The sequence below is a fragment of the Taurulus bubalis genome (assembly GCF_910589615.1).
Source record: "Taurulus bubalis genome assembly, chromosome: 21".
Lineage (NCBI taxonomy): Eukaryota > Metazoa > Chordata > Actinopteri > Perciformes > Cottidae > Taurulus > Taurulus bubalis.
Genome location: NC_136609.1, coordinates 2374856 through 2503639, shown reverse-complemented (window position 1 = coordinate 2503639; position 128784 = coordinate 2374856). Strand labels below are relative to the sequence as shown.

General features: G+C 43.8%; 8 protein-coding genes across 9 annotated transcripts in view; 5 read left to right on the top strand and 3 right to left on the bottom strand.

Annotated features, from left to right (window-relative positions):
* Window positions 1-13017: 13017 nt before the first annotated feature.
* Window positions 13018-34892, top strand: LOC306753047 (uncharacterized protein). 2 transcript variants are annotated; one of them, XM_079236878.1, is made up of 41 exons: window positions 13018-13589; window positions 20405-20946; window positions 21858-21938; window positions 22023-22073; window positions 22629-22704; window positions 24048-24208; window positions 24298-24315; window positions 24447-24635; window positions 24718-24744; window positions 24836-24898; window positions 24975-25070; window positions 25164-25214; window positions 25297-25428; window positions 25620-25670; window positions 25755-25799; window positions 25922-25984; window positions 26230-26361; window positions 27260-27331; window positions 27415-27441; window positions 27546-27644; window positions 27734-27769; window positions 27956-28039; window positions 28334-28369; window positions 28459-28518; window positions 29080-29157; window positions 29252-29287; window positions 29372-29425; window positions 29514-29585; window positions 29729-29794; window positions 29943-29973; window positions 30086-30139; window positions 30225-30259; window positions 30339-30458; window positions 30541-30688; window positions 30986-31050; window positions 31186-31314; window positions 31401-31433; window positions 31517-32188; window positions 32279-32476; window positions 32798-32907; window positions 33061-34892. In XM_079236878.1, exons 1-41 carry the CDS (start codon window positions 13262-13264, stop codon window positions 33272-33274), a joined length of 4635 nt encoding a protein of 1544 aa, XP_079093004.1. In that variant the 5' UTR covers window positions 13018-13261; the 3' UTR covers window positions 33275-34892. The 2 variants fall into 2 exon arrangements, with proteins under 2 accessions (XP_079093004.1, XP_079093005.1); XM_079236879.1 differs by lacking the exon at window positions 25922-25984.
* Window positions 34893-34983: 91 nt separating this feature from the next.
* On the bottom strand, window positions 34984-38159 carry LOC306753049 (PI-PLC X domain-containing protein 1-like; the record flags this gene model as incomplete). Its single annotated transcript, XM_079236881.1, has 7 exons — window positions 34984-35863; window positions 36426-36496; window positions 36673-36785; window positions 36951-37106; window positions 37195-37320; window positions 37811-37947; window positions 38057-38159. 7 exons carry the CDS (start codon window positions 38157-38159, stop codon window positions 35532-35534), a joined length of 1038 nt encoding a protein of 345 aa, XP_079093007.1. The 3' UTR covers window positions 34984-35531.
* A 4475-nt stretch (window positions 38160-42634) lies between these two features.
* On the top strand, window positions 42635-45149 carry LOC306753169 (four and a half LIM domains protein 2-like; the record flags this gene model as incomplete). The annotated part of the gene is made up of 5 exons (XM_079237025.1): window positions 42635-42790; window positions 43303-43477; window positions 43758-43927; window positions 44570-44756; window positions 44998-45149. The coding sequence occupies 5 exons, from the start codon at window positions 42635-42637 to the stop codon at window positions 45147-45149; spliced, it is 840 nt and encodes a 279-aa protein (XP_079093151.1).
* Window positions 45150-47310: 2161 nt separating this feature from the next.
* On the top strand, window positions 47311-50158 carry cUnh7orf57 (chromosome Un C7orf57 homolog; the record flags this gene model as incomplete). Its single annotated transcript, XM_079236550.1, has 7 exons — window positions 47311-47368; window positions 47448-47621; window positions 48330-48417; window positions 48728-48854; window positions 49560-49624; window positions 49812-49915; window positions 50001-50158. 7 exons carry the CDS (start codon window positions 47311-47313, stop codon window positions 50057-50059), a joined length of 675 nt encoding a protein of 224 aa, XP_079092676.1. The 3' UTR covers window positions 50060-50158.
* A 4359-nt stretch (window positions 50159-54517) lies between these two features.
* LOC306753071 (plakophilin-4-like) lies at window positions 54518-82720 on the top strand (the record flags this gene model as incomplete). Its single annotated transcript, XM_079236905.1, has 21 exons — window positions 54518-54628; window positions 61269-61381; window positions 62077-62111; window positions 62606-62713; window positions 64556-64710; window positions 66435-66879; window positions 72624-72794; window positions 73453-73654; window positions 73876-74008; window positions 74759-74972; window positions 76906-77086; window positions 78532-78649; window positions 79043-79237; window positions 79330-79503; window positions 79596-79746; window positions 79995-80187; window positions 80704-80788; window positions 81574-81691; window positions 81783-81914; window positions 82014-82087; window positions 82460-82720. The coding sequence occupies 21 exons, from the start codon at window positions 54518-54520 to the stop codon at window positions 82718-82720; spliced, it is 3369 nt and encodes a 1122-aa protein (XP_079093031.1).
* Window positions 82721-84132: 1412 nt separating this feature from the next.
* On the bottom strand, window positions 84133-102017 carry LOC306752964 (kinesin heavy chain-like; the record flags this gene model as incomplete). Its single annotated transcript, XM_079236797.1, has 26 exons — window positions 84133-85701; window positions 86104-86197; window positions 86285-86501; window positions 87463-87567; window positions 87661-87732; window positions 88787-88847; window positions 88926-89027; window positions 89600-89709; window positions 89806-89882; window positions 89964-90081; window positions 90954-91136; window positions 91226-91378; window positions 92829-93035; window positions 93136-93204; window positions 94105-94286; window positions 95581-95729; window positions 96804-96952; window positions 97033-97137; window positions 97215-97339; window positions 97536-97623; window positions 97759-97814; window positions 97926-97974; window positions 98191-98295; window positions 98944-99017; window positions 99891-99978; window positions 101886-102017. The coding sequence occupies 25 exons, from the start codon at window positions 102015-102017 to the stop codon at window positions 86112-86114; spliced, it is 2862 nt and encodes a 953-aa protein (XP_079092923.1). The 3' UTR covers window positions 84133-85701; window positions 86104-86111.
* A 4690-nt stretch (window positions 102018-106707) lies between these two features.
* Window positions 106708-118864, bottom strand: mbd5 (methyl-CpG binding domain protein 5; the record flags this gene model as incomplete). The annotated part of the gene is made up of 9 exons (XM_079236739.1): window positions 106708-106811; window positions 106905-106980; window positions 107296-107369; window positions 107614-108729; window positions 108822-109036; window positions 112151-114463; window positions 114564-114735; window positions 116763-116865; window positions 118749-118864. 9 exons carry the CDS (start codon window positions 118862-118864, stop codon window positions 106749-106751), a joined length of 4248 nt encoding a protein of 1415 aa, XP_079092865.1. The 3' UTR covers window positions 106708-106748.
* An 8082-nt stretch (window positions 118865-126946) lies between these two features.
* The window catches only part of orc4 (origin recognition complex, subunit 4), a 2077-nt gene continuing 239 nt past the window's right edge, over window positions 126947-128784 (top strand). The window contains exons 1-10 of the mRNA XM_079236942.1: window positions 126947-126995; window positions 127090-127165; window positions 127255-127340; window positions 127419-127467; window positions 127551-127702; window positions 127778-127951; window positions 128031-128117; window positions 128200-128308; window positions 128411-128506; window positions 128651-128718. Of these exons, the coding sequence (XP_079093068.1) occupies window positions 126993-126995; window positions 127090-127165; window positions 127255-127340; window positions 127419-127467; window positions 127551-127702; window positions 127778-127951; window positions 128031-128117; window positions 128200-128308; window positions 128411-128506; window positions 128651-128718 (900 nt within the window). The 5' untranslated portion in view covers window positions 126947-126992. The remainder of the gene's footprint in view (window positions 126996-127089; window positions 127166-127254; window positions 127341-127418; window positions 127468-127550; window positions 127703-127777; window positions 127952-128030; window positions 128118-128199; window positions 128309-128410; window positions 128507-128650; window positions 128719-128784) is intronic.

The window sequence follows — 128784 nt, the reverse complement described above, 5'->3', positions numbered from 1 at the left end:
CATCAAAACATACCAATTAAGTATCGTTTCTTCCATAAGTAAATCATGTTTCAGTTTTTTCTCTGGAATGTGGTTGATATCTTGCTGAGGTTTTGTCTCACAGAGGTTCTGGCGATAATTGGTGGATTCTGTAGGTCATAAGCTTTCCAGAAAGGTGCGCTAATCATGTGTGACATCAAGCTACGGATATAAAAATATGTATTTTCATAACTTGGGGAGCTCTCTCAAGTCACTTTCGACTCATATTTATGGTTAATGTTAATATTTATGGTTGAATTGTGTTATAAACATGTAAAATAGACGTATATGCTCTTGTAAGGCTTTGCAGTTTTTTTTTGCTATGTCACATCAGTGGCTCTGGTATCCATTCATGGGAGTACGAGGACTTGGAGAGTGAGGAAGAGCTCCTGCGCAAAATGTAACCTTCAGTTTGACGATTAAAGGATAAAAAGCATCTCTTGGATATCAAATCACGTGCCATGCAAAGTTCCTCATTTGGTTTTGTCTCCAGAGTGTCATCCCTGAGATTTAAGGTGCCTCATCAGGATGTTTGTGACCTCGCTCACTATCCGTCTCCTCATATTGTGCACCGCTCACACAGAAATAACAGGCGTATTGCGAGTTTACAACATAAGTGCTACCTTTCCAGATGACTCTTCCTGAGCCGTTGACAGCCGAGAGCAAAGAGGGAAGACGGATGGAATTTAAATTTGAAGCGTGTGAGTGTGAGGACACATGCCCTCCGGGGAACGCAGCCGATGGCGAAACGTGGATTTATCTTTTGCGTGTGCTCACAGGATTAAACTGAGAAATGAAGAGCCGGGGATCCGGACTACAGGGAGAGATGTGTCAAAGGGATCTTTCCTATTCATCCGTGTGGTTCAGGACTCGGGGAGGACATGTTCTGACAAACCCGATAACACTTTCCTTCTGCCTGCTGAGTGAAAAAACAACAACTAAGCAGCTTCTTGCCTGTTTTTGTCAAATCCTGATAAATAAAACTAACTTTTGTGCAGAAATGTGCATAAAAAGGTGGATTTGTGTGTGTTTTGTGCAGGTTTTGGGCTAGAACCTTTCTCTCTTTGAGGAATGCGGCCCTCTACAGGGGCCACACTGAAGGGCCGACGTGTCTGAACAGAGAATCAAACTCATGGAAAACTTACATCAGGCCGAGTCTACGATGACGATCTCACTGCCAAAGGCTGCTGAGACTTCTCATGTGGTGAAGCTTTTGTTTGAGAAAACTCTAGAAGCTCAAAGGTGGATTTTCCGATGTAAGGGCCACAATGAAGCTCAGTAAACACAGGAGCCTCGGCTGGTTTTGTGCGACAATCCCAATAAAGTTTATTCAAACAATGGGATCGTTCATACCAAGCTGTACAAATACTCTGTTTAAAATGAAAAAAACTGAACTTTACTCACATTTTATCTTCAAGGTGGAGCTCATTTTTATGACTTAGATGTTAAATATTGCATCATATTTTATTTGTTTATCCCACCTGTGAGATAAATGTAGTAGAATAACTAGTACAACTGCACAAAATGGAGGTAAAATACTGTATTGGTGTACTGTGTATACCTGTATTACACCACATTTGCACATTAAAAAGGGCCTTTTTAAACTGTCTTTATGTGATCGTAAAACAACTGGAAGTGTTAAAATCATTACATCATTACATCTTCAGTCATAATTCTTGGGTTTTAATTGTCTGACTAAAAGCGGTCATGTCCCTGGTCTTCCTCTCTACTGCGCATGCGCAGAGAGGTCACAGCTCAAGCAGGTGTTTGGTGTGTTTGATTAGACCCGGAAGGTCACTGCTGGGTTAATGCGCCGACATGTGTTGGAACAAACACAATGTATTCAGCTCGAGCGAGCAGACTAAACTGTGTCTTTCTGTCAGCTGTCTGTGAAGTTCAGTGGAGCTGCAGAAAGCCATGAGATGTGAAGCTCGAGGCGGAGCTGTGAGCTAATTAGCTGCTAATTGATTACAGGTGTGTGAAGTTAGCAAGTATGGAGGCCTGCTAGAATGTCGGTTTCAAGATAAAAGCCTTTTCTTTATTATTGGGTAAACTGAATATATTTAATTTGTGGTGGTAAACATAGACATTTATACACTTATACACACCTATCAAAATAGGTGCAATAATCCTCTTTAAATCAAATTAACTGAACTTTAGATTGTCTAATATCATTTTCAGTGTGAATTCAAACCCCCAAATAAGAAATTATAGAATTCTAATGAAGCAATAATCCACATTGACTATTTTATTGTTATTATTGTTTACTATTTTATTTATTTGCTGCATTTTTCCGGCCTGTTGTCAGTTTTTTTTTTCATTAAGTTTGTTTGCTTAAGCAGTAAGCACCCTTTTTTTTTTTTTTTTACAGATGACATTATGAGACAATGGGGCCCTGGACAAGACCTCCTACACAAACACACACACACACACACACACACACACACACACACACACACACACACACACACACACACACACACACATATCGAGTCCTGCTAGAATGTAGATTTAAAGATAAAAGCAGTTCCTTTATTATTGGAATACATATAATCTATTGAATTAGTGCTGATAAATATGATTTATACACTTACTATATATTTTTATATTTGACTCATATTATGCTGCTTCTCCAGAGTTTGTAGCATTCAAAATAGGTGCAATAATCCTTTTTAAATCAAATTTACGGAACTTTAGATTGTCTAATATTATTTTCTGTGTGAATATAAATTATTCAGTGTGTGCAATAATCCACATTGACTATTGCAGTTGCCATTTATCACCATGTCGACATTGCTGCTGCAGAAATTGTTCATCAGTCGAGCTTTTACTTTGAAAAGAGCGCGCAGGAAGTCCCCTCCAGCTTGACGCCGGGCTCATTGGCGCGCTGCTGTGCGTAAACGTGCGTAAAGGTGCGCGCAGCCTCCAGGCGGACAGGAGGTCGGTGAACAGTTTCCCTCGCAGTAATTTATTTCCCCTCACTTAACTGCAGAAAGTGTCCGCCGCAGATGAGCGCAACTCTGAGCCTCTGAAAGGATTTAATTTGTTTGTTTTTCTGCGTTAAAAATCCAAAATAACGAACACTTGGAGGATGCGTCGATGCGACAGGTGGTCGCTGCTGACCCTGCAGACCTGCATCCTCCTGCTGCTGGCGGCCCATCGCGTCCAGTCTCAGCGCAGAGGTAAGAGGAAGCGGCTTTACTCCGGCATTCTGCTCCTCTGCTGCACGTTTGTAAACCTCCATTAAATCGGCTGTGTGTTTTCAAGAAAATATTGCATGCAAAACTTTGATTTTCTCCAGGAAAAGCATAGAAAAAGGCTGAGAATACTTCTTCAAACGAGTTTGGTATCTTTTTAAAGTAGCTTCTTTTAACTTCTGTTTTTAATTGGCTCTACAGAACATCTTATCTCAGAGAACCCTCACTTTTCATGTTTTAATTTAAATTCAGACATTATCATCCACTTCTGCTGAGTTTCTCTGCATAATGAGCTGTGTGCTGACACACGATCTCAAAGCTGGAATGAGGCAGTGGTGGTTGTGGATGTCTGGACTTGTCACTGGAGAGTTATGAATAGCTCGCCTCCTCTACTGTACGTCTGTCTGTGCGTTGTACAAGAGAAGGACGTCACCTGCATTCATCAACTCCTCGTCACTGTCAGAATAGTATATCATAATAATAGTGAAGTATAGTCATTGTTCCTATTCAGAATTTGCATTTATTGTTTTGTATTTGCTGCATTTTCTGGCCTTTTTGTCATTAAGTCTGTTTGCTTAAGCACCATTTTTTACAGATGACATTATGAGACAATGGGCCCCTGGGCAAGACCTACACACACACACACACACACACACACACACACACAGCAAGTCCGCCAGATTGAAACAGACACAAAACAAGTACACACTATGTATCTTTGTAATAGTTCTACATTTCTTTTGAGGTTTTGTGTGCATTCATGGAAGCTTTGTGTCTTTTGGTGGTTGTGTAACGTCTCTTTTGTCGTTTTGTGTGTTTTCATTCTGTCCTTTTGGATCTCTTCCTAGTCCTTTTACACCATGTGGTTGTATTGTATCTCTTTTATAGACAGTTAATTAACTTTCCAACCATTCACTTGAACAGAGGCTCCAACCCAGGATCCCCCCCCCCCCCCCCCCCCCCCACACACACACACACACACACACACACACACACACACACAAACCGACCCCTCCAGGCCCAGCGCCTGTTCTCGGTTGGCCCATTTTCTCACTTATTAAGGTTTAGAGTAAATAATTAAATCTCTGTGCAGGGAGGAATGTTCCTTGTGAAGGTGCTTTTCAGTATGTTGTAGTACAGTAGTGTGTGTGTGTGTGTGTCTCTGTCTGTGTGTGTGTGTGTGTGTGTGTCTGTGTGTGTCTGTGTGTGTGGGTGAAGGGTGGGGATTTGCGTTTTGTTAAGATTTTCCTTTCTTCAGGGCTCGTTGTCGGTACGCGCTTCATCATCATCGCCAAATATCACCTGGCTGTGGTTTCCCTCCTATTAGGCTACACACACACACACACACACACACACACACACACACACACACACACACACACACACACACACACACACACACACACACACACACATTGTGCTGACACTCAGGCATGCCCACACATTCGTGTAGAGACACATGCTGAAGCCCTCCGACAGACTTCACACAAGAATTCGAGCTTGTGCGTTGTTTCTAACCAGTTGATGTCAAATCTGCTCCGAGACACGAAAAGCTGCGCGTGATGCAAATGGTTCTGTTTCTCTTGGTGCACTTTTCTTATTTCTGAAAGGCACGACACAAAGATGTTTGCAGAGGAGATGAAGAAACTCATCCATCAGATACATTCTGACAAAGACATGATTCATAATGCATTCCACTTTAATAAATCTGTTTTTATTTTTGCATTCTTTTTGAGGTTTCAAGATATTTTTATTGTTATATGCACAGATAACAGTTTCTCTGTACAATGAAAAACGTATTTTGCTAGGTCTTACACACAAAATTACAGTAGACTTAAGGTAAAAAAAAAAAAAATGCTATAAATGCTAATGCTATAAGAAAATATATGAAATATGGCACAGAAATATGACAACAGTATTGCACAACCAGCTTCACTGAGTGGATAAAGTGCACTATGCATTGTTTACTTCATATGAAAGCAGCTGGGTTGAAAGGTCTTCTGGGAAATGTAGGACATCAATATTGGCAGTAGAGATGGATGCGTTGGGCTGCGGGGAAGCGACTCCACCAAATAAGGAAATCTCCTGTCACACATTGAGCATCATTACCTTTTAATTTATAGAATCTGTAACAGTGTTGGAAGCAAATCATGATAATTTACAACAGCGTCTTTGTTTTCTTTCTCTGCGTTTGACCATAACTCCTCTCAGATTTACTGTGTTTATGCAACACAAGCGCTTCAGAAAGGTCTGCTGTGACGCCTCCCCTGGGTGGTCCGTCATATACGACGCTATATTTTATCCAAGCAGACAACAAAATGGTGATAAACGTCGTGTAAAATGAATAGCTGCATATTTAGGGTGTAAAGGAATGTGGTGTTAAAGACAATGCACGCTTTCCTGAAGGTGAAAAGCACTTTATAGACATAAAGTAGTGCCGTTACATATTTAGTTTCTTTAAAGGAGCCTCTCAGAAGAGCGTGTTGCATCTTTAAAGGAGGTTTGGCACAGAAATGATCCATAAAACTATAGCACTTGAATGATTTGTAGATTAATCCTTGAGTAGATTTATAATTTAACACTTTTATCAAGCATAAACATCATTGAATGGTCCCAGCGTCTCAAAAAAGTAAAAATCTGCTGCTCTAATCTTTCTTACAATTCTTTGGGACGGTTATTCGCACACAATAACCAGTTAATAAGACCTTTTAAAGACGATTACATTAAACACCTTATCTTAGGCTGTAAAGAACATGACGAGCCGGATCAACTTCAAATCAGATCATTTAGATCAATAAGGGAGCTCAACATGTTATTTATGTAAAAACAAAGCAGATCTTTACTTGAAGTGTCTTCTAAATTGAACATAATTATGAATTGTGTAATTAAACCCCTCTAGCTCAGCTGCCTTTGATATGATTTAAGAACAGTGGCATATTTATGACTTATCTTTTTCACATCCTGCCAGTTTAATAGCTACGTTTAGCGGAAACTATTTTTTAAATAGTTCTTTTCAGCCAATCATCTTTTAACAGTTAGACATTTTGTTTAAAAAAAAAAGAAGCTTTTATTGCGGCAGTTTCATGACCTAACAAATATAATAACAATATGGAACCGGAGATCATAGTCATGTGAAAGTACTTATTTAGGGTGATTATTAAATCTCTACATGATCACACAACTCTTACTCAAACAATGAGCACTAAGAGAAACCTAAAACCACATTATAATGCATTATAACAGTGACTATAATGCACTATAATAAGATAATAATATATTACATAAATTGGGAATTGCATATAAAAAGTTAGTGAGTGACCAACTCTTATGAAGTATGAAGATACTTGACCTTTTAAGGTGGTTATAAAATGCTAAATATATGATTATTGTTATAAAGCATTATGAATACTTGAGCGTCTATAACTATAGTTGTATACGATGCAATAAGCAGATTATAACGCATGTTTATAATGCATTATATATATGTTGGTAACATTTGTTATGATGCATACGTTTATGTAAAAAGTAGCCTGTTAGATAAAAGTAGAGAGTAAAACATGACATATTTCCTCTGAAGTACAACAGTAGACATTATTATGAAGCAGACAGTGAGGAGTTGAGTAACCAGCAGCTTCTCTTTATTTTTCCACGCAGCCTCGAGCGCATTTCTTATTGAGCAATTCCATCTTTTCTCCTGCGTGCGTCTCATATTCTGGAACATCAAAGCTCTTTTTGCAACAGTGTGTCAGTAATGACAGCGTCCCCATAGAGAAGGCATGTGGGTGTTTTCTACCTGCTGCCAGAGGAAGTGCGCCTGTGATCTCCTGCTGAGGGGCGAGAGGATGTTTTCCTTCCCGTCTTCCATCGCTCTGTGCAATCTGCCCGGTCAGACGCTGCTCTCTGTTACCGGGGAAGCTTTTGTTGTTCCCAGCTGCAGAGCTGCTGGCTTTGATGGTGATGATGGTGGCTGTGGTTCACTTCTCCCACCTGCTAGCTCTTTACGATCTAATCAGCTGGTTATGCCCACAAATAGAGTGTAAAGATTGCGGTTCATTGCAGTCTAATTTCTAAATGCAGGAGCAAGAATCTGGCTTCTGGGTGGATCTTTTGATCTGTGCCTCCTGAAACTGAGACATAACAAGCAAGATATTTGATTTAAGCCTCTATGTAAACATTGACTTTAGCTAAAATCCCTAAAACGTGCTGCAAGATCGTTGTTTTCTCTGATTCCAGTGAGTCTTTTGGTGCTGAGACCGAGAGCGGGCGTGTTTCTAATGGCTATATTTGTTTCTCTGTCTTCTTTTGAATCCCAACAGTTCGCTGTTTGGGAGAAACTTCCCTTCCTGTGCATGAGAGGAGAGAAAACTGAGAATATTTGTAAAATATCATCGTTTAAATCCACAGTGAAGCAACTTTGTGATCATCAAATTAGACAATTGATTGATTGCAAAATAAATATCAACTAATAGTGTCAAAATGAGCTATAAAAAGTAACATTTTGTTGTTGCAGGTTCCTTTTTAACCTGGGAAATAAAGTGAAATAGATGTTTTTCTTCTCATAAAAGTGTTTCAACCATTAGAAAGGATGAAGATTATGTGTGATTTAAGCCACAGGTTTGTGCAGGCTGCAGAACTGAGAGGGTTTAGCGAGGAGATCAACGTTAGCCTGAAGCCAGTTTCCTATAAAAGCCTTTAACTGCCCTCGTTGCACTTGAATGCACAAGTCATGATACCTTCTGAGAGACCGAAGCTTTTTGTTCACAGCAGACGTTAATCAGCAGCTTTATTTACCGGCTCACTTGTTTCCAGTTCTGTTGCTTCTTCACGCTGAACTGCTCTCAGAGCCGACTCATCCATTGTCATCTTTTTCCATGTTTTCTGCACATCACGTCAGTGCATGAATCGTTTCCACGGCAGAGGCTGCCAAGAGGGCGGAGCCTCTTTCAGGGTGATTCAGCTGCTGCTGCTCAGCCAAGAAGAAGCTCACTGGTCAGAGATGTGTTTGGCCTTGTGTTCCAGTTTCAGAGATATAAAGGAAGGTCAGATATGTGGGGAAATGACCTGTTTCTGGGCGTTCTGCTGGTCTCGTGCTTAACGTCTTAACTTACACTGTATTTACTGTAACACGATACTTTCATGGATGAGTTTTGAAGTGAAAGTGTCCCCCTGGCTTTCACCTACAAAATGTAACTCAAAGAGACACATCGTAACCAGGAAGAGACTCAAAACGACCACAAAGAGACTTTAAAAAGACTCTAAACAATAGTATGTGTGCAGCTGCTTATTTGGAAGTGAAAAACATGTTTCTTCTTCTTTTTGCACAATATTCAGCAGCCAGTGAATGCTGGAGGGAGTGACGTGTGAAATGATGCACGGTGTTCATTTCAAATGAGGGGAAGTGATAAAAAACTACACGGAGGAATGTGAGGGGTCAAAATGTCTGCGTTGACGTCATATTTGGGGTAAAAGTCGAGCGCTTGGCTGTCTGACGTCTGATGTCTGTGGTTGTTGCGGTTCACCGCTTTCTGAGCGCCAGCGGGGTCGCGAGCAGGACTCGCCCTGGAGTACAGTGCCTGGGCTGCAGGAATTTGAACTCACCTGCAGCGCCGAGGCCTCAAGTTACGAGGGCCTTGAATGTCACGTCTCTTCAGGCTCCTGCTGCAAAAAAATGCACCTCTGACAGCTGCAACCGAGCCATCTCAGAACCGAAACGACCTTTTTTTTTAATCACGTTAAACGCTCCATGATTGCTTTTAATTGTCTGCGGTCGACCACTTCGGTGCTCATCTCCTCCCTCTGGATATTTTTTTCTTTCTCTCACATTCAGAAGAAGCCTCACCCTCACCTCCCATTATTCTTCCTGGTTCCTACAACAAGCGTCCTCATTCAACACACTGAGATCCTCCACACAAGGAGGGGACTGTCTTGTCTTCGGGTTCCCGTGTTGCTCAATGAATCGAGCATTGAGGCGATAACCTCACACCCTCTCGTCTGAAAATGCCCCCTTTTGTCTGTGCCAAAAACCCACTTCGACATACCGCCGGGTGTAAGGATCGTGGAGGGAGGAGGGTGTCATGGGTGTTGATTTCTCCTGCGCTTCTGCCCAGATGCCCCACAGGGAACCGGTTTGCTTCTTCGGTTTGAGGAATTTGAGTTATTTGATAACTGCAAAGCACAGATAGAAATCAGCGAGGAGAGTCGGTGGCTTACTGCCGCGATGAAGACGTTTCTAGGTTTGTTAAATGTGATATTTAAACCAAATCACACAAATATTGGTACAGATTTGGGGGAGAGACTCATCAGTTAATCTCTGTCGTGCTCCAGACTTTATACAACAGGTGGCAGCATTTCCTCTTTATTATTTTGGCAATGAAAACGTCTCATTTCCACTATGCAGGAAACCATGTTGTAGTTTGGAGTTAGCAAAGTTCTCTTCGTAAAGTTATTATGGGTATTTTTCACCTCTAATAGAAAGCATCAACACAATAACTAAACATGGACAAAGGTTTGGTTTTTGAACATTTTTGTGCTTTGTTTATGCTTAAAAACACCTCACCTGTGCTGTCAACGAGTTACTGGGAGGAGCACAAACACAATGACCAAAACCTTTTCTGCAAACGCTGATACAAAAAAGTGAAGCCCTCTTATATAATGTTACATAGGAATGAAACGCAATGATTGATCTGTAAAGTAAAGCCTTTAAACCCGGTGATGAACACAGCCTGCTGCTGCCCCCTGCTGGTCCATGGAAGTCCTGCAGCTTTTATATCTAGTTTTGCATTTGTTTCAGGGTTCATGCACTAATCCAACTGTTTCATGAGCTCAATATTTAACTTAGCAAATCTGCAAGATACAGGTCCAAAGAATAAAAACACTGACAACAAAGTTCCAGAAAACATGAGCTAATTATTGAGCTCTTGTTTCCTGGTTAACATCCAAGTGTGAACTATGTGCTAGAAACATGATGCACCTTATTAGGGTGTATCATGGGTTGAGGGAGGTTTCATGACTTCTCTAAAAGTGTGTTAACCTTCAAGTTGGTGTTCTGTGCGATTAATGTGCGCCTGCAACACGTTGTAAAGATGGAAATGCAACCAATCATTGTGCGATTGCATCCTGACGACGGACTCTGAACTCCTCCTCCTCACAGAAACTTAATCCCACATATGGAGATTTCAATTCAATTAAAACACACCCGCCTCAACAGGAGCCATTTAAACTGAATGCAGAGGGATGTTTTTGCAGGTCTAAGAAAGTTTAAACACACAACCTCAGGCCGTTAGACACTCTGGGAGTTTAGCACAGCTGCAGTTTAAACACCCCCTCTTTCTTTGCACCTCTTCCTCTTCGACAAACATCTTTCAGTTCTCTAAAACAACGTAGTCGTTCTATCTAACCTGCATGGCCGCAAGTATGTGGACACGTGTCACTGTTTCTCTGGACTGGGGCTGTTTCTTATGGTTTGGATGGAGCTCGTTGGCTTCAGTTAAAGAGCCAGTTTGCATTTCGAGGATCTGTTGACAGAAGTGGAATATAATATATATATATTAATATGTTTGTAGCAATAGGAGGAACGGAGGAAAGGTGAAGGCAATTGCTGATGAGTTTGCTGCTGTAACTAAAAGCAGGCTAACCTAGCTTAGCATAAAGACTGGAACCAGGGGGAAACAGCTAGCCTCGCTCTGCCTTCCAACATCTCTGTTGGGTCAAGATTCTCACCACATAATAATTGTAATACGGAGCAGAAAACATCCTTCGTATTAAAGGAACCCGCATGTTAAGATGATGCACTTTTTCTAGGGGTCGCTGAAAGGCATCCTGGGAAGTTTAAGGACAAACGGCAGAAGAGCCTTGGTGGGAAAAAGCTTTTAAAAAAGCAGTAAATCTCCCAAACTGATCCTATATAACTGTTTAAGGAGGAAGCAGGCAGAACCGTCCCACTGGGGCGGTAATGTGCAGCTGCAGCACCGGGCCGTGTTGTGTGTATAGCTGCATGCGTATGTATGCGTGAGCGTGAGTAACTCTAAACGGAAAGCGCCAGGTGCCTTCATAAACATCCACTAACTCGCTGAAGCCGCGCTGTGTTTACTCGCCCCGTGCAGGTCAGAGCAGCTGACAGCTGATGGCGATGAAACGTGTTGCAAACACACAGGGAGGGTTAACATGCATGTGGGAGAGTCTGCAGGGCATTTATGGAGATGTATTGACTCGTGTGTTGAACACGAACATATCAAGGAAAATGTGTTTTTCCTCCGTGGTGAGACGTAAAGTCCAGATATGTTCATCAAGCGACGTTTAACTTGTTCGTTCTCTCTCAGGTTGCACGAATAACGCTTTTTCACGTCAGAAACATCCATTTTTATAGGTAATTTAATGCATCATGCTTCTCTTTCTTCTGCGATGGCGGGTGAAATGAATACATCTCATGGCACAATCACAAAGCAGACAGGAAGTCTAGTTTCTCCCCAAACACACACTCTGTAATTGCTTTTGGTAATTACTGCGAGACTGAGACATATGAGCTTTTCTGTTATTTGTTTTCTGTCCTTGCTGGTGCACAGTTTTCGTTTTCAAGGCTCATTGTCTTCAGATGTTGCCCCTTTTTTACTTAATAATGTCCACATTATAGTTTCTAACTGTATGTTGTGTGGTTTTGTCCCCTTGCATGCAAACAATACTTTTCATTCACTTCTCCAGTGCCGATCTGACCCAGATAATAATAAGATAATCGACTTAACTCTGCATTAAGACACACAGAGTGTGAAGTATCCTTCTTAAAGGTTTAGGGAGTCAAGATTCACCTAATCAACCGGTTAATCCCCCTGAGTAGCTTTATTTTGCCTTTTTAGACGTCAGTGACAGCTGGCTTTCACACACTCCCCAAAGCATCCGATCTGAACACTTCGCCCTTCTTTTCCTGCTCGCTGTCCAGAATCAGCTCATGCGCTGACAGCGGTAGCCGCGATGTATGAACGACACAAACTATCAAGATGCAGATTCCAAAAGATCCAAATGTCATGCAGCGTGGGCGTGGGAGGTCTGAGGGCTGGAATGTGTAACAGCTGGATGTCCTAGCTTGGCAGATGAGGCGGGTATCTGGAGGATGGGGGCACACAGGGCTGTGTGGAGGAAGAGGAGGAGGCCTGGGAGAAGAAGGGTGCGTGGGTGGGGGCATCCCTCCATCTGTGAGAACCTGGAAGTGCTGCGTTTTCCCGAGGATTTTCTCCGATGAGGCAATGGAGCCGGTTCCCCCGGGAGAGCAGCTTAAGACATCGATCCAATCGGATACGCCCTCGCTTCCTCAGCTGCCGTCCTTCATTCACGCTGCTCTCTTTCCACCACGACATATCAAAATATACTGTTACACACAAGAACTCAAGCCAATGAATCAGACAGACATGCCAGTTACTGAACACCTCGTTATCTTAACCTGTCGGCGGCAGTGTCCATTATTCAAGTCCAGATAATCCTCATATATCCTTGTATTTCCCACCCTGGTGACCCCTTTACTACTTGCTTCTGAACTTGATGCCCGTTATGCTTCGATACGCTCGGCACAACGTGAACTCAACCTGTCCATTATGGCTCACGTATATATTTAAAAACTCCTTATTTCCCTGAGGTTATTCCCGCGCAGGAACGGGTGTGCCGTTGTGGTAACACGAACTCTCGCATGCTTTTTCTCCGGGCTGCAGAGGAGGTCTTAGGGGACCCACTCATCAACTCACAGAGGAGGAGTTTTAGTGCGTTGGGGCAACTTTGAGGAACCAATGACTCGGTGGAGCGAGCCTGCCTCCACACTTTGGGTCTCCCCCTGCCCATGTAAGTGCTTTCTCCTGAGTTTGCATTCAGTGGGAGGGTCTCTGACAGTGAGCAGAGTTTGTATGTCTTGGTTTCCATTCAGTGGATGCTAAGTGGCCCTTGAACCGCTTTGGATTTAACTGTTGACCGGCTGGCTAGCAGGTGGCGCTTTGGGAAACAGTGAGAGGACTGTGTGGACTGGAGTGCTGCTGCTGCACGCTCAGACACTTGGAGGACCGCTGAGGATGTCGAGGACGCCGTTGCTTCTCCTGGTTCTCTGTGCCGGGAGCTTGGATGCCTGGCTGTGGTTCCCGGCTCTGAAGGACACCACCCAGACTCCAGCGCTGACGACGCCAGCGGGAACGACGACAGGTGCCGCCGCCACCACATCCAGCGGCACGCTGGCCAACGAAGAAGAGGAGGATGACAATTTATCCGGGGTTGGGGAAGAACTTGTCAACGTGACGACCGGAACCCGTAAGTTTGTGGAGGCGTGGGACGTGACCCCGATCGCCTGGACTACTAACGGAGGCCCGGCCAAGACGGTGGAGACCGGTAGCCCTAACACCACGGGTAATGCAAACCGCTTCAGAGAGGAGAGGGTGGGGAAGGGGTCTGGGTTCGGGGTAAAGGACGGGTCCGGAACCGATCTTAGGTCAGATGTAGAAGGTGATATAACCACGATTATAGCTGACCTCTCTGATAGTCGCATCAATGGTTCTGACCAATCTTGTCTCCCGGTGCCGTCCGATTGGCCCGTTTGCTCCGGCAAAAGCCCCAAATTGTTCGCGCTGCCCAACTTTTTCAACCACACGTCTGTGGAGGAGGTGGGGGCGGTCCTACAGGAGTGGGCGTGGCTCGCCAGGGCGAGGTGCCACCACAGCGCAGAGTGGTTCCTCTGCCTCCTGCTGGCGCCCAGGTGCCCGCCGCCCGCCGCGCCCCGGCACCTGCCCTGCCGCAGCTTCTGCCAGGTGCTGCAGGACAGCTGCTGGGCGTCCCTGGACAACGGGCGCCTCCCGGTGGAGTGCCACCTGCTGCCCGAGAGGGCGTGCGCGTCAGTTAGTAACCGGAAAGGTAACCCCCGCGGGTTAGAATGTATCCTGTCTCGTGATACATTTTGAATCCGATGTCACGTCACTTTTTGTCGAGCGTTTCAGTCTCTGTGTGTGTGTGTGTGTGTGTTTTGGCACATTTTGGCTCTCGCGAGTCACCTTAAACATGATTTTGCATGTTTTAATTCAATCACAAATACTTTACAATACTTCAAACCACATTTAGTGTTAACATTTTCAGAATTGCACATTTTTAAGCAACACATGTCTTTTCAACCTGCAGGGACAAACTATATAATCTCTATTTCACACATTGTTCCTACTGCTCGTAGCAGCTAATGTAGCCTGAAGCCTTTTGCAGAGATGAGCAGCAGGCTGCAGAGATCTGATTGGCTCACATCTTTTTAATGCCACACCCCAAGATATATTTATTTTTGTATTCTTTGTCTTGACCGACTCTGTCTGGTTGAGTTCCCCTTTCAAGCCATCCATCACAGTAAACACCATGTCTGCTTTCATTGTTGTCAAATTTTTGTGGCATTTGTAGGCGCGGATTGATTTGACATGTTTACGGTGATGAATGCTCCGACTCAAGTCTCTGCACGTTGACTCTCCGAGACGTGCTTTACAACTAAATGATGCCTAAAAGGTGGAAAATGGTTGCCGATAATGTAAAGTATAATTAAGCTGCAATCAGTGCGTTAAAACATGCAAAATCAGCGGTCGTTGTTGCTACTGTTTGTTTCTGTTCAGCACAAACAGAAACAAACTGAGTTCACGTCACCGTCGCCGGCCGCATGCCTCCTTCATGTCTTAGCACCGTTTCTTTGTGTCAGCAGCGTTACATGTTCTTTGTAGCCTTTTATTTACGTTGTATTGAAAAATGAAACTTTATTATATGATTACGTCCATCCAAGTTTATTCTGGCTGCATAAACCCACTTAAAATAACTTTCTGCATCGAGTTAAAGGTTTCCAGTTTCATTTTGGAAAAGCCAAGAAGCCTTTTCCTGAGTGTAAACCCTTAAGACAGGAAATGCTCCGGAGGCCCCTGTCCGGTCTTTCACTGGCGTCATAAATCGTGCTGCATAGACGGCATGAACTTCACGACATGAAACCATCTTTATCACGTGTTTTCCCACAGGAACATTTCATGTAAATGTTCTGGGTTGAAGTGGCAGATAGTTTAGTATTTTTCTTGTTTGGATAACCTTTGAACTCAGACATAAACCACACTGTTAAACACAGATACGTGTGTTGAATGTTTTACTCCGACGTCTATGGTCCTTTGTGTGGTGCAGAATTTAGTTCTTCTCTGAGTTATAATCACAAAATGTAGTGAACGTTAATGTTCTCTTCATTGTTTTTATTGGGTGGGAAATTCCAAACACCTGCTTTACTTCATGCATGCCAAACGAGACATGGACTACAACTTGGTTTTAAGGACATTATGTTTGATAAGGCCATACAAGATGCATTAGTTCTGCATATAATTGTCTTTTACGCTTGGTGTCCTCCATGCAGCGTAAGTCTGGTGGAAGAATAATCATCCCACGGCTCATGTCACGTCCTACTCACTCCTTTCTGTCCCGGGTTATCTACTCCATCACATTTCTGATCAGCTGGACGAGGAATTCTGTGTGGACTTAGGGGACGAATGCCGCCGAGGCTTCGAGAGTCGCAGAGCGGGGAAACAATTGGGCCATCTGTGGTGCGGAGGATGGCATTTATAATGGCGGCTGTGGGTGGGAAGTCGGTCTGCCCCAGGAGAAAGAGCGTGACGGTTGTGTGCTCGGTTTGGGAGAAAGGGCAGCGGTGTCGCGGAAAGTAACAAGAGAGCCTTGTGACTGGGATGAGACCGGGCGGCTCGAAGTCTCCGCCAGATGTCAGAGGTCGCCCACCCACTCAAACCAGTAACACTTGATGGGTGGTAATTAAGTGCTTTGCCCACCACTAGAAGATGAGCAGAGACAGAGTGGGACAAAGTGGAACAGACACTTTTATGTGAGCGGGAATTACCCGCTCTTTAAAAAGAGTGGTTCACAGTTCTTTAAAAACTCTTGAATCGTTTTACGCTGCATAATTATCCAGCATTGATCCGAGTTCTTCCTGTTGGCCTGAAAGATGTTTTCCAGTTAGTGGTGAGCTGGTTGTGGCTCCTGCAGCAATAGGAGCTCATTGGTCATCAGGAGTCGGCTTGTAAAATCCATTTACTGCGGCTTGAGCCTCAGATAACGCCGGGCTAGCTGTTTCCCTTAGATTTCATTCTTTATGCTAAGCTAAGCTAACTAGCTTCTGCATAACGGTGGTATAAGTTTTCGCAAAAGAACGACTAAATGTATTTTGCAAAATATCTTGATTGCGGAGACACTATGGAGTTATGGCTGCCTCTGCTGCAAGCATTTTCAGGGCATGGTCCCATGTTTGGACAAACTAAATGCGTTATTAAAAAGGAAATGAAGGTAAAATATGCACATATTCTTCCACTACATTGTGCACTACATTTCTCCCCACTTGCACAAATAATATTGAAATTGGACCGCAGCCAAGAAACCAGACTATTTCAAATCTTAAGGAAAGCTGGATGGGAATAAAAAGTCAAATCCATCTGAACTCCTCACTGATCCCCATCAGCCGGCTTTAATTTGCTCTCAGCTCCGTGTATCCAAACATGGATTACGGAGTCTCTGGGGAGCAGAGGGGCGCGGTGGATGGCACAGCTGCGCCGCCTCCGATTGAAGTGTTAGCTGATGCCACTCTGCTGTTCACACGTGGGAAGTCCAGTCGGTCCGGTCCCACGAGGGTAGACCTGCAGCTGGGGCGGTCACTGGTTGAACCCACTGGTTTAACTGGCATGTTCGGCGTCTGAAAGAGACACCCAGGACTTGAAGGCTAAACATTAGGTAGTTATAACATTACCTAGCTATAACATTAGCTAGCTATAAACATGTGTGCTCCCTGACGTGTTTTAAGATGGAGAAACAGACTGAACTGAATACATGTGTGTCATTAGACAATTAAATGATCTTTTTAGTGCACTGCAGCTTTCTGCATGCAACGTTTGCTCACACGGAATAGAAAGAAATGTTTTAATTATAGGCGCGGAATGAGAAGGTTTTCATTTTGTGCACTCGGACATTTTATGTCGCAACGGGCCTTGACGTCCTCCTCCAAAAATACCAATACTGCAGTACTGTTATCAAGCAAGTTATCTGCCACCTGCATTGCATTGTGGGATGCACAGAAATCTTTTCTCTCTCAGGTTTGATTCTCACACAGCACACATCATATCACAGCAGTAAAAGTATTCTTGCTTGTGCAGATGTGGAACTGCTAAATTTGAGATTTGGCAGTCCAGTCTGCAGGGAACTTGAGCTGCTCATGCTTTGCATCCAGAACCAGACATTCCATCAGTATTCACGTGCAAACCGTGTCAGAGAAATTACTTTTTACATGCAACGAATTTGCAACCTGAACCTCGGGATGGCCGATGTGTTTTTTGGTAGATCAAGACACGAATAGTCTCTATGAATGAAATAACCACATGGCATAAAGCCTATTGTGAATTAAAGACGTGCACAAATAGTTCAATCAAACTAATCTGATCAGATTTTTTCTCGAAGTCTAAGTCAGTATCAATTTAGACGACATAATTGTATATCAGGGTATAACCTAATCATGATTATCATATTAAAATATGGCTCCGCTCTACCTGAACTGACCCACATGGACAGGACTCTGGATTCAAACTCAGTCGACCCCCGATGAACAGCTTTTTGGGGCCAATTAAAAGAGACGCAAAGTCCGGTCTGCTGCAGATTTTAAAAGCATTATTTGAATCTTAATGATTCTCGGCCTCCGGGGAAGCCGTTCCTCTTCCCCCGAGGAGGCACTTTACATTCCTAAACTTCTGGAGGAGTCCATCAGTGCCGCGATGACATTTCAGTTCTTAACTGACATGTTGTGTCCGAGCAGGCTTTTGGGATTCGGCCTGTGTGCTTCATGCTGGAGTCCCTCATGCTCCTCTTTCCCATGGACATCTGACACGCATTTCCTCTCCATCTGTCTGTTGGAGCCGCTCTCCGCTGGCAGCATCTTTTCTTTACTTCACACGGTGGAACAGGCATTGATTTCTTTTGGGGTTAAATGTTGTAACGTACAGACATGTCGCATTACACTCAGCCTCTGTAACAGAATACATGAGGTCATGTCTTAATTGGCCGTGCACATCGCTGCATGTTGGCGTGAAGAAGGGAGCGGACAGAAGCTCACAGTGTGGCTGTCATGCCAGCTTCCATCTGGGCTCTTTTAAGAATGTACAGATTAAGAAACACTAGAAATGTAATGCTATTTAACACACGCATCACTCTAATATACAATATATGCTATAGCATTACCAGCTGAGCTAATGATAATGTGTATTTAAGGTATAAATGGTTGAAATAACCAGAAAAATGGGCTCATGTTAATCATCTGGCATTTTGGTTCACATGAAAAACATAATTAAATTCAGAGGCTGAGACTGAGATTGCAACTCTGATAAAGAAGTTAGGAAAGAGCGGAATAGTTTGCAGACGTTCTTGTTCATGGGAGCCTTAACGGGCCTGTTTAGTGGGAGCTGTGGTTGGACTGGAGAGCTTCCAGATGTGAATGTGTACGTATGAAGGCTGCTGCAGAAGAGGCAGTTTCCTTATTGAGATTTTTATTTTTTAAAGCTTGAATTCTACATCATTTGAGCAGTTTATTTCATGCAACAGCTGCAGCAACTGTGTCACTGGGAGATGAGCCAATAGCAGGTGTCCTCAGTGGGAAGTTGACCACCCGACGTGTCGTCCAATTGGATGAAATCCCACAGAATCCATGGCTTAGCTGGAGCTGCTGTAGCGGGACGACTCCACATAACGCCGCCATTCATGCAAAGTGTTTGTGAGAACAAGTGTGGAGGATTCAAGTGGGCGAGTGCAGATGTGCAGTCGGGTCTGAGGAGATGAGTGTTGGTCAGAATAATGTGGAAAGTTGTGCAAAAAAACAGAAACCGCCTGTCGACACCAATAAAGTCTTTTTAAAGCAAATGTAAGGGTGAAAAGTCCTGAAATTAAAATCAATGAAATGCTTAAATCTGCACAAAAAAAAGTGTATTTCCTGTTTAACTTAGTCTCATGTAATCATACATTTTATATATTTGGGTTTTTACTATTCAGACAAAACCTGGGAATTAGTTACGGGCATTTTTCTGGCATTTTAAAGACCAGTTACGCGTCCAATTCTCCTTTTTATGCAGAGTTTAGCAGCAAAATGGTCTTTTTTTCTGTTTGCATGACTGAAAGTGTGCCCCGACATGATTATTTATTTATTTTGCAGGCAGCTGGTCTTTGTCAGTTACAGCTTCCTTTACATTCTCTGACTGAACACTACACATAGCTGCATGTAATACTTTCACATCATTAATAAACCTTGGGAAACCCCCATGACCTCTGACCCCCGCGACCGTTTAATGCACACGTTGTACTTTCTGGTCGCCTCCTCTCATGAATCTGCGGTGACGGGCCCGTCCTCGGAGGACGAGCGTCCGCCGCACAAACCGCTTTCTCCCCTGTGATGCTGATTTATGAGAATATAATCTGTTGGTCTCTCGGGCTGTTTGAATCTATGGGAACTGAAACATCAGCAGTTTTTCCATTTAATTCTCACTGTAGTAAAAGGATTTGTTGTTTAGGTTATTAACTGGATCCCCGTTAGCTGATGCCTTAGCGGCCGCTAATCTTCTTGGGGTCCACAGAAAGGACACAATGTAATGCATACAAAAACGTGCAAAACATAACGTGAAACAGTCAAATACAATAAAAATAGTACAATCAGATACCTAGTGCAGTCGAGGACTAGCATGTATATTGTGTAGTGCATCCATAATTTAACAAGGAAAAATCAGATGACTACAAAAGCAATGGAAAACTTCAAGTGGTTAATGTCCTGAGGTTGTTTTTTATACCTAAATGAGTTATATGAGGAGGTAGAAAATTCCAAGCAGTAATTGCACGAGCAATAACTGTATGTTTGTTCAAAGGTTTGTTTTTCCATTAATTCTCACTGTTGCATCAAAGTAGAAAAAGGATTTCTTGTGAGTATGTTTTTCTCTGAACCACTAGAAAAACTTCCCGAGCTTTTTGGAGACACATTTTTGCATTTCTTTTTACAAGGGGTCCTATATTGAAAGTATTTTTTTGTTGTCGGTGGATTTTGTTCAGGAATCTCTAGAATTTCCTCCATGCAGTTCTTGTCTAACTTTAAAAACAATCCGTCTCTTGACTTTCTGTTTCCTGTCCTCCGTTTCCTGCAGAGGAGAGCGGCGTCTCTTTGCTGCAGCTCATCGGAGACCCTCCTCCAGATGCGATCACCCGGTCCTACGGGCCGCGGGGCGGGACCGCCTACGTCTTCACCTCATTGGCGGCGTCGGGCCAGCCGGCTCGGGCCCACTTGCCCAACCCCTTCCACCGCCACTTCTCCCTCCTCTTCCACGTCAAGCCCTCCACCCCCGCCGCCTCCGTGCTCTTCTCCATCACCGACGGGTCCCAGAGGATCATGTACATCGGCGTCAAGCTCAGCGCGGTGCGGTCCGGCCGCCAGAAGGTGCAGTTCTTCTACACCGAGCCCGGCTCCGAGGCCTCGTACGAGGCCGCCAGCTTCGACGTGCCGAGCCTGGTGGGCACCTGGAGCCGCTTCTCGCTGGCGGTCTACGAGGAGCAGGTGACCTTCTACCAGGGATGCGACTCCGAGCCGCAGGTGGTGAAGTTTGAGCGTTCGCCGGATCCCATGGAGCTCGACGCCGGGGCGGGGATCTTCGTGGGGCAGGCGGGCGGAGCTGACGCCGACAAGTTCCAGGTAACCTTTTTAATGCCAGATGAAGGTACGAACGAGAGGGTTTTTATTGCATGAGCTGATGAGGTTACACCCATTGACAGCTGCACAATCATCTAGCTTTACACACAGAATAGGAACATATTCAACTATGAAAACAAGGAAAAATAACCTACTTTTACTGTGGACACCTCTTTTACACTTTAGCATTTGGAGGAGAAGTCTATCTCCTGACCGTAAACTCCAGGGTACCGGCAGAGGAAATGCTCAAGCGCTGAAGAGATGTTTGCTCGTCACATTTGTGACAGAAGTGAATGAAAAACAGCCACGAATCTCCTCCAAATGTCGCCCACGGGAGCCGGAGGAGTCAGTAATTCACTGTGTGCTAAAAGAGCAGGTGTGAGGGTGTTTGAGTGACCTCTCCGTCGGGTCAGACCCCTCCTTTAGGGTCTCTCTGTGGCTCCTCACAGCAGGTCCGGGGCACGCTAGGCAACAGGAAGGGCAGACTTAACCCTTCTCGTTGTTGTAAATCTATTACTTGACCCCGCTCAACTTTTGACCTCTGACTTCTCAGCTTGCACCCGGTCAGTGACCCAGGTGAAGGTCACATGGCCTTTTGAAGTGGAGAGGAAATGGAGTCGTGATAAAAGTTGACATTTTCTCCTCACGCTTGTATTCTGAGCTGCAAAAAATGCAAAAAACTACTTTTTAAGGACACGACCTGGTCTCTAAGGCAGTGTCATGGAGTCCACCTTGGCTCCAAAAGTCTGCATGTTGTTAGAGAGACAGAATCAGATCTTCCAAAGACAGCTGATGCATTATTCTGCCCTGAGTCATCTCTCATGTTTTCCATCTCTTTGGAGATTCCAGAGGAAGCTAATCTCCTGAAACGATGAGTCACGAAGAAATGAAATGCCTTCCCTGTGTGTTTTCAGGGTGAGATTGCAGATCTGAAAGTGGTGGGAAACAATCGGGCGGCTGAGCGTTTGTGTGACGACGAGGACGACTCTGACGCTGTGAGTATTTAGTTTATTAAAAGTATTTAATTCAAAATGTATGAATGATTTGTGTGTGACATCTTTTCTCTGTCTGTCTTTCAGGCTTCTGGAGACTTCGGCAGCGGTGATGGAGAGAGGAGACACACAGTGAAGGTGTGTCTTTTCCTTTCTTGCGTTTATTTAAAATGAAAGTGCATGAATGAGTATAGAAGTTAGCATGTTGCGGTGTTACAGCAGCAACACATCCACATCGTCTTCCTGTTGACGTCTAATAAACTGGTTGCTGTGCTGCAAATGTTTGCAGCCTTTGTCACAGATTAAAAACACCATAAACTATATTTTCTTGACAGCAATCATTCCAAATCATGCATGTACTCATATACCATGAGAAGTATTGCCTCGGTGCATGCTGGGAGGATTTTCATTTGTTTCAAAATAAGAGCACAAGATAACCAGCATCAACAAATCAATCATCAAACTGACAATTAACAAGATTATTACTGTTTTTAAATACTCTTTCAGAGTCTCAAGAATAAAGCTGATGATATAAAGCTATTTGTAGCTTTTGTGCGAATACAAATTAAAGACTTTAAGTTGCAGTTTGAGTTCAAATGTAGAAATAATCTGTGTAAACATCTGATAATGAGGCATTAAAGTTCAGGGGTTTCTGCTGCTCAGCCATTTTAAACTACCGCGTCGTGTTTCCAGACCACACCTCCTTCCTTGCGGCCGGTTCCTGAACCCCCTCTGATCTCCTCAGGTGGAACCAGAACCAAAGAATCAGGTAAAAGCTCTTCGTCGCCATCAGCGAAGTCGCTTACGACTGCACGTCTTCAGTGTGCGGCGGTCAAGTCGACCATCACACTGCGGGAAAAGGTGTAATGGAAGTTTTTAATCACACAGCAGCCGCTGCCAACAAAACGCCTTGCAGACTCTGTGTGCTTTTATCCTTAAATATGTGCATCAGGCTGCTTGTCTGGACCTGAGAGTGAGGGGAGTTTTGCTGCAGGGTTTCAATATGCCATGTGAAACTCTTCAGCTCCCCCTAGTGGAGAGTTAAAGAAGCTTCACATAAGTAGTGAAGAAGTGGCTCATAAGAAGAAAAGGAAAATTCCCTTTTGGCTCTAAAATCTGCTTTAGAGACTTTAGAGACAGATTAACACTTTCTGTCTTTTGGACATCCACGGACATTATTGAGGTCATAATCTACGTTATTTCAGATGACATGTTGCATATTAATAATTATCACAGCGAACATGCCGCTGCTTCCAAAGCGTCGGATATGGCATCCAACAATATGCAATCAAGCATAACCATATATGTAGAGGAAATATTACAGATTAACACTAGCTTTTAAAGAATAGAATAAATCATCATTATTCTTTATCAGTTTATGCACCCACAACCTTTGCATTAAGTTATCTTTCCCATGCATTGAAATCTACAAGAATCTATACTAAATATTTACCAAATTAAATGAAATGTAGTTTTAACTCACAAGTGTGTTTCTTTGTTCGGTTCTCAGTGATGATGTGGATGAAAACTGACAATACAAATAGTAAATATACATGTGCAAAAGACAGAGATGACCAACCGAAAGTAAGAATCACGTTTATTTAAAGGAGAAATGTCTGAACAAGACATCAAATGTATTTCATCATTATTTATTTTCTAAATATGTTGCAGTTCTTGGTATTAATAGAAAAGTCAAAAGGCAGAATGATGCGTCTGCTTCACTGCTTCCACCGTCCAAATGTGTCCACCAGGTGGCGCCAGACAACTGAGAGAAAACCCTTAAATTGTCTCAAACTGATGCAAACACATCTTTTCATTCATTTGAACAATTTCTTTAATTCAATTTTTTTTTTTTTTGCAATTTCTAATTGTAATAATTGTTAGTTTGATAGTTCTTCTCTTTATTTTTTCTCATGAATATGCACTTTTGCATCTTGGATGACGTTCACAGTTTGACTTAATGCACATTTCCTGTGACATCCCATAATGTGTAATGCTTTCCGTGCAGAGTGTGTCATCAGAATGTGTGTTTGCGTTTGTTTGGAGCATCATCCTCTCTGCACGATGTCTTGAATCAAGGTGTTCCTGACTCTTCTCATGTGACTCCTCCAGGTCCCGGCGGAGCGAGAGGTGAGAAAGGTGAGAAAGGTGACCGGGGCGACCGAGGAGAGAGAGGCTCCACGGGGGACGTGGGCCCCGCGGGGCCGAAGGGAGAGTCCGGTTCCTCCGGTTCCTCCGGTTCCTCCTCTCAGGGTGGATCAGGTGGAGAGAAGGTAGAAGCGTCACCCTGTGTGCAGGAAATGTGAAATCAGCTGCCAATCACACACACATCTTTATATGTAACTGTTTTTCTTCATTGCAGGGAGAAAAAGGTGCAAAGGTGAGTTCACCTTGTTCACACTGAGGAGTTTCTGCTTCTCTCCTGAAAACAGTAGTTTGATAAAGATAAAGAAACCAACTGGAGATGCACGTACCGACATTTTAAAATCCTTCTTTCCTTCACCTCACCAGGGTAGCACTGGCTTCGGATATTCCGGCAATAAAGGAGACCGCGGGGCTCAGGGGCCTCCGGGGCCCGCTGGTCCCGCCGGGCCCCGAGCGGAGACGCTTACACTTCCGGACGGCTCCGTCGTGAAGCAGGTCTCTGGGACACCCGGACCCGCAGGACCCGCAGGACCCGCAGGAGAAGATGGAGAACCTGTGAGTACAGAAAGTCTTTTTTTTCCTCCACAAATGTTCTGTTTTTGTAAATAAAAGTCACTGATTCTTGGTTGTCTTTCAGGGCGATCCGGGAGAGGATGGGAAAGCTGTAAGCGTCTTTGTTCCTACTGCACAGACCCAGATGTTCCTATTAAACTGAATTAGTTCTGGATTAATGTTGTTGGTGCTCCTGTCCCCAGGGACCCGCCGGGCCACAAGGTGTACCAGGAAGTCCAGGAGCACCTGGGGCTCAAGGCCAGAAGGTTGGAGTGGAAAGAGAGGGATGTAATATTATAAGTTAAGGTTTATTCAGTGTAATAATGATAATGATATTTCCAGGGTGAGCTTGGAGACGGGCAACCAGGACCCAGAGGCCCCCCGGGTCTGCCAGGACCGCCTGGACCCGGTACCGGCACCGGCACCGGTGACCGCCCAGTACGTCCACACCCTTAAACACCTTAACACCTTTTATTCTCTCAGGATTCATTGATTCAAGACTTTTCTCTGCTTTTTAATTTGCCTCCACAGACGTTCTTCGACATGGAAAGCTCTGGATTCTCAGACTTGGACAGAATCCGGGTTCGTTGACGATCCTTCAAACTAAACCAGGATTTAGAGTTGTTTTTTGTTGCACAGCCTAATGACTGTGATTGGTCATCAGGGGGCCCCCGGTCCTGCAGGCCAGCCGGGGCCTCCGGGCCCTCCCGGGGTTTCAGTGGCACTGGGGCCCAACGGTCCGGTCGCCTTCGGACCTCCTGGACCACCTGGACTGGATGGACTCCCCGGTCTACCCGTGAGTTCTTTTTACACAACCTTTGATTGGTTCAAGTCTTTTTTTTCAATAAAAAATGCTCAAAAAATGGATGATTCCAGCTTCTCAATGTGAAGATTTGCAGATTTTTCGTCTTTGGGTTGTGGGAGCTTGTGATAATAATAAATAATAACATTACCGGGCTATTAAACACTGATTGTGTGGCGTTGCAGGGTCCTCCTGGTCCTCCTGGTAGAATAGGTCAACCCGGATCCGGAGAGAAGGTGCGAAAGTACAGATTGATTTCAAACGGCTGAACATTTCTCACAGATTTCCCAATAAAACATTTCATTGTAAATCCCCTCCAGGGTGACAGCGGTGATCTTGGTCTTCCAGGAGCATCTGGAGAAAAGGTGCTTATTATACTTAACAGTTACATCTTAATGTTTGTTCTCCAACTTGGAATTAAAATGCTAAATGTGTGGTGGGTGCATCCAGATAGACTCTGTCCTCAGTGTTTGTTACCTTCCTCCAGCAAACCGCGCAAGACTCCAACTTTTTCACCGGCCTGTTGTCTTACTTTGCTCCATCCTCTACGGTGTGTAACGGGTACTCTGTGGTTTCCTCCTAAACCTTTTATCGGCCTCCGTTTCACCACTTAGTGAGTCCACTTTCCCTCTGAAACTTCCTCAGCCTCGCTACAGGCGCTTACCTCCACTCCTCTTCTGTGATATCTTTCTGTTTCTTTGCACACGTCTCTTGCATGTCCTCTTCTTCCTCACTTTCTTTAAACGTCTCCTTACCGGCTGATAACGGGAGTCAAGCTGTCCTTCCTCGCCTCAGGGTGCTCAAGGTGACCTCGGGCTGCCGGGCGCCTCGGGGCAGAGCGGGCTGGCGGGGCTTCCAGGTCCCATGGGACCGGTTGGACCCCCGGGACCCCCTGGCCCACCAGGACCACCGACCCGCTTTGGATATGTGAGTAAACGCATAAAGGTGCATCACAAATGTTCTGGTGAGAGAAATGATATTTGATGCATCGTCTTCTCTGAATTAAGATTACTTTTAGGTTGTTTATTTCTGCAGACGACAAAGCATCAAAGGAGCTTTTATAAACTTAACTTTAATGTTCTGTGAGCGCTGAATTTCATCATTCTTTTTATTTAAATTCAAGCTTATTAATGTAATGTTATTCTGAAGTGTAAAGTCTTGTTTCTACATGAATGAATGAATGAATCATTGATCATCTGACGTTTAATAATAATATTTATCTGTCATAATTAATCCACATAAACATGCAGAAAGTAAGCCCGTAAGAAGAAAGGACGTGACGTGTTCTAATATATAAGAACACAGGGTTCATACGGACATACGGTTTTAAAATGGTTATTTCCAGGCCTGGAAAAGTCCTTTAAAAAAATAAAATCCTCAAAGTTTAGTAAGTCATGTAAATGTGTTATATTCATGTGTTCATGTCGTTCATTTACGCTGAGATTGAAATCATGAATATGCTTTTAAAAGAAAGACTCAAAATATAAGCAGGCATACATACAGGCATCTATATAAATGTTTATTCTTTTAATCAAACTATTGTCTCATTCATTTGTGTCATTTAAGGTTTACTGTATGCTTTGTATTCTCATTGTTAGTTTAAATACTACATTTACTCACTTTTTACTGTTTACACCCAGACTTCACTAAATGTTTGGTCAAGGAAATTTGGTTTAAAGTCATGGAAAAGTCATGAAACCCATTGGTCAGAATGTGAATGAACCCTGAGAACAGATCATCAGCATTAGTTATGGACAGAAAACTCTCCTCCTCTTCCTCCTCTTCCTCCTCCTCCTCCTCCTCCTCCTCCTCCTCCTCCTTGCAGCACCCGGATGGATACGAGACCAACAACGGCGTACCTGGACTCAGCGGCCCCCCTGGCCCCCCTGGCCCTCAGGTACCCGTCACCCTCCCCCCTCACGTTGACCCTCCTCTCTGCAGAACTCTGTGCCTCATGTCTCTGTGTGCTCTGTCTTCCAGGGTCCGCCCGGCATCGCAGGTCTACCTGTGAGTACTGCTCACCTATAGCTGGTGTCGTCGTTATTAACGGAGGGATATTACTGATATTACTGATATTACTGCCGTTATAAATGTTTCATCGTGGTTTTCAGGGTCGGCCCGGTTTGCCAGGGAACCACGGAGACAAAGGATCAGAGGGACCCAGCGGATCTCCCGGGATTCCAGGTCTCGACGGGTTCACCGGACAGCCGGTATGAGGCCAGATGCATTCTGGGACTTGTTGTTTTTGCAGACCATATTACAGACAATAAAATGGCACTAATAAAGTTCATATTTTCAGGGTGAAAAGGGAGCCGGAGGGCAGAGAGGAGAGCCGGTGAGTCATGCGCAGAATATTTACAAAAACATTAAACGATTAATATGTATGTATTAATACTGATGATTAGCAGGTAGAATCTTCATATTTGCCTTCTTAATATAGTCTATAAGTGCTTCTTTTTTTATCAATATATCTCAACTCTTCTTATGAATGATTTTTTTAATTAACTTGTTTTTGTGGCAGGGTCTGCCAGGGCGAGACGGAGTGCTACCTGGACCTCCAGGGCCTCCCGGGCCCCCAGGACAAGTCACCTACCAGCCCAGCGATGTGAGTGGGAGGTCCATAACATGTGAAGAATGACTTTAACCCCATTGAAGCCCCCCCTTAACGTCTGATTACTCATATTCACTAACGGTCACTGCCTGCATCGCTGTGTGTCCACCGCCTCACTAACGGACCTAACTTTGTCTTGCTGTAGTATAATGACCTGTATTGGAACGAAGAGGACCAGGTGAGTTGTGACCTCTGACCTCAGCAGATGGAAACACTAAACCCAAGTTGTTTTCACACGTTATTATCATCATGTTCTCTCCCTTCATGCCGTCTCTCTCTCTTCTCCAGGGAGGGAATAGTGTTCCAGGTCGAGCAGGATTCCCGGTATGCATCGTTTATCAATATCACACAGATTTTAAATTGAATTTGACAAAATGGGCGGAAGTCAGTGTATTATGTGTTTTTTTATTTAGGGGCCCTCAGGACCAAAAGGAGACCAGGGAGAACCGGGTACTCCAGGATATGCACCTAAAGTAAGATAACCCATAGTTTGAGTTCATTTCACACACAAAGATACGGAATTATTCATTTTGTTTCCCTCCTTGGTCTTCACCTGCAAAATGTCCCTCAGAGAGACCCGTAGAATCCACAAAGAAATGCAAAACGACTATAAAAAGAGATGCAAAATGAGCACAATAAGACACGCAATTAGCTCAAATGTATTTATTTAATAATTATAGTTTGTAATATTATCATCAATATCATTTTGGCTATTTTATTTACCTGCTGTGCATCCAAATTCATTACCTAACTCATCATTTTGAGATCAAGATGTGAGTATTTTGTTATATTGACATGAATATTTTCTCCCTGTGATTACAGTTTAAACTTCCTGCTCTCTCTTTATATTCATCTATCAGGCAAACATATAAATGCATTTTCTGCAACTTTATGGCACAGATTGCAATGAAAACCTTTTTATTTTATTTTGAAAAGCGGTGCCGATACCTCGCCTTACAAAGTTAAAGCAGCACACTAGCGTACTTTATTGGAGTAATAGTAGATGTGTGTTGAGTTCCTCTTGTTTCTTTCAGGGGGAGAAAGGAGAGCCCGGTCTCATCCTGGGGGCCGATGGGAGACCTCAGTACATCGGAGGTCTGGCAGGACGGCCGGTAAAAATATTCACGCAGGAATTTAAGCGTCTAACTAAGTGATTCATTCCCTAAAACGCCGTTGTTCACAGTGTGTCTGTGTGTTGATTCACAGGGCGATGTAGGACCCCCTGGCCCAGAGGGACCCACAGTGCGTACCCTTTTTTCATTTACCACTTTTTGAGTAACTCACTGCATCAAATCAGTGAAATAATTGTTTTTTCTTCTCCTCCAGGGTCCATACGGCCCTTCAGGACAGAAGGGAGAGATTGGGATCCCAGGAAGACCTGTAAGTCCACCTCACCACGAGGAGTCACATGTTTAATGTCTACACACTTTCATCATGTTCATATTGAACACAATGGCTTCACTCGCAGGGTCGACCGGGGCTGAACGGCGGCAGAGGAGAGAAGGGAGACTCGGGCTCTGGATATGGATCCGGTTACGCTGTGAGTCTCGCAGAATTGATTTTAAAAGTCCACTGAGGTTGAATTTCAGTCCCATTTACTTTGGAATCGATACCAAATTTCCCCTTGGGGATTAATAAAGTATATATTCATTATTCATTCATTCATGTTTTGTCGTGTCTCAGGGAGCTCCAGGTCCACCGGGCCCTCCTGGACCTCCAGGTCCTTCTTTCCCCGCAGATGGAAGCAGAGTGAGGATTTTGTATTTTATTTATTGGTTTATTCTATATTTCTATCCAGGAAATAAACTAAATGTTCATTTATTAAAAGTAGTCAGATATGAGATACTTAAATGTCGCTGCTTATGATTGTGAACGATCCTCTTTGTTTTTATTTCAGGGCTATGAGGACAACTCCAGGCATTACCCAGGTAACCTCACCTCATGAAGGAATAGTTAGACGCTTGTGGATGCCTCTCTCTCTCCGTCTGTTCCATGTGAAGCTGCAGCGGTTAATAAGCTGCCGTTTCTCTTGTTTTGTAGCCGTTAAAGGAGAGAAAGGAGACAGAGGACCAGCAGGGACGCTTGAGATTACAGGTAGCGCCTTTTCGTCTGTGCAGAAAAAGCCGAAAAAGTTAATGTTTTAAAAAGACAAATTCAAAGCTTTTTGTTTGTGATCCAGGTGGCGGATCAACCGTGGACCTTTACACCTTGAGGGTAAGCGTCCGCTCTGAAGTCCAACTATTAGCGCCAGTAGGATTTTTATTTACACGTCTTTGGATGTTTATGTGTGCAGAATGAGTTGAAAGGTGAAACGGGCAGCCCGGGCTTCAAAGGAGAGAAAGGAGAGCCGAGTGGAGGATACTACGACCCCCGCTACGGCGGCCCAGGAGGCTCAGGGCAACCCGGACCTCCCGTAAGACCACAACGTCAAAACCATAAGGCTTTCTGCTCAGAAGTCCAAATATGAACACTTATTTCTGTCCTTGTTCCGTCAGGGCCCGAGAGGAGACTCCATTGTTGGCCCACCAGGCCCTCAGGGGCCACAGGGTCAACCAGGAAGAGGCTACGATGGGCAACCTGGAGCCCCGGGGCCGCCCGGACCCCCAGGAGGATCCTTACCTGGGGCTCACAGGGGCACGCAGAGTGAGTCATAGTCAGGTTTATGCAACGGGGGCGTTTGTTTCGTCATAAACTTATCAACCAGTCCTGGAACGGACATATTCATATTCATGGCGGCTCCAAAAGACAAACTTCTGTGCTTACCTTTCAAAATAAAAGCCCTGGACATTTAAATTACCAGATGAGACTCAAATTCAGGATCCTGGCTGGTCCTCGGCCTGCACAAATCTATTCAAACCTTTTATTTAAAAGGTGTCACAGCTGTTGCAAATGCATTAAAGCCTTAAGTCTGATTACTGTCCTCCTCTTTTTGATTGACAGCTATCAATATTCCTGGACCACCGGGACCACCTGGAGTGCCCGGTCAACCTGGATACTCCTCAGGGGTAAGAAAACGTATTCACACCGTCAGATTTGTCTGATTTATTACCTTATTATCAAACAATATATCATAAAAATACAAATGCCACCGTCGTCACAGCTGGAGGAGAAGTGTTGACTTTGAGTGTTTCTGTTTGCAGGTGACGGTGCTGAGGTCTTACGACACCATGACAGCCACTGCGAGGAGACAGCCTGAGGGCTCTCTGGTCTACATCATCGAACAAACGGATCTCTACATACGGGTCCGAGATGGAATTCGTCAAGTCCAGGTAGAAAAAAATACCTTTTTTATCAGCAGGAGGAACATGAAAAGACTTCCCATGTGTATTTATGGAGTTGTCTTTTATTTTTTCAGCTCGGGAGCTACATTGCTTTGCCCAGTGAGGATGTGAGTGTCCTTCTTCCTCTTTCCTCTTCTTCAGAATATACAATGCGTGGTGTTTTATCTGATACGAGGCTCTTTGTCTTCAGGGTAACGAGGTATTGGCGGCGGAGCCCCCACCGGTCGTCCCCTATTCCCCAGACCACCACCACCACCCCAACACCGACACCGCCGCACACGACTCCCACAGGCCGCCTGAGAGCCCGGTCCACGGCGACTCTGGGCATCAGACGCACCCGGACCAGCATCGCCCAGACCAGCACCATCCGGACCAGCATCGCCCGGACCAGCATCGCCCAGACCAGCATCACCCGGACCAGCATCACCCGGACCAGCATCGCCCGGACCAGCATCACCCGGACCAGCATCGCCCAGACCAGCATCACCCGGACCAGCATCACCCGGACCCCAGACACCCGACCCACTCTGACCCCAGACACCCGACCCACTCTGACCCCAGACACCCGACCCACTCTGACCCCAGACACCCGACCCACTCTGACCCCAGACACCCGACCCACTCTGAGCCCAGACACCAACCTGACACACGATTCCAGCCGGATCCACGGTTCCCGGCTCCAACAGATCCCAGGTTCCCCAGTTACTCGGACCGGATAAATCACCCAGACGGGAGGACTTCTGTGAACACGGCCCAGGAGCGTCCTGCCTACCCGGACACTCGTTACCCGGTCACTCCCCAGAGGAGACCCCCTCCTCCTGTGCCCCAGACTCCAGTCCACCACCATACCTCAGGTCCAGGGGTGAGAAAGGCTTTTAAACCAGCACATCTTCTGCTCTAGGTTTTACTGTAAAATGGACTATTACAATGCAGCATGTTGGTGTTCCCACAGCTCCACCTCATCGCCCTGAACAGCCCTCAGACCGGCTCCATGCGGGGCATCCGCGGTGCAGACTTCCTGTGCTTCACTCAGGCTCAGGCCATCGGCATGAAGGGGACGTTCCGGGCCTTCCTGTCCGCCAGACTCCAGGATCTGCACAGCATCGTCCGCAAGGCCGACAGGGACCGCATGCCGATCCTCAACCTGAAGGTACCGTAAAAGTCGGGTCACAAGCCGCTACTACCTTTGGTTGGTGTCCCCGCTGTAGCAAGCTAGCGCTGATGCTAGCTCCCCGCTGCTGCTGCTACTGCCCGAGCCGGGGCTGCTACCTTCGGTGAGCTAGCAGCAGCACTTAGCTGGCTACAGCGGGGACACCCACCGAAGGTAGTAGTGGCTTGTAACCCGACTTTTACGGTATATGAAGCTTCAACCAGCAGCTGGTTAGCTTAGCTTAGCGCAAACACTGTAAACGGGGGGAAACGGCTAGCCTGGCACAATCTGCCTTCGTACTAATTCTCTCATCTTTGTCAGGACGAGGTTCTGTTTGACAGCTGGGACGGCGTCTTCAATGACGGCCGAGTGAAGGACAACGTGCCGATCTACTCCTTCGACGGCAAAGATGTCCTCAATGACAGCACATGGTGAGCCAGAGGACTTATGAATGTGTCACACAATCCTTTAAACTAAGTGAGAGACGCACTCGCTTAAAATGGAGGAATGAAATCACAAAAGTAGGCGTTAAAAAGCCGCCAAAATGTTGTAACTTCATGCTTCTTTTTCCCTTCAACCCCAAGGCCAGAGAAGATGCTGTGGCACGGGTCGACCGGCGCCGGCCTCGGCCACGCCGACAGCCTGTGTGAGATGTGGCGCGTGGGCAACCAGGCGGTCACCGGCATGGCGTCGTCGCTGCAGAGCGGCAGCCTGCTCAAGCAGAGCGCCAGCAGCTGCTCCAGCTCCTACGTGGTGCTGTGCATCGAGAACAGCTACGCCGGCCACGCCAAGAGATAGACGCACACACACACACACACAACGCTGGACGGAGCAGGCAGTCGTGCTTTTGTCCACACGTACTTTTCTACCTATTGTAAATAAGTATTTTTTGGTCATGAATAAATAGTTTGTGTTGGCCCCTCTTATATGGTGCTAGTCAGGATTTCCCCACTTATTGAATCTACGTTAAGCTCAGGTGACGCCCAGCGACGCTCCGGCAGCCATATTTGTTGTCTCTGAATGGTTAATTCGTTTGTTTGTGACTTTTCAGCTCACAGTCGCTATAACGTTGATATAAATGTTAGCATTAGCGTGCTTGGTGCTAGCTAGTGAGGCGTTGAGATTTAGAAACCATGTCCTGATTACTCTGGATGGTTAACAGAACACAGACGGATTTCACAGGGACTATTTTCTTCGTGGGAAGTAGTTCCAAAACGGTTTACAGTTACAAAGTAAGAGGTCACGGGTTCTGGATTCAGCCACAGAGCCAATGTGCAGGTGCTTTCCCCCCCCAAAACATCTGAAAAAATATATATAAGATGCAATGCACGATAGAAATAAGTATTGATGGAATCAAACAAAGACGGTAGCTGGAAAAGACACGTAGTCAGATGGCAAATAATAAGTTACATATTCAAGCGAAAGGGCTGGATTGAAGAAAGCCGCGAGAGCCTTTAAGGATATTTGGAAATATTCTTTCTGTGTTTGTTTTTCAAAGGTTGTTTGTCAGAAAGTGGTGCAGGAGGTACAAGCAGGGCTCATCTATCTGATATAAGACTTGTTGCTGTTATGCCATCTTTAATCCTGTGATCTCTCTTATTGTGGTGGGAGGATAAATTAATATGGAATATCTCAGCAAGCCCTCTCATGCTTGTCCCTTATGTCCTAAAGTTTATCTCAGAGAGGGATATACCACTGTGATCACAAAGAACTGAACGAAACACGGCACATTTACAACTCTAGTATTTATATCCAGTATTTGTCGGTGCTGGAGTTGAAAATGGAGTAGTTGAAATACTCCGTTGCGTGTCGGTGCAGTCATCAACACATTTCAGCGTCCAAGAGCAACATAAACACAATTATTGTCTATGAAATGTATGTTTTCTTTTCCCTTTTTAACACTATCTGTAACCTTTAGCACTTGAGTGATAGCCTTTTTTTTATTTTTTGCAACCGTCTCACTTGGGAAGATGTTTTCAAATCGTATTTTTCGGCCGTAACAAATGGATATTTATTTTTTATAAACCATGCTTCTAGTATAATGTGACGTGAACGCTTTCACAAAGAATTACATTTCCAAATGCGTCCAGCAAATGTGCAACGCCGACACACAGATGTGCAATGCTTATAGAAAATGCATTACCATGTGCACAAACTTTATATCCGACACATTCACGTGCACACATCTGCAAAGGATTCAGCCATAAATGTTCGTCTATGCACTGTTGCTTTTTATTTGTTCTGCAGCCAGCTTTCAAACGTCCGACTTCATCATCATACGTTTCAGTCTCAAGTGGAGAATAGAGATGTTTTCATGTGCCATAACCAATGCAGTAAGATTTGTATTTTTCTGTTTGTTTTTTCCTCGTGTGAGCAACATTTTGAATTCTCAATGAATAAACCTGTGTGGAAAGTGTTTATGATGTCATGGTGCCTGCTTTTAGCTTTCGGTCCAATCAGGTGAAAGACGCAACATATCTGAATATGACGTAACCTTTCATTTATATTCACAGACGGGAAAATAAACAGCAGCATCCCTCACTGCGAAGTAAATAAAACTAAACTACTCAACTGAAGCTCAGAGGTGACACAAGGCTCTGGTTCATCATTTTGCATTCTTTATTACAGTAAAAACTATTGCTGCACCCACACCCAAGATATGAGTTAAATATGTATATTAATGGTTAAAATGAGTAATTAGAACATTTAAATTAGAGCATTGAGGAGACACAGGTCACAGGTCAGTAACATTTTTATACTTTTACATTGCTAACAGTGGCATTAGTGCTGGTTGCATTTTGTTTATTATTGCTTTTTTATTGCATTTATCGTTATTGCCTTCTGTCTTTAAGGCCCTCAGGGACTTTAAAGCTCTGCTAATGATCCCATGTGACTACAGATATCATTACACACGAAGAGCTGCAAAACATATACAAAAGTGTATGTTTAAAATTAGCATGCATAAATATAAAATGTCAATACATTAGGAAGAAATATGTACAATTTGACAATTAAACAAATAATAAATAAAATAGTGCAAAAGAGATATTCCTGATTAATCTTTCGATGTCGCTCCAGTCTGGTTGTTATGGCAACAGCCGACGCCGTCTGCAGGAGATGCTCGCGGCGTCCTGCGGACCGGAGGAAGAGGAGCGGCAAGCGCTTTGTAGTTCAGTCCGATCACGAGCGAGCAGAACTGACTGACGTCCACGAAGTCGCAGCAGAGGACGTTGACCTCGCCGGCCTCTCGGCCCGGCCGCTGCTCGCTCGCCCAGCGGAGCAGCAGAGAGAGAGCCCTCATCGTCATCTTCCTCATGCCCTGCAGGGGATGAAGGAGCACGTAGGGAGCGTCCTCCGTCAGGTTCAGACCGCTGACGTAGAAACCGGCTGGAGAACAAACGAGTTCAAGAAATATCATGCATTGTTACGATATGAAGTTATAAGTAATTATAAGTAAAGCATTACATATCAATACATCGATATTAATGATCCAATATTCTACTTTTACTGGTATTTTAAGTACAACGAATGGGTTTCCATGACTTTTAACCAAATTTCCATGAGCAAACATTTAGTGAAATCTGGGTGTAAACAGTAAAAAGTGAGTAAATGTAGTATTTAAACTAACAATGAGAATACAAAGCATACAGTAAACCTTAAATGACTCAAATGAATGAGACAATAGTTTGATTAAAAGAATAAACATTTATATAGATGCCTGTATGTATGCCTGCTTATATTTTGAGTCTTTCTTTTAAAAGCATATTAATTATTTCAAACTCAGCGTAAATGAACATAATGAACACATGAATATAACACATTTACATGACTTTTACTAAACTTTTGGGATTTTATTTTTTTAAAGGACTTTTCCAAGCCTGGAAATAACCATTTTAAAACTGTAAATGTAAATGTCTTATGGTGTAATTTTACTTTTATTTTGATATACCTGGTCTTCTTCTGTGCTTCTGGTCCTCCAGGTAGGCGATCACCTTCTTGGGATCTGGGCTGTCGGCATACCTGGAGTCAGTTTAAAGTTTGAATTACTGTTTATTTGTATTTACATCTCGCAGTGGAGAGAAGTCTTCGGCAAAACGTGGTAAATTCTGCAGCCAGCATGGTGAAGAATGTGGGATTGTGCGTTCTTTTGATACGTAAACATCTTTAAATCAGAACTATTGGAGACACAACTTTACCAGTAAGGTATGTCGGTCCACAGCTCGGGGTGCTGCAGCACCACCTGCTGGTTGTCGTATGAAACAACGACCTGCTGACCTCTGGACCAACAGGACCGCAGAGTGGGAATGTCCTGCGTAGAATAAAACACATTTATTTCATATCTTCACGACTAAAATCTAAATATATTCAATTCACAAGAATATGAAACAGCAAATTGTCAGATAGAAGCAGCAAATGTTTCATGTTGGGCTAATAAATCACCTTTAAATGATTGTATTCATCAATAAAAAGATACCTGCGAGGGGCAGAGTTTCTTTCCGAACAGCGTGATGATGTAATCCGCGAGGTGGGAGTGATCTTCATCGGTGAGCAATTCAAAATGCGAGCAGGAGATGATGACGATCTCTTTTGGATGAGCGTCCAGCCAGGCAGCCAGTTCCTCCAGGGCCTCCTGCAGACACACACACACACACACACAACACGTGGGTCAGTGTGCACGTGGGTCAGTGTAAATCCTGTGAGAGTGTGAGAGTGTGTACCTTCACAGTCAGCAGTGTGTAGATGCCGTGGGCGAAGAACAGTGTGGTGCCGCCCGCCGGCTTCTTGGCGATCCGCAGGTCCAAGTAACGAACACCAAGTTCACACTGATCACTGAGGACCGATTGCTGCGCACACACACACACACACACACACACACACACACACACACACACACACACACACACACAATGCATATTAGATGTTGCTACTTTAGATAGTTTAGCATCTAACCAGATAATGCAGTACTTCTATTTCACATTTTAGAGGCAAATACTGTGTATTCTAAATATATATACATATATACTTGAACATGAACGCACCACCAGAGGTGTGACACCCCTTGAACGCACCACCAGAGGTTTGACACCCCTTGAACGCACCACCAGAGGTTTGACACCCCTTGAACGCACCACCAGAGGTTTGACACCCCTTGAACGCACCACCAGAGGTTTGACACCCCTTGAACGCACCACCAGAGGTTTGACACCCCTTGAACGCACCACCAGAGGTTTGACACCCCTTGAACGCACCACCAGAGGCCAGATTGTCCCACCTCCCCTCCTAAGGACAGCTTTATCGCCTGAATTGGGGCTCATGTACAGTGTGCTCCTCTACCTGTGTGGTGGCCCAGCGGGAGACACAGGGTCGAGTCCAGCAGGGGACCAGCCGGTCCATCGCTCTGAGGAAACAGGGCTCTGACCTCAGGACGGGAGAGGACACATCCAGGCAGAAAGACATGCTGTCATGGCTCCCTGTGGTGTCAGATAAAAACATATATATATATATATATATATATATATATATATGCACAAAGTGTACAAACAGAAATGTGCATCGTATCCCCGGTGTTTTCTGCTTTACCGGGAATAGCCAGGTTCCACAGCGGGACATCCTGCAGCTCCTGCGGCAGAAGGGACATCCAGTCCGGGTTCCCTCTGAGCCGCAGCCGCTCTTCGTCTTCCATGTTCTTGTTTTATTCCTTCTCTATTCAGCTAAATATGGACTGTTTTCATTGCTCCTCTTCCTGCTTGTGAATACAAAACCGGTTTGTTTACAAAGTCTTCCGGAATGTAAAAAAAAAACAAAAAAACACCGGTAAAAACAGATGTTAAGCTAGTGGGTGTTTCAAGCTAGCACTTCCGGTGACAACCGTCAAAATAAAACCGGAAATGAAACGCGGCAGAAGTTCGTTTTCGAAACAAAAGAAAAGATTTGCAAAAAACTAAATCGGCTCGTTTTATTTGAGTTTGGTTCTCTCTTATTTTCGTGTTTGGGATTCAGACGACAACAAAAAACGTTTTCGGTTTCAAACCCAACTAATGTCCAAACCAAAGGAAGATAATAAAATACAGCAAAGCTGCACTTTATGCAATTACAGTTGTAATTGCTGTTATTTACTTATACGTAACATTATAAATTACCTATTTAGATTAGTTTGATTCAGTTTCCTGTACAAAGAATCAAGTATATGATGAAAAAATAGTCATGCAGGCACATTTGATGAACTGCTTTTCTTGGAAAAAGCTTTTATCTAGTTACCTAATCCTGTTTGATATCCTGACATTTCCTTTCCACAACCCTGTATTTCAATGCAGCTGTGTTATATTGGTGTCTTTTGGTAAACAGCTTAATGAGTTGTTTACTCGATCATTAAATGTGTACAACATGTCACAGTGCGTTGAATAAGAGGTCATGTTTAGTCTTTTAAATCTGTTCCATTTGCAGATTTTCTTTACTTATTACAAGCAAACATTATTTGCATGTTTTGATTATTTTACTATAATTTGAAGTGGCCCCTTTTGATCAGGGGCAAACAAACATGACCCAACAGAAAATGCAATTGTATGTGAACTATTTAAATGTCCACTGCAGCACAGACCGCCACTTATTGGAGTCACACACGGGTTATTACTGTATTTTCACGATGCAGAAATAAGGCTAAGGACTAACACGTGGCTGCAGTTTAGCCTTGACATGCTGTTTATTTGAATCATTAACAGAACCAAGGCATGTACATGTTGGACCTATTTTTTTTTGTATTTTTCCTTCATCTCATTAGAAGTTTTATCTTGAAAGTTGCACAAACAGATACAAACAGAGCAGTTACAGCAAAATGGTAAAATGAAGAACACACTGTTCATAAACAAGACTCATCTGATCTTCCTATGCATACTTATTAAAGGAAATGTAATCAAATCATGGTCATTTCTAATGAAATGCTGACTGGATTTCAAGTTTCAATGAACGTAAATCAGAAACAACAATAGCTATTGTCCTTGATTTGCAATTTGGTTCTCATCTCTTTTCTCGGATAACTTTTGTCAAAAAGTGTATTCTGATCCTGACATGACATGCGCTTTGTTTTCCTGCATCTTTAACATAATAATAACCTGTGAAATGCATTTGTAGTTATACATAAATACGTATATGCAGACATTTAATAATAATAATAATAATAGCTAGGATTTATATAGCGCCTTTCATAAAACCCAAGGACGCTTAACAAAGACATAAATAAACATGACAAATGCAACAGTAGCTAGAGGACATAGGCTTTGGTGAAGAGGTGAGTTTTGAGGAGGAGATGGTGTGTTGCGGAGCTCTATGGGGAGAGAGTTCCAAAGTGTGGGGGCTGTCACACTGAAGGCTCTGTCCCCAAAAGTTTGCATTTTTGTGTGAGGGATGGAGAGCTGACCCATGCCTGAGGATCGAAGGTTCCGGGACTGTGTGTAAGGGTGGAGGAGGTTCGATAGATACTGAGGAGCCAGGGCATTGAGGGATTTGTAGGTGAGGAGGAGGATCTTGTAGGTGATGCGGGACTTGACCGGAAGCCAGTGGAGGTGGATGAGGGTGGGGGTGATGTGCTGCCAGGGCTTGGTGCGGGTGAGAACCCTGGCAGCCGAGTTTTGCACATACTGGAGCCTGTCCAGGGCTTTGCTGGGAACCCCGGACAGAACTCCATTGCAGTAGTCCAAACGGGAGGTGACGAAAGCGTGGATAAGGGTTTCTGCCACAGAGTCAGAGAGTGATTGCCGGAGACGTGAGATGTTTTTGAGGTGGAAGAAGGCGGATTTGGTGATGGACCTGATATGAGATTGGAATGATAGTGTTGGGTCCAGGATGACACCCAGGTTGCGGACTTCCAAGGATGGGGAGAAGGAACAGCCGTCAACGTCCAGGTGGAGATCTCCAACCTTCCGGAGCAGGGCCTTGGGAGCCACAACCATGAGCTCAGTTTTGTTGCTGTTGAGTTTTAGGAAGTTTGATGACATCCAGATTTTTATTGCATGTAGGCAGTTTACAAGTGACTGTGGGGGTATTTATATTGTCACACATCGCATATCTTAGAAGTTGTGTACTTATAAGTGAATGCATGCTCCAAAGTGCCTTAATATATAGAGGTCTAAATATAATCTGGCCGGCCCACTCTGGTCGCACCGCCTCATCGTCCGGCCCCACTGTGACAAATTCTGCCTTCATTTTAAAAGGCAGATGGACGACAGCGCTCAGAAGACACCTCTGGGCTCAGTCTGCACGCCGGCTCGTCCTCTGACAGGTAAGACTTCTTTCTTCACCTCCTGTCTCCTCTTTGACCCAGTGTGTGTCTTCACTTCCCTCTCTGTCTTCCTGCTGTTCATCCAGAAGAAGTTTTTAAATCTATGTGTGCTTAAAAACAGCCTGATTTAGCCTCATATAGTCATTGCATCCTAAATCTATCATCATTTGAGGAATTTAATCCAGGTGTTTGAAGACGAATAGAGGATTATTTAAATTGCATTACATTGAAAGTGGTTTCTTTTGTGGTATTTTTAAGATTTCAGCTTAATAACTACTGTATATCTTAAAATTACGTCAAGTTGCTCCAGTTGGAGCTGTACACATTAAAAATAGAAAAAGACTTGTAGATGGATGACAGAAGAAGCAACTTAGCAAAGTATTATAGTGGTTTTATGAGATGCTACTGGGTTTAGATAAAGATATGAAAGGCTACAGGAGGTTTTTGGGAGTTATGGATCATTAAAAGGTGAAGAAGAGGTATTTTCAGGGTTTTTAGGGTTTTTATTTAAACAAAATCCACATATGATATGATAGGATATATACTTTATTCATCCCCAAGGGGACATTTGGTTGTGGCAGCAGCACGCAGAGTTACATATAAGACATTTAAGAAAATGAAATAATAAAAGTGCAAATATATATATATATATATATATATATATATATATATATATATATATATATATATATATATATATATATATACATATGTATACTGAGCATATAGTCCAGGTTTTGTGGAAGTTTATTTTGAGCGGCTCGCTGAGGTCTTTCAAAAAGAGGATGAGAAGTTATTAATAATAAACCTTAGGAAAATGTATATTTAAAAAATTCAAAAGACAATTGATACAGTGGATTTCAGAAATATTAGATTAAACACATTTTAGATGAAAGTCATTAAAATACTGTCTGGCGTCTTGACGACTTCCTGACAAATGGAAAAACTCAGACTGCTCTTCATTTAATAAATTATCCAATTAATAGCAGCCTTTGTGTTTTGGCCGTAACCCTTTTATTAAATTACACCAATTCTGAGGAACAAACAGCACTTTACCGTCGCTTTGCTAAATTTAACTTCCTGTTTGTTGTCCGTGAGCTTCAGACCAAGACTTTGACAATAACCTCAGCCGTCTCAGGTGTCCAGGAGGAGTGTGGGCTGTATTGATTGCTGAGCGTTCCTTTGAACACCTTCCAGTTGGATTTCCTCCAAGAACTCACTTTCAGAGGTTGCGTTAGATTTTCTGCAGCAATCCTTCTTTAAAAAATCTGCTTTACCTCTTAAATATTTAAACCTCTAATGATGCTATTTGCCGACCAATGGCTCTCAAAATCATCTTCCAGCAGAATAAAAGTTTAAACAGTCTGCTGTGGGTGATGATGGAAGCGTTTCTTGTGGGTCGTTTCTTTGACTTTTCATTTCATCTCTTCCTTCTATCTTTACCTTCTCGTTGTTCTTCCCCTTTTACCTTTTCTCCAAATTCAGAAGACGCACAGCAAATAAAGACCTGAATTAGTCTTTTTGGAGCAAGTAAACCAAACTTAGAGGTCACATTATGTGCATGAATGTACAGTGTGTGCCCAATTGGGGGCAGTTTGGGACATTCCTTGGACTAATGTCTTGTGTGAAGTGTTCAATTAAGGTGCTTTGTACCTTTTACAAGGTCTTGAAGGCATGATGGTCTAATTTATCGGATTATGTGTTTGCTTTCGTGCTTTCGTGTGTGCTTTCGTACAAAGGATCCGGCTCAGTTACAGAAATCCAATCCCAGTTTCAAAGTTGACTAAGTTTATGTTACAATTACATCATCTCGAGGGCTGCTTTTCAAAGTCTTTATCCTTTATCTTCCAGGACAGAAGACCCAGAGAGGACATTCAGTCATAATGGCTGAGCGCTACGACTGCACAGAGTGTACAAACTCTCTGTATGGGCAGAAGTACATCCTGAAGGACGACAGCCCGTTCTGTGTGAAGTGCTACGAGGAGCTTTTCTCCAGCAGCTGTGAAGTCTGCAAGAAGCTCATTAGCTGCACCAGCAAGGTCAAACTCTTCTTCTTTCCTCACCCTTATTTCACCATTCCTTATTACATTTCATGTGGCTGACGCTTTTATCCAGAGCGACTTACGATAAATGCATTCAACCACGAGTACAAACTCAGAACAACAAGAATCAAGAAAGTACAATTTCTTCAAGAAAGCCAAACTATAAAGTGCTATCAGTAAGAGACATTTAAGTGCTGCTACTTTCTTAATTCAAGGTATAGTCGGAAAAGATGTGTTTTCAGTTTGCGATGGAAGATGTAGAGACTTTCTGCTATCCTGATGTCAATGGAGAGCTCATTCCACCATTCCTGCTGGCAGAAACCCTGAAATTTTGTCACCCGACTCCAAACATGCATCACATATCAACCAGCATGGAGGCTGGAACAGAGATGCTCTCATGTCGAGGTGTTTGAGGGTTTCACTGACGTTTTAAATGTCTCCGTCGACCAGAAACATCCAAATCCCTCCGATTTCTAACTGAACCGACACCCTTTCCATCGTCTCTGCAGGATCTGTCGTACAAAGGCCGCCACTGGCACAGCGAATGCTTCCTCTGCTCCAAGTGCGAGCGATCTCTGGTGGACCGGCCGTTCGCCACCAAGGACGAGGTGCCGATGTGCATCGAGTGCTACAGCAGCGAGTACTCTTCCAAGTGCCATGCGTGCCTGAAGACCATCATGCCGGGTGAGGAGGCCTTTCCTGTTTTCTGTCAGGGTTCTGCGCTCCTGATTATTTTTCATGAATTCAATCAGGTTAGAAACGACTACTCTGCAAAAGCCACGAGGCGCTTTAGAAGCCTTTTTGATTTTACTCTCCCTTCAGAGCTCACATGACTTTAGCAAATTAGCTTTAATTGGTTGAGGCTGATCCGAATGCCGGTAGAAGCTCCCACTGTGCTTTTAGTTATTGATCTCTCTCCTTCTCCTTCCCTCCCACTCTCTCTCTCTCTCTCTCCACCCACCAGGCTCCAAGAAGATGGAGCACAGGGGCAACAGTTGGCATGAGAATTGCTTCGCCTGCAACCGTTGCCAGCAGCCCATTGGCACCAAGAGCTTCATCAAGAAGGACGCCAACAACTACTGCCTGCCCTGCTACGAGAAGCAGTTCGCCATGCAGTGCGTCCACTGCAAGAAGGTAAAAGTAGCTCATAAATCAATGGTTTTCTTCAAATGCAACGAGTTTCATTGTTGCTTAATGGTCTCTAATAAGCAACTCTTTCCTCCGGGAGAGATTAATATTCAGTTTGAGTGGTATTTAAGAGCTTAAGTTAACCAGGATTAATTTTCCCTATAAGTCCTCTGGGGTAGCTTTAAAGTTATGGACACTCTGGTACTATGATGCTTCCATTGAGTGGAATATTCAAACACAAGAACACGTGTTTCTTATGCAGCTGGACGTCAAAAACACTGATGCAGTTAAGAGAAGACAGGAGGAAAGAAGACTCTTAAAATATATCACCAATAAGCAATATCTATGGTAGATATTGCTATAAAAACTGTATAAATCACATCTTCATTTACTCTTAACCAGTAACAAACAGACTGATATTTACACATCTGAACAAAATCTCACATATACTCTTTTATTATAACACCAACATTATTAAAATAGCCCTAGTGGTTGCTGAGATGCACCCTTTTTAGTTTGGGCATGCAATTTTCGAGCAGAGGCCTAAACACAAACATGTTTAGATGTCTCAATCGCACGTAGTTGATACTTAATTAAGTCTAAGCATACTCTACTAGGTATTCACACCACATGTCCTGAATCTTTCAGCCCATCACCACTGGAGGAGTGAACTACCGGGACCAGCCGTGGCACAAGGAGTGCTTCGTGTGCATCGGCTGCAAGCAGCAGCTGGCCGGCCAGCGCTTCACCTCCCGGGACGACTTCGCCTACTGCCTGGACTGCTTCTGCAACCTGTTTGCCAAGAAGTGCGCCTACTGCACCACCCCGATCAGCGGTAAAGCTTCACACAGGGGCGCCTAATGTTTGTTGAAATAAATCTGGTCACTAGATTTGACGTCCTCTGCTAAAAGTGAAATCTCATTACGTGTTGCATTCCCACGTGAACTACATATTGAGAAGTAACCGCATCGTAAATTGCACTTGTTATATGTTCGCCTCTGTGTATCCAATCACCATCAATTACAGGGTTATTACATTACAGAGATCATGGGACTCCTCTGTTGCTTTGCTCTCAGGTCTCGGAGGCAGCAAGTACATCTCCTTTGAGCAGCGCCAGTGGCACAACGACTGCTTCAACTGCAAGCGCTGCTGCGTGTCTCTGGTGGGTCGAGGGTTCCTGACGTGCAAAGAGGACGTCGTCTGCCCCGAGTGCGTCAAAGACTTCTGAGGGACGACCGAGGTCCAATGAGCAGTATTCTCCTAACATATCAGTTATTCATTTCTCACACATTAACCTGTGTTTTACTGCATGCGATGATGACACTGTGCTTAATGTGAATGAGTTGAGGTCTTCATTCCAAAAATGTTTTATTTTTCTGTGTTGCTGAATGTATTGATGTTTTTTAGAAACATTCCCATTTAAAAATCAATGTCAAGAATCCTAAAAAAAAGAAGTGTGTATCTCATTTTGGAATGAAACAGTCTGTGTTCATCAAAATAACCATTTTAATATCTATAAAAGAACTTATTACGAGCATGTTCAGTGATTTGAATTTTGTTCTTAACAGAGTTAATATAATACTACTATATAATGCTACGAATACTGTTTATTTTAATTACATGCATTCTGCTCAAGCATAATAAAGATTGTTTGGATTTGATGATTGCTTATTGCTTATTGCAGCTTGTCATGGACACATCACTTCAATGAGATTTAAAAAAACACACACACATATACCTCAGTATGGAATATTGCTTATTTCTTATTGCTTTTTGCAGACAGTCCAGTTCATTTAAAACACACACACACACACACTCACACACACACACACACACACACACACACACACACACACACACACACACACACACACACACACACACACACACACACACACACATACCTCAGTATGGAATATTGTTTATTTAGTTTATAGAATTGTGCATTAATAAAAGTAAACTAGTGAATAGCACTTAAGGTGTAGCTAAAGGCTTAATAAATTGTCAATAAATGATTAACTCATTCATTATAGATGTGAGAATAACACAGTTATACATATTGTAATGTATTAAAATGTTTATGGATTTTTTTGTGAAGTGTGAAGTTAATGATAATAAACTAATAAAAGTATGTTGATGATTAAATTAGCTGTCGTAAACGTTAAAATGTTAAAACAGTTTTTGGTCCAGATTTTCCTCTGAAGGACAAAGATCGTCTCTGTCCGTAGCAACAACATGAATATCAAGGTAAGCTCTCGTTCTGATTCTTTTTCAAGATCTGGTTTGGCTGTGAATCCTGGTACGGATGACGAACGGTAAAAATCACAGTTTACAAAACAACGTCAGCCTTCGTTGCATAGAGACAATCTTTGTTTCGCGAACAGGAAGTCGGCAGCAGGTGCCACCGGAAGTGAGTTCGGTCCAGCCTTTGCCTGCAGAAAGGGAGGGAGCTAACGCCGTTTAATTGCATCAAACCTCTCAGTAATTTAACCCAAAACAAAAATACCATATAATGTAAGTAATGTATCTGTTTTTTTTTACGAGTTTTAACGTCAGTTGTGTTGGTGAAACGAGCATTACTGCAGCGAGAAGTGAGGTTAGCGGTGGGAATCCACTGCGGCATCTAGCTAGGCGGCTAAATATATTAGCATGGCTTTGTTAGCCAAAATAAAATATTCCGCTTTAAAAAGATACTTATTACATGTCTCTTCATATTATATGCATTTTTTTTAATCAGCCGATGCACTTACAATGTATACATCCTCTACATAGTCGGCTCACTTTTTAATCAAATAGATTTTTTTATTGATATATTCCTCGTTTTATTGGTTATTATTATTAGAATAGAAACACAAATGAGGGTCGTGTGATTTCCATCATTGCATCCATGTGGATGGAGACGCGCAGGCGGGCCGCTGTGTCATAAGGGGAGTCAGGGAAACGAGGCCTATCAGAAACATCGATGAAATAAGACGCCATTGCTATTAGTCGACCGTTCATATTTGTTTAATATGACTTGCTATATTTTAGTAATGTTTTCTTTCTTTCTATTTTGGTAAATTCGGCCAGATGCTGCATCATATTAAATAAAATCTAAAAAGAAATCTCAGTCCCTCTTAATGGGTTTTAGGCCACTGTGCCTGTCCGTCCATTTTGGTGGAAGATGAGTAAGGAAAAAATGGACATCTGTTGTAATACATTGACATTGTGTGAGCCCAACAAGTGGTGCTTTGAGTTTTGATGTGTTCAGATAAATGAATAAAAAAGCTGCACTCACTAATTTAGGCCTAAAGACATATTTCATATGCTTGTGAATAAGTGAGGTTGCCTTGAACTTATGTTATGTTGCTGTGTCGTTAACAGACTTTAAAGAATCGTCAGATTGTAAAATGTCTTCAGCTGAGATGAGTGCTGCAGTGCCCAACCATCGGAGGACCAAGCCCGGTGGTGAGACACTGCACAGCTGCCTTTGAATACTCAAAGCTGCAAAGCAAATGGGTGGGGCTTAATTCTCAGGTCGTTGCAGGAATAAAGACCGTGGTCGTGGCCAACAACGCGACCGGGCCGTCCTCCCAGATCCCGGGTCTGTCCCAGACTGCCGACAAAACCTCCCCGGTGGAGAGGAACAGCGGGAGGCGCGTTGGGATCTTTGCATCTGACTCCGAGTACGTCAAGCTCGCAAAGGGAGGCGGACACAAAGGTAAAGGTTTGAACTCCAGATGTGATGCTTCACAGCTTCGTTCAGATCCTCATGCAGTTTTATGGCAGAATGCTAACAAAAGTAATTCCCTTGATGTTGACACTGTTGTTCAACTCTTTGAAATGCAAATCCTTGAACAGGTGGCCTCCGCATGAAAGAGGGGATTCCAAAAATACTTTGGAAAACAACAACCGCTGTTTGGTTGTTTTAAACGGCGACGTCGCTGTTTTCGGGGACCGCGGGGTCACTTCTGTTGTGCACGATGAAAAGTTTGATGTTGAGTTCCACATAAATGTTTTATCAGTCAGACAGACGGGGATTGTTCCTGTTGCCAAACTGCATTCGAAAAAATGCCAATTTAAGCCTGCTTTGTTTCTAACCAATCTGCTATTTTATTCATGGTTTTGCTAAGTTTGTCACACACACTTATCTAAGGGAAAGAAATGGATGATGTATATTTCGTGGTGCACTCTTAAGTCTCCTGTACTATCCCTCCACATCAATGTTCCAGGTGGATGTTGTTTTTGTTTTGCAGGGAGTTGGACAAATGTCAGCATGAAATAATGAGTTTAAACTGGTTTTGTAGGCGAGTCATTGTTCAGGCCCTGCAGTTAAATATCCCACTGGGCTTTAAGAGGTGAGATGCAGTACAGTGCTTCATAATTGCCGTCCGTGTTTCATGTCAAGCATCGTGTCGCCTCCCTGCAGGGCTGTTGAGTCATGCCGCGGATGCCGACAACCAACCCATGAAGGCCTACAACCCACCCACCTGGTTTGGAGGTGAAGAGTCAAAGGGGTGAGAGCAAACACAGATGAGAACTCTAACAAAGAGGTGGTGCGACTCGGAACAACCCCAACAACTTTTAAAGTCCGTTTCCCAACACGCGCTCAACCTGGAGCCTAAAATAAAACATTGTTAAATATATATAAAGCTCAAGAAAGCAAAAAATCGACTTGGATCAAAGTATTTTATCAGCAAACTGGGTTTTTAAGACAAAGCACAACCCTCCTAAGCGCCGTATGAAACCCTCGAGCGACCGGGCCTCCCAGAATGTGATGAGCAGTCTTTTCCCATCGTTTGTGTCACCGTGGTTTTGTGCTTACAGCGGAAGCAAACCAGCGTCTCCCGACAGCTCCATGAAGGCGAGCGTGCAGCTGCTGGCTGCTCCGTTTGGGACTGATAACAGTTCGACCTGGGAAAACGATGATAGAATTTCCCCTGATAAAGAGAAGGTGAATGGACCAAACTAGTCACCCCCAAACATTTATATACCGTGTCGATGTCTTCCATCCTTTAATTATTTACTTCACCACCACCTTTCCCCTTTTTTTTCACCTAATTTTGCTCCATCGTCGCATTTTGGTTCAAATTAATTTGGGTTTAATTTCCTGTCCGTGGTAGAAATATTTCTAAATGTTTTATGGTAAGTACAGAGTGATGTATTGAAAATACCTGATAAAACACACATTTATACCAAGCAATGTTCTTGTTTTTATATCACAGTAACTGGAAAGTTTTCTTAGTCGTGTTATCAAGACTGAGGAGGTTTCAGCTAGTTTAAAAACATATGTTTATGTACATGTTTATATTTCTCACCTATAGGAAAGTATTCATATTGAAGTAAATGGTTGAACCATTTGGTAGTTTTTACACAGGGTACCTGACAGATTTAAATCAGTTTAACTTGTAGAAGAACGCCTTGATGTCGGGATCCAGAAGTTTTTTGCTCATGCCAGTTTCTTCAATCATTTTCCATTGCATGATACATTTCATCCTCCATCCTTTCCTCCGTCACCCCCATGTTCATCTTGCTCGTCAGCGGGTACATTCTGCAGCGCAGAAGTCAGAACGACCCAATTTTATTGCTCTAATAAAGCGGCTGCTGCGTTAAGGGCTCCACAGATAAGCAGAAAGCATAACACGTGTCCATCCCACAGATGTCTCCTGATGGCGTTGCCAATGACATGGAAGGTCTGTCCATGACCAACAAATACAAGAGAACGTGAGTATTAATGGTTAAAAAGAGTTGTGCCTGCACCATAAGGGTGTAAGATGAGCTCGCCGAGGATTGTGGGAGATTTTTTGCTGTTTTTTTAATGTTTTAAAATGAACATATTGATGTTTTTATGTTGAAATGTGCGTTACAAATAAACTCTCCTTGCCTAACGCCGTCTCCCCTTCGCCTTCAGGTGCCATGAGAAGCAGGCTCCCCCGGTCAGCATGAGCAAGCTGCTGAGTCACGGCTACGTCGACAAGAAGAAGAAGTCCTCCAATGACGACGACGACGCGTCAAGTACGATATCGTCTTATCTTTTCTGGGTCACAAAGCGTTTGCGGTTGTTCTGCCTCCAGATGCTGATGTTTGCGTTGCCTTGCAGGTGTGACCTCAGAACAGACCAGCACCGTCATGACGGAGGACCTGGACGACCTGGAGTAGTTCGTCCCGGTTCTGGCTTTGAGGGAAAGGGGGTTGGTTCTAACACTGGTTCACGGTTCCTACAGTTCCACGAACACACTACTCCGCCCCGCCCCCTCGGATTCACTCGCATTTATTGTACATCCACTGACTGTTAGGTTTTGTACTCATGTTTATGCAAAGGTACTGTCCTCCTATTTATTTGCTTTAATTTGTAAAAAAGAGTTCACGCTGATTTTCGTTCGAGTAGACGTGTTGGTGCTCGCGGTATTTTTTTCTTTTCTGTATTGACGTTCCTCGATTTGAAAGACGAGTTGTGCCTCGGGCGGGGAACTGGCCGGTTCTGGGTCCGGAGCGGCGGGTTGAGGGAGAAATCCCCGACCCGTTTGATCTTGAGCCCAAAAGTGGAGCGAAAGCTTGGATTCACCTGGTGGCTGGGCTTTGTTTCCCTCCCTGGTTGTATGAAGATCGAGTTAGTGAAGTTAAAGTGTTTGTGCTTATGAAATGTGGTTCCAGTGACGTGACATTATTTGTTTCGATCGAGGCCTCCTGCTTTCTGGAGGTGTGTGTGTGTGTGTGTGTGTGTGTGTGTGTGTGTGTGTGGAAACGATCACATGCCAGGGTTTGTTTGGTTAAAAGGGGCCAAAGATTATTTTTTTTATTTTTTTGGGTTGCTGCTCTGCAAAAGGTTGCCCTTCTCTACGACTCCCCCACAAACCGGTTGTTTTTTTTACATAAAAAATAAAGAAACGTGCTTCGTTTGAATGTGCAAGCTGCAGTTTGATGCTGCTTTCCGCCCAATAGGCCCATTTAGAAGAAATATACCTCATATTTAAATGCAGAGTTTGGATTCCATCACCGGCTGCAAGATCAATGTTCTCCTTATTAGGAAGCTCAACAGTAAGTCGATAACGGTGCCAAGTGTTTGACGCCAGTCACAATAGGGCAGAAGCTCGCTAATGATGAACTAAATTAGGACTATTCTCTATGTTAAAGCCCTCCAGTGTTGTTATTGCTTCCCAGTCAGCCTTTTAAACCCATCGCTCATGCAACAACAAGATAAAGTATTAATTATAAAGGTCGGGGCCACCTTCAGCAGACGGCCCAGCTGAAAGTCAAGTCGGTGTAATTCCCATGTGAAGATTAAGGCAGACGAGTTTTTTTAAAGTGAGTTCTCAATATGCCAACCAAGCAGTTTTTCCCTGCTCATGCAGTGTTTTTTTTTTTTTTTTTTTACTTCGTAGACACCAGTAGGAGACGTTAGGGATCACAACAAACCCTCCATCTTATGGCACGTTTTGTCCGTTCCGGTGTTTCCTCCGTTCACGTGAGGGAAACGGTTCCTGCGGTTCAAACCTGGAAGCAGCGGAGAAGCTTTTGCTGCAGGTGTATTCGATCTTCTCAAAACTAATCTGTCAATCGGAGACAGCTGCTGTATTGATTCTTTAAAACAAACAAAGAATTTGCATTTTACTCTGTAACAAAACCTAAATGTATTATAAAGGTGCATTTTATTTGTAGCAAATGCCGTCAGTATTGATAAACTCAATTGGTGACATCCATCTATTTTCTGCCATGTGTATGCATTTATTTAATTGATGATGTCACTATGAAGTACTGGGGAAAATGTGATTTAGAAATGTTTCTCTAGACCGGTTTCCACCAGTAGGAAACCGGTTTTAATTAATTAAGCCGTACATTGAACTTGATGAACTCTGCAGAAACACAGCGAACAGACCTTTTTGAAGCACTTTTGTTTCACTAAAAGAAATGTTAGCTTTTATTTTGCCTTAAATCCTCAAGTTAAGCGCAGGAGTCTTGCGTTAAGGTTCATGGACGGAGGAGACGGGAAGCTGGTCAATGACTCGTCCTCCTCTGCTTGTGGGGCTGCAGAAGTGCTTTGACTAAAAAAAATTGATTTATTTGATAGACGGTTCAGCTTTGTGTCATTTAACAGTTCTACTTATTTTCTTTTTCGCCGTAACTGTGAACCCGACGGTGACGGTTGAAATCCTAATCCTCCGGGGACATTTGTCAGGCGGAGAAAATTCTCTTTAAAAATGAAAAGCATGGGAATGATTTATTTGGGTGTTAACAGCGAGATTAAAGCGCTCCGAGTTTGTCCTCGTAAATCCAACTCATTCATCACCTGCGCCTCTGAAATGACGCAGCAGTAGCAGACTGTTTGAAAAGAAGTCGCTGAAAAACTCTGACAAGAGCCGTGTCATGCTCAACACTACTGTCCCGTTTAGGCCCGTCAGCAGCGACGCATAATTCATCTCTGGTACTGAAAAGTGTTGTAAACGGATTTTATTCTGCAGTAGGAGGAATGGCATCTTTTTTGATATTGTTTGCTTTGAACCGGTTTATTTCTTCTGAACCGTTAGACTTTCAGGTACAGTATCTTCAGTTACAAATGTGTTCCTTCCCCCAGTGCGAGTTGGTGGCGTCTCCGTTTACAAACAATAGCGGGAACTGTTAGTGGTTTAACTTTTGCAGAGTCCTCCCTGAAGTGTTGTCGCTTGTGTGTGTCGACCTCTTGCTTATTTTTTTTTATCGGCAAGTGGTTCATTTTTAAATGCAAATGTACCAGAAGAGACTGAATAAAGCAGCTTTTAAACAGAAGATCCCTCAAGTGTTTGAAGTGGGGAGAAATCCACCTCGATGTAAGACCCTGCTTTTACTTGATGACTGCACACAGACTCTCAATTATCATTTCAATAAATGGGCATGTGCATGTACTTGTGTCCTGTGTTTCTTTTACCAGATGTAACAATTCAGGAAGGAAGTTATACTCTAATATCATACCCACCTAATTTATTAGATTTTAGAGGTCAAATGTGAGACCTTTCAGTGTCTCACACTGATTAACTTGTGTTTATTGTGCTGTTTTATGGAGTGTATTGTCATGGTTACAGATGCTAATTAGCTTAGCAAACTGGTGCAATTACTTTTAACGGTGTGCTGTCCCTGCAGCAATTAAATGCAATTATCAAAAGCAATGCACTTTATCTAAATAGAAGCGTATATACACATAATGCAGCTCAAAGTGCTTTACAAACCAGAAGACTGCAGACAAAATCAAAGCATGTAAAAAAAATTGTGAGGATGCAAAATACAAAATGCATCATTGTTTTATTTTAAAGTTTTCATTTGAACTCATAGCACAAAATGTGCTCCCATGCATAATTTACTCTGACGTACTTCATGCACGTTTACTATTTAATTCCTATTTAATTCCCATAAGGACCAGTCGGGCCTACAGCAGTTGTGTGTAGAGGAGAGAAACACACGCGCGCGCACGCGCACAGTGCCCGCTGCAGGCTGCATCCCTTCCCTCTCTCTCTCTCTCCCGTGTTGCACAAAGCTGCCGCGCTGCATCTCACTCCTGCAGCCGCAACGGCGGCATCGGCTGCGGATCGATTTCCTGTATCGGAGAACCAATCCATAGCCGCATGGTGACGTCACGCCGCTGATCGCTAATAGTTGCTGGGCGTGTTGGTGGGCGGGTGACTGGGTGCCGCGCGCGGACGTCAGGGGCACAGACGGGCGCATTGGACCCTCACACCGGGAAAACGTGAGGAAAGAAGAAGAAGAAGCACTATATATATATATTACGCGAGGAAGCGCGTGGACGCGCACGGGACTGTTTAGCTGTTTTTGTTTTTGTTTATTTTGGTCGTGACGGCGCGTGGGATAAATGTAGTAGCTGTCACGCCGCCCGCGGGAGGAGGATGGACGCGTAACGGGACGGATCGAGCCAGCTGTGGCCTGCTGCTGCTGACGCCAACATCTGGCCGCTGACAGCCGCAGCCCGGCGCGTGCGAAACAGGCTCGGGCACGAGAGAGAGGCAGCTCTCCGGTGTCCGGTCTCCGGTGAGTCGGTGTGTGTGACCTCGTCCTTGGCCCACCGGATGATTGCTTGAGTGATTGATGCGCAAGTTTGACAGAGAGGCTGCGCGTAAGCATGTGATGTATGTATATCAAATAAATAAAAAAAGGCTCATGAGGATGAAGCCAGAAAAAAAAAAACGTGACATGCTGTTAAATGTGCAGCGTGCATGCTCACCTGCACATGCAATGCATCACCTTTGAAGGCTTTGAGAGGGAATATACGATAACATGCGTCACCGGAGACTCGTAATACTACAGGAGAATACAAATATGGGAAAGCATGATGATATTATTATGAATCCCTGCAGGAATTGATACTACTGTTTAATAAGCAACCACACTGAGTCTCCATTTGTACCAGAATGTCACCATGAATCCAGGATGAGTCCCAGGTGAAACACAGTGATCCCTGTAGACCTGCATGTTGACCCACTCGGTGGCCCCCGGGGGCCGCGGCGGTGATATTTCTGTTCCCTCCTTGTCCACGTCCTGACCGGCTTGTAGTCCCTTCTGCAGGGTCAGAGAGGGCGCCTCGGCAGCCAGCCGGCTCTGGACTACCGCGGGGAGTTGGAGGAGGAGGAGGAGATGGAGGAGGGGGACGGGCCCCTGGTGGTCAGAGAGGGGCCGAGCGGCCGCGGCCTCCAGCCGAACGCCGGCAACACCACCACCAACCTCCTGGCGTCTGTCAAAGAGCAGGTAGGAGGCAGACGACGCTGCAGTCACCTCTACTAACACTCTCCAGGAAGAAGTAGGAGGGGTGATGGCCCTCCGACTTCTTCCTGGAGCTCATATCAGGATCTTATCTTCTCCAGGATCTAACCCATGCTCTCTGTTTGCTTTTGGACCAACATTCTGCACACAAATACAGGAAAACGTGTGAAATAACTGCACATATTTAATAGTTATAGTATTTAAAATAGCAGCTGTTTGAATCTATAAATAGTCTACAGTCATGGACAGATTGTAAGACAACGGGCCCCTGAATACAGCCGTGTAAAAGGTCCCGAACCCGCCTACATAACAGCAGGAGCCAGACTGGAAGAGACACAAAACATGGCCACGTTGTTTGTGGTCATTTAGCGTTGCAGGCGGCGCGTTGCAGGCGGCGCGTTGCAGGCGGCGCGTTGCAGGCGGCGCGTTGCAGGCGTTACATTACACCGTAGAGCAATTTGGAGTTAAGTGTCTTGCTCAAGGACGCACGAGCTAGGACTAGCGGAGCTTGAACCAATAATCCTCTGATTGAAAGATGGGCATGCTAACCACTGAGCCACAGTCGCCCCTGCAGATGCTTTGCAGGCGCTTTTGTGTCTGACAGTTGTGTCTTTATTGCTTTATCGTGGTCTGTTTGTGGTAATTTTGCATCTCTTTGTGGTCCTTTTTCGTCTGTGGGGCTTTGCGTCTCACTATGGTTGTTCTGCGTCTCTTTTCGGTCGTTCTGCATCTCTTTGTGGTCCTCTTGCATCTGTTTATAGTCACTTCATACAGAGGCTCTGGTGCATGGACCGTGGGCCTGGACCCAGTCGGCCCTCTCAGTGATCCATCCGTGATGCCGCCCCTCTGGCCCCGCCCCTGCTCACAGGATAAATGAAGTCTGTGATTCACTCGAATTTACTCAGCAAATCCCGAGGATTATCTCCAGATGAGACTTCATTATAATGGGTCTCCATGATATGCCGAGCCTCCCGAATTTGTACCCCAAATTCTATTAAAACTCGGAATAATAACTTCCCAGGACTCCCGTAACTCTGCACCACAAAAAGGATGCAAAAAGTGTAAGAAAATATAAAAAAAATAATCATATTCCCTCTTAATATTCATCCTGTGAGAAAAGGCTTTCATACATTTTGCTTTCATGTTTTTTTTGTCACGTCGTCGTCGCTGTAACCTGCTCCACCAGGTGTCTCTTTAAATTATGTAAAATGTAATTAATGCCTCACTGACATATTCCGAGGGCTGAACGTCGATGCGAAGTGACAGTCAGATCTGTTCCTGCTGCCATAAACTTCCTGACGCCCTTTGATAAACATCAGATCCGTGTTACATATACAGAGACGGTTGCAGCCGCAGCCTCCGTCTGTCTCCTCTCTCCTCGCGCTGTTATTTTTATGCTGCTCTCCATCCCGTCAGCATGGGAGCCGGTCTGCTCTCCTGCTCTTCATCATGCCTGGACAGTGGCCATGTTCTCACCTCCGGCTGTGTGACTCTGAATGAGGCGCACTGCTATTTGAAGGCTTATGATGTCCAGGAAAAGAGAATCTGCTCTTACTTTTAATCTGCAATCTCTCTTTGGACCTCAGATTGCGCTTTAAGTCTCGACTGATGTGGAGTTTAGGCCGTTTGAGGCTGTTTGGCTTCCTTTATGTCGCTTTGGTCTTCGCTTGGCACCGCAGGAGCTGCTTCGTCACCCCTTGATCATCCGTAATGCCTCGAAAGCTCTGCCGGCTGCTGGAAACTCACTCATTTCCCACGCGAGGATCCTCGACTGCTGCTTCATCTCCCTGCACATGCATTGCCCTCGCAGTGATGGAGATGCACGTGTGGTGTTCTCTGACGCCTTGAAGACGAGTACATTCATGCAGAGTTAGCATCCACACTAGAAGGGCTGATTTCAGAAATCAGGAGGCGCCTGGTGATAACAACGTACAGCTTGATTGCAATTGTCTTTTACTTGCAAGACATTCGATGTTGCAAACTACTACAAGCAGAGAAAACATAATCAAGTAGCTTTACCTTTCTCCGGGTTAAAATGCAAGCGGCAGCTCAAGCGTCAAATCTTTCGCCTCACAGAAATGTCAAATTAGACATGCTAAATGGAGCGCATCACTTATGGCCTTCCATTGTGCCCCGACACTCTGCCACTCGGCTCTCATTCGGCCCATTAAAAGTGGGAGAGTGATAGACGCGAGCGGGGGAACTGCCAGAGCCGGAGAAATGCGGCGACTCGAAAACCGGAAAATCTACCCGGCGACGATTGTCTCGTGTCTCGTCTCGAGCAAAAACACTGCGAGATTGATGAGATGCAGAGACAACAGCTCGCAGCAAAGATGCTCCGAAAATGAAAGATGAGACGCTCCGTCGCTGCCATTTCCATCGGTCCGTGAAATCGAGAGTGAAACGCGTCCCCGATATCAGATCCAAAACCGTTTACGGAGCTGTCACAACACGCCTTACGTAAGAGTTGTTTGGGTTGACATTGAGAGTGACCTCCAGCTGCAGGTCGGCACACTCGCTGTACGGCGTCAATAAACAAGCTATAACGTGTTAGTTAGCGAGCTTCAGAGCTTGGAGGCAGATTTAGTCATCTTTGTGCTAAGCTAAGCTAACCAGCTGCATATTTAACGCCAATCGCCTGACAAAAAACACTTTTTTCAATAATTCTTTAAGCATGAATGGACAAATATTCTAGACAATATCAAATAAAGCTCTGGCGGTTTGAACAATACTCAGCTGCACAGCATGAACTTGCACTGGTGGCCCAAACAATTAACTACTACATCACTTAAAAAAAGTTAATATTTCATGAAATATATCGATCCTGTCTGCTTAAATGGGATCCGATACTGATCCCTCGTGTGTCCCGTGTCCGACAGCAGCAGACGGCAGGTGTAAGAGCCGGGTCCCTCTGAATGTGACGCATGGCGCTGCTGAAAAAGAACATGCATGCTCAGCGAAAAAAGCCTTCCAGAAGAGAGCAGGGGGAAAAGAAAAGCTCAATAAAACAACAACAACTGGGCCAAGTCAGCGCTCCCTACACTTGGATTGATTTGGGCTATTAGGGCCAGAAACACCACATGCGTCGCCCTCGTAAATTTACCGACCGTCGATGCGGATGATTGATGGAGCCGTGCGCCTCTGCAGGGCCGCATCCCAATCTGAGGGTTGAACCGTCTCTCTCGGTCCAGTGATGTCACCGCTGCTCGATACCCACGATGATGTCCGAGGCACAGAACTGCTGCCGTTTCCTGTCACATCTCCAATAAGCGAGAGAGCTCATGATGGTCATGATGCTGCTGACTCACGGATGCTCAAGGTTGCGCGTCACGCTAGCGACCTGCAGCAGAGTCGCTAGCGCTAGTCGTGGAAATCAAAGGGGAAGATCTCTGATAGTTTCATCGTTAACCCAGTTTACCTCCACCTGCCTCATCTACTTAGCGACGTCCACCGTCTCCCAGAATGCCTTTTGACAGCCCTCGGAGAAAGAGCTCAACTTGTTGCTTTTCCATCAAAAGTGGGCGTTTAGGGCGCATAAGGAGACACAGAGTGTTTTAATCCATCTACGGGTTACATGTGTAGGAGAAGAGAGCAAGAGATGGCAAAACAAAAGCAGGAAGCACGGCGCTCAGGTCTCTTGTGGGCGTAGTAACTGTAGCCGATGCTTTCTCTATATATGATTGTTGAAATAGAAAAACCTACATAATTACGTTTTCTGCTTTGTCAGACGTGTCTTTTTTGCACCATAGACATATATTCCCAAACTCCTTGCAGCAAAAATTGGCCTGGAAAAATGTTGAACAACAACGTCTTGGAGTGTGAATTCCCCCTACAATAAGATGGCGATTTAAAAGAGGAGAAATGTGTCGCGGCGGCAAGAACTAGGCCGAACATTTCACGGATATCACAGATGCAGCCTGGATAAACCAAACTGCCCGAGCTGCGATTGGACACGGCGGGGAGGAATGAGACGCAGAGGTCTGTGGTTTGGTGACGCTTGATAAGAAAGAGAGAGAAACACTGTGTGTGTCGGCATGGCGGCGTTTTTCCCAGACACCACGAGGTGACGGGCTCCGCTTTTGTCCCTCGAGGGTTGCCGTAAACGTGCCGGGGCTCGAAAACAAGGAGCGCTGTGTGCCGCCGTCCCGTCTCCGCAAAGCCCTGAGGAGATGTGAGGAGATGTCGGAGAGAGAGAGAGAGAGAGAAAGAGGCAGCGTCAGCAGTGAGGCTGTGACAGTCTGCAGCCCCATGGTGTGTGAATGGATCACTGTTTGTCCTTTAAAGTACTGGATGTGTCACACTGCATCAAATGCATCTCCAACCTCTTCTTTTTATTATATTTTAATGCAACTTATTATGTTCTCTCGTTACCAATAATTTTCCTTTTTTCTTTATAAACCCTTCAGGGTTTTTCCCCCTCACTACAATCAGTGATTTGAATCTTCCAATGTGTGATTGCATTTTATTGTTCTCCTGTTTTTCACGATTAATCCCCGTAAAAAGATATTCATTGATTAGTATTGACTCACCTTAACGCGTAAACGAGTAAACCAAACAATTTACACAGCTTGAGAAGCTCTGGACTCCAAAAAATGATCAAACAAAGTATTTTTCCACATTTGCACAATTAAATCAATTTTTTGACGATATTTTTCCGGAGCCGTCGCCTCAGAGCTGCATCGGCGCTAAAAGCCGACAAACGGCTCTCCAATTAACTTTGGAATAATCGCTGCAGAAAAATCAACACTCATTAACACTGCAAAATTAGCTGCGTGGAGCCAATTCCCCTCTCGGGGATCATTAAAGTTTCATGCAGCCTGAGCCACAGCAGTAATGTATAGACGGTCCCCAGGTTGTATGCGTTAGATTATGGCTGAAAAAATAGTTTATTTCTGTGAGTACATTTTGATTTCAGGCCGCTTTGATGGAATGGAAACGTTCTATATATTTTCACAGTGTAGGAAATAAGCAACCAGATGAAACCATGAACTAAACCACCGCACCAGCGCCGAGGCTGCGGGCGTCACATGACCGGAGCTTGACCCAAATACAAAAGAGCTTTTATCAGGAGACCCAAACAGATAAAAAGCGGCGAGTCCTTTGTAATTTTTAAAGGATTACCAATTGAAGGGCTTTCCACCCGACTGTACGAGGGATACATTTTAACGTTGCTGTACTTTTTATTCAGCAGTTGTGTGTGGCGTTCCTCAGGGATCTTCTTCAGGAACACTGTGGATGCTGGTCACAAATATTTCATTTCCCCCTTTTTTCGGTGCAGTGCACTCCATCCTCCCAGATGCATTTTGTTGTTGGGATGTTCTATCGCTTGCCGACAGCCTTTTTGATGCATGGTGCTGTCAGAATCCACCTTTCCTAGATGTCCATATCTCGCTCGTTGATGCAGGAATGTGCAATTGTCCTTGAGAGGAACCTTCGTGGAGCTGCATCCGGTCCTTTGTCTTCATGGGTGCAGGTTCCTCGGCGGGCATCGACCCCAGATCACCAAAATATCAGGGGGACTTTGAGTTTTCCACTCTGCAGGACGCCTCTACTGGTGCTTTCACTCCACTAAAGGATCTGAATACTCTTTTCCACCTCTGCTAAAACGCAAAGGCCCATTAGTTTAGCTCGGGTTCAGACTAAATGATCTGACTACAGGTGTGAAAGTGACCTTTAAGCTACAATCCATAGACGAGCCAGCAGACCGTGTCCCAGTAAACGCATCGACCTCATCGGACCTTCCACATCCCCTTTATTACGACACAACAGGCTTTTCCTGGGCAGCCGAGTGTTTTCCAGCCGGGTGGTTTTATATTCAGACGTTATTTGCAGACGGCTAATTCTCCAGCGGACCTCCATGATGACACCAGCTGTGGTTCCTGGAAGATTTATGAAGCAGCTGCGAAGGCTGCGTGTTACGCAACGGAATAAAAAATGAGGCGGTGCCAAAACTACCAGATACCCAGTCGGCAAACATCTGCTCCACTTGTATTCCCCTTGAGCAAGGCATCAGATCCCTCCCACATCTTGGGACTTGTGGTGTTCAAAAAATTTGCAAATTTCATGCATCGTTTGAGATGGATATGTACAAAATCTAATTATCTTCACTCAAGGCCGTAAAAGGTTTTGAGTGTATAGTTTTAAATTCCCAGGAAGGAATCTGGTTCATCGTGGAGGACTGAAGTCTTACATTTTTATTTTAACTGCCATAAAAAGTCCGGCAAACATTTAAGTTAGAAAACTTGGCAATATGTGGAGAGCATCTTTTTTTTAAATGTTTATTGGATTGTTTCTGCTCGGTGCAGTACTTATTTTAAATCAACGAGTAGAACCGGAGGTCACTCTCTGCTCGATCCTCTTTATTCTGAGCGGAAATGGTTAAAATGCGAGTTATTGAATTATCTGAACTGAAGGCCATTAAAAAGGTCCTGGGCATCGTTTTAGTGTTTTTAAATCTAGAATCCTCTCAGCGAGCTCACGGGCAGTATGAAATCCGTCAAGCCATCGGGGACGATGCAGAATGGGCTTAACGTGTAATTCTAACTGGCATCGAACAGCTCTTTAAAAAGGAGCTTTAAACTGCTGTCGAGTTGTAATAACCGCTGCCGTAAACGTCTTCCCGTAGGAGCTTCAGTTTGAGCGGCTGACTCGGGAGCTGGAGGAGGAGCGGCAGATCGTGGCGAGCCAGCTGGAGAGGTGCATGCTGGGAGCTGAGTCGCCAGCGGGAGACAGTAGCAGGTAAAGCGTGACGTTTACACATGTCGTGCATCGAACAACAAACGATGCAAAGAGAAGAGATTTGTTGTCGTCTTATTTATTGCAGCAATCAAAACTTCATAAAATCAGATCTCAGGCTGAAATTGACCCCTTTTGTCCTTTGAGCACTTATTCACAATGTAATCATCTGAAAAAAGGCATCATGGTGATAGTTGTCTTGAAGGAATGATGCTCAGCCAGGCGACAGGCGCATTGTGCTGTCACAACGTGCTCACATCACTCTGGAGAGGGACTTCAATGTTGACCCTCTGAAGACGCTCAGACGTTTAGTAACCAGTGTCGCAATAACCTTTGATTTTGGTCGCAATCTTGCAGATGCCAGTATTTATCTTGCTCCTGCTCCCAGCTGCAGGCGGTAGTCTCAGCCCGTAACGGGGCATGGCTGTGTGTAATGTCTGGTGATCCCCAGCTGGGGTCAACTGACTCATTTGTTGGCAATTCGGCAAGTAAATGGAAATTTATCATTGAAACACTGACGGATTTTGCTCTCTGAGGAAATGGTTTTGAGGAAAAAGTTTCCTTGGATATATATATCTTTATATATATGTCTTTCTTCTTCCTGGACTGATTGAATATAAATTGTTCGTCCATGACTCTGATTTGATTTACGTCTCTGTGCTTTCTCCTCTCTTTACTCCTCTTCTCTTCTGCTGAAGCTCATCCGAGAAGTCGTTTCAATGGAGGTCTGCAGGTACAGAGTTCTCACTTTTTAACCTTTTTTAAGGTTTTATTTTTGTGTGACCGCTGCAGATTTAGAACCCACAAGGAATGATGTAAAGTGTTACTATCTCATACTGCAAACAAAAGGTCCCGACAGCTTGAAATCAGATCAAATCTAATCACTCGGGCTCGTAAAGAAAGCCGTTTTCCAGATGTAGAAAGACGATTCAGCCTCCAAAGGGGCTGGAAATTGCCAGAATGCAGCGCCGGCCGGTGAAGCAAAACAAAACAATGTTTCCTCCAGAATATATGGGCTTTGAAATGGAGCCATTAACTATTCTGTCACAGATCCCTCCACTCAGTTCCCTGTGTCATTCCTCACTGTCGGCTTTCCATTAAAACAAAAGCACAGCTATGAACCGCTGCGTGTTTTGGTGTGAAAGAATCGATGCATTTAATATCTTTTGTTAAGAAGATTCCGTCTGCAGAGGTAACAAACGTTGTGTGACTCGCTGCCCCCTGCAGGCGGGGAGTCGCAGGGCGGCGTGCTGCAGGCGTCCGGGCGGCACCTGGAGGCGGAGGAGGGACTCTTCATGCCCGAAGCGGACCGCGCCTCCCTGCATGACAGTGAGGGTCTGTTTTTGTGAAGCTCACGAAAGCATCTTGTCAATCTTTCTTCCTCGACGTCTGGTCGACGCCCACGTCAACACACTTTGTCGTTTTTTATGATGCAAAGCAGGAGAAATCTGTACCTCTGCGACAAATCCCACAGATCCCACTTGTAATTAACGCTCCAGTCGGAGGCTGATGTGCTTGTTTCTCTTGGCGGTTACTCTGATTTATGTTGAGCTATGAATATAAGTGAAGGTGTGGTGGCATGTTCAAATAAAAGCATCTATTCAGATCAGTTTAAATCACCCCAAAAACATGAAGTCTGTCTCCACTCCGCCGTGTGAATTCTCTACTTTAAAAAAAAAAAAAAAATACTTAACTTCACTGAATCAAAGCTAACCTTCTCACAGACACTCTTAACATGTAGAGCTATGTTACGTATTACATTCAAATATAGCAAATATAGTTACGATAAGAAAACACAACCTTCACCGTAAAAGTTGGGTTACAAGCCGCTCCTACCTCCGGTCAGTGTCCCCGCTGTAGCAAGCTAGGAGCAGCGCAAGCTAGGAGCAGCGCAAGCTAGGAGCAGCGCAAGCTAGGAGCAGCGCAAGCTAGCGCTGCTGCTAGCTAGCGCTGCTGCTAGCTAGCGCTGCTGCTAGCTAGCGCTGCTGCTGCTACCGGCCGCTGCTGCTGCTACTGCCCGCGTCCCCTCTGCCCAAATCGGGTGTCGAGCCTGGTCCCGCTACCTTCGGTGGTATTCGGGGAGCTAGCGGAAGTTAGCGGGGAAGTAGCGGCGCGCTAGCAGGAGCCCCAGCTGGCTACAGCGGGGAGCTAACGGGGACACTGACCGAAGGTAGTAACGGCTCGTAACCCAACTTTTACGATAATTATAATTTTTTGCAAAATATATATATTTTTTCCTTTTCTGTTCAGAAACCAATATACCAGAAACACATATATGAAGTCATTATCTATGTTCCCAAGGGTTTTCTGTATGTTGTACCTTTTTAAATTATTCAAATATGCCTTTTGGTTGAGGAGATAATCTGAATTTAGTACGGGTATATTAACCATTTGGATTTTCGGAAAACAGGGCTTGATGCCATAAGGTTAAGAGTCCTGTCGGAACATTCTCAGGTATATATATATATATATATATTTATATATATATATATATATATATATATATATATATATATAAACACCTGGGAACTCTGAAGCACAACCACAGCCTAGACATTAGGCATCTTCACTGGAGCGGACGACACCTCGGTCCATCATTCCTCCTCCCAGCTTGTGTTAAACCGCCACAGATGCAGCCGGTTTATCCGTTTAAAAATAAGGAAATAAACTGTCAAAGACTTTGCATCTGAAAAAAAAGGCCTGCAGCAAACCCTGAGAGTTCTTTACGAAAGATCGTTCAACCGCCCTCTTATTACAATAAATTACAATATCATCAGCAAACATTTAAATTCTGAGTAGCTGTTTGAAATGTTAAAAAACACATTTGCCTTTTGGTCTTTAAAAAAAATTAAAAAATCCATACAGTTGGACTGGTCTGATTTAAAAATATCCTTCTTCCTTACAGGAGAAAGTAGGCCAGCAATATTGAATTCATGTGCTTATTGTTCCAGCAGCAGCATAAAGGCTTAATGCCGATACTAATTTGCATGCATTCATATGCAGAAGGCCTTTTAACAAGTTCAAAGCCAGTGAGATAAATGCAAATCATTAAACCGCTGGTGTGAAAGCGTCGGTGCCGGCTGGGTTTGATCACCTCAAACCCTGATTTGTTTCCTCCTCCTCTTCCCTAACCCTCCTTCAGTGTTTCCTCACCTCCTCTCCTCTCGTTCCCTTCAGGCTCGGGAGGCCACTCGGCCCACATGACCTCGTACTCGGACAGCGGCTACCAGGACAGCAGCGTCAGCTACTACAGCAACCAGAACGTCGTGCGCTCGGAGCCCCGGGCCTCCATATCCAGAAGCCCGAGAGCGGAGGGTCAAGCCTCCGGGCAGGTGGGAGCTTTTTTTTTTTCTGGCTTTAAAAGCTGAATTCCAAAGATTGTTCTTGATTATTCTTCTTTAGTCTCTTTGAACTGAATGAATGGATGAATTCACGAGAAGCTCCAGCACGGACACTTTATTGAACCTTGTGTCGAGATTTCTGTCGACTTCTCACATGTTTCACACTGGTTTTTGCTTGTTTTCCTGCTGTGAATAATCCTCTCCATCCCCAGAGTAATGCCAGCTCAATAATGATGAAGACCTTCAGCTAAACCCTTCAAATCAACTCAAATTCTACCTTTAAAAATGGTCTCCAACTGAATCATAACACCCTTTCATTGTGGCTAATGGTGAGCTGCTCTCTGCATGACAGCAGAAGGAGGAATGACAGATAATAGTGAGTTTGAATTTTCCTCCTGATTTATTCCACACCCAGCAGCCTCTCTGGATGGGCTTACATGTCTCGGCTCTTAATTTCCCTCCGAGGCGTCGGAGGCTGATGGATTAAGGCGGCGCAGATCGGCATCCAGTTGGCTGAGTCTGTAATTGAGGGACATTTTACATTTTGGTAATAAGGAAGATAAAAAAAAGTAAATGTTTGCCACCATAAATATGAAAAGTTCTGTCAAATCTTCCCAGAAATGTGATTTATTTACGACTCAGCCGACACACTAAGTTTATTCACGTTCTCTTATGATATTGACGCCCTTCATCAGACGTTACTGGTAACTGACACCTTTATTGACGGTGTGTATGAGTCCAATTATACACTAAAAGTCCTCATAATTACAAGAAAAGTCATCATAATTACAATAAAGGTCCTCATAATTACGAAAAGTCATCATAAAATTACAAGGAAAGTCCTCATAATAAAAATAATTCATAATTACAGGAAGATATCTTGTAATTATGACAAAAGAGAATAGGTGTAAATATCTGCAGATTATTCTGTTTATTCTTTAGTTAAGATCTATAAATGTTGTTTATTTACGACTCCACCGACACACTGAGTTTATTCACGTTCTCTTATGATTTTGACGCTCTTCATCAGACGTGTAACTGACGCCTTTATTGACGGTGTGCACGAGTCCAATTATTCAGAAAACCCGAGATGTTGAAGTGATTTAATTGTCAGATGTTGTACGTGACATTTTGGGTTGTTTTGGGCCTGGAGAGAACACGAATGCCCAGAACCAAGTCAAACTTCATTAAAAATGAGTACAATGTCAATAAATGTCTTTGATAACGACATTGGAGGGTCCTCAATAAATCTGTAAAACAAATCATGAATATGCAGGATGCAAAAATAAAGACGTTTGTCAATGCAGATGCTTTAATATCTTTATATATATATATATATATATATATATATATATATATATATATATATATATATATATATTAAAATATGTCTTTTCTGGTAAAATATATATATATATATATATATATATATATATATATATATATATATAAGAACCTTTTTTATCAATTAATTGTTCTTATTTTTCTAGAGGAGGATATTTTCTATGTTAAATGATACCTCTGTGCAGGTTTTAAATTCCTTTAGCTTCCTTTTAACATTGATCTTGTTTCATGTGTAGTGTCATAACAGAAAGCGTTTCCCTTGACGCTAAATGCACTCGTGTATGATTTATTGATTTTTACTCGACGATAACGACCTGTAGAAGTGAATAAAAACGGATGCCTCAATATGAACGGTCTAATTCTTCTCCCAGGTGTCTGGCAGGGTGCTGCGGCGGATGTCCTCCCTCCCGTCCCGGAGCCAGTCACCCGGGGGCGGCGCCGTCTCGCCCTCCCGCATCTCCCTGCGGACGTCCCAGGGCAGCACTTACGATTCTCCCATCCTGTCGGAGCCCAAGCCTCTGGCCGCCGTGTTCCCCGGCGCCGCCATGCCGCTGTCCTGCCCTTCGCCGCCCTCCCCGGCCGACGGCCCGCTGGGCGGCGTGATGCTGGGAGGCGGCGTCGGCGGGCGTCTGGGCTCCACGCTGTCCCTGGTGGAGGGCCGGTGCATGACAGGGTCGCCGCTGCGCTCGGGGATGACGGCGGTGCCGCAGCACTACGGGTCCACGCTGCCCCGGCAGAGCCAGCCGCTGGCCTACGGGACCGACCCATACGGGCTGTACCAGAGGAGCGCGCTGCCCCGACCCGACAGCCTCATAGGTCGGTCCGCATCACCTGCATCACACCATATGTTAGGCGCTGAAGTCTATGAGCTGAGTTATGATGCTTCACACCAAACGCGGCACAATTTATTTGCACGACCAGATTACATGCAAAGTCAATGCAAAGTCAATGCAAAGTCAATGCAAAGGCGCGAAATTTCCACCAGGCGGCGCAATAGATGCGTTTGACGCGGGGCGAACAAAGCGAAGGACGAGGCACGAATTCGCGTGAGTTGGCGAAAAAATCGCGTGAGTCATAGTTGCGTCAGCCAATCAGCGTTGAGGAGCTCCGCCCGTCACCACCGCCGTCTCCCCGTTTCTGAATGAAACTGCTGCTGCTCCGCCTGAACCAGCGCTGACAGCGGCTTCATTGAGACGCTGTTGTGGGACTACGGATAATAGTATGAACCCAGACACCATGGAGTTTGATGTTCCGACATATGTGGAGTTTACACAACAAGTATAAAGCAGAACTGGTGGTTATTTCCATGGTGGAAGAAGGAAATGGTATCCATTTTACGGAGATAAGCCAGACGCTGTTCCTGGAGGAGTCGGTGAAATTCACCGAGCTGTGTGCGGCTACGGATGATGTCATGAACCCAAACACGAGGGCGCTTTATGTTCCGACATGTTTGGGACTTCCTCAACAAGTATAAAGCAGAACTAGTGGTTATTTATTCCATGGTCGATAGCGGAAATGAAAGTTATCGCGACGGCGATAAGCCACACCCCCTTTCTCATGGAGCGATTTTGCGTTTGGTGTGAACGCCCTCTTTTCACTCGCGCTAATAAACTAAAGCGGTAAACGCGCCGCGTCACATTTGTTGTGAATGCAATATTATAGCCTCCAATGAATGTTTGAGGCCTAAACAATTAAAAGTAATCCTATTTCACGCAACGCAAAGATTAAAAACAGTTAAAATTTGTGGGGAAACTTTATTTTTTTCGTCTCATGACCACACAGATGCGTCTCGTGACCCACTGAAGGGGTGCCGACCCTCAGGTTGGGAGTGACCACAGTTTATATCAAGAAGATCCGTTTATACATCTCATTTAATACGACGATAATTCATGATTATGTGAGGATAAAACTGAATCCTCATTGGACCCAATAAGCCGTCTCGACGATATCTTTTTAAAGACTTAAATCATGAATCCTTCTTTATTTCGGTTCAGTTATTGTTCCCTGCAGCCAGTCATTAAATTCAATGACATAGTAAAGCATTAAACACCCATGAGAGAATATTCGTGCATTAATATCGAGGTTCTTGTGCGTGTGAGCGAAGCTCTGGGATCTTCACATCCTTTGTCCTTGACTGTTTTTGCTTTTTATCTCTGGCTTTGCTGTTATGTTCCTCTCGGACCAATCAGAGCGCGTCTAGTGAAAGGTTCAGGCTTTTCTTGTCGTCCTCTATTCAGTCTTTTCTTTGAATCCGCTGGTGAGAGAGGTCAGTCTGCGCTCTGGAGGGTTCGGTCGAATGCAACCAGGTCAAACATCTGTGCCGGGAAGAAACTCAAGTTGAAGTTTCCTTTTTTTCAGAAAAATCACTTTGCTGCAGAGTTAGTTTTTTATTCAACTTGTGAATAAAAAGCAGTGCACGCTCCTCAGCCTCGACACATCGCTCCTGTTTAATAACCTTTCCTTTGTCTGGGGGAAGTTGACTTGATCTAGTATGTTCGCACACAAAAGTTCCTTCCTGTATCTCTGAGAAGCAGCGAGAGCCGTTAAATAAAGCCGCGTGATGAACAAAATAACTTTCAGGCGAACTGCAAGCAAAGCAGCGGATTTTATCTCCAACCAGGCTTAGAGCTCATTTCATGCCCGTTTCTACTCAAATTATCTTTCGGCACTGGCAGATAATGCTGCTGGGTTTGATAACATTTCATGTGATGCATGCCAGTATGAAGAATAAGGAATGTAATCTTTGAGGAGGGCGGATTTCCCTTTTTACCTGGTAGATGTTTTGAAGTAATCTTGCAGGATTGATCTGCAGCAGGTTGAAGGAAACAATGCAGCGGGTCACATGTTCGTATCTATTGTCTTCCTATCAGGAGGCAGCAGGTGGTCGCAGTTTCCTCTGGAATCATAAACCGTCTAATAGTTGTAATAAATGCATGCACAAGCTAAATCACAGATGTACATAATCACAATATTATATATGAATACTACAAAGGATAGATATTAACGTGGGCAGTTCATGTTTCTAAAAGTCTTGTAGTACTGTGACTTTCTGATAATTCTTCTAAAATACCTCATAATAATTAGAAGAAAAGTCCTCATAATTACAAAAAAAGACCTCATAATTAAAACACCTTATTACTACAATAATAATCCTCATAATTACAATAAAAGTCCTCATAATTACAATAAGACCTCAGGATTATTACTGGAAGATATCTTGTAATTATGACAAAAGAGAATAGGTGTACATATCTGCAGATTATTCTGTTTCGTCTTTAGTTAAGATAATGTGGTTGTTATTGTAACGAAAGTAATGTTTATGACATTTATTATTATTTAGAGCAGTTTCTTAAGACTTTTTCCAGTAGTTTATTCTCACACAGCAGTTACGATGATGAACTGACTACGCACAATGATTTTACAGTATAAAGATGATGATGATGATGATGATGATGATGAGAATGACTTTCTCTTGGCGGCTGAGCTGAGATGAGGGATTATTTCTGTGTTCATTAAGTCTGGCTGCTCAGACGCCTTTTTGATGAGCAAACCTGTAGCTTTGAACCAGATGCATTAATAAAATAAAGAAAAAGACGTGACCTTCTGCAAAATGAGATGAAAAGTCTATCGCAGCTCCTCCCCTCTCATAACTGGCCTTTGACAACTTTCTCCGCACACGTTGCTGTGCAGCAGCTGCAGGATTCACTGCGTTAGCTGCGCTGCCGATGCTGCACACATGTATTCCTCTGTCCTGTCACTCCACTAAGCCCCGCCCCCTGACCCATATAGGGGTGTTTCCATCAGCTGATGCACCGGGAGGCTTTATTCTGCTGCGATCACTTTCCTATGATGCTCGCCGACTTTTGTGTCACGCTGTTGTGTTTGTGCATGTGTTGGAAAGGAATGGTGTGTGTGTGTGTGTGTGTGTGTGTGTGTGTGTGTGTGAGAGGCCGAGTCAGTGAACTAAATAAAATGATTCTCTAGCTGGGTGATTTTCATCCTGCAGTGCTGCTAAGTGGCCTAATACGTCGCCTAAGTCCTTATTCCCAGTTATCCTGCAGATCTGACGTAATCCCAGATTACAGGGCGAGATGAGCAATAGATGGATACACAAGATTAGGCTGTTACTGATCAGCAGCACTCGTAGTTTAGGTAGTGAAACCTGGGGAGCAGCCAAGCGGAAGCTGCCAGATTATCCTTTTGTTGTTGTTAAAAATGTGCAACTTCACAGTGGAAAGTAGGGAAGACATATTGTGGAATGATATCCATCATATGTGGAGGTTTTGCAGACGCACAACATCAACAGTGAGAATGCAAACTTCACCAAAACAACCTCAATGTTGACAGTTTAATGGTATGAATTTGCAACTTGTAGAGTCATAACTACAATAACGGTCCTCATAATTACAAGAAAATACCTCATAATTACATTAAGACCTCATAATTATGTGAAGATCTCATGATTACATTTCAACTGTAATTATGAGAAAATAATTCATAATTACAGGAAGATATCTTGTAATTATGACAAAATAGAATAGGTGTAAATATCTGCAGATTCTTTAGTTAAGATCTATAAATGTGGTTGTTATTGTAACCAAAGTAATGTTTGTGACATTTCTTATTATTTAGTTTTTCATATTTCATATTGAATAACATCCAGTTTAAGAATCTTCTGGTAAACTTGAGGTCACGGTTTCTGTTGCCGTCTTTCGCTCCTTCAGAAAGAGAAATAAACTCACAATAAACTGCCACAATAAATGCACCTTTTTTTTAAATGCATTTCCCACTTTCCCACTCTTTCCTCGCGATAAGAGGCCGTCTTATGTAAAGAGCAGAAGCAAACAGCTGCTTCATCACCCGCTCAAAGTGCAAAGTGTGTGCTTCTTCTTCTTCTCCTCGTTAGACTGATGCCCTAAAGCCGCGTTATAATTGGAGCGCTCTCTGAACTGAGCTGCGCTCTGATTGGAGGAGGAGGACGCCTCTGCTCTGTGACTCGCTGTGTGACGCCTGCAGCCGACTGATGAGGCTGTGTGTCGTTGTAACCGGCGGTTGGGGCGAGTCGTTATGAAATTATGGGATGGTTTTGATGGCCTCACCTGCAGATGACTCGTATGAGATGAAATGATTTATGTATGAGCGCCTTGACGGACGGCTTCATTACGCAGCTTCTGTTTCATTCTGCAGACTTTTAGATGGAACATGAAACTCTTTTATTTTTTACTCTTCTTCTTCCCTAGTTCTTCTTCCTTTTCATCTTCCCTCCTCTTTCCTCTTCCTCTTCCTCCTCTCTTCATCCCTCCTTCTTCTTCTTCCTCCTCCTCTCTTCTTTTCCCCTCCTCCTTCTTCTTCCTCCTCCTCCTCTCTTCTTCTTGCCTCCTCTCTTCTTCTTCTTCCCTCCTAATTCCTCTTCCTCCTCCACCCCCTCCTCTCTTCTTCTTCTTCATCTCTTCTTTCTCCTCTTCCTCCTCCTCTCTTCTTCTTCTTCCCTAGTTCTTCTTCCTCTTCCTCCTCTCTTCTTCCCTCCTTCTTCCTCTTCCTCCTCCTCCTGTCTTCTTCTTCCCTCCTCTCCTCTTCTTCTTCTTCTTCTTCTTCTTCTTCTTCTTCCCTCCTCCTTCTTCTTCCTCTTCCTCCTCCTCTCTTCTTTCCGCTCCTCCTTCTTCTTCCTCTTCTTCTTCCCTCCTCCTTCTTCTTCTTCCTCCTCTCTTCTTCTTCTTCCCTCCTCCTTCTTCTTCCTCTTCCTCCTCCTCCTCTCTTCTTCTTCCCTCCTCCTTCTTCTTTTTCTTCTTCTTCCTCTTCTTCTTCTTCCCCCCTCCTCCTTCTTCCTCTTCTTCTTCCCTCCTCCTTCTTCTTCCTCCTCCTCCTCTCTTCTTCTTTTTCTTCCTCTTCCTCCTCTCTTCTTCTTCCCTCCTCCTCCTTCTTACTCTCCTTCTTCTTCCTCTTCTTCTTCCCTCCTCCTTCTTCTTCTTCTTCCTCCTCTCTTCTTCTTCTTCCCTCCTCCTTCTTCTTTTTCTTCTTCTTCCTCTTCTTCTTCTTCCCCCCTCCTCCTTCTTCCTCTTCTTCTTCCCTCCTCCTTCTTCTTCCTCCTCCTCCTCTCTTCTTCTTTTTCTTCCTCTTCCTCCTCTCTTCTTCTTCTTCCCTCCTCCTTCTTCTTACTCTTCCTCCTCCTCCTCTCTTCTTCTTCTTCTTCTTCCTCTTCCTCCTCTCTTCTTCTTCCCTCCTCCTTCTTCTTACTCTTCCTCCTCCTCCTCTCTTCTTCCCTCCTCCTTCTTCTTCCCCTTCTTCTTCTTCTTTCCCTTCTTCTTCTTCTTCTTCTTCTTCTTCTTCTTCTTCTTCTTCTTCTTCTTCTTGCTTTCTACTTGCTTGGAAAAAGCCTTGTTTTATTCTTTTAATTAACAATATTATCACAATATTGGCACAATGACCACAAAGTATCTACAAAACATCTAATTAAAACAAAATCGCCTTCCTGGAAATGTCAGAAAAGCCAGTTTCATAATAATAGTTTTTATAAAATGTGTAAATAAAATAAACTCATGTTTTTGCCCGTGCCCCTGCAGGGCTTCACAGCTCGTACGCCGGCCACTCGGCGCCGATGGACCCGGAGCTGAGGGCGGCGTTGTCCCCCGACTGCCACATGACGCCCGTCTTCGACGAGCGCTCCTTCCACAGCCCGCTGTACCACAGCCCCACCCACGACCCGCAGGGCTCCCTCTACAGGACCAACCCCGGTACTGCAGCGCGGCGCTGATAAACTGATCGTTCTGCTTATTAGACCCTTTTTTTAAACTGCTGCAAACTGATCATATTTAAATATTGTCATGTGAACTTGTCAGGCTGCAAAGAAAGTACCAAAAATCTGGAATATTAAAATAGCAGTACTCGACTGAAAAAATCTTTCGAAACATTGCAAAGAACTCGGATTAAATTCCTCAAACGACCTCTTTGTTCACGCCAGCGGCCCCCTCAGGGGCCCGACCCCCTGGTTGAGCAGCCGGACTCCGTTTCAAGATTATCTCTCTAAAAATCTGCGGAGGAAATCGTGGTTTACAGGCCCGGGAACTGTTGTTGTGATCGCTCCCCGAGGTCAGAACTTAATTAGGCTGAAACCTTTCATGTACTCGGCTGCTTCCTAATTGAAGCCTTCGCAGAATGATTTAAAGCTGAAAGCTCTGCGGAGTTTGACGGTGGAGCATCTGAGGAGCCATTTTAGTTTCGTTTAGATTTAAACAGTTTGGGTTTGTGAGTTAAACCCCGTTTTCAAGCTCTTATGTAACGATAATATTTCCTCTTTTCCGTGGCCTTGGCTGTATTTCTGCTACAAACGGCCTTCAATCTTCCAAATCTCAATTTACCTGTGTCTCCTGCCTCCTCACTTCCTTCCCTCAGGTATGGGGACCCTCCCTCGGGCCTCCAGCCAATGCGGCACGCTGCCGTACCAAAGAAGCAGCTACGGGCTGAGCACCGCGGCGCTGTACGTCGACGCCTACCGGGTCTCCGGCGAGCCCGTCTTCTCCCACCGGCACTCCGGACTGGTGGATCGGGTCGCCACGCGCACGCCGTCCATCGAGAGCATCCACAAAGACCCCAGGTGCTCACGGTCACACGTATGCAGCACGCATGTGCCGGGAGCTAGATACATGTTGCATATTCACCTTATTCAGTCACGCCTGCAAGTATCACAAGAAACAACGATTTTTCGCTTATTCATCGACCTCATTTACATCGTAACTTTTCTCAATTTCAATCTTTTTTTGGTTCTTTATAAATGAAGTGTAAAGTGAATGAACCCGGCTCTCTGTCTCCCCTCAGGGAGTTCGCGTGGCGTGACCCCGAGCTGCAGGAGGTCATCCACATGCTGCAGCATCACTTCCCCTCGGTCCAGGCCAACGCCGCTGCCTACCTGCAGCACCTGTGTTACGGAGACAACCGGGTCAAGGTGGAGGTGAGGAGGCCGGAGGTTTCAAATGACCTCCCAGTGTTTCTGGTTCACGACGCCTCAGATTTCCCTTCCCCCGTCTCTTAAGAGTTTATTCTCAGCTCGCAGGGTTTGAAATTTGACTTTTTTTTGCTGCCAAAGCGCCATCTGCTCCAACGAAACTTTAGGTAACGCCGGTGCCAAATGCTCTCCTCCTCCGCGCTCCGCTTCCCGTGCAATAAATAACTCGCTTCACGCCAGAGCCACTTTAGAGCCGTTTTTGGTTTGTTTGGTGACGAGCTTTTAATTAGCCTTTCGGAGCGGCCTGGAAACGCGCCGGCTCGTTTTATTGTGCGTGCCAGAAACAAATGTTTCCGGTGCCGGTTTGAACACGGAATCAGAGGGAAGCGGGGACCGTCTGCTGCTCTCCGGAGACGGGTTTATTTCTAGATGACACGGGGAAGTTTAGAACATGCAACAGTGATGCTGCAGCCAACGTATTACAGAGGAGCAGTGCTAAGTGGAATGAGTGCAGGGTTTTTCCTTTTAAAAGTGATTTGTGTTGGTTTAATTCCTACTTCTACAAGCATTATCAATATACTTTAAACAGGGTTCTTACGCTCATGAGAAACCTGGAAAAGTCATGAAAAGTTATGTAAATCCATTGGCCAGAATGTGTTTGAACCCTGCTTAAAGATAATTAGACATATTTTCTATGTATTGGATATTTAGCTCTGTGTAGCTCATCCATCGCTGTGATTGGTCGCTGGTCTGCAGGTGTGTCACCTGGGAGGGATCCAGCACCTGGTGGACCTGCTGGATCACAAGCTGACGGAGGTCCAGAAGAGCGCCTGCGGGGCCCTGAGGAACCTGGTCTACGGCAAGGCCACCGACAACAACAAGGTGGCGCTGAGGAACTGCGGCGGCGTGCCGGCTCTGCTGCGCCTCCTCCGGAAAACCACCGACAACGAAGTCCGGGAGCTGGTCACCGGTACGCCGTCGGTTTAGTTTAGAGGAACTCTGTGAGGAACGGTTGAGGAATTGTTTGCATCCTGGTTTGCTTTCTAGCAATCTTCTTCTTCTTCTTCTTCTTCTTCTTCTTCTTCTTCTTCTTCTTCTTCTTCTTCTTCTGTTGATGCAACGCTACGAAAGAGTACGAAACAAACCAAATGAGGAAAAAACTAAAATACAAGAAATACAATTAAATGGGAGATTGTTATATTAACTAGGACATTTTATTTTAATCATGGGAAGATATATATTTATTTATATATTTATATATACATGTATTGATATATGTCTATTTATATAAATTTATATTTAAATTTGCTTATTTATATATATATTTATTTTAATATATTTATTTATTTATATATGTATTCATATATATTTATTCTTTACCAGATTGATTTATGATTTAAAAAAACATTATATATATCTTTTAGAACATTTATAACATATATTATATATATATTTATTTATATATATATATATATATATATATATACGTGTGTGTATATATATATGTATTTATTTATATACATATATTTATTTATTTATATCATTCCATGATTAAAAAAACCTGTTTTATTATATATATATATATATATATATATATATATATATATATATATATATATATATATATATATATATATATATACACACATAACAAGAATAAGAAAAAATATTTTTTTTATATAAATTGATATATATATATATATATATACCATTTGCTATATTTATTTATTTATTTTTTAACTGTTAACTAAACATATTTCTACCAAGGCTGCACAGCCGAGAAAGTTGCATCAAAATATAAAATTATAGAACATGTTGGATCATTTTCTTTCAAGTTGCATGATAAAACAGCAGAAGTGTCTCTTCGTTCATCACCAAAACCTCCCACCAAAAAATTAAATAAAATCCGACTAACAATCACAGACTAAATAATCTCCTTGAAAAATCCAGCCGGTCATCTGCAGCAGCATCACGATGACTAAAACACTCCAGTCAGATCCCGCTGTGATGGCGTGGGCGCTCGCTGGCTGAGCGTCGGTCTGTGTCGCCGCCCGACTGGCTGGCAGTGTATTAATGTGTGTGTGTGTGTGTGTGTGTGAGTGTGTGTGTGTGTGTGTATTAATCTGTGTGTCGGCTGTTCTGTGGGAGGTGAGAGCGGCTTAAACACTCAGAGCTCAGTGTTGACGGAGCAGATCTCGGCACAGTCCTCGGGACAGATGCTAAGATAATGTGCTTTGGAAACAGGATGCCGCTGACGGCTCTGCAGCACACACACACACACACACACACACACACACACACACACACACACACACACACACACACACACACACACACACACACACACTGTTTAATACCAGAGGAGCTGGAGAAGAGAAGCTGTGAGACGCCTCACAGACACAGAGGAGTCTTCATCTCGAGGTGAAGCTCTAGGAACAGGCAGGTTCTCAGCTATTAAAGTCGTACTTTAGTTGGACCCAAATATCTGCAATCCCTCGTCACTGCAGGCGTCCCGTACCTATTGCACCTCTCTCTTACACCAACACTTTGTGGTTTAAACTCATGACATCATTGCATTTGGACAGAGATCTTGCAGCTTGCAGGAGAGAGCGAGGCTCTTACGTTAAAAACGTGCCAGTTTACGGTGAAATTAAAATGTTTTTTCTCTCTTTTGAGTTTTAATTTGCCCTCATTGTCAAACGTTTATGACCTTTTCTGTTATTGTACCTGTGCAAACTTTATTAATATACCTTGTTTTAACACAGAAGTGATTTACAGAGAGGATGAAGTGATAAAGAGGCAGAACATAACATCTAAAATCAAGATGTTTGTTTTAATATAATTTCTCTGGTGCTATCCTGCACAACGTTAACCGTTGTTTGTTGGCGCGTCGCCCCCTACAGGCGTCCTGTGGAACCTCTCCTCGTGCGACGCGGTGAAGATGACCATCATCCGGGACGCCCTCTCCACGCTGACCAACACGGTGGTCATCCCCCACTCGGGCTGGAGCGTCTCGCACCGCGACGAGCACAAGGTCAAGTTCCAGTCCTCCATGCTGCTGCGCAACACCACCGGCTGCCTGAGGTGAGGCGTTACAACTCAAGCACCTTCGGGTGGGCGCGCCCCAAGAGAAGAGTCCCGGATTGGATGAGTTATAATAAAACGGATTTAATAAAAAGGCGATGCACGAGCTTCAGCGTCCACAGACCACTTAGAGCCTTCACTCTCTCTGCATCCGCTAATGCCTATCTCTCATTGGTTAGTTTCACAGCATGCAATTGGCTAAAAGTTCCACAGGGGCGGAGTCATCCTCTGGCTGTGTCGCACTCTAAAGTTTCCCTGTTTCCAGTTCTCAACGTCCTCACTCCGCCCTCCTGTGTAGCTAACAAAATAGTCCCCTTAAAGGAAAAGTTATACAGTCCTTAGCGGCATCCATCTTGTAAAATGATAAAAACACTAACACTAACAGTGACTAATACACATTTCATAAGGCTTATAAGGATTAACATCCCTTATTAATTATTATATCCTTCTTAAGCATTGTCATTTAGACATAGACATTCTTTATTTACAAGTGTGAGTCATAATAAACTATTACAGCTCTGCAGGAGCGAATCAAACGCACCCGCCGCTGAATGTGTAACAGATTTATTGTTTTGTTTGTTCCTCTTGTCGCTCGAGTCCTACGATGATGAAACGGAATCTTAATCATCATCTTTGTTGACGATGTTTGTCCCCATTCATCACCAGCTGTTCTACGTTTATGAAACTCACTTCTTCAGTTAAAACGGCCCCAAAACATCACAAATCCACTGTAATTTCTTAATGAAAATAGATTTATCAAAGTGCCGTTTGCTCATGAAATCGATTCTCATTTTGAAACGCAAGGATGACTTCTGATTTATTGGTCTTCTGCACTTGAATGATTCTGTAAAACCACAACACATAACGGCCAATGAGAGCCTCGTGATGTACTTTATGCAGCCATAAAGTCTCCAGTGTGCGTTCGACCACACTGTTTATATAAAGGTTCACATCCTGCAGCTGTTTCAAAACGAACCTTTGAAATCAAATTAAGATGCACGTGCATCGTCCTTCTTTATTGTTTACCGATGTGCTTACGTGCAAAAAAAGAACACAATAACTTTAAGTTACTCAAACAAAATTAATTTGAACGGCTTCGTTCATTATCTTTGATCCTGACTGCACACAAACTGGTTATTTATTCGCTCTAATATCTTTAAGTGAAACTAGGTCTCCGTCCAGAAGCCTCCAGCAGTACTCTGCACTCAGGCTGTAGATTGATGATATAGAAATGCATTGTGGGAGTTATGTGCTGCTGTGCAGTGAAGCTTCCTATTGGAGGACCAGCCCCCTCCTCGACTTGTATCCGGGCAGGTTTTGAGCCACCCTGTGGGGGAATCCACTCACTGCACTTCAGTCTGAATTAATGTGTGTGTACTTGTGTGCGTGTGTGTGTGTGTGTGCGTGTGTGTGTGTGTGTGTGTGTGTGTGTGTGTGTGTGTGAGGAACCTGAGCTCAGCAGGGGAGGAGGCGAGGAGTCAGCTGCGCTGCTGTGAAGGTCTGGTGGACTCGCTGCTTCACGTCCTCAAAGCCTGCGTCAACACCTCGGACTACGACAGCAAGGTGCACACACACACACACACACACACACACACACACACACACACACACACACACACACACACACACACACACACACATCTCCATGGAAATTCCCCAGTTGATTACTCACATTAAGACAATTATATTTTGTATAACGAGTTTACTAAAAAGTGTTGTATAATTATGCAGTTGAGGCATTATCTAATTAAATATTTGCTAATGGTAATCAAAATCAATTTTGCCCACGCTTTAGGTATAAATCAAGCTATGAATGATATAAAAACTGAGTAAAAACCTTCAGTATATACAGAGGAAGGAAACTGGAAAGTTTGATGTGTTTAAGGGGGCAAAAAAATCCTTTTACTTATTTATTTTGTAAAGTTTTTGAGATATTTAGACTTCTTTGTGCCTCAGATCGTGGAGAACAGCGTCTGCACCCTGAGGAACCTCTCGTACCGGCTGGAGGTGGAGATGCCGTCCTCTCGCCTGCTGGGCAACCAGGAGCTGGACACCCTGCTGGGCTTCTCCTCGCCGGCCAAGGAGCTGGACTACCTCTGCTGGGGCAAGAGGCGGCGCGGCAGGAAGCGGGGCGGCTGGTCCGACGACAAGGTCCGAACAACCTGGGACGCTTCACTGTTTTCAGTCTGATCGGAAAGTTGGAAACATGACAAACATTGTGTTGGTTTGTGCGTGTGCTGCAGTGGGACGGCGTCGGGCCGATCCCGGGCTTCTCCCAGCCTCTGAGGGGGGCGGAGCTTCTGTGGCACCCCGTGGTGGTGAAGCCGTACCTCAACCTGCTGGCCGAGAGCTCCAACCCCGCCACGCTGGAGGGCGCCGCCGGGTCGCTGCAAAACCTCTCCGCCGGAAACTGGAAGGTAGAACTTCGTCTCTAAACACTCCGATTTTTAACATGAGCTGATTCAAGCAATACAACTGTGTGTGTGTGTGTGTGTGTGTGTGTGTCCAGTTCTCGGCCTACATCCGAGCCGCGGTGCGTAAAGAGAAGGGTCTGCCCATCCTGGTGGAGCTGCTGAGGATGGACAACGACCGGGTCGTCTGCTCCGTCGCCACCGCCCTCCGCAACATGGCGCTGGACAGCCGCAACAAGGAGCTGATAGGTACACACACACACACACACACACACACACACACACACGCACGCACGCACGCACGCACGCACGCACGCACGCACGCACGCACGCACGCACGCACGCACACACACACAGATGCATTTATCATCATCTTTAAATATAATGCCTTCACAATAAAATACTGCAATACGATGGACACGTTCCCAGCACACATTTCCTGCAAAGCCGAGTGTTTCCGTCTGAATGAAGTCCACCTTCTCGTGTCCTCGTTCCAGGGAAGTACGCCATGCGGGATCTGGTGAACCGGCTGCCGGGCGGCACGCCGCCGGTGCTGTCGGACGAGACGGTGGCGTCGGTCTGCTGCACGCTGCACGAGGTCACCAGCCGCAACATGGAGAACGCCAAAGCGCTGGCCGACAGCGGCGGCATCGAGAAGCTGGTGGACATCAGTAAAGGACGAGGGAAAGGGTACGGCGGGGCGGAGGGACCTCACCTCATCTTTCATTATATATAGTGCAATGCTTCCATTATTACCTGGAAGAAGACTTCATAATCTACATTTAAATTAGATTATTGTCTGATTAGTGAGTATTTTTGACAAATAGAGCCACTTAACCATTTGCTAAATGAGAGGACATGGATGAGTAGATGAAAGATGATTTTCTGCACAATAAACAAACATAAATCAATATATTCCATGCATATTATAACTAAGAACAATAAACAAAAGGCACATGCATTGTCTTACAGTATTAATGCATCCTCTTCTTAAAGAATGCATCATTTAAAGTCTCTTCTTCAGGATTGTAGCACACATAAGTAAATATACAACCACTTTCTTTTAATAAACAAGCAGATTTTGCATAATCCTTACAAACAAATGTAGTTGCTCTGACGTTGCATTAATAAGTTGTGCCGTTGACGTTGCATTAATAAGTTGTGCCGTTGACGTTGCATTAATAAGTTGTGCCGTTGACGTTGCAGGTACTCGATGAAGGTCGTGAAGGCGGCGGCTCAGGTGCTGAACACGCTGTGGCAGTACAGGGAGCTGAGGAACCTCTACAAGCAGGTCGGTACCTGCAGAACCACCTGGAGAACCGGAGGAACTGCGTTTTCCTTGTGAATATATTCACACTGTAAATAATGTCTTAGATCATTGCGATATGGTATGAAACTAAAGGTACGTGCTGTAAACATTGTGATCGTGTTGGTCTCATCGCTGCAGAGATGATGCACAAAATCAGCCTTCTTCGTTCTGCTTTCCCAGATTGTAATCTATTTATTTTAATGTGTATTTTTGGTGGGAAATTATTCACAAGTAATCTGAATTATCAGTTTCACAAAGAGATGTCAGACTTGAGGCTGGTCTTCATTTAGCTCTTAACTGACGCTCATGCATTCTAGGCTAAAATATACCAATTAGTGGCATTAAATATAAGAAAAAGAGCAAAACATGGCTCATAATTTGTGGTTTCTTGTAACTATCCCGAGCCTGTCTGACGTCAGAAGATACAGCAGGAAAAACTTTTCTATAAGTCAAACATTTTTCTGCTGGAGTGAAAGAAGATAAGCTGTTTGATGCCGTCAGCCTCTTTTCAGTCTAAAAACACCCAGAATTCATGGCAAATTAGTCATATTTAAGATAGCGAGGCGGCTTTGATGAACAGATTACTTTTAGACGTCTATCTTAAAGTTAAGAAGTTGGATCTAAGTCACAGTCAAAGTAACTTTGACATGATTTCTGCAGTAGAGACACGATAAATATCAGACCGACACAGACGTGCATATTTAGAGAAATATTCCTCACCTCAATGTGTGTTTATGACTAAGTATAACTACTTTGTGACGGAGCAGGACGGCTGGAACTACACTCACTTCGTGACTCCCGTCTCCACGCTGGAGCGAGACCGCTACCTCTCCCAGCCGACGCTGCCCACCAGCCCGCTGCAGATGTCCCCCGTCATCCAATCAGGTGAGAGGTCAAACCAGAGAGGTCAAACGCTGGAGGGAAACCCTGGAGGGTCTACATCTTGAGAACGTATTTATCGTTTTCTTTCCCTCAGGTGGAAGTGCGACGTCCTCTCCGGCGATGCTCGGGATCAGAAGGCACAGCTCCAACTATCAGAGAGCGCAGTCGTCTATGCAACTCGACACGTATTACGGAGACAACAGTTTACACAAACAGCAGTACACAGGTCCGTATCGCCCGTGTAAAAACATCAAAGCTGCTGCGCATCAACTCCTGAATCTAGACTTAAGCTTTTCTGTCTGTGCCGTTAAATGTTTCCCTTCAGGGTCCGAGAAGAAAACTCCGTATTTCATCGGGACGTATTCTTCCCAGTCGGGAGAGGATTTGAGGAGGTCCCAGGTAAAACTCATGTCAAATTCAGCCGCATTGTTGCATAAATATATAGTCTTGTACTGCGGAATCAGGTCTTATCAGCACTGACATTCACAAATAGATCATTTTAAATCAGGTTTCAGGCAATATTGAAAAAAAAAAAAAAATCCAGCAGTTTCAAGATGTCAATTTTTTTTCAGTTCAGAAGATAATCAACAGATCAATCTATAATGAAAGTGATGAAGTTGAAGCGCTGCTTCTTACAGCGTGTTAGTCATTTAAAGCCAAATATTGCATTGAAATGATTTAATAAAATAAAAGAGAAACCCATGGAAACATTGATTTGAATGAACTGATTCCTCTCCTTCCTGTTCATTAAAGCTTTTGCTCCTCTCCCAGCACACAGAGCCATTTTACGACGAGCCCGACAGGAAGAACTACAACAGCTACAGGATGTACCTGTCGTCCCCGCAGGGCTACGGGGCGGAGGAGCCGTACGAGGACGAGCCGGTGCACCTGACCCCGTCCTCGCCCGACGGATACGGCGGCCAGTCGCTCCCGTTCAAAGCCAACACCAACTACGTGGACTTCTACTCCACCACGCGGAGGCCGTCGCACCGGGCCAACAAGTTCACCGGCTCCCCCGACTCCTGGGTGTAGAGCCAATACACCGCGTGTGTGAGTGTGTGTGTGTGTGTGTGCGTGTGTGTGTGTGTGTGCATCCGTGTTGAAACTGTACCGAAGGACCGGTGGTTTGTTTCGTGCAGCTTCTGACCAAGTCTGACCTCGATAATGCAGATAAATATGATTATTAATTGCATCCTCCTCTTCTGCAATGATTTAATTGCAACTGACTAACTAATATCATATCAGTACAGGATGGAAATGCAGATTAACTACTGACTTTAATAAATTGTGTAGATCTTAATGTGTGAGAGACACTCTAACGAGCTGGTGGATGATAATAATTGTAATAATAATGATAATAAACTTTAATGATATAGCAGCTTTCCAAACAAACACACAGACAACAAATAAATTGGTAGACTAACAAAAAACAACATTAAAAACAATTTGAAACGGCTTAAAAGTTATAAAACATTGAGCAAAAGAGCTACAAATAAATATAATAATAAATTCAATAAAAGTTAAACGAATGCATTATATAGATGTGTTTTCAAAGAAGTAACTTAAATGCCAAACTTCAGGTGAGAAACCCGATGACTTAGAACTTAGAACAAGTTTCTATTCACATTTTTCACCATAGAATATAAAAAATGTAAAAATACAGAATAAGACGTTTGCAAACCTAAACATTTGAACTTTATCTGCATCACCGTGGCGGTGACTTGGTCCAAAGGCGTTCATGAGGAAAACCAGCCAATGTTGTTGTTTACCAGAGTGTTCGTGAAGATCAGCTGATTTAAGTTCTCTCTGCAGTGAAGATGTGCAGTTCGTTGGCGTTAGAACATTCATTTTGTTTGGCGGCAACATCACGAATGTGAGAAATAAGAATATATTGAAGCTGAGGGATCCTGTAAAGAAAAAAAGACAAATAATAGCGGCACTATTTGAGTTTCCTGCTGCAATAAATAACAGATTATGCTCCTCGAAATGAAATATGATTTGACCCGGGTTTGGAGAAGCGTCGCTCTTGGGAACCGTGAACGACGCAGAGAACCGGGTTTACATCTGTAAACGTGCAGTAATATCATAAAGTATGTGAATTATGTGGAAAAAAACCCAGTGGAAACATATTTGTACAGAAACAATGGTTTAACCGTCCTGTTACATTGCTGTATTCAATACGTGGAACTTTATGTGATCGTGTGAAGAAGATTTTTCTATTATTTATTATTTTTATTAATTTACTTGTGACCTGACCAAAATACCACATCTGTCTGTTCTGTCCAAAACCGATGATGATGATGATGATGATGATGATGATGATGATGATGTGCAATGTTACAGAGGGAAATTTATGTATAGGGATTAAAGATTATATCATGACAAGATATCTTGAAAGTCCATCTTTTCTTTTTTGACACAAAAAAACAAGATAAATTAATTATATTTAAGCTTTAATTGCATCAACTGTCGGTATATTCAGAGATATGATGCCACAGCCAAAACAAACAACTGAAAAAGCATTTCGCAAACCACATCCCATCGTTGAGGTAAATGCACGGTGTTTAAAAATGCCTCCGCTCGTCCTCCATGCAGGTACATTCATGACTCACCATACAGTGTGACCGCAGCCATCAAACCGTTAAACATCAAGTGAAGAAGAGTATTCTCCGGCAACCCGGCGCACCGTTGCCTAGAAAGTTGCCCGTTGCATCCTCGCTCTCCGCAACTTAAAAACATCCTTTGGAGATAATATTGTGCATTCTTAAAAACATGCTAAACTGTTCAGGAAGCAGCGCAGACGTCGGATAATATCGTTGAGTCGTCGACTACAATCTTTTGCGTTCAATTTAGGAAGTGGAAGTTATTCTGCAAAACCTGGCAACTGTGTTTGTTTTTACCTGTGACGATAACGTGTAAGTTCAGGTGTGTCTAAAGGCACAAGGTGTGGCAGAGTGAAGAGACTTTTCCTTGGATTGGTCGAGGGAAATTCATTGATCTGTCATGTTCTGTGTTTTGAAGCTCTCCGATTGGCCGATCAGGAGCTTTACAGCTTTAGAGTGCAAAAGTTTACAATACTATTAAATTAAAGGTCTGGAAAGAAGTCGTCTGTGTTGACGTAAACGTGACTGCAGTGCTGCTCGAGTCCCGGGACGCCTGATTGGCTGGTCAGTGTCCCTGCAGGATGTACAGTCAATCACAACAACAACGACAACAAGAGCTAAGAATTAGCTGTCAATTATGAATTTTGGAGGCCTAACAGTTTAATTATGAATGATTCATACTGAAACGTCTCAGCAGAGACATACTTTATATTTATGCTTCGCAGTGTTTGATTTTGTTATGAGGTCCCTGGGAAAATGTCAAAGAAATGTTTAAAAGTCCAACTATAACGCATTAATAATATTAATAATAGTATTGGGTGGTATATGTGTTTGTAACCTTCAACTTTGTCAAGGTGAGAAACTCGAAGGCTTTAGCTGCACTGGCGTCGACAGCTAGCCCCAAAATAAGTCATTCTCATAGGAATACTTTGACGTTTTTGCAGAGTTAAATAGGATTTATATTGATTGGCATTAATCTTTAAGATGAATTAATAACGGTCTTCCTGCTCCGCCTGGCTCTGAAAGTCATAAACCTAAATCAAAATCCGAACAATGCAACAAGTCACTGGTAAACGTCTCCTTTCGGTCTCGATCAGGGCCTCATTTATAGATTATAAGTGTGTAATTATGCAACAGAATGCATAAATATAAATACAAATTAAATCAGGAGAATCACAGAAAATTGGTTTTGATGATTCAAATTCGGGACATTTTCTAAATGAGGCCTCTGATATCTACATTCAGCAAATTAAATATGTTTACACCATATATAGTATATACACGATGGAAGGTGCTTCTCTGAGCGGTGACAGTCTGTGGTGATGGCCTCCCATTGGTGCTCCAACACGAGGGGCGGGGCTTGTGGTTCCAGGTGAGACGATGGGCATGCTTCAGGTATTTATGGTCCGTCTGCGGGAAGAAGCAAAGCTTTGGTTTTAATGAGATTGAGGAAAATGTTGTCCAGTTTCTGATTTTAAAAATCAACATTTTATGTCTAGCTTCTGATTTTAAATAAAAAATTTCCAGTTTCTAATTTTAAATCAACATTTCCATGATTCATAATCTGTTAAATCATTAATCTGTCTCCTGGTGGTAATTCAAGTTAAACAAATTGATCTTTTATATTCATAAAACAAAAGGAAATGTACATACACATTCTACATTCATCTGAAAGTATTTGCTTCTGCAGATTTCTCATGTTTTTACCTCAGGAATGCATCTAAATGTGCTCCCATTTCTTTTATTCATCCAGTTATCCCTGTAAAGTTAAAATGTTTTAATATATATGGTTAAAACGTGTGACTCACTCACAGGGTCACTTAGTTGTGGGCGTAGACGCTACCGCCTCTGATGGAGCTGCTGATGGGCGATGACAGTGGGTGATGTCCCGGTCGGATGGGCTTTGCTGAGGCACAAAAACAAAACAAACAGATTCAGTCACTCATTTCATCTTCCCTTCTCTCTAAATCATGAATGGTGACCGTCGGCTCACCGATCTGTGCGGAGAACCCCCTCCTGGCCATGTTCTTGGCCCGGACGGCCTCCTTGATGCGGTCCACCTCCTGCTGGTAGCGCTTGCGGTCCCTCATGGCGTTCTCCTTGGCCTCCTTCAGGGCGTTCTCCAGCGCCTTAACGCGCTCGGCCGTGGCCCGCAGACGCTTCTCCAGCTTGGGAAGCTCGCAGCGGAGGTCTGCGTTGTCTCGAACCAGCTGAGGGGAAGTACAAGTACTTTAGTATTTCCATTAAACTACTTTAAGAAGTCAAAGTAGTCACAGTAAATTATATATACCCCTTTGAACTTTTTACATTGTTGTACTGCTACTTCAACACACAGGAAGACTGAGCGATTGTTATATAAAACTGTAGATCATAGCTTGTTTTATGAAAAAAAGCCCCAAACTGCTGTATTTGGATGTATTGAACACCATAAGTAATATACAAGTGAAATATATGGTTTGGTACATGAAAAAATTTAATTTAACAGATGTGCGCAAATGTGCCTCAATGCAAATTTACCCCTAAATGTTCTCTGTTCTAAACCCTCTCTAACTTTGTTCTGCTTCACTTTATCAAAGTCAACCTTTGCAGAGAGAATGTTCACATATTGAGCTATGATTTGGGTTAGAGAATGTTCACATATTGAGTTATGATTTGGGTTAGAGAATGTTCACATATTGAATTATGATTTGGGTTAGAGAATGTTCACATATTGAGCTATGATTTGGGTTAGAGAATGTTCACATATTGAGCTATGATTTGGGTTAGAGAATGTTCACATATTGAGCTATGATTTGGGTTAGAGAATGTTCACATATTGAGCTATGATTTGGGTTAGAGAATGTTCACATATTGAGCTATGATTTGGGTTAGAGTTGGACCTTACAGCTGCATCATTTCAAAGAACTAATCATCCTGAAAGTCATTTTTTTATAGGCGGACCTGAAACCTTTTCATTTCTTTCTGTGTGTCATCTTCATTTACTCTTAACCAGTAACATATATACTGATATTTACACATCTGAACAAAATCTCACATGTGTACCTTTTATTATAACACCCAAAGTTTCAAATAGCCCTAGTGGTTGCAGAGATACACCCTTTTTAGTTTGGGTATGAGGAAAGGGCCTAACAATGGGTTTGTTTTTAAAAGGATGTGAGTACTTTGTTTTACCTGCTTGTGGACCTTGGTGAGCTGTTCCAAGTTGTTCTCCAGGAAGGAGATCTTCTGTTTCTGAGCCACACTTCCAATTCCCTCCTCACAGTCCAGCTCTGCACTCTTGGGACGGGGAAAACAAAAACACTGTTTTTTTTGTACGTTAAACTGGCAGATGATTGACAGTAGATATCCAGAGGAGGGAAGGGGAGGTACCTTCTTGACCCGCGTGGTGAGATCCTGAACGAAGAGTTTGCGCAGGTTGTGCAGAGTCTGCAGCTCTTTGGCCTGAGAGGACAAAAAGAAAAGGACTCAGAAGGTTCATGGAAGGATGAAGGATGCAATGTTTGCTTAGTGAAATACCTGTAACCTTCACTACATCTCAGTTATTGTACTTTCAATGTCACTCCATTTATTTGACTACTACGCTATTTTGCAGATTCCGAATCTTAATACAAAATATGAATAAACTATCATAAGATTAGTCCCGCAGTGGGGAAATTGCAGGATTACAGCAGCAGACTGGTAAAGTGCACACAAGGGACACATAGTCAAATAATAAAAACAAGAAATATAAAGAAAGAGTAATAAAAAGCATGTATTATAGTAGTATAAAGCCTATTTATTAAGTATACAAAGTAGTTGAAATCTGCTCCATCTTTACCAGCTGCAACATTTAAGTGATACGCACATTAAAGGATCAATAATTATAATGCAATGATAAAAGCCGACCATAAATGTATTGTTCACAATGTGCTGTATATTGAGAACACTTGTACTTTCGATACTTTAAGTATATTTTAAATGCAGGAATCTTGTAACAAAACTATGGACAACAACAGCTACTACAACAGCTACACGATGTCAACATTCGCACAATGTGAACATTAACACAATGTGAACATTAACACAATGTCAACTTTCACACAATGTCAACTTTCACACAATGTGAACATTAACACAATGTGAACATTCGCACAATGTGAACATTAACACAATGTGAACATTAACACAATGTAAACTTTCACACAATGTGAACATTAACACAATGTCAACTTTCACACAATGTCAACATTCACACAATGTGAACATTAACACAATGTCAACATTCACACAATGTCAACATTCACACAATGTGAACGTTCACACAATGTGAACATTAACACAATGTGAACATTCACACAATGTGAACATTAACACAATGTCAACTTTCACACAGTGTGAACATTAACACAATGTCAACTTTCACACAATGTGAACATTAACACAATGTCAACTTTCACACAATGTGAACATTCACACAATGTGAACATTCACACAATGTGAACTTTCAGACGCTCACCACAGTCTCCTCCAAGCCCTTCAGGTCCTCTCTGGCCAGCTCGCTCTGTTCGTTCAGCATTCTGGGGACAACACAGAGGCATTAACGCAGACGTTTACACGCCCGACACACATCAATAAAAGTGCAGCCGGATGCCTACGTGAGTTTCTGCAGCTTTGCATCCTTCTCCTGCTCCTCAGCCTTCAGCTTGTCGTAGTCGGACATGAGTCTCTGCTGCTCCAGTAACAGACCCTGGTTCAGACTGAGACAAAGTCGTGGAAATAAATATATGTCCTTTTTTTTTTACCTTAATTAGACCTTTGACTGCAACAGAGATGTCAGACGATGAAGGAGAATGACGTACAACAAAAAATAAATATATAAATAAACAAACAAACATTGAAACCAGAGTCCCACATGAAGTAGAAGTTCTTGACCGACTGGACTGATTCTCACAGGTCCTTAAAAAATAAGTCTTGAATCTTTTCTTCCCGTGAGTGGGAACTGACTGTGCACCTGAAATGCAGCAGCTTCATTCACTGAGCCTCACTGCTCACACACTCATGTTCTCTTCTCCTCCTCAGCAGTCTAAAAAATGCACTTGAGTAGAAATCAAGGTCAAGCTAAACCCTGAGCAACAAAAAACACATCTGAACTGAATAGAGGGCTTGTGAAACCTTGTAAGATAAGTGATACGATTTATACTTTTTCATGCATGCTGGGTCTCGGGGTCTAAATTGGCATTCAGCACGGAGACAAGCACAAGCGCCGCACATTATTCTACACCGATAATGACATGAAATACAAGTGCGCGTCACCGGTAAGTGTCCTTACTCTGTGAGTTCGTCCTGCATCCTCTGCTTGTCTTCGATCTCGTCTCGGAGGCGGCTGAGCTGCTTCTGGTGAGCCTCCCTGTGGCTCTCCAGCTGCTCCTCCAGAGTTTTCTGAGGGACGGAAACACACATTAGAGATTCATCGTTCAAATATCTAAAAAATAAAATAATCATTTGGACAGTTTTCTAGCTTTTTTTTCAGGTCACCTTGATGTCGTCGTCTCCACCCGGTCTGCCGATGTCCTCCTTCTCCTTCTCCTCCCCTGACACCTCGTGTCTTTTCTCTGAGACCCGACAGAGAAGATGACATCAGTGAGTAAAGTGTTGAAAGATGGAGTTTTGTGTGTGTCTCGTCGTGCACTGACCCTGCGCCTGCAGCTTGGTGAGCTCCTCGCTCAGAGCGTCCTGGCTCTCCTCCAGCTGCCTCTTCTTCTGCTCCATGTTCTGCATGTAGTCCGTCAGAGACTTGATTTTGGCCTGGTGCTGCACACAGAGGGGACAGAGGAAGAGAAATGCTCAGTTATTCATTCAAAGTGAATGTCAGTAAGTGATAGGGAAGCCTCCAACCATTTCCTCAGCTTTCTCTGATCCTAAAGCACCAATTAAAAAAGTAATTACCGTAAATTGCGGGTTATAAAGTCACACCCTTTTATTAGCCGCATCTACTAAATACAACAACAAAAGTTGTATTTAATCTGAAACAAGCCGCGGTGGTTTATAGGCCGCTGTTGCTGCTGCTACTGCTACTGAGTCGCTAGCTAGCTCGCTAGTGCTAACTAACGCTAGCTAGCTAACGCTTGCTAGCTAGCATGTCTCTGCAACTGCTGCTAAATCGTAATCGTTAGAATCGTAAAAATCCACAAATTAGCTACACCTATATTTAAGCCGGACGGGTCAAAGTTGAGGAAAAAAGTAGCGGCTTATAACCTGAATTTTCCGGTACACATAGTTGTAATACTAGAGATATTGCATGTAGTTTGGTATTTATAACCATATTAATATCGGGCTTCAAAAACCACCAGTAGATAGAAGAAACACGTTGTATTTTATACTTTTCACATGCAAAAAGTGTATTTTTTGAGTTTCCACAGACACAAAGGAAAAATAATTTTGGGGAAGTATATAATATTCACAACACGTTTCAAACGTTTTGAAAGGTGCAATAACCACGGAATTGCCTCTTGGATATTTTGTTGACAAAGTAAGATGAGTAGGGGGTTGAAAAGCAGTTTTAAATGTTTTAAAGTGTTATTTCTCTGCAACATTGGGACATTTTGGGGCTTATACTTCCTCTTGAGCTGCATCTCTCTCCACGTAACATATCGGGCCACCATGTTTACCGAGGTGATGGTTACCTGGGAAATGAGAAGCTGGCAGGACGCCAGTTCCTTCTCATTGGCCTGGATCTTGCGGTGGGCGTCGGCCTGAGCGCTCTCCAGCTGCTTGCCGCGGTTCACCAGAGACTTGACCTCGGACTTCATCTTGCTGATGTAGAGGCGAGCCACGGTGAACTCCTCCTCCACCGCCGAGCCGGTGCCCTTGGTCTCTGAGGACTGAGGCAGAGGAGAGGGAGGTTAGGGCCGGAGAGCGAGAGGCGATGCCCGTCTGATGAGCGTCCGTTTCTCACCACGCCGATCTTCACGTCGCCGGTGCCGATGATGGCGCCGATGTCGCTGAGGTCACGCAGCAGCAGGTTGAGGACCTCGGCGGCTCTCTTCCTCTGCAGGCCGCTCAGCTCCTGCAGCTGAGTCAGCTCCCTCTGCACCGCCGACAGCAGCAGCTGTCCACAAAACACACGCTTTAAATACTTTAAACATCACACTTTAAATATTATGCTTTAAATATTATGCTTTACATATTATGCTTTAAATACTTTAAACATCACACTTTAAATATTATGCTTTAAATATTATGCTTTACATATTATGCTTTAAATATTATGCTTGAAATACTTTAAATACTATGCTTTAAACATTATGCCTTAAATATTATGCTTTAAACACTATGCTTTAAACATAATGCTTTAAATATTATGCTTTAAATACTTTAAATATTATGCTTTAAATATAATGCTTTAAATATTATGCTTTAAATACTATGCTTTAAACATTTTACTTTAAACATTTTACTTTAAACATTATACTTTAAACACTATGCTTTAAAAATTATGCTTTAAATACTTTAAATATTATGCTTTAAAACACTATGCTTTAAATATTATGCTTTAAACACTATGCTTTAAATATTATGCTTTAAATATTATGCTTTAAACACCATGCTTTAAATATTATGCTTTAAATATTATACTTTAAATATTTTAAACATTATGCTTCAAATATTATGCTTTAAACACTATGCTTTAAATATTATGCTTTAAACACTATGCTTTAAATATTATACTTTAAATATTATGCTTTAAATATTATACTTTAAACACTATGCTTTAAATACTTTAAACATCATGCTTTAAATATTATACCTTAAACACTATGCTTTAAATATTATGCTTTAAATACTTTAAATATTATGCTTTAAACATTATGCTTTAAACACTATGCTTTAAATATTATGCTTTAAATATTATGCTTTAAATATTATACTTTAAACACTATGCTTTAAATATTATGCTTTAAATATTATACTTTAAATATTATGCTTTAAATATTATACTTTAAATACTATGCTTTAAATATTATGCTTTAAATATTATACTTTAAATATTATGCTTTAAATATTATACTTTAAACACTATGCTTTAAATATTATGCTTTAAATATTATACTTTAAACACTATGCTTTAAATATTATGCTTTAAATATTATGCTTTAAATATTATACTTTAAACACTATGCTTTAAATATTATGCTTTAAATATTATACTTTAAATATTATACTTTAAACATTATGCTTTAAACATTATGCTTTAAACGCTATGGTTTAAATATTATGCTTTAAATATTATACTTTAAACACTATGCTTTAAATATTATGCTTTAAACACTGGTCAAAACAAGAAATACTAAATACAATAATAATAATATAAAATAATACACAAAATTGTTTAGGTACATAAATATAAATAATAATAGTTAAAGTAGCTTATAAAACCATATTTTCTAAATATTTTATGTTACCAATAACGCGTTGTGTTGGATGACAGGAAACATAGCTATAGTTATTCTCCTAGCTCTGATTAACATATAATCTGAGGAGACTCATAAAGCGCTCACCGTCTTGTGCTGCAGCTCCTCCATCAGCTGCAGGTTGCCGTGGTCGCGCTCCTCCACCTCCTGGCTCTTCTGGTCGTAGTTGACGGCCAGCTCCTCCAGCGCCTGCAGCACCTCCTTCACCTCCTCCTTGGCCAGCTCGTTCTCCGCCTGCAGCCGGCACAGCTCCTCCTGGATCTTCTCGTAGTCGCGCCTCGTCGACGCCAGCAGCTGCAGAGAAATGTTACGTTATACCATAACACTATACTATAACATAAACTCACATGCATAGTTTATTAAACAGAAAATGTTTCATTCATGGAGGAAAAACCTCTTCCTGGTCCATCATCTGCTCCTTGAGTTTCTCAGCCAGCTGACTGTGTTGGTTGATCTCATCATCCTGCAGAAATAATCAGTTTTAAAAGATTTATTATTATATACTGAAGGTTTTTGCTCTTGTTTCAATGAATGGGATGTTTTCAGGATCACTGATCAAACGTCTTTTTACAATCATAACTTGCAAATGATTTCAGAGACGTCATCCCAGTAATGAAGGGATATTTATGTAAACTAGCATATGAATTAACCAGAAAATATAATGCAGTCAACTTGATGAAATAAGAGACTCTTAATAATCAATAAAACAAGACGTAAACCTTCTAAATAAATACAAAATAGAGCAACGAACCAATTGATACAATTTCCCCGGTCGCTCTCGTCTTGCTAACAGATTTATAATATTTTTGTTACAATATTATTATTTTTTACATACAATATTTTGAAATTCTTTGACAGCATGACTTTTTTCACTTTTTTCGACATTTTAAAATATCACCTTTTCGCTTTTTATATATATATATATATATATATATATATATATATATATATATATACAGTATATATAACAATTTCTCTCTCCGGCCGCTCTCGTCTTTCTAGATTTGTAATATTTTTGTTACAATATTTTTTTTTGACATGCTATACTTTGAAATTTTTCGACATGCTGAGGCAACTGATGCAGGTTTGCAGCCGCATTTAATCAGAAATTAAACACTAAGACTAAGTTTATAGTCTTATTAAGTCCTCTGGAGGGTTCCAGGCATGACTCACTTTTTTCGACATGTTAAAGTATCACTTTTTTTATGATATATAACAAAAAGATGATACAATTTCTCTCTAAATAAATACAAAATAGAGCAATGCTCCATACCAAAAGGGCGATTGGGATACAGTCTACAAAGAAAGAAGGGTAGAAAGTAAGGAGGAAGGTGTGGAGGAGGAGCCTCTTCCTCTTCCTCACCTTGTCGTCCAGCTGCTTGTAGAGGTTGCTGACGTCCTCTTCGTATTTGCTGCGCTCGTCTCCAGGAACCGAGACGCCTCCGCCGGGCGGCAGCAGGTTGTCGATGACCGGAGTGTTGTCGCACGGCTCGGCGCTCTTCTGGTCCTTAGAGCTCAGCTGCTCCTCCTCAGGGACGTCCTCCCCTGTAACACGGACCCCGCTTCGTGAGAGTGTGTGTGTGTGTGTGTGTGTGTGTGTGTGTGTGTGTGTCATTTTTTCACTTTTTGGGACATTTTAAAGTATCACTTTTTCACTATTTTTTTAATATTTATAGCAACAATAAGATACAATGTCTCTCTCCGGCTGCTCTTGTGAGTCACAGTAACTTAAATCACATTGATAAACCAATAAGCAACTGTGGCTCAGTGGGGACCAGGGTTGTCCTTCAATCAGAGGATCGGCGGTTCAATCTCTGGCTCAACTAGCCTATGTCGATGCGTCCTTGGGCAAGACAAAATTGCTCCCATAGCTGTGGAAATGTGCTTTACAATGCAGGTCCATTTTAAAAAGGTAGTAATTAAATGTACTCAGCAACTTACTTTTCTCTTCACCCTGCCTACATCGCTCCAAAACAACAGCCACAGTAAATCACTTGAGACTCGACAAATAGTGGGATTTGAACCCATGGGTACAGACCGTGGTTAAAGGAGAGTTACCAACTGCACTCATCACTGCACTAGCAGTCCCTTTCACTCTTCTCTTTGCATATTTGACTTTGTCATTACATGTTAGACCTCAAAACTTGATGCACTTATAAGATTCGAACCCACAACCACCAGGGTTCTGAGCCTTCACCCATCAATCTGAGCTATTCATCACACTACACCTGTGTGATTTTTTTTGCGTATTTTACTTGTGTGGTTATCACATCTCAAAACAAGATGAGCCTCATGAGATTCAAACCCACAACCTCCTGGCTCCTATAACAACAATATGACAACATGTCTTACTCCGGTCTCTCTCGTCTTTCTATAACATTTGTAATATTTTTCTTATATTTATCTTATATTTATATTTTCTATTTTTAAAATTTTTCCACATGACTTTTTTCAATATTTTGAAAAATAAAATGTTCACTTTTTTCAAAATATATATATAACAACAATATGATACAATTTCTCTCTCTGGACGCTCTCGTCTTTCTATAAGATTTGTAGTAGTTTTGTTACATACTATATTTTGAAATGATATACATTAACAATATGCAAAATTGCTGTTTGTGTAACAGTAACATGAGTCAAGGTGATACAACTCATGCTTTACACGTCCATTTGAATGAACATTGATGAAGATCGGTGACAAATTAAAGGAGAAAAAATGCATAAATGAGAAGAGAAACGTGACAAAACAGCCGCACAACACGAGGAACGTCTTCCAGAAGACAGGAGCTCATCCTCCTGCCGACCAAATCTCTAAATCAATTCCTTTTGCTCTCACCGTTCCTCCAGCGGTTCAGCTCGGCCTCCAGCCTCTGGATGACGGTTTTCAGGCTCTTGTTCTTCTCCTTCTGCTTCTCGTACTTCTTCTTCCACTCTTCAGCCGTCAGCTCCAGGTTCACGGACACGGTGTTCTTGATGGTCTTGGCTCTGAAGTTAAGTTTGTTTGAAAGTTAACGGATAAATTCAAACACATTAACACACATTTAATCTCATTTAATCTCATTTAATGAGCTTGATTCGACCTCTTGGCTGTTCCCTCGCTCCACTGTCTGCTTTGTGGAACCCGTTAGTGTGGGATAAAGGAGTTACGTACAGTAACTCTCAGTGTAGATTAAAGTAATAACAAATATTACAAGGTAAACTGTATTTTCAGTCATCTTTAGAGAGCATTGTTTATGTTTCCATAGACTACAAACCAACATCTGCTTTAAAAAAGTGAAGAAATTAAGCAAAATGTGACCTCGGAAATTTGAAAAATACAAAAAAATACTGCAACTCTGCACAGACATTAAAATACTAATTACATTCTACACACTTCAACATCATGTCAGCTGTGTTGCATGTAAAATATATATTTTAGGAGAATTGTAACAACAAATCAAACAATAGCAATGAATTAAAAAGATTTGTTTTGAGCCTTAGTGTAGAATGAGATATTATTATTGGTCAAATCAAACGTCCCAGTATGTGAAAATATAATTTCCCTGTCTGCTTTTTATGAATGAACTGTTGTATTTGTCTGCAGGATGCATTGAAACGCTCCTTAGCTTTTCTTTAGTGCTTTCTGACCTCATTCTGGGCTCAAACTCCTCATTTCCTCTCAGCGGAGGGCAGATGGCTGCACAGTAATCATGATGAGCAGAGACGACTGATCTATTATTACACACGCAGTTTGATCTGACACTGCTTTACTTTTACAGCTGCACACAAATGAAGGAAAATCAAGTCTTAAAATTGTATCTTTGTATTTTTTGCTCTCATGGAGACTCTTTCAAGATGTGTTGCAGTGTCAGCAAAGTGTTTAAAGTTGACCGGGTAATACTTGTAGACGTCAACATGAGCCTAAATATAAACCCCACAAGGTGTGGAGCGTTTCATCAGAGGGATCAATACATAGAAACAAACCCGGATGCACAGTGGGAGACTAAGAGCCATCTGGTGGAGAGTTTGACGTCAGCCAGTCACACACACACACACACACACACACACACACACAGGTACCTCTGTCCGAACATGAGCGTGGTCTTGGTCTCGCACTCGTTGTAGACGGACGGCGAGCAGCAGATGATGATGGTGGTGCGACAGTTCCCCCCCAGAGAGTCCTGCAGGATGCGCGTCATCTTGCTGTCTCTGTACGGCACGTGGGATTTCTGAAAGAAGAAGAAAAACATTTTGAATTCAGCTTCCTCAAACGCGCGGAGCAGGAAGAGCTCGCTGCACGCCGACCCACCGTTCCCTCGGCGAGAGCCGAGATGACGTTCCCCAGCGCCGACAGAGACTTGTTGATGTTCTTGGCCTCGTCCAACACGGACCCCTCGGCTCCGGTCTTGCTGACCTGTTGGATTAGATTAGATGTCACGTCCGCTTCACGGGGGACTCGCGCGGCGGCCGGTCTCGCTGCGGGTCGCTCACCTTCTCGCTGCCCGCCAGGTCGACCAGGTAGAGCTTCCCCGACAGCTTCTTCTCCGTCTCCATGTTCTCCTGCTTGATGTTGATGAGGAAGATGCTGTGGCTGCGAGAGCTGTGCTCGTTCATGTCTGTGACAAAGAAGCACGCAGTAACTGTAGAGGCACTTCTATCTTACTTTATTCTGGTTGCAATCTGCACTCGCGCCACTAGAGGGCAACACATCTCTCACGCGGGACTTTTTACATGAAATATGAAAGATGAGTCGACAAATTGGGAGAAAGATGTCCTTAGTTGACGTTAAAATCCACACATGAAGATACATACTAGTCACGGCCACGTGCCGATTGCTTTTTCCCTCGTCGATGACGTCCATGACCTCCTCTGGACTGGACACGAAGCGCTCGGTGCAACCCTGACAGAGGAGGAGATCACAGGTGACCACGTGTAACTGCCGTTATGGCACTTACAGTTAAAGCCAGTGTGAAAGGATATTTTAATTTGACTAATCTGGCTGCTGGGATATCCAACGTGAAGCCGGTTTACTAACCTTCACATAGGGAACTCTGTTTTTGTCTTCATGCACAGCGAGGTTGGTCTTCGACACTTCACACAGAACAAACACGAAAAGGTCACATGTTGATTCATAAAAAATAACAGGATTATCATGCAAAAGTTCAATTCCCCTCAAATGTGGCACACTTCAGCCGTACTCACCATCCAGCAGGTCTCTGATCTTGTCCATGTAGATTTCAAAATAGGAAACCTGCACAGAGGAAACTCCAAACTTTTAATATCTGAATCTTCTAGATCATTTAGATATTTAAGCATGAAATACAATTTTATACATCAATCTTCCGAGGCTCAAAAGGAACGTTATGATTCATCACGACAGATGCTGCAGCTTTGCATGTTTCAGTGGTTTTATTTTCCAATTTTTCCAATTATGACAAATGTTTTTATATATTTTTGATGTTTTTACCTTAATGTGAAACTCCAGATTCTCGTCCATGGAGTAGATGTGGTCAAAGATGTCGTGGGCGATGCGAGGGATGATCCCCATCAGCTGGTGGTCGTGCAGCTTGCCCTGAGCACATGAATGCATATTCACGTTATTAAAACTTTTTTTTAAAGCTTTCAGATATTCCACAGCTGCAGCTGTAAAGCACTAAAATACACATTGTCAGCAAAAACCTTTGCTGAACTTTGAAAGCTAGTTTCTAATCAGATCATCGGGGTTTAAGATGGAATACAAACTTAACGCAAAGACAGATGATTCTCATCACAGACTCACAGATCACATCAGAGCATTACTGCGGTCTCGGAGGATTAGTCTTCATCACTCAGGATGCAGGATGATGATCTCCTCTGAGAGCAGGCGGTGCCAAGAATTCTACTTTTTCCACTTAAAATCTGTGCATTCACTCTCTGGCTTTCGATTCCTCGACTTCCAGCCCTCGTGTGAGATTGGATCTAGTGTGTTTTTTGCTAAATCTGTTACACAATGCCTGCTGTGCTCTACTCCTCTGATTGGAGATTACAAAATAATAAAGGTCACTTCCAGTCTGTTTTCAACGGCTCTGACTCTGGGATTCATCCATCGGTTGATCGGTTGTCTCTAAAGAACCGGAGGAACTGCTGACATCAGCCTGCACACGTATTTGATGTACTTGTGATGTACTTGATGTACTTGTGATGTACTTGATGTGTGTGTAGTGGAGTGTGTGCGCCTCACCTCCATGGTGTGCGTCTTCCCGGAGGACGTCTGTCCGTAGGCGAAGATGGTGCCGTTGTAACCGCCCAGCACATCTGGAGCGACCCGGAGACACGGGCATGAAGAACAGCTTCTAATATCCACTAATATCATTTATTATACACTGCTAATACTGATGATGTCACTACTGTAACTGCTCGCTTTGTATAGTCACATAATCATAACTTTATCCACATGAAAGCAGGATACAATCCAATCAGTGGCGACAAGAGAAATACTAGGGTCAAATTTAAGAAAAGATAAAACAGTACATTAGATAAAACAAACATAAAGTCTGCTCTACTATTTCAGTATTCATCTACCTACTAAAGCTGATTAGCCAATAGCACGATCACTACTTTATATGCAATTTATCTTAATCATTAGAGTATGGAAGCCCGTTTCTGCCACAAAAAAAAGAGATAAAAAGTCATAATTCTGAGATAATAAAGTCAAACTTATGAGATAAAAAGTCATAATTATGAGATAAAAAGTCATAATGAGATAGAAAGTCGAAATTATCACTTTTTATCTCATAAGTAAGACTTTTTATCTCAGAATTATGACTTTTTATCTTGTAATTGCGACTTTATTATCTCATAATTTTTGTTTGTGACGGAAACAGGCTTCCATATTGGAGCGTAACAACCCAAGTAAATCAGTACGGGCCGAGGATCCGTACAGAACATTTAAAACTGTCAGACTTGTAGCCTTAAAAAACGATAATTTCACAATATAATCTCCTAAAACATTGCAAACCTGCACACGTTCAGGATTTGTTGTGATTTCTCTGCAAGCAGACATGTTGAATGATGAAATATACGATCCAAGTTCATAACTCAGCTATCTCTAATCTCTATTTCTAGCATTAAATGCCAATTGGAAGGTAAAACAAGGGTAAAAAACAGAAGAGAACATGTTCTGCGTACCTTTAACTATCTGTTTGGCACACTGGTCGTACACTTGTCCCTGTGACGTGTTGGGAGGCAGCACTCGGTCGAACACGTACGGTTTACTCTGTTTAAACCAACACACACACATTATGAAGAGATAATGCATCAAACAAGTCACTTATTTCATCTTCAGGTGTTTGAGCTCTTATTGTCCAGAGAAAAAACCCTTTCATCAAATCAGGATTCCATTTCGTAAGACAATGAAAGAAAAAAAGTGAAATAATGATGTTTTCAGAGGTTTTGAGTTATAAATAATAAGCAAAAGATGAAAGTAAGTTTAAGGGCTCGATAATGTATGACAGATTTTAACTGGCTGCCTTCAGGCGAGATTCTTGTGATTGAATCTAGAGTTTTATTTGACAGAAATCAACATTTTTAGAGAGAGTTTCATCGTCATTTCTATCATGATTTATTAAAAGCAGAGCTGTTGATATTGATCAAGAGAAACACAGTGAAACAAGCAGGATTATCTGCCAGAATCCTGATAAAAAGATCGGGTTAAATCACTGCACATTTCATGTCGTGCATTTGAAGTGATTCTTGGTTTAAGAACTATTGTATTAAACTGCATGCTGGACTTCAACAGGTAAACAGCGATGAACTCGATCAGCTTCCTGTCCGTCTCTCAGGGTTTAGAGCCTCGCTGCTGTGAAACGCAGCTCTCAGCACTCTGAGGAGGAATCACTGACACGCGCACTATCGGACTGTCAGTGATGTGTTTCTGCAGCGTGAGTGACGGCACGGCGATGACGGAGCAGAAGGGATTCTGGGAGATGATGCAACAGAATTAATAATGCAGGAAGTGGCTGGGTTCACTTCCTGTCTGTCTCCCTGTCTGTCTGTCACTGGAATGTACATTTCACAGATCATGTTGACATATTTTAGTCGCTCATCCTCGTTTTTTTTGGACATAACTATCATGTTGTGTTCAAGGACGGCTGGGAAAATACAACATCTCATCTAAGACTCTGGGAACTGTTTCTGTCATTTGAGCATCAGATGGTTGAGGATGACTTTCACAAAATGAATATCACCTTTCTGATAATTAATCTTAACGTTCTGGCACAACGTGTGAAGATGTCTGTGTTAGCTCCACCCGCCCGGGCTTCCAGGGCGTGGAAAACAAACATTAGACCCAATAGATGCTTTACAATAAACCGCTCAACACTGAGACTTCCACATGTAAACTGGTGAGTCTAACTTTGACCCCTCACCTCTAAATTATCACGTTTTCACGATGAAGAAATCAATATTCCTCTGCAGCAAATCTGTCCGGATCAATATGTAAATGAAAGGTTTCACGTGAAGCCATGAAAAGGACTTCAAAGATTATAGTTTTATTGTTTCATCCAGTTGTTTACGAGCGTTAAAGTTTGATTTTAAAGTTGTATTTTCATTTTCATCCCTTTTCCTTAATGTCCAGACGCCTGAGAGGAAACGCATCACAGCTGAGTCCCTAAAATCTGACATAAACTGCTTTTGTTATATACTAATATACATTTAAATGTCAGATTTTGAAGACATGTAAAGACATCATTCTCCATTTTATTTGTTTATGTATCCGTTATATTATTTAACTATGTTACAAGGTAGATTGTTTTTGCATGAATATGTTAATGACATATCTAATATAATGATTATTATTGGCATGCAGTTCTAGTACTACACATATTTTAAGTATTACAGTATTTTGCTTGGAAAGAAACGTTTAGTTAAGATAATTAGATTAAAATAAATCCCTGCAGGGTGTCATTGTGGATCTCACTGATTAAACTGAATATATGACAAACGCCAACATGCACGTCTCTGTCATATTGTAGTAAATAATAATATTAATAACGCTAACAGCTGATGGCGCATTTGGCATCCCCATCCTGCCTGCAGAGCTCCAGGTGACTTTGCTCCTCTAACGCTGCAGTGTGTGTACTTCCTGCTGCACGAATGACGTCACATCAACCTCACAACACACACACTTGCCGTTATGACCACCGTGTCGTCCTCTTTGAATTTGGGGATGTATTTGTCTCCCCTGTTGATCTCGCTCTCGTTCAGGGGCCTGAAGCGGCACATCACGCGCACCCCGCACTCCGCCGCATCCATCATGGCTGCTACTGTTTACACCGCACCCTCCGGATAATGCGGGATGCACCTAGACCACCAGGCCGGGAGACAGCGGGCTATTCTGGGCAAGGGTGGTGCCCAAAGTGAGGTTCAGGGACCGGCAGCTGGCGTCCCGGGCCGAGTGAGCCACTAAAACAGAGAATCACATCATTATGGGCAAATACAGGTGGCAAAAAAAACACAAAAAACACGTCTGGCCTCTTGGTTTCCTCACCGCGAGGAAGTTTAGGAACCTCCCGGGTTTGCGGTTTTATCCGATGCGCAACGCGTCCTTCATCCGAGCCGAATCCGTCCGGGCTTCCTCGGCTGCGCCATGGCCGCACCGGATCAACCGCAGCGCTGCGTCCCGCGAGAGGAGCTCAGGCGTCGGCGCGCGCGGGCCTCTCCGTCGACACCGACACGACCAGGTGCAGGCAGCGGGCTGACGAGCGTCGGTCGTCGGGGGACCGAGTCCCGGGTGGCGGCTCGGGGGTTTGCAGAGGGAGAGCCCGGGGAGGATGCGCGCACAGACAGCCGCAGCGTTCTGACTTTGCAATAAAAGCGCGCTACCGCGGCGCGCGCTCGTGCCCTGCATCAGCACCACCACCACCGAGTTGATCGTGTGCACGCGCGCAAAATAAAGTGCACTCTTTTCTTAATTGATCTCTAAAAATTTATTAATATTTATCCTAACGGGTAGAAAAAGAGTAGGATACAGCTGTTGAGTTATTATTGAGATAAACTACAATCTAAATATATATAGACAGATATATATATATATATATATATATATATATATATATATATATATATATATATATATATATATATATATATATTGACAGACTATATGTTGATGTGCAGGTGTACATATGTTCTACACGTATCTAGAGCCAGAAGCTCAGTGTTTTAGTCCACCGTGTCTTTATTTTTATTCTCATTATCTTGCTCTTTTCTGTGCTCTTTCCTCTCATTGCTGCTATGACGCCTGCATTTCCTTTAACGGGATCAATAGTTGTTTATCTGATCAAAATAGAGCAAATGAATGAATAATTTATGATGCATTATTGTGATTATGAATCAAATAAAGGAGCCATATTTCATTAAAAGTAGCTCAACAATTGCAAGCTGCAACATTAAAGTGCTTATGTTTCGCTTATTTAATCTAGATATGAAAACAGTTCTTTAAATAATGTTTTTTTTAATACCTACGTGTATTTATGTCACTTTTCGTGCCATTATCTCATCTTTTTATTCTGTGTGCTTCTGAATTAAACTCACATTTGCCCACTAGAGGGCAGTGTGCTACAAGAAACACTAGCTTTAAAATAATCATCATCATCTCCAGACTTTGATGTTTTTACACTTTTAGCTCAAAACTGTTTATACTAACCTGAGAACCTTAATCAAACCGAGAAACAGAACAAATACGCGTCACACACCAGATTATTCAAGTAAGAGTGACCATGTTTTTAATATCTTAAACATCTGTGCAACATTGTTCAAAATGTTACATCACTGCATGACCTGTAACGCTTCACAATATTTACAAAAAAATGCTGCTTACATCAAACCATTAAAAAAAGTCCAAACAATCTCAAAATAATGGACTCTGACAAACTATCCCTAGCCCACATTAATGCAAAAAGAAAAATTAAACAAGAGCAATCAAGTGCACGTCATACTTCACTTCACACAAATCTATTTTTTGTAAAGTATATATTAGTGAGAAAATATATACTTAATTACAAGTTGACGAAATAAAAATACTGACAATGAAATGCTGGAAGAGGGAAAAGAGATTCAAAGAGCAGAAAACAAACACCAGGAAAATAAAAATAAAAATCACACTCACACCTCAACACACACATGTCATTGCACAAAAAACAGGCGAGGGGGAGGAAGAGGAGGAGGAAGAAGAGGGGGGCAGAATGAACTTTACCGAAAGAGCTCACGTGTTCTCGACACCGAACGTCACATTTTGGAAACCCGGCCGGAGGATTTCCTCCACAGGTTACAGGAGAACGTGTTCACACAAAGTAGGAACACGTTTTCTAGAAGAAATTGTCGTTTGTGACCTCACTCGGCTTCGTTGCTACAATGTATCAAAATGCCTTTTCGGTCTTCAGCGTGCACGCGACGAAAAATACAACAGTGTGCACAAATGAACACATCAGACATGTTTAAATTGTTACTCGGCTGTAATTCCTAGTTTGACTCATCAGGTACAAAACTGAAGCACATTTGTGGGATTCCTCGTTTTCTGCGGATTAAAAACCGAAAGATGCGTTTAAAAAGTGTCACGTTCTAGTGGGCGAGAAAGAACATAAGCTCACGATGTAGTGTACTATTTGGTTTTCACGGTTATCTCCAGAAACACTTGTAAAAGTCGGGTTCTTTGCAATAAGTTCAAGTAGTGTTTGTTCAATTTGAGTTTGGGAGAGACGGCTGTGTGTTCGAGGTAAAGCTACGAATAAATTACTACTTCTGGCTCTTAGGTGAGAGTTTCTGAGCATGCATGTTGAGGTGCGCGCTAAAGAGATGCTTCTAATAAGCGGTTGATCTTTGCCATCGGTTGGTATATTGCACTTGATATTTGTGGTTGTTTTGATCTGGAGAAGCAGCTGTGTGAGAGTTCACCACTGTGGCTTTTAAGACTGTTTTTATGTGTTAAAACTGCATTTACCACCAACATTAACGGCGTCTGACCTTTCAGATGTGCATATTCATAAATAGTATGGTCTCGGAGGCAGACGTTATAACATTTTCTTCCTTTCTCTAAGAAATCTATGACACGATGTGTAACAAAAACAAACAATCACAAAGCCCCGCTGTAGAAAACGTGTCATCTCACTTCTTCAATAAAAGGGAACACGACCTTTGTGATGGACTCTGAACACACCGTTAAAAAACAAAACATACATATACACATATAAGGCTTGAGTTCTCAACTCTTGGTAGTATTATTGCCATCTAGCATATTTGTAAAGCTTAAAATAAATATGGAGTACTGTACATGAATAATTTACATCAATAAGCAAAGAAACAAAATAAAACACAAGGCCCCTAAAAGAGAGAAATGCTTTCACTGCTCTTGAAAACAGAGTTAGTGTTCGTTTGAAGATGGAGGCTGGAGGTCGTGACCTTTCCTAATGCGATGGTCGTGGAGAATAAAATAAAACACTGTACACACGAGCACGAGAACATAATCACAACCAAATGATAATTCATCGATGCAGCCTGTGATTTCTTGATTGGAGTTGAAGGAAAAATCCACCCCAAAAACACTGTGGTTGGTTTGTGTGTTGCGTTCAGGGACCCACGGTTAAAACATGTCGGTCATGATTCTAAAAAGTACATGCTTCAGTTTAATATGATAAAAAAAAAGAAAAGAAAAGCAGGAAATCTCCATAATTGAGAGGCTGAAAACTGTATTTTATGCAACATCAGCATAAAAGAATTACTTAAACAATTAATAGAATATTTAAATAGTTGCCCATTATTTTTCTGGCAATCAAATAATCGATTAGTTGACTCTTCATTGGTGATGTTGTTCTAATAGTAACAGACACAAACTATTTATTATTATCGATAAACCTGCGAAATGCTATTTTTTTAATACTTTTTCAGTCAATAAAATGCTCAAAACTATGAAAAAAAAAATACAAAAATTACAATTTCTCACTATTTTTTAAAATGGATGCCAGGCGGTCATCTAAATAGCTGCATCTCTCCAATCTTGGAAGTCAATAACTTTTTGTTCACCCAAAAACAAACATTATTATCAAACTCCATAAATGCAAGGAGCAAAAAATGACACGTCATGTTTTAAAAGAGTGGATTTTTCCTTCTAAAAACACGTCCGGCAGCCATGGTGCCAAGATACGCTGATCGGTAAACCCAAAGAAATCTTCTTTTTTTTAACTGGATCCCCAAATCTGATGTTCCTGACGTCCGTCCACCAACACTCGTCCGGCGGTCGGCGTTCCCCAACCTGCTGAGGGAACGTTGAACACTTTCTGCTGGTAAAGCTCATTCTGTTTTTATAGATTTTTAGTTTTACAAATGAACACTGGTGTGAAGGGACTTCCATAATGAGAACTCATGTACTCAGCCTGTTCCTCTGCTGTTCCCTTACAAAAAAAACTAACCAAACCAAAAGAAAACAGCACGTCTTACAGTTGGTCATATAAAAGCTTTAGGCTGTATTCTTATTTATTCTATGCATGCGGCCGTATGCAACCGCACTTCTGAATAGAAACCAAGACATTGGTACACTTCTGCTTTGTTTTTGTACAATAAAAGATAAAATGTGCATTAGGTATGCTTGTACATGACATTGTACAATATATACATACAATTCTTAATAGCATGAAATTTCAGGATTATCTATATACATATTGAAAATGTATCAGAAATATTTGGACTGTCTATTTTTCTTAAATATGTAAGGTAATGCTTGGAGCGTTTTTTTCTTCTTTTCGTTTTACTATCGTATACTAGAAAAAAATAGTTAATTCAGTGAGCTGTAGACAAATTGCAACCAATGTTTTTCTCTATTTCCTCTCCGCGGTTAAAACTGTATCCCAGCACCTTCCGTGGTCATCGAGTCGAGTCGGTGTCATGGAACCAGGATGCACGGCGGTCCATGTGTAGCACCTGTTAGAGCTCAGGTCGCATCACGGCGAGGTCTCCGAAGGCTTTGAGGACGTTCTCGGGCCGACACATTCAATGTTATCTGGATATCTTCCTCCTCTTCGGCTTGGGGAGCTTCCCCTGTCGATCCCTGGACGGGATCTGGAGGCAGACGGACAGAAACGTTGCGGTGACGGTGGAACCAAAGCAAACGCGCGAGGAGAAAGACGACGTGAAAAAGGTGGAAACACTCACTGTGCCCGACATCTTGTCCAGCTCGCTCATGGCCTCGTGGATAGCAGCTTCGAGGTGATTATTCAGTTTCCCCGGTCTGTTGAGCATTGATACTTTACATTATTTTCCTCGACTGGGTGTCAATACAACGCTGCACAAACACCAACAAATTAATCGTGAGGCGGATCATTCGTTAAACCCTTCTCCCGAGCTGCAATAATCCAGGTCTGAATATAATCTTTCAAAACATATGATGTTATATTCTTTACTCAGGCTGCTCTGTAGAAAAGGAACTATGGAGCCTCTGTCATCTAAATGGATCGTCAGTTTTAAACACATCTTTCAGCACGTTTAAAATACAGAAACGTTAAACTTTTACTGCAGCAGCCACACGGCGGGCCGGTTTACTCACTTCAGGCCTCTTTTGGCGGCTCGATCGAGTGCCTCCAAGTCGTGAGTCAGTGTTTTTAGCTTCTCTGGCTCTACCTGGACGGAGACAAGACCAAACACCAAAACAATGAAGGTGAATCTGTTCTGCTGGCATCATTAGGCCTCTATTCAGAAATATAGATTTGACAGGTAAAGTGATTACTGGGTTTGGAGCATTTTGCAAACATCTATATCTTACACAAGGCTATGGCTGCTTAGTTCAGCCTTCACTCTGCATTTAGTCTGAAAACCCAAGTTGGCTCGTAAACTCCTGACAGGTGTTCACAGACGGGCCGCTCACCTTGGCCTGCTCCCGCAGCTGCATAGCAGCACTGTGCACTTGTTCGTCCCCGGCCAGCTTGGCGGGCCAAGGTGGGAAGCCCTTCAGCTGGCCCCAGACCAGCTCCCCCATGTTGAAGGTCCTGGAGCGGTAGTGGAGCAGCTCTGAAGAGGGCGAGTCCGGTTGCCGCAGGTCCTCCTCGCTGCTGAGGCTCTTAGTGTCCGAGGGGCTGGGCGCCATGCCGTTGAAGTGGCCGTTGTAGTGGCTGTAGTCTTTGGCTGTGGCCAGAGGGCCCTCCAGGCTGGTGGAGGAGCTGGGCGACTGGTCGTCCCCCGTCAGCTCCTGCCGCGGGGGTCCCAGCACCTCCCCGTAGCCCCGGGTGCTGAAGTGGGGCGCGGCGCCGTTGATGTGGACGCAGCGCTCCACCGTCTGCTCCAGGCGCTCCTTGTAGTTAGAAGGCAGCCGGTGGCAGTTGTTGAAGCGGTAGCCGTCGTCGAGGAAGGCCTTATCGTGGGCCGTGAGCAGGCCGTGGTCGCTGGAGCCCTCGTTTGGGGCCAGGCCGGCGGGGCGCTCCATGCAGGGACTGCTCCTCACTTGGGTAGAGCACTCCAGGAACTCCTCACCGCCCCAGACGCCGTTGTTGCCGTGAGCGTCGAAGCCCCCGTGCTGCGTCTCCCCGTCCCACTGGCCCCTGGGAGTCCCGCGGCCGGGAGAACGGAAGTAGTCGCTGACCTCAAGGCCGTCCGGAGTCCTTTTCCCTGGATCCATGTTCTTCTGACCCCGACCCGGCCTCGTCTGCCTCGGTCTGGCCTGCTGGGGTAACGCCTCTCCGTCCTGGTGCCGGTGCAGGACCGAGCTGACCGCTTGGGGGAGGTTGACCGGCTCCCCTATGGAAGCAGTGAAGGCACTCATGGCACTGAGGGCGGGCACCGGACTCGCCTGGGTGGTCCCGCTCACCGTGGTGGTTATGGTCACGTGCATGCCCTTGCTGGCGGCGTCCACCACGGCTCTGTAGATGGCGTCCACCGACTCCGGGCCTCCACCCGGGCCCCTGTCCCCGCCGGGCGCACCCGCTGGAAGCCCTTCGCCTTGAGGCTGCTGCTCCTCCCTGAACTGCGGGTGAGACAACATCCCCGGCTGTGGACACAACGGCAAAATCACAACATGATGAAAAAGCTTTTTCATGGATCTGATACGCAGACAATTAAAGCATCACCCCTCGTCCCCACCTGGTAGTTCTGGTAGAGGCAAGCCATGGAGCCGGCGTTGTTTCTGTCCGTGTAGGGCGGGTTGTCAGAGAAGTGCTGCTGGGCCTGGTAGGCCGGGTGGGAGGCCACCGCCTGCTGCATGCCCTGGTGGACCTGCTGCTGGTACATCTGACCCACGCCGGCGTTGACGTGCGGCTGCAGGACGCCCATACCACAGCCAAGGGATGACGGGTTTCCTGCAAAACCATTGGGACAAGGTGTGTTAAAATTGTCCTGGGACCCGGCTCCTCCATTCGCAATCTCTACAGTATTTAAGCAGAATAGCACAGCATCCTTTTTAACCTAGAAAACGATGCTACAAATGACCTGCATCCAGTATTTCCCACAGGACAATCATTCAATGATTTTCCCAACGTGGTGTAATCACACATTATGCACAATTCGAGCAGACCTTGCACAGTATTAGCATCAACAATTTCATTTGCATTCAGGCTTTTGCAAACAGCTACTGTATACAAATACAAGCAGGTCTATTTGAGTGGGAGGCCCGAATAAATGCAATATCCAGGAAAACAGAAAGTCAGAGCAAAGACTTTTCGAATAAAAGAAAAAAGTTGCACATTAACAATCTGTTGCACCCAAAACCAACAGATGGACAACGCTGCGCATTCAAGGACAGACCAACAACAAAACGCACCAAGGCCACAGATGCATCAATGAATGAGGGGAAAGCCCGGCAGCAATGTTATGCAGACAAAGCCCGACAAACACAGACTCTGCGAGGCCTGACCGTGTTTGTTTGTGCGCGTGAGGCCGAGCGGCGGCCGCAGCAGCTGGTGCGGCGCTACGTAGCTTAAGGGCAGCTGTGTGTGTTCTCCATTTTTTTTTTCCCTTCTCTCCTCCCCTCTCTCCTCTTTTCCTTTCTTCCCCTCTCCTAACGCCGCTGAGAGCTGCGACTCGGCCCGACCCCCCACCCGTTTTAACTCCACACATCCTCAGCTACCGCTATGATATAGTGACGGCTGTTGCCGGGGGAGGTTGCCATGGGAACCCAGTGATGATTGGTGGTTGCTGTCCGCTGCCAGGAAGCTCGTTGGGGGAGTTGGGTAGGTGGGCGGGTGGATGAGCGGGGGTTACCAGGGTCGGGGGTGTGATTTTACTCCTCTGGGGGATGGGGGGTGGCAGGAGGTCTTGAGGGGGTTTACAATGAACTTTGAGTATTTGGTGATGGGAGGCGGGGTCTAGAAACAGATGGTTAGAGGCTAGCGCTAAAAAGACACTTTCAAAGAGCTTTCCGTGCTCTTAAGACCCCAAACATGTCGTCCACATTAGCCTCAAGTGTTGGGGAATCAACGATCAACGACTCGGAGGCGTAAGCGGTTTGGTGACAGAATATTCCTTTATTCCGAGAGCCTGCGAGACAGGGGAGGGACCTTTTAGAGGCATTTCACTGCATCTGTGACACTATTGTTCCTTTCTTTTTTCATGATAAAAAACAAACAAACACAGATGAGTTTTGGCCCACTGGAGGCAAGAGTTTTCCCGGTTTGAGCTTAAACCGGTTTGATTTTATGCAAAGCGCCTAAACCGGCATCTGTCATTGAGACACGTTTAACAACCTGTGTCACGAGCGCTTCATCTAATGTGTGTAGTAGTAATACGCAGTATGAGACAGCGTGATTACCACATTACTATGTTTGTTCATAAACAGACGAACAGAGCCACTCTCATAGGCACACCAATATGGCAAGGAAATTAAAAGCTAAGTAGAACGGTTGTGTCTAACCGATTGTGGTGCAGCTTCTTCTCCATTTTAACCAGTGCATTTCATGACTGTTCCATGACTTTAAACCAAATTTCCATGACAAAACATGTTGTGAAATCTGGGTGTAAACAGTAAAAAGTGAGTAAATTCTTTTAAAAGCATATTCATTATTTCAAACTCAGAGTAAATGAACGTCATGAACACATGAATATAACACATTTACATGACTTTTACAAAACTTTTGGGATTTGTTCTTCTTCCCGTGACCGTAAGAACCCTGAAACCGGCTTAAAGGTGCATCACCACCACAAAGTGAACTGGAGTTGCCACTCTCTTCTTCATGGATTCTCTCTCCGTCTCAGGAGCAGCTGCTGACTCATGTGCCTCTAGTGGTGAGGTTCTGTATAGCGGTCTAGTCTGACGTTTGGCTACATTCGGCTTAACCCGACTACTGATTGTTTGCATCACGTGTTCTACGGTTACGACACAAGGACGAGCACATGGTCTTATTGTATATGCCAGCAAAGGCACCAATAAACAAAACAAAAATCTGACGCTCAACATTACGTCCCTACATCTCGTCATGCTCTACCTCCCGACCTACACAGGACCACATAGCGGGACACCTGGGGATAAGGACAGGTGTCCTGCAGCACACCTTGGTGGCATCTCCATTATAAACCATACGAGGACCCACAGACGCACCGTGAATACATGAACTCACAGTCCGGTCCCCCAGCAGGCAGGGAGAGGAAGAAAAAAGATCTAGGTCTTTTCAGCTCTTTCAAAACAAACACTCACATGAATGCGTGTCCCCACACACACACACACACACACACACACACACACACACACACACACAGTCATTCATATGCGCACAAATAAACAGAAGCACACGCACTGTAATACACAAGTAGTCATAGGCATGCACACGCAAGCATTCGAACACACACACACACCCTCATCAAAGGCTTCACTCCGGTCCCCATTCAGGGTCTATCGTTACTATAGCGACCAGCTAGCTGCGAGAAGCTCTTTGGAGCGCCCTATCTGGGCCGCTTCCCTTAAAAGCGTGATCCAGATCCCATTTCCATCTTCTTACACCATTGAATGATGCTAGCATACAAATAAAACAAAGAGAAACACTGGCTGACTGACAATTAGCCCGAGCTTCCAAAAGATGAGGGGCCTTGCTCATTAGCTCGGAGAAGCTGGAGGAGCCCGACAGTCTCGGCTCGGGGCCTATCGCCTAAATCCTTTGGTTTTTGTTCTCATAACAGTAGAAACCACGTCTTCATCCAACCACTAGCTTATCAGGAGGAGGAGCGGGGGATGTAAAGCCACCAACAGGATATCAGCCATCTTCCAGCAATCAATCATTTTGGAACAATAGTGTGATCGCTGTGCTCACATAATACAAATAACTGTAATTATTTTATCATGTGTCCCGTTTAGAGAAGGGACAATAAATAACAACATATTTGCTCAATTGTGTTATTTGAGTGAGTATAAATGCCTTAAACAATGTAATATTTAGCAGCAAATGTTTTGTGGGTAAAGACTTGCATAATAAAAAAAGTCTCACCCGAATCAGAGATGGTCTGTGCACAGCTTCCATCACCAGCTCCATGCGGCATCACCACCATGGTAGGCCGCCCCATACCGTGAAGGAGGTTCTGCTGCGAGGGGTGAGGGCCGGGATGGGACAGCGGCGGGGGGTTCGTGTGGGGCCTTCCCAGCGGCATGCCGTCGGGGCCCACCGGTACACCTCCTGGCCCCATAGGCCCACAGTTACTCATGGAAGAGGCCTGCATCTGGGCTATCATGTCAGGGAACTGGCCTGGACGAGAGCCCAGATGGCCCCCAGAGGTGTCCATGGTCTGGCAGTGCTGCATGGTGTCCCCTGGACTCCGAAGCCTCTGCTGAGCCAGGTGGTTCTGCTGAGGGCCAGCAGGGACCATACCGGTGCTGTCGTTGTAGTGCAGCTGTGCAGATCCTTGAGGGCCAGGGCTAAGACCTGGTCGGTGGTTGTGGGAGCTCTGGCAGCTCATGGACTGGAGAAGCTGGGCCATGGAGGCGTTTGGGGGAAGGTTTCCGAGTCGGCCCACTTTTCGAAGCTGCTCCGTGGCACTGGGCCCCGCCATGTGGGGTCCTCCCATGCCTCGTTTGTTAAGCATGTTGTAGACCATGTTGTTGCTGTTGTCGTGGTTTACAGCGGCGCTGCCCGATGACTGCTTCCGTTTGCGCATGGGGTCCCTCTGCTGGGCCATGAGCTTGTCTCGAAGAGCCGCCCGACCGCTCTGGCCCTCGGGAGTGTTGAGCAGCATGGTGGAGTTTGGCGGGAGCATTGAGTTTAAAGTGCTGTGTCCCTCCATGCCTCGAGGGCCGCTCATAGAACCAGGGTGTCCGCCACCTCCTCCATTACCGCCACCAACACCACCACCACCACCACCACCGCCAGCAGGGCTGTTGCCAGCAGCGCTGAGTTTGTTTTGATTTGCTAGCTGTGCTTTGGCTGCGGCCGACAAGAGACTGCTGGCCGGGAAGGAAGCGGCATTCTGTTGGTTGAGGATCTGGTTAAGGGGCATCCCCAGGAGTCCCGGGTGGCCCTTCTGGGAAGCGCTAGGGGTTGCCAGAGAAGAAGATGACGAGGAGGAAGAAGTGGGCGAGTACATGGGGTTGTGCTGCGGGGCGCCAATCGAGTTCCCCATGCCGGGCAGCATCTGGGAGTCTTTGTATTGGTGGTGCGGGTCAGTTTTGTTGGTGGAGGGGCTGGAGGGCATGGAAGGCCTGGGCGATCCCATAGCAGACCTGGGAGAACGAGGAGGAACCTTCATGTTGCCACATGGGGCCTGGTGCCCCGAGGGCATTGCAAAGTTCCCATGGTCAGAGGAGGTGGAGGATGACCGTGAGCGATGAGGAGAGGCCTCAATTCTGCCCAGGATAGGTCCTGCCATGTGGACAGGCGAAGTGACAGGGGAGGGGGACATGGAGGAAGCCGGACAACCCTGTTGAGTCCTTTGAACATGGCCGCCATGCCCCACAGGCCCAGCCTTCCCTGTGGGTAAAGGTAAGTTGCTTGGCAAGGGAACGATGACAGGAGGGGGTATGTTTACATTCATCATTTGTACCTGAGAGTGGATATTGGGCTGGAAGTTGGAGGGGTTTGGGGCGTTGGTGGGGATGGGGTCCAAGATGCCTAAGGGGTCTTTTTCAGAGGTCAACTGCCTTTTCTGAAGGGCACAGGATGGTGGTATGGATGAAGGAGGCGGTACGGGCTGTGTTTTATGGTGAAATGCTGTGCGGGACATATCCATACCAGGGGGGAAGCTCCCCCGAGGCATGTTCATGACAGGGCTTTTGGCAGTGGCCGTGGGGGAGAGGGGCGTGCTAGTCCTCCCTGTCATGACGCAAGATAGCTGGCCCGCAGGGGAGCCATGGAGCATTAAACTGTGTGGGGAAAGAGGTGTCCTCGTGTTCCCATGGATGGAGCCAGGACTACCAGCTCCTGGGAACCCACAAGGATTGGTCCTTGGAAAGCCATCAGGGCTGCCCAGAGTGTCTGCACTGGGAGACTGTGAGCCATCTCCATACAGCTTAGCACTGGAGGGAGGAGGGCTCAGCATGCCTCCATACCCAACCCGGTAAGGGGATTTGGGTCCCGGCTCCCCACTGCTCAACCTATGCGTCCTGGGGTATCCCGAGTAGAGCTCAATCTGCTGGGCTCCACCCATCTCCTGGGGTGGATACAACCTCTGCTGCTGCTGCGGTCCGGCTGCCATCATCATCTTGAAAGGATTCTTGCAGTCTGGGCCAACAGCATTGGGCAGGCCATCGTGGAGCTTAGTCCTTATTGCTCGTTGAGACATGGAATGCGCAACGACCACAGAAGATGTACCTTGAGGCCAAACAAAGCACATTTGAGTTGAATCAATCCCAACACCTTGGACAAAGGCAGGGCAGGAAGGTGGATTTGAAACAACTGGATTTACTCATACCTCCCCCTGGACTGGTGAGCGTCAGCGGTGGGTGCGTCCCCATGCTCCTGTGCAACGTGGCCACCGCCAGAAGCTTCCTCTTGTGAATGCAGAGTTTGGTGACGTCTTCATCTGCTTTCACATCCTCCGCCGTCCTCTGCTTGACGGCTGCCCCTGGGTCGAAGTTGAACACCTGAGGAAAAAGATTGGTGGGTTGAACAGATATCAGTTCACAGAAGCCCACTTTTCTACTTTATTCTACTTGGTAGATGAAGGAGAAGCAAGAGACAGGAAAGACAAGGGAAGGTTAAAGTGATTAGGCTCCAATTTTGTATAGATCTTCAAAATGCATACAGACAGATGGACACAGTTGGATTAAAGCCAAAGAGAGAAAGTAGTACTGTGTTTTTGTCTGACTTTGGTGAATCCAAACTAACCCTTTGAAAACCAAAAGTCACACTATAATAATAGTAAACTACCCGATCAAGGCAGCAGTAGAACAGATTAGAAAATTACCTGTTTTTGTCAATTGAGTCTTGTAGCTTTGGTCAACCCCCATTTACTACAGGTACATCCTCACTTAAAAAAAATCCAAAGTATTTCTATAACAGTGCAGACGGTAATGTGAATAACCACAGAGGTGATCCACATCCAAGGATGGTCAACAATATAAGAGAACCTACATTTTTGTTTCTTCTTTTTTTGTCGACAGAAGACAATTTAAGAGGCAAATATAAAAAGGCGACGATGAAAAATGTTTTCGCTTTGTGGGGGTTAGCATCTGCTATATTAAAACATGAATAATAGAGCAGAGAAGCCAATGTTTCCCCAGACAAGACAACATCAGCCACAACGGCCTGATTTATTACACATGGTGTCGGGTACAAATTTAGCTTCAAGAAGGATGATCGTTTTATCCCATGTAACGTGATACAGTGGACGCCTCACGACACCCCGACATCTGCAGCTTGAATATATTTCATACATGCCGCGCATATGGAATGGGAGTGGGGAAATGGATTATGCTGCAGGAGTGGTTTGAGAGCTTTCTCTGGGCATTTTTATACTCTTTCCCACTGTGAAAACGGACCACTATTGGAATCCATTGAAACTGACATTAATCCAAGCCGACCACCGCCACCATGCTCCGTGAAGGACGGACCTACAAACTTTTTACTGCTACCTTTCAAGCCGACAATGGGGGACTTTTTGATACTCAAAAGACCATTTCAACAGAAATAAAAGCATCACTTTAACAATAGCCTGTCAGAAGTTGTTTTCACCTTGGCTTCACTAGTGCAACACCATTTCCTTCTCACAGACATGTTTACTTCGTCCTCATTCCTCTCTCTATTCCTGTCCTGCCGTGACAAATGTCAAATAAGTAACGTGTCCTATCTTGAGGCGAAGACACGTATGGAGTTTGACCGCCTGCTTTGAATTAAAATATCATGTCGTCTGAAGATTTAGCTCACACTCGTGCTCGGGGATTTGCAGAGAAAACCTGTAATGAGTGGAAAAGTTTCTGATCAACTAACATAACAGCTGCTCCACAAGCAATTACCAAAAACAACAAACAGTTCTTGCAAAATATTTTCATTATTAAATCTTAAATCATACGAGGCGTTTATACATTTTAAATATACTGTTTTTCCATTTGTGTACAATCAATCCAACAAACGGCAACGATTGGTTAAAACCTCTGCACAACCCAGCATGCAACGTTCTTTCACCATGGCAAGAGTAAAAATAAGGAAATGCACCAACAAAACAAAACATATTCCCCTTACAAGCGTATATTTTACATGTCTCACTAGATTTAAATCTGCGTCTCCAAACAGCAGGGACGGGATCAGACATGATTTTCAAACTAAATCAAAATCCTGTTTGACGTCATCTGCGATTCGACGCTTGAAACGAAGCGTGCTTCACATCTTTTTCTCCACTTTTTACCGCTCAGAGAACAGCTGATGACTAAAGCTCGTTATAAAACGATGGCCAAGAGCGACATTTATGGTACAGCAACGCCACCTGCTAACGCAAGTTTAGGTTTGATTGACAACATTTAAGCCGCTAGCGGCCCCTTATTTAGCCGTTATTTTTGCACAACAGCCTTTTAATTTGTCTTAATTAAAATATCTTCTGGATTCCATTCATAAGGCAGCTATAAAATCACGTCTGATGGCTGTGTTTTAAATGAATCGGGAGAAGAAACATTACCTTGTGGAGGATGAGTGGGCACTCCAGGCCACATTTGCAGGTTCCATCTGTCAGCAGGTATGTTTTCACCTGCTCCAAGCTGGACAGCACCGAACCACTGGGACTGCACACAGAAAACAACGCCGTTAGGCTGAGGACAGACGTCAGCTGGTGGAGCTCCAGAGATCAAATACGCCATCTATCATACTAAATGTTGCATTGTTTAAAAGGGATTTTTGAATATCATTTAATATTTGTAGACTGAAGGTCTTTTTGGGATTTAACATTGAAATGCGGAGACATTACAAGGGCTTAGTACTCCTGACTCAGAAGATGAAAAGAAGCCCCTGCACATGGAAACGCTCCACTGACAGACATACAAAGATGTTTTTAGGGTTAGCAGCTCCTTGAGGCAGGTTTTGCTGCAGGTTTGCAACCAAGAAATAAAACAGTAAAATCCTCCCACACCAAAGAATTAAAAACAATTATTGTTTTCACTGGACAGTGACTGGAAAATATCATGTTGAATAAAAAGTCCAAGCTCATTATCAATATATAACCCTACCACTAATAAATCACTTATACAAGAAAAGAGAAGAACTCGTACTTTACATAACCCAATCCTCAACACATGCATGCAAATGTCTTCCTTTTATTTGTGGATTGTTTTCTCTTTTAAAAGACAATGAAACACTTTTTCACAAGTAGGTTCGTGACATTAGAGTGTTCCCTTTTTATCTATTTCATGACCATAAAACCAGGAACATTGAAGGACTAAAAGTAAACATCAGGAATGTGAACAGGAAGTCACAGCTGCAGAAAGTCCAGGAGAAAAGGGGAGTTTTGTGGACAAAAAACTTGGAGAAAATATGAAAAATACATCCAGTGAACCATTTAAAATCTGCCACCAATCAAAAGAAGAACAGTATGTGCTATTTGGAGATCCGATGAAACACAAACAAGAAAACAGTGACTAGATCATCAGCCAGCTGCTGTGAAAATATCTGCTGTGAGGATCTACAGTTGCACATCCCTGAAGCAAACGCACACTTTAAATGTAAAAGAACATGAGCAAGTGTGCGGTGACAGTATCAGGCCACGGTCACAGAAGTACACAGGATTCTTTCCAACACCCAAAATAAACCTGACACCAGCCAACTGCTTTAGTTCATTGTGGCTGGTAAATACCCGCGCTGGTGTTCATGTGCCAACTTCCAGTCTACATAACACGACCGCTGGTAAAGGATCCATCCCATTAGTCGAAGCCCCGGTTGCACAAGCCGAGAGGATTTTCAAGGAGGCGTCGTGAAATTTGCTTGTCACAATCAAAATTTACCAGAATTTTGGTGCTTCCCGTCCAAGCAAACATGTGGGCTGCAATTTAGTTGAGTCAAGGGATTTTTTACAGCCACTAGATGCCAAATACGCTGCAGCTTTACCAGAGTAAGAACGGGGGAATAACCGTGACTCCATACGGCTAAAAACATAATCTAAAAGTCAGCATGTTACCTCCTGCCGCCCCAAAACACCATGTTTATTATTGATTTTACAATTTAACTCACCTACTTTTGGCCACATTATGCGCTAGAGACAAAACAATTAGTTGATAAATCTTACTATCGTTTTGGTAACATATTTAAAGTAATTTATTGTGCATAATGTGAGGACTAAAATTAGCAATTTGAAGAAGTCATCATGATGCAAAGTTATTAAGGGAACAACAGAGATTAAATTAAATTAGTTTTACTGGCATTGCCATGTTATGTCAAATGCCTTGCAGTACTCACAATTGGTCAACATATGTGTTAGTTTGCTGCTTTTTTTGTGTTATTTGATTGCAAGTTAAATAATTGTGGTTGTTGGTGAGGCAAGAGATCTGAAGAAATCACTGTATGCCCTGGAAAATTCTCATTTCTCACCATTTCTTTTAATGAATCAAAACAATAAGAGGCAGATAATTTGACATAGACATATACAATTGCCATACTTGCATGCTGCATTTCTTACCTTATGTATACGACCCCGCCGCGGTGCTCCGGCCTGCGCTTCCAGCCGATGGGGACCTGGACAGGGTAGTAGGCCTGCCGCTCGTCTCCCGCCTCGCAGTCCTTTCCGCCATTCATTGCTCCACTGGTTTTACGCTCGACACCTCAGAGGTATATAAATCAGACATCAACCAGTGTCTTCGCGTTGCATGTCATGTTGGTCTTCCAGGGTGGAGGAGATGGTGGGAAGGTTGCGGATAGAGCTGCAGGATTATGCTTCCACGTGGGCCGATGCTCTCAGGTAGAGCCGATGGGGTGGTGGTGGCCGGGTAGGGTGAGGCGAGCTCACAGCAGACCCTACCCTTTCAGCTGCTTCATGGCTACGGAGCTAAATGCTGCATGGACTTCCACTACTGCATCTTGTCTTTCGGAGCCATCCGACTCGGGAAGATGCGGGCTGAAAACGTGGCTTCGCTTTCACGGGAAAGTCTTTTGTTATTCTTTTTTCACCATTTGCCGCCCAGGACACGGCCCCTCAGTCGGACAAGTCGAGTGTTTTCAACATATTGGTTCCCAAACGCAGTTGGGTAGTGGTGTTCCCATGGTTCCTGTGAGGGCAGAACAGAAGAATTAATGGCCATCCATATGCGTTGCATGAGTAATTCATAATTTAATCTGCTCTGGGAATGGAAGACATGAATTACATTTTTGACACCACACTTTTTATTGAACCAATTATTTCCATTGTCCTATAGACAATCCCTTCATTATCATAATCATTACTTTACATGAACGCAGTATTTCCACTGTTTACCAGCGACAGATACAATAATTGCAGTTGTGTTGACTTTCCACTGTGTGAGCATTTGTTGGGGTCTTATAAGCCTTCAAATTCCCAGATCTGTTTCTCATACTGGATCATAATTCATGCCACACCAGCGCCTGAAGCAACACCAACGTAGCCCTTTGCGTGGTTTCAATGCTGGACTGTTTTTCAGTCTTGGGGATACCGGTTTGATGGACCCAGAGTACAAGGTTTTAGAATAAACTAAAAGATCACGACCAGGCCAGAGCCACCGGCAGTTAAGCAAAACGTCTTAATGGGAAAAAAGAGCTCAGGTCATCACTGCATACACCAATAAAATCTTCTCCATCTCATTGTACAAATACTGCAGGTTTAAAATGACACTTGTAAACAATGTAGACGACACTGTGGATATAAAACCAAAAAATAAATAAATAAAGTCATTTTTACGAAGCATAGTGGCCTCTCTCAGACAGAGCATTTGAAACACGGGTAGAAGCCCCTTCAAAGCTGGTAAATCGGGCTGAACTCGGTGCGTTAGTGACGGCGCTCCATGCAAAGCCTCCTCTCAGCTGCCGGTGCTGCTGACTCATAACTGAGGCCGAACCCAGTGACACCACCACAGAGGAAGAGCGAGGTGAGGAGGGTAGCGCTGCCCGTGGTCACAGTGGAAACCAGGCAGCAGCTAAACGTATGCTGTTTATCTGCAAATACGCAGCAGCAACAGTCGCAGCTCATCGTCTCAGTCGAGGTGCGTAGTGTCCAGCGCATCGTTAAAATCTCATCTGCCAGAGCTCCATGTTTAGGAGAATGCAGAGGTAACAGAGAGAACATCATTTATATTGTTGTGTTCATGTTGGAGGGAAAAACTAATTAAGTGCAGAGTTGCTGTTTGAGGACATCTCTGGCTGTGACACGTTTAACCTCCATTTTTCCAGGTTTTGATTTGGTATTTGGGCTTTTTCTGTTTGCTCGAATTAGAGACGGAGAACAGTAATGTCCAGAAAAGTCCTGGACCAGATTCAAATCACATTTTTGATTAAAAATGACGTCGGTGCCAAATGTTTTCATCTTAACCTTTGGCAAAGCAACAGCATTTAAAATCTGTCACCTTGCTAATGTGAAAGCACAAAATTAAATCTCAGCCCTCACCATTTTACTGCCCATCTCTCCCCACCATTTCCTTACTCTCAAGAACTACCGTGTCCGAATTACATACGGAACCGACTAATCTGTAACCTTTCACTGCAGGTGGATCTTTTTTAAGATTATGTTTTTGGCCTTTACACATTTATTGTTCACAGCAACAATAAAAAGACAGTCAGACCTGGAGGAACAGAGAGGTGGTCGAACTCGGGACATAAAAGCCTACCAGAAATGCCACCTGAATTCCATTATTACTGCACTGGAAACATCTAAATGGTGGATTGTTTAGCTGTAACGAGCAGCCACATTTTTCGCCTTAAGAGGTGGAATTTGGCCTGGAGGTCACGTATTAGTGAGGTTGTGTGTGAATGGATGAACGTGTGGCTTTTGCGTGATTGCTTTGCAGCAATGATGGGACCAGTGAGAACTGTACGACGTAGCGACGATGGAGCCTGGAGGTACATAGCTTATCCTCAGAAATATACGACACAAGATCTGCTATTTCAAATCAAATCATCGAAATGTCATGCAAATTGTGTAAAAACTGGTGAATGCAATGGAGCCTGCAATATGAAGCTTCATTAACCGATGGTCTTTACCTGTGTTATGTACTGCATGGTACTAAACAATTCACACGAAGCACACTCTACTGCAGCTTTTCAAACGACACAGTGCAGAAACAATACATTTAAACTTTAAAGGCTTCATGGTTAAGTTATGGCACGTAGAACGGCGTGAGTGTCAAACATTATGTGGCACCTGGGAAGGTAAAACGCAGCTAAAACGCAGAAGTATTTCCTTCTTTCTACCCCAACATATCAGAGGATAAGATGCAGTATTACTGGGAACATATTTTGCAAAACTGCCTTCCATATGACGGGAATCTTCCCAACGTGGACTCAATCCAGCTGAAAACTTCATACAAGCAAGACGGGAAAAAGATTAATGCAGAATAAAAGGACATAAATAAAGCCACTGGAGACTCACAGCAATGCAGTCTTAGAAAGAAAACATTTTTGAGATAAGAAATCGCATCAAAACGACAAGGGGAACTGCAGCCAAGGGTTCTTGAGTAACTGGATTTGCAGTCCATTAAGGATGGCAGCTTAAGTAAATGAAAATGTTCTCTCTCAATGTCCAAATTTGGAAGAATATGATCAGACAAAGTGGCTTGTGTGCATCTCATTACATGGTCAGGAGGCAGTATTCTTTCTCTCGCGTCCCGGTTTCATTAAAGTTGTTTTTATCGTGATACGTGTTATTTACAGTGAAATTAATGCATCCTGTGCATTTACTTCAAGGGAGCTTGATGCCTGGAATATAATTTGCCGGTCACAAAGGTCTTTCCGAACAACAATCACGTCTAATTGTCTCGACTCATCCCGACCACGACACGAAAACAAACGTTTTATCTACGAGCAGCTGGTAAACTCATGATTCAGACCAGAACGAGCTCCTTTTAACGATGACTGGAGGAGAACGCCACGAAACTTTCGCAGCATTTGGATTGCAGGATTGTAGTAACACCTAGACTGCCAAATTAATACAATAGAAACAATAACAGTGAGAGGAAAAAGACCCTTTTCAGAAATATGCTGACCCTGAATCTGCCGAGCAGCCGTACTGTTTTACTGTGATTTAAGGTCCGGTTCATTTGACTCACTATGTATGTTATGCAGATAAAGCCGGTGTCTTGTTCCGGCTAACAACTATAATTTGTCCTATTTATCTGTTGGACTGCTGACCAGGAAAGAACATTTTAAAAATGGTAAATTAAGAGGATGCAGCAGGTATTCTACGTCATCTTGAGACAGTGTTTGGAAGGTTTATCATGTAGTATGCTCTGTGTTAGGTTGACAGGGGGGTAGGTTTTTGCCCCAGATGTCCCTGACCACCTCCGAGCATGAATACATGGAGCATTTACATCTGCCCACTCAATCAGACCTCTAAAACAATGCATTTAGTACCATATGTTGTCAAATAAAGCAAGAGCAGGACACAGGTAGCAATGCAAGTTACCTGCACAAAGCATGTACTGTTTGTGGAGCATAGCCCTGCACGCCCTCCTCTCCATGGTGTTCAGCTAGATTAAACCTTAAATCTGGCGATAAACCACCCCCATGGAGTTGGGGAGAACATGACAACCGCTTGTGTACATTACCAAAGCAACTACAGTTGCCCAAACCCTGAGCTAACAGCCAATTAGCTCGGCGACCGTCGGCTAGACTTGAGACCAACCGTCGCTTTATTAACCGTTACTAGCCGTTAAACGTCGCCCGCTACGTCACGCGTCTGCGGGCCTCCGCGCTGGAAAGTGACCGTGTCAACGTTTTTTTTTTTTTTTTATGTATTCGGTACAGCGTTTAGAAACTGGGCTGACCAGCCGTCAGCTGTCCAGTCGATGGTTAGCCAGCTAGCTTGTTGTAAGGGAAACGAATTAAGGAGTGTTAGCTTCGGCTGCGCTGATAACGGTTACCCGTTTAATTGGCGTGTTCGTAACCGGCGTCGCGCGCATCGCGGACCCGACTTCAAATTTGTCAAAGTAAAAAAAAAAAATAAAAAAAAAAAAAGAAAGCAGATGGGGTGCGTTTTAGGTGCCGAGCTGGGGCAAGGCCAGGGCACGGGCCGAGTTAGCACAGGTTAGCTTAGCGCGCGAGCTAACAGCCGTGCTAACCCGTTGCGTTTGCAGAGAGAGAGAGAGCGAAGAAGAAGAAGAAGCAGAAGGAGAAGGAGAAGAAGAAGAAGAAGAAGAGACGCTCTCACGTTTCTTTCTGTCAAAATCAAACTGTAAACAGTCCGTTTCTTACCCGGGCATCACGGCGAATGCACGGGAGCTGCGGCTCGTTTCTGACCTTTAGAAAGAATAAGAATAAATAGCCTACCCATTAGCCCTCTGCCTCTGCTGGTTCTCCTACACTGGGATATTGGAAATGATGGAGAGCCGCACTGCGCATGCGCGGCGGGATCAACCAGCAGATGGGAGAGGTGATGCACGTTAGACCCCCAGAGCACAGATGCATAAACTCCCCATGGAAAGGTAAGAAGAAAGAAATAGGGAATACAATTATGAAATGAATGAGGAACAACTGGATGTGTGGTTGGGATGACTCACACAGAGATGTAGTTTTTAGTAAGGGTTCTGGGGGCCAACATAAAGAACAGGTCATGTTGTTTAACTTATTTTACTTTAAAATTATCCCCTTGTTTATTATCAGGTTACGCCCTTGGATTATAAGAGATCCACTGATCCAAGCAATAAAAAACAGAATAGAAATACAGTAAAGAATCCAGAATAACTGAAATAGTATATATACAGACAGAATGACTATTATAAATGATCGATGCTGAAAAATGCTGCAAAGTTACAGATATTATGTTGACACCTGAATATTATTGAAAAAAACAGTGAAGCAAGGACATTTTAAATTAATGCTGATATTACATTAATTTTAATGAATACATTGTTTGATAAATTGGCAGCCGGTGGAATTATTGAATAAAAGATAACAGTGCCGATCAGTAAGGCCCCGTTGCATTGTGGTCGTTTGAAGTGTATGACAACATGAAACATTTGGCTCTGAAGCAAAAACAGATAGAAAATAACTTCCCCGGATAAATAAAGGTCACAGAAGCTCAAGAATGGAGAAGTTCAGTCATCTGAAGTGAGAAGCAGAGGAGATGCAGCTGAGGGTGCAAATGCTTGAGTTTCGTCTGAAGGTCAAACCTGAGGAGACGTTAAATTAATTCAGTGTGTGGCTGCTGTAAAAGAACCACTTCATGTATTTTTAAGGGCAAACACGGGGCTGAATGTGTGAGCAGAGAGTCGTATTTTAGAATAATGTGACGGGCTAAATGTGAGCGGAGACCGGGAGACGATCTGTGAGATATCTGGGGGTTTATTGGGCTTTTTTTTATTTTTTCATCAGTGAACCAAAAATGTAAATTCTTACCATTAGTGCGAATAAAAGATGTTATTCATAGCATTCAGATGAACAAAATCAAAATCAGAGCACAGTTTTTGACAGTTTAAAAAAAAGAAAAATCTTAATTATTTAATTTCCCATGTTGTGTTATTTCCCATCTGTGTTATCTTTTGAAAATGTATGGGCTTCATTACAACTCAAAATGTTGTCTGAAGTACACAAATATTTTCTAAAATTATAAGTTCTTGAGTCCTGGCTAGATTTTGTTTCTCAAAGGACCTAAAAAGGGACTGACATTCTACATTAAAAGAGTGTTTAATGTAGGTTATTACATGTTAACATTTAAACTAGCCTTTGTGTTATTGAAAATGCTGAAATGCTTAAAGATATTATCATTTCAAAGATATTTTAAGCACAAATAAATTTGTATTTTCTATTGTTAAAAATGTCAAACACCAACTGCTGATGAAGACTGTGAGGAGGTGTAATTTGTTGACACATTACAACTTAATTAAAGCATATACACATATTGTGCAATCTTCATTTACATTTAACACACTTAAATTGACAAATATTAATATGTATTTATATTAATAGTAATAGTAAAAGCACCCACGTATGTATGTATGTATTGTATATGACAGCCATGGACGTATTATAATGATGACAGTGCATTTCTATTCTATCTCATTCTATTCTGAGCCTCAGCCAATCAGAGCCGGAGAATCCGTCAAAGCCGGAAGTCGTCATAGCTGGCAGAGCGGTATTCCCGCGAAGATTGAGACCTCGGTGAAAGGTGAGTAACTGTTTTTACCAGGTATGTCTCTTTACTATCTGATGTGTGGACATTCTAACATTAATGCAAGTAAATAGTCAAAGTAGTTTTTACCTCGCGAGGACAGCACGTGCTGCTCACGAGCCCCGGATGTTCAGAGCAGCGCGCGAGGGGAAGTGGTGCCAAACTCCCGTCGAAGATTATGACATTTAAGCACATCCTTTGCTTTCCGGCAAATCATAATACACTTATGCACAATTTGCGACGGCTTCTGCATGTTTACAAGTTACTTAATAATTCCGCATGCATATCATCCACTCAGACTAACGAGAACACCCCTGAGAGGTAGTTATTAAAGTGGACATTGCATTAAAATAGTTATTATTGCAGCAGCTATATGCCAAACTGAATTGTGATTTGTCCTCATTTATAATAGCGCTTATCTCATGTTACAGCAGTAATGCACACATAAGTGCAATGTGTACATTAAATACACATTGCAGCTAAGTATTGTAACAGTAATTGTTCTATAAATACTGTAGTATTGTTATGCTTCTTTATAAAAACATAGTGAAGTAGAGTTCATTGTATTGGGATGTCATTAAGGACCAGAGGAAGTTTTGGGAAACACAAATATGAAGTTTTTTAACCAACTGCTCCATGTTTTCCAGTTTCGAGTCCCGGCATCATGAGTAAGAGGAAGATGGAAAATACCCATCTGCCAGTGGGGGAATGCATCTCACAGGTTTTTATTTGCAAACTTGACTTATTGTCCTCTTACATGTTCATGGATGACGTCTCACTGTGACGTGTTTATGGACGTTCAGGCTCAGGAGATGTTGAGGGAGCGGCTTTGTCACCAGCAGCTCCCCGACCGGCCGGAGGGAGTGGAAGCTCAACACAAGTAGGTTTAGAAAGTCTCAAACGTTGTATTGTTATTTTAAAAAACATTCTCATGTGTTATCAGCAAAGTTAGAAGAACGATGTTAAAGGTTAAATCATCTGCAACTCGGTTATTGTTATTTTCAATTACCTGCCGATTGTTTTTCTTTAAAATGTCATAAAATAGTGAGAACACCATCTTAAGATGACTTTTTCTGTCCAACCAACAGTCCCAAAACCCCCAAATATACACGTCACTATTGCATAAATCAAATAAGTAATACAAATAGTCGACTAATAAATCGATTTAATTGTTTTGGCTCGGGTATTTAAAGGTCTATGGCGTCACATAATCAAAAGGAAATTCCTTGAAACTGTAGTAGATGTGTCATCTGTAATAAAGAGAAGATCTGGGACTCCAGTGAGTCTTAGTGACCCACTTCAGTCTCACCTGTCCCAGTTTGGCTCCAGTTCCCAGCTGACTTGGACCAGTGTCCCAGGTGTTGCTCTCTGGAGTCAAATCACCTCCACCACTGAGGATTTAATCGTTTACACGCCATACGTTTCTCTTTTAAACGATAGAACTCTGTATTTTCTACAACCACCGGTGCATTGTGGGTATTGTAGTGAAAGCTCTGTGTTCGCAGACACCTCCTGGAGCTGCTGAAGCGGACCGCCGTCCACGGGGAGAGTAACTCGGTGCTAATCGTCGGCCCCAGAGGAGCAGGGAAAACAATGGTGAGCCTCGTGCTTAAAATGGGCTTATGGGTAAAAAGGTGATGGATTGTGTTGGAAGTGTTTAAATCCTGGGAGGGTTGTTGTGTGTCTGCAGCTGCTGAAGTGTGTGCTGCGAGACCTGCGAGAGGAAACGGAAGCGCAGAATAACCTGCTCCAGGTTCATCTCAACGGTGCTGATCGTCCACCAGACCGCACGCCATTTATTCCGAGTTTAACGATGTAAATGTGAAGACATGTTTGTTGTTGTTGTTTACTGAAGGTCTGCTGCAGACGGACGACAGAATCGCGCTCAAAGAAATAACGCGGCAGCTCCACCTGGAAAACACAGTCGGCGACAAAGTGTTTGTGAGTGTCGGGAAAGAGTTTCAACAGATTTGTTATAAATGAAGCGATAAAACCGCTTAAAACTCTGTTTTATTTCAGGGAAGCTTCGCAGAGAATCTGGCCTTCTTGCTGGAGGCACTGAAGAAAGGTCAGAACATCGACATTGAGGATCTAAATTTAAGAGTGTGTCTTTTTTGGGGGGTTTCCCGCGTGACGCGTTCTCCCGTCCAGGCGACCGCAGCAGCAGCCGCCCGGCGCTGTTCGTTCTGGACGAGTTCGACCTGTTCGCCCACCACAAGAACCAGACTCTGCTCTACAACCTGCTGGACGTGTCCCAGTCCGCCCAGGCGCCCATCGCCGTGGTCGGCCTCACCTGCAGACTGGTGAGCCTCCCCTCCCGTCGCCCAGACCTTTTTTTGGGGATAATGCCGACGGCGTGACGGTTCTCTTTCCTCCAGGACGTTCTGGAGCTGCTGGAGAAGCGCGTGAAGTCGCGGTTTTCCCACCGTCAGATCCACCTGCTGAGCAACCCGACGTTCGCTCAGTACCGGCAGCGGGTCCGGACCCAGCTCGGCCTGCCGGACCACTTCCCGGACGCCAAGTTCGCTCTGGACTGGAACGCCGGCGTAGAGGTGAATTAAAGCGCCGATCTCCACTCATACGTATCGGATCAGGCGTCCACAATCTCTCCCTTTGCGTCCTTTCCTTCAGACTCTGTGTGAGGACAAATCAGTGGAGGATGTTCTGCACAGACACTACAACTCCAGCAAGGACTTCCGGTCCATGCACATGCTGCTGGTACGCCTCCATTTTAATTGCACCGAACCACATCTGTCCCTCGGCCTTAGGCCTCACTACTCGTCTCGCTCTGCGTCTCCAGATGTTGTGTGTGAGCCGGGTGTCTGTTGCCAAACCCGCCATCAGACCTGCAGACCTGCTGGAGGCCAGCCGGCTGAGCTTTGCCGACGCCAAGGCCAACATGCTCCACGGTAACGACTTCAACGTCCTTTCTTCCCACTCGGGACTCAAGCTAATGAGTTCACACCAGTTTATATTACTGTCTCTCTCTTTCTCTCTCTCTCTCTCCGAAGGTCTGTCCATCTTGGAGCTGTGCCTCATCATCGCCATGAAACACCTCAACGACGTCTACGAAGGAGAGCCGTTCAATCTGCAGATGGTTCACAACGGTGATTTACTTTTAATTACTTTATGGGTGCAGATTAAAAATAAAAAGCTCTTAAAGAGGAACATTCATCAACAAGGGAAAAAAGCTTTTTCTTCCTTCTATAAAGTCGATTTTCTTCATGTTCTTCTTTCTTTTTTTTTCTAAGAGTTTAAGAAGTTCCTGCAGAGGAAGTCGAACTCCATGTATAAATTTGACCAGCCGGTCATCTTGAAGGTCCGTTTAAAGCGTTTAAAGAGTCCTGTGGTGTTTCATGAGCTTCGCAGGCTCTATAGGAAGAAA

Bases quoted from the DNA above. Each gene is read 5' to 3' on its own strand.
- LOC306753047 (XM_079236878.1), top strand. From the start codon at position 13,262: ATGTCGAGGACGCCGTTGCTTCTCCTGGTTCTCTGTGCCGGGAGCTTG. The intron at 27,645-27,733 runs GTATGAGGCCAG...TCATATTTTCAG, and splicing joins ACGGGTTCACCGGACAGCCG to GGTGAAAAGGGAGCCGGAGG. The intron at 30,689-30,985 runs GTGAGTCATAGT...TTTGATTGACAG, and splicing joins GGCTCACAGGGGCACGCAGA to CTATCAATATTCCTGGACCA.